At 49.5% G+C, this 140,120-nt stretch overlaps 8 protein-coding genes and 1 pseudogene across 12 annotated transcripts; 4 read left to right on the top strand and 5 right to left on the bottom strand.

The window, feature by feature from the left end:
* Positions 1 to 11,907: 11,907 nt before the first annotated feature.
* Positions 11,908 to 20,885, bottom strand: PIGT (phosphatidylinositol glycan anchor biosynthesis class T). Its single transcript, XM_081097890.1, has 12 exons — positions 20,672 to 20,885; positions 19,986 to 20,163; positions 17,937 to 18,064; positions 17,545 to 17,645; positions 17,296 to 17,382; positions 16,679 to 16,766; positions 16,472 to 16,569; positions 16,217 to 16,382; positions 15,384 to 15,584; positions 13,474 to 13,639; positions 13,295 to 13,378; positions 11,908 to 12,555 (listed from the first exon to the last, which is right to left on the bottom strand). The coding sequence occupies exons 1-12, from the start codon at positions 20,856 to 20,858 to the stop codon at positions 12,303 to 12,305; spliced, it is 1,737 nt and encodes a 578-aa protein (XP_080954016.1). The 5' UTR covers positions 20,859 to 20,885; the 3' UTR covers positions 11,908 to 12,302.
* Positions 20,886 to 28,295: 7,410 nt separating this feature from the next.
* On the bottom strand, positions 28,296 to 32,536 carry DBNDD2 (dysbindin domain containing 2). Its single transcript, XM_081097491.1, is given in 6 exon segments — positions 28,296 to 28,954; positions 29,904 to 30,041; positions 30,222 to 30,368; positions 32,050 to 32,061; positions 32,064 to 32,131; positions 32,133 to 32,536. Coding segments are annotated over 6 exon segments (762 nt in total). The 5' UTR covers positions 32,327 to 32,536; the 3' UTR covers positions 28,296 to 28,751.
* SYS1 (SYS1 golgi trafficking protein) lies at positions 30,229 to 56,631 on the bottom strand. 3 transcript variants are annotated; one of them, XM_081097494.1, is made up of 4 exons: positions 56,184 to 56,319; positions 55,733 to 55,972; positions 54,083 to 54,150; positions 30,229 to 30,368 (listed from the first exon to the last, which is right to left on the bottom strand). In XM_081097494.1, the coding sequence occupies exons 2-4, from the start codon at positions 55,892 to 55,894 to the stop codon at positions 30,362 to 30,364; spliced, it is 237 nt and encodes a 78-aa protein (XP_080953620.1). In that variant the 5' UTR covers positions 55,895 to 55,972; positions 56,184 to 56,319; the 3' UTR covers positions 30,229 to 30,361. The 3 variants fall into 3 exon arrangements, with proteins under 3 accessions (XP_080953620.1, XP_080953618.1, XP_080953619.1); XM_081097492.1 differs by lacking the exon at positions 30,229 to 30,368 and adding an exon at positions 52,272 to 52,890 and having other exon boundaries at positions 56,184 to 56,631; XM_081097493.1 differs by lacking the exons at positions 30,229 to 30,368; positions 56,184 to 56,319 and adding an exon at positions 52,272 to 52,890 and having other exon boundaries at positions 55,733 to 56,029.
* Positions 39,306 to 45,502, top strand: TP53TG5 (TP53 target 5; the record flags this gene model as incomplete). Its single annotated transcript, XM_081097653.1, has 5 exons — positions 39,306 to 42,980; positions 43,240 to 43,314; positions 43,456 to 43,586; positions 44,858 to 44,980; positions 45,037 to 45,502. The coding sequence occupies exons 1-5, from the start codon at positions 42,933 to 42,935 to the stop codon at positions 45,500 to 45,502; spliced, it is 843 nt and encodes a 280-aa protein (XP_080953779.1). The 5' UTR covers positions 39,306 to 42,932.
* Positions 56,272 to 68,754, top strand: LOC308522963 (protein FAM118B-like; annotated as a pseudogene). Its single transcript has 2 exons — positions 56,272 to 56,400; positions 67,968 to 68,754. The product of its transcript is annotated as a protein FAM118B-like (transcript).
* A 4,802-nt stretch (positions 68,755 to 73,556) lies between these two features.
* SDC4 (syndecan 4) lies at positions 73,557 to 93,989 on the top strand. Its single transcript, XM_081097937.1, has 5 exons — positions 73,557 to 73,689; positions 85,797 to 85,932; positions 87,240 to 87,286; positions 88,048 to 88,249; positions 91,905 to 93,989. The coding sequence occupies exons 1-5, from the start codon at positions 73,621 to 73,623 to the stop codon at positions 92,054 to 92,056; spliced, it is 606 nt and encodes a 201-aa protein (XP_080954063.1). The 5' UTR covers positions 73,557 to 73,620; the 3' UTR covers positions 92,057 to 93,989.
* A 3,486-nt stretch (positions 93,990 to 97,475) lies between these two features.
* On the bottom strand, positions 97,476 to 107,473 carry RBPJL (recombination signal binding protein for immunoglobulin kappa J region like; the record flags this gene model as incomplete). Its single annotated transcript, XM_081096567.1, has 13 exons — positions 97,476 to 98,677; positions 98,784 to 98,887; positions 99,019 to 99,174; positions 99,719 to 99,871; positions 100,140 to 100,249; positions 100,602 to 100,739; positions 102,565 to 102,739; positions 102,999 to 103,114; positions 103,291 to 103,361; positions 104,341 to 104,466; positions 106,149 to 106,248; positions 106,954 to 107,070; positions 107,452 to 107,473. 13 exons carry the CDS (start codon positions 107,471 to 107,473, stop codon positions 98,398 to 98,400), a joined length of 1,668 nt encoding a protein of 555 aa, XP_080952693.1. The 3' UTR covers positions 97,476 to 98,397.
* A 1,036-nt stretch (positions 107,474 to 108,509) lies between these two features.
* MATN4 (matrilin 4) lies at positions 108,510 to 118,820 on the top strand (the record flags this gene model as incomplete). 2 transcript variants are annotated; one of them, XM_081097518.1, is made up of 9 exons in its annotated part: positions 108,510 to 108,622; positions 109,370 to 109,939; positions 110,650 to 110,772; positions 113,106 to 113,228; positions 113,321 to 113,443; positions 115,255 to 115,668; positions 115,763 to 115,915; positions 118,274 to 118,381; positions 118,463 to 118,820. In XM_081097518.1, 9 exons carry the CDS (start codon positions 108,544 to 108,546, stop codon positions 118,519 to 118,521), a joined length of 1,752 nt encoding a protein of 583 aa, XP_080953644.1. In that variant the 3' UTR covers positions 118,522 to 118,820. The 2 variants fall into 2 exon arrangements, with proteins under 2 accessions (XP_080953644.1, XP_080953645.1); XM_081097519.1 differs by lacking the exons at positions 110,650 to 110,772; positions 113,106 to 113,228 and having other exon boundaries at positions 108,544 to 108,622; positions 118,274 to 118,380; positions 118,462 to 118,664.
* Positions 118,821 to 136,881: 18,061 nt separating this feature from the next.
* On the bottom strand, positions 136,882 to 138,441 carry LOC308522874 (antileukoproteinase-like; the record flags this gene model as incomplete). The annotated part of the gene is made up of 3 exons (XM_081096461.1): positions 136,882 to 137,030; positions 137,453 to 137,617; positions 138,357 to 138,441. The coding sequence occupies 3 exons, from the start codon at positions 138,439 to 138,441 to the stop codon at positions 136,882 to 136,884; spliced, it is 399 nt and encodes a 132-aa protein (XP_080952587.1).
* Positions 138,442 to 140,120: the final 1,679 nt, after the last annotated feature.

Genomic DNA, 140,120 nt, shown 5'->3' on the forward strand with positions numbered 1-140,120 from the left:
ACTTAACAGTCTTATGAATTAAGTATTGTTATTACTGTACTAGAGGCCCGATGCACGAAATTCATGCAAGGAGCTCAGCTCTTGCAGCCCTGGCTTCATCTGGAAGGTCCTCTGGTCTAATTAGCATATTACACTTTTATTATTATAGATTACAAGTGAAGAAACTGAAATTCAGTTATGAAAGTGACTTACTGGAGGAAACATAGCCAGTAAACCAGAAGGAAGACACTTGCCAAATGCTTGTAGTCATATGGTCACAGTGATTTCAATGTTATACACACACATCTGAGGTTAGCACAGATGATGCATCAAAGATTTTGGACATGAGCATAAAATAATATTTACCAGGGAAGAAAAGGAAGAAAGGAAATAAAGCAAGAAAGCTTTACAATGGGAGGTGATATTAGTCAGATATAGGCACACCCACTCTAAGATGACTATAAACAAGTTAACCTTGAAGATTTCAAAAACTCCCAGGGCCGAAACCGGTTTGGCTCAGTGGATGGAGCGTCGGCCTGCGGACTGAAGGGTCCCGGGTTTGATTCCGGTCAAGGGCATGTACCTGGGTTGCGGGCACATCCCCAGTGGGAGATGTGCAGGAGGCAGCTGATCGATGTTTCTCTCTCATTGATGTTTCTGGCTCTCTATCTCTCTCCCTTCCTCTCTGTAAAAAATCAATAAAATATATTTTAAAAAAAAACTCCCAGGACCAGAGTGTCATTAACTGTACAATGGGGCCTCATCCTCTTGGACCATTGGATTACACGAACTTCCTTCACTCCACAGAAAACTCTCTGAGTATATTGGCTATTTTGTTGTTTTGTTTCTTAGCATCCGTTTGTCCTTTTTCTGATAACAGTACTCTTCCTCTACCCAGGACAGGTGAGGCTGCGGGACTTGGTGATCAAAGTGCTTGCCCTAGCACCAGACAAAGACTGGCCAAACAGATGCTCTCCCTGGATTTTTAACCTTGAGCAATGAATGACTAAAGACCTGAGAATGTACTTCCCTCATTCAGAGGTGCCCTGGGAAGGCTCCGTTTTGCCCTGTTTACCATTTTTTCCAAGTCAGGCTCGTTTAGCCTTCCCTCCAATTCTGCTAGTTGCAAGATGAAGTATCCAATAGAGGCGAACTTAAGGAAGGGAGAATAGATTCCCACACCATTCTCACAAATTCCCTTTCTGCTTATAGTAGCCATAATTAGTTTCTGTTGCCAGCAATCCATGAGATCTAACTGCCTATACCCAGGTCACCACCCAGTTTCTCATTTCCAAATCCAATGGCCTTTTCTCAGCCCTCACCCCACACCCCAACTCACAGTTAAGGCCTTCATGACACAAACCAAATTCTTTATACAAAAATTATTTTCCCACATAGTTTCAGTGCAAAACAACAACAACAAAAACAACAAACAAAAAAAACCCACAAAACATGAAAAGCAGAGCTTCCCTATTTGAAGGACCTGAGTCCCCTTTGCTATCCCTAGGGTTTTAAGAGCACAGCTTTCAAACCTCTTTCAGAGGACAGTTTTTGGCAACAAAGGGTCTTGAATTTGATTCCTAACTCCTGTCATTATTGGTTATGTGACCTCGGAGAACAGATTAAGGCTCTGAGCTTCAACTTTTTGTCTTTAAAATGGGAAAAAAACCTCCCAAGGTTGTTGTGAGGTTTCAAGATGAACATCCATGTGCACTTGTCACACAATATGTGCTAAATAAGTGGTGCTGGGTATTGTTCTGTTATATTACACCACGCTCAGAGATTACCTCTCTCAGAGTTACTCACAGACTTTGACCCCCACGTCAAGACACTTTCTACCACATTTGTCCTCTGAGGTACCCAGCAATTGGGGATCCCCATACCTTGTCTGAGCCTCAGTTTCCTGCACGTAAAATAGGATGATGATGCCATCCCAGTGGCCACCTTTGAAAGCCTATCTGCAATTATGAGTGTAAGGCACTAGCAATGTGCCTGGCACACAGTAGGTGCTCAGTACATGTCACTTTCCACTCCATAACCACTCCTCTGAGTCTACAATACTCAATCTTTTTCCATTCTTTTGTTTTTCACCCTCGGTTGTTGGTATTGCACATTGCCTGGGGTAGAGCATTTTCACCTGCGTGTCCCATCTTCTTAAACTCAACACTTTTATCGGTAAGACCAGCTAAAGCTCCTGCTTCGTTATTTAGGGCAAGAGGTTCATAACCGCAGCATCACTGTTGACACTTCCTCTTCCTCCCTGTCCAACGTCACCACATCCAATCTTCCTTCTGAACATTCTCACACCCATCTGTTGGCTTCTCTGCAGCACAGGCTTTTGTTACCTCAGGGCTGAATGATCACATGCACCTCTGATCCTTCCTAACTCCATCCTATTGTATATCCTCACTTGGCTGTCTAACCTGCATCCCACACATAACATCTCAGAATCAAATTCTTGATTCCTCCTAACCAGGCTTCTTCCATCTCATCAATGGCAACTTGATTTTCCCAGGTGCCCAGGCCAAAAGCCATATAGTCATCCACAACTCCTCCCTTTCTGTCATAACCCACAGAAATCTATCAGCTAAACCTATTGACTCTGGCTTTAAATATATAATTACTTCCAGAACCTACTTCTCACCATTTCCATCATTCTTGCCTAATCCAAGTATTATGTTGGTCCCTCTTCCATCTATTCCATCCATTTTCCACATGTAGCCACTTGTGAGTGCTCCAGTGGACAACCCAACTAAGCTCCCAGCCAACAGCCAGCACCAAATGCTAGTCTTGTGACGGAGCATGGACGTCTAGCTCTATCAAGCCTTCTGATGACTGTCGCCTCAGCTGCCATCTGACCGAACCTCATCCAGAACCCAGCTGATCCAAGTCAGCCCACAAAACCACAAAAGACAATAACAAAGTGTTCTAAGCCACCAGTTTGGGGATGGTTCATTGTGCACAATAGATCACCATAACAGTGGTAAACCAGATGAACAAGGTATCTGCCCTTGGAGTATATTCTCTAGTGAAGAAAATAAGAAAATAAATTACTAAATAGAAACTATCAATAAATGCTGTAAAAAATTATGTCATTGTAAGTTGGGGGGGGGGGGCGGAAAAGTGCTCTCTGAAGAATTGACATTTGTGCTGAGATCCAAACGATGAGTAAGACCTATCCATACAATCATCTAGGGACTGAGTGTTGAAAAAAAGGCTAAAGCTCTTGACATAGTCACTCTTGTATGGGGAACAGTCTTTTTCCACACATCTAGATCTTTTCAGAGGTGGTAGAAAGTGGCAGCTAGGATACATTCATCACATTCCAGATAAACTGAAGAATATTATGCAGTTGCATGTTATAAACCATTAAATGGAACTGTTCAAGACATTTTTATAGTTGTGATGCACAAAATAAAAAAAGTGTCCATTAAATATTGCTTCAGTAAAATGTGCATAGTTTTCTGCCCATGATGAGTAAAAAAGAGTATTTATTAAAATTTAAAATTTTTAAGTAAAAATAAATAAGTAAGTAAAATTAGTATGTATCATCCTGGTCATAAGAAAAGGGGATGTGGGCTCAGGTGGAGGTAGCATTTCTTTCTACTGCCACCAGGGGGCAGGCAGGGCTTCCATAAAGAGTGGTTCCTAGTGGCTGAAGAAGGGGTGAGTTTAATTCCAAAGAAAACCAGCAATATCTTCCACCTCCTGTGCACACTTTTGAGAGACTAGAGAGTCAAATAAAGAACACGGTGGAATGGGTACAGTAGTGGACCAGGGTGAGGCTTATCACTGATGCCAGTGGGCTTTAGGCTACCCCAGAGGAAGACTGTGACCCATTTGGAAGAGAAATTGTGGCTCTCCTTGGGCACTGGAGGGACTTCCCATAGATGACTTCCAGGAGGTGACACTACACAAGAAAATGTTATTTGTTCCTTCCTTAAAAGCAGCAGCCAGCACATTTAAAAAGCAGTCAGGAGCCGAACCGGTTTGGCTCAGTGGATAGAGCGTCAGCCTGCGGACTGAAGGGTCCCAGGTTCGATTCCAGTCAAGGGCATGTACCTTGGTTGCAGGCACATCCCCATTGGGGGGGGGGGGGGCGTGCAGGAGGCAGCTGATCGATCTCTCTCATCGATGTTTCTAACTCTCTATCCCTCTCCCTTCTTCTCTGTAAAAAATCAATAAAATATATTTTTTTAAAAAAAAAAAGCAGTCAGGAGTCAATGGAATTAAAAACCTATGTGCTTTCAATAAGTTGCTTTGTTCTATAGTGTTTAAAACACTTCAGCACCATAATGAACATAGTCCTCAAAAATACCCAAACCCGTGAATTTCTTAAGGCAGAAATCATCACCATATTTTACAAAGAAGGAAACTGGATCAGAGAGATGAAGCAACTTGCCCAAGATCACACAGCAACATCAAGAGTTACTGAAGCCAAACTTTTCTAATTCATACCATTACTATTGCAGTTATTAATGAATAATGACCAATAATAATTAAATAACTTATTATTACTTGATAATAGTATTATTATTACTGTTATCAGAGCTGCCATTCATTGAGGGGTTACTCTTTTAGGCACTTGTACAAAGCATGTTACAAATACATCATTTAAATGCTCACCATAATTTTATGAGATTGATAATTCAACAGAGCAAGGGGAGGGTGAAGGGGGAGGGCTCAAGCTCTCTGGGTATGTCATGCCATAACACCTTGGGGTGTTTCCCCAACCTGGAAGCTCTCCACACCTGTGATGTTTGGGGGAAGGGGGGGTAGTTCTTATTGATGTTTCATTGACTGAATCATTGGCTGTTGCTGATTGACCTCAATCTCAGTACCATCCCCTCTTCCCCAGAGGTGGGGGGATTGAAAGTTCTAATCTAGTCACCAGGTAGGTTTTCTCAGGCTCCATCCCCAAGCCATCTAAGGCCCCTCATTGAGTCATCTCACTACCAAACAAAAGACAGCAAATTCCAAGACTTTCGTGAGGCCTGGGCCAGGAACCTAGACAGATGAAATATTTACCTTTTTATTACACTGCAGTGAGGTTGAGGGAGGAGGCAGGGTCCAGGAACAGAGAGTCTCAGAGTTGGAGTAGGGATCTAGTCGAACTGTTCGATGCCTGTTAAGCAGGAGAATTATTTTTTCTAATTTAACTATTTAGTTTATTTTAAAGTTTATTGTTATTGTTGAAAGTCTTACAGATATCCTCCTTTCTCTCCACCCCGGCCCAGCCATTAACCTCTTCACTCCACTCCTGCCCTGTCCCCAGGCCTACATTATTGTCTGTATCCCAACCAGAAGCATTTTTTAAAGTTGTAAACACAAGTTATTTTTATTTTTTAATTAATTAATTTTTTAAAGATATTTTATTAATCTTTTTCAGAGAGGACGGGAGAGGGATAGAGAGAAACATCGATGAGAGAGAAACATTGATCAGCTGCCTCCTGTACACCTGCTACTGGGGATGTGCCCGAAGCCAAGGTAGATGCCCTTCAGTCCGCAGGCCGACGCTCTATCCACTGAGCCAAACCGGTTAGGGCCACAAGTTATTTTTAAAGTCATGAAATGTCCCTCGAGTTAAAACCTCCCAACTTACCAGGAGAAATCTGGAGAGAGAAGACTGGCTCCACCTGCCCCCCTGCCCCCCTAGCCCCTTCCACAAACTCATCTCTGCCCCAGTCCACAGAGAACAAGTCAGCTGGGCCTTAGCGTTGGAAATGAGTTCAGGGCTCACTCCCCTGTGTGCCAGCCACCAGGCTGCTCAGGAACGAGAAGGGCTGCAGAGCGGCAGTCGGCTCCTCCTCACAGCCTTGAGAGAGCTCCCAAGAAAGCCTGGGTGCTGGCTGAGCTTTAACATCCCAGCTGAGGGGTGGCAACTGGTGAGGAGGGGAGAAACGGGAGGAGCAGGGATCAGTCCATTTCCTTCTACAATCTCCTCACCTTCCCAGGCTTCCTGTTTCTCTCTGCTGGGGCCAAATGCTCAGCAGTAGCGCTTCTCACACTCTGACAGGCCTGCAACTCCCCTGGCGATTTTGTGGAAATGCAGGTTCTGATTCTGCAGGTCTGGGGTGGGGCCTGAGAAGCTGCATTTCTAATAGGTCCCCCATTACGGCGCTTCCCCACCCCCTTCCTCGCCTATAACATGGTCCACAAAACCGCTCTTGAGTAACAAGCCTGGAGGAAACTTACAGTGAGAGAAGGGATGCAGGCAAAGAGAAAGCCACCCTTCCCACGTACGTTGGGAAAGTGGCAGAGGAGCCACAGCAGGAAGAGGTGAAGCCAGACAACTCCAAAATTTGCTCCCCTAATTTGCTCCTCTGCCTGCACCTTACTTCTTTGGAATGGTCACAATATCTGCCACGTATCCAGTCATTTGGTTTCTTCTGCAAAAATGAATGAATCCCCTCCAAGCCACCTCCCTCAGAGGATTAAGGAATTGAGCCAATGTTCATAAGCGTGCACCACACCACCCAGCAGGCAGGAGCTAGTGAGACGTAGCATTACAGTGTCACCCCCCAGCTACTACAGGGAAACCCTCTGGCCTGGATGTGACTGAATTGCCAGGACCCACTAGCAAGTTGCAAGTACCCTTAGGGGAGGAAACACAAATGGAGTCACTACAGTCAAGCTGGTAAATTACAAAAATCAAGTAGGATGACACATAGGGGAAGAATTCTCTTTGGTTTTAACTAGCCTAGAAACTTTCACTTTTGAACTTTCCAGTCCTGTGTCAGCACCTGGATATACATCAAACCTCCAGACAGTCCTCCGCTTACCTCCTGAAGGACTAAGATACGAATGTTCACAGAGCCAGACCACATTGCATCCATTTTCCAGATGGCCTGTGACCCCTTATCCAGACCACCAACCATCTAGAGCAGCGATTTTCACCCGCTGTGCTGCAAGGATTTTTAAAACAGACAACATCTGACTATTTAGTCAGAGGCACTGACTTCTTCCCTTAGATTGTCAAATAAAAAATGGCAACAGCCAACACAATAGCCATCCGATGTGAATGAATCAAAACTATACCTATTTTTTTGTCAGCTCGGCAAAAACCATATTTTTTGGTGTGCCGCAGAATTTTAGTAATCGTTTGTGTGGGCCATGAGATGAAAGAGGTTGAAAATCACCGATCTAGAGGATTACCATCTCAGACTAATCCAGAGGCTAAGGATGCAGGACAGATTCTTCTTGAGAATGTACTTTGTATTGTAAGAATTCGTAGCTTTTCTTTCTTCTTCAAACCTTCTGGCCTGGCCAGTGTGGTTCAGTGGTTGAGCGTCGACCTATGAACCAGGAGGTCCCAGGTTCCATTCCTGGTCAGGGCACATGCCCGTGTTGTGGGCTCAGTCCCCAGTGTGGGGCGTGCAGGAGCCAGCTGATCAATGATTCTCTTTCATCACTGATGTTTCTATCTCTTCCTTCCTCTCTGAAATCAATAAAAATATATTAAAACAAAAACCTTCTGGGAATTCCCAAGTCATGTTTTAGGTTTTGAAACCATTAACACCCTTGAATAAATCTTTTATCATTTATTTCCAGGAAGCCTCAGACTCATTTTTAGTTCATTTGACATGCTGGAGATAAACTCAACTAGGAGTGCAGGGTCAGACTGTTTCACCATCAGGGGACAGGGATTTGGCAAATTACTTTGTTTTTCTAGGCCTCAGTGCCCTCATCTGTAAAATAGGCTAGTGTATAAAACCAACCCTATTTCTTAGGGTTCATGTTGTGAGGGTGATAAATAAATTTATCAATTTGAGATTTATAAATAAAGGAAGCTTAGTTCCCTGGGGAGTAAATGCTCGGTAATTTAGGGTTCCTATTTTGATCATCATTATCACACCTGTGGGAGAGAAATAAATTTCCTCTATATTTCTAGGGTTTGGGGGCTGGTCTAATAATTCCATTCACAGGAGACAGGTTAACAAGAGAAAATAAATAGATTTAATTACATATACCCATATGGGAACTCCACATACATGAGAGAGTCAGAGACAGGAAGGTATAATAAGGTATATATGGCATTCTGAGCCAAGGAGTGAGGTAAGATCCTTGGGACTTCTAAGGGAGGAGGGTCATTCGCAGATTGATAAAAAGATCAGATAGATGTTCAGTAATTACTAGTAGATGTTGGGCCTGCCACAGATAGGTAAGTGATAGTTATATTTGGTAATAATTCTTATTATCTTACTTGGAAAAAAACCCAAATTTAAATTTTCTAAGGGAGAGATAAAAGATTCTCTTGAGTCACAGGGTCTGGATTGCCTTCAGCACAAAATAGCTCACATGCCAAAGTAATACATCCTGGGGAGGCCTGTTCTGAACCCTCAAGCCCCACCTGTGAAACTTCCTGATTTGGGGGTGATAGACCTAATCTGTAGCTATCTGTTGACCCATCTTTGAGTCTCTGGTTGAGGAGCAGATGGCTCCCTGCTTACCAAGGCAGCAGGGTGGCAGAATCTGACACCGAAGGGTCATGTCTGCAGAAGCAGAATGGAGGTCATCCACATGGGCCACAATCTTTCTAGGTTGTGTTGAGGCTGCCTTTGCACGACAGTCAGCTAAGGCGTTTCCCCGAAACTCAGGCTCAGTCCTCTTAGTGGTTATTTTGATGACAGACAACATTTTCTGCCAAGAGATATCAGACTTCTAATAATTTTACACAGTTTCTGGAACTCTTCTACCGAATACCTATACAGATGCAGCACACAGAGGCTTAATGTTTGGATACTTGACTAGATAGGATTATGGATTATTATGAAACAATACTTATGTATTTGACCAAAGTAACAAAAAATTTCAAAGGCAACTAGAGAAGGTTAGCTCTTCCAATGGACAACATTGCATTTTCTTAAGTAATCAAAGGCCTGATTAAGATGTCAGAAGACAGGGAAAATTGTTTTGATAAAATACAGAATCTTTGCTTTCTTGGCAGATTACATTTTAAAGTCTCTTGTCAGGAGCAAACAGTCCAAAAAATGTTGTTCTTTTTGCAGATTAAAAAATTGTCTTAGTTTTACAATGTACATTATTTATATTAAATCTTAATTTTTAAATCACTCATAACAAATTTATACAATCTAAGTAACTTGGTTACACATAAAATTCCTTTCTTAGATTCCTTTTTCATACACTTTCGACAATTTTCTGTGTTCATTGTACTTTGTCTCTTGTTGTCTTACTCATTCAGAAAAAAACAACTTTGTGTCAGGACAAAATTACTTTATTTTATTGCCCCCACCCCAAAATGTATCTCCATGCCTTAGGTCATGTTCTACTAAAAACATATTCTCCTCCCATATTAATTAGAATTCTTTATTCTTAGAAACTGAGAAGCCTAACTTGTCCTGAGCTCAAGGACGGAATGAATATAGAGGAAGATGGAAAGGCGACGTTTTCCCCTTTATTTCCCTACTCCCTTTCATGTTCTTACCTGTTACTCAGAGATTTGAACTCTGAGGATAGCTTTTGACTGATATTTAAAGTAGTTTATATTTCCGGGTGCTTATATAGTTTTTAAAATATGAACATTAAAATATTTATTTTAGCCTGGATAGAGTGCCAGAGTGGTTGAGCATCGACCTATGAACCAGGAGGTCATGGTTCAATTCCTGGTCAGGACACATGCCCAGGTTGCAGGCTCGATCCCCAGTGTTGGGTGTGCAGGAGGCAGCCAATCAAATGGTTCTCTCTCATCTTTGATGCTTCTATCTCTCTCTCTCTCTCCCTCTCCCTTACTCTCTGAACTCAATAAAAAAAAAATACATTTTAAAGTATTTTAAAATAAAAACAACATATACAATAGTGTTTAGTCAGTAGGTCACATAAATTCAAGAGATGGAACTTCTAGTGTATAAATGCACCCATTGTTCTTCCTGTTTTAATTAAGACAAAATCCAGATAAAATTGATAAAATATGTAATTAACTATTAACTATTCTAAAGTAGCAATTCAGTGGGATTTCACTAATAAATAATGACATTGAGCATCAAAGGGAGAGGGAGGGAGGGGAGAGGGAGAGGGAGAGGGAGAGGGAAAGGGAGAGAGAGAGAGAGAGAGAGAGAGAGAGAGAGAGAGAGAACTGAGCACCTGCTATGTGCCAAGTCAGAACTAACCATCCTTTTCTTCTCTCCCAGAAAAGTGCATCAACCCTTCCCTGGTTCCCTGAATCACAGCACTGATTCCAATGTGTTTTTGGTTTGCGTTTGTCTCGCTCACTGATAACTTGATAGCAGAGATGTAGTAACAAGGAGTTGGATTCTGAAGGTAAAGCAGATTTGCCGATGGGGCCCACAGGGCGTGTGAGAGAGAAGAACCAAGGATGACTCCAAGGTTTTTGGCTGGGGCAAGTGAAAGAGGAGAGGTGCCATTAACAGAGATGAGGCGACTACAGGTGAGCATGAGAGGGTATAATAAGCTCAGTTTTGGAGATATTGTATCCGAGATGCCTTTAGACAGCCCCGTGCAGGTGGCAACCTGGATTCAGGGAGGAGGTCTAGGCTAGAGATATGGGGTGTTGTCACCGCACAGATTACATATGACACGGTAGTGGATGTCATTTCCAGGTACTGCCTTGGCAGGGGGTATAAAAGGCAGCCAGGCCACAACTGCATGCTCCAGGCAGACTGCCAAGACCACTTAGCTTCAGACATCCACACGCCTGGCCCTTCGCATTACACCTGCTTATTTACTGCTTTGGGAATAAACTCAAGTCAAGGCATCTTGATTAAGCTGCTCCCTTCGTACTCACACATCGATGAACACATCGCTTACGTGTCCTGAGGGCTCTTGGGAACCCTCAGAGGCAACCTAAGCAGTCCCATCTGTGTTGGCTCCACGACATCACTGCCACCATTGTGTTAAAGGCAGCTGCACTCTTCCTTGTGGGGTTCACAGGTGCCCCTCGCCCTATCCATCCCTACGCCTGGACTCCAAATCCCAAGCCAGAATAGCCTATACCCTTTCATACACTTATCATTTGCTAACTGAGCACTTAAATGTTCTGACCTATATCAGGTTCAGATTGGAAGTCAGCCCCTGAGCCTCTAGGAAGCCCGGAGTCTAATGGAAATTAAAGGAAAGTAACACCCAGGGTGATAAAGAATATGTCAAGGTACATCAGGGAGCTGTGGGAGCAGAAGGAAGGGGCACCTACAGCAGCCCAGTGTTTCAGGGAAGACTTCCCGAAGGAAGCAATAACTTATCTGGTTTTGTAAGAGTGGTTCAGGCAGTTGAATGGGGGTGTGGTTGGTGGAACAGGGCATTCGAAGCCAAGCCACATGATGGGGGGGAGGGACAGACTGCATGTCACTCATACAGTTGATGACAATTGTGCCAGAGGAAGAGACGGAAGATAGGGCAGGGATGGGCATCCACCTCAGGACCTGTTTTACAGGAATCCAGAATTATATAACCAGAAGGGGAGGCCGGCAAGCAGGCTTCAACCCAATGGGCTTGGCTTCAAAGCCCGTGGGCGCCCTAAGGACCTCCTGCAACACGAGCTCGTGAGGAGCCTGGTAAAAATTCGAAGGCCGGGCTACACCCAGCCCAACTGAATCCATACGGTCTGGACCCCAGGAAACGGCGTCATTTTCACTTACTTGTGGGAAACAAACAGTTGTTGAACAATCATTAGAAAACTGCCACACACAGCTCCCACCGCTGCAGCTCTGCCCTCGCCGATAGGGGACCGGTTCTCAGGGCCCCTAGAAAAGGCGGAGGATGATTCCTTTTCACGGTCATGGATGTACTTACATAAACGCTCCCAGCCAAACCCGGGGAGTTCCGGAACGACTGTCAGAGGAGGCCAGTAGGGGAGGAGTAAGCAGACTGGCTGCAGTGGGAGGAGATGGGGGAGTTTAGCAAACAAGCCCTAGTGCCCAGTTCTTCCCAGGCTTAAAGAGACAGGAGGCAAAGAACCAAGGAAACAGTCATTTTTTATTTCACAACCAGGACATCCCATCTACCACACCACCGTGGTAGCACAGCCGGGATCGAGGCCAGTGCTGCCCGAGAGAACTTTCTGCGCTGATGGAAATGTCTGCCCAGTACAGTAGCCACTTAACCACTCTGGTTACTGAGCACCTGAAATGTGGCTAGCACAGTGGGGGGAGTGAAATTTTAATTTAAATTAACTTAAATTCAAATGCCACATTGGCTAGTTGCTACTGTACTACACAGTGCAGCTCTAAGCTCTGGCCTAGCCCAGGGGCACTTTGGAGAGAGCAAGTACCAGAAACAGTCCTTGGGGTCACACCACCCCTCCCCAGAGAGAAAGAGCAGCCGGGCTATGAGGGTCAGGCCTCAGGGTCTCAGAGCGGGGGGACGCCGCGGGCACGCCGGATAAGGTTAGCCAGCCTCTTGGCCAGGCCGCCCGTTCTGGGCTCCTCGATGTGGAAGGTCCGGGTGAGGAGGTTGTAGAAGGAGCCGTAGCACACGGCCACCACCGTGCACGTGAGGCAGATGACGTTGTAGGGCATGCTGAAGTCCGGCGTTGGCAGGCTCACCAGCAGCGGCTCCGTGTAGAGCCGCACGAAGTAGCTAGAACTGTCGGAGACTGGGAACCTGGGGGTCAGGGAGGAGTGGTGAGGCAGGACCCCTGCTCCTCCCTATCGTACCCCATTCCCCTCGGGCTGCACTGGGCCAATGCTCGGCAGTCGGGATTTCCAAAGTTCTCTTAGCCTCCCAGCCTTTCCAACAGGAGACATCTGAGATGAAGGCCCATACCTAAAGCTGACGGAGAGCTGCCTGTGCTACGGGGAAAGGGCCCTGCCCTCACTTGGCTGCCTCTTCCACAGCCATCGTTCTCAGCTAAAGGCCGCCTCCTCGGAGAAGCCTTCCTGGACACCCACCAGGTCACTCCCAGCACCACCTGGGACCCCACTGCTCTCTAGAGCAGAGCCTCCCCTCTGGCGGTTCTCGGGGTCCCTAGAGAAGGCGGAGGATGGTTCGTTTTCACGGTCATGGATGTGCTTAGCAGTGGCCGGGCAGAGGCAAGCCTTTTGTTTACTGTTGGGCAGCAGACACTCTCTGGAGTTCCTGGCATTCCATAAGTGCTCAACCAAATCCTTGCTAAGAGCATCAGTGAGTAAATATAGGCTTTAGATACTGCTCTTCTCACCTATCTATTCTCCTGGAAACATTAGAATCATTTTATAAAGTCCGTATTAACATGGCAGACCACTGGGACTCTTATTAGGACTGAGTGAAATCCCCACGTTGCTGGGGGAGAGGCAACACTGAGCCCGGCCCACCCTGCAGGAACCGGGCCATCTGAGCCACTGCCCCCCGAAGTCACACTTACAGGCTGCTGAAGAGGGGACTCTCTTCCCAGTCCACGGGCTTGGCCGCCACCACGCTGGGCACGAGGGCACTGAGGACAGACGGGCTGCAGAGAAGCAGGCGGGTATTCCGTGAGGCAGGGTTGGTGGCAGATAAGGTGGGTCTGGAGGGCGGGGGCAGCACGTGGGGGTCGGCGCCCACCTGACGTAGAAGCCGTGGTTGGGGTCCGGGGTGTACTCCGTCCACTTGAGCAGCGCCCGCTCAAACTGGATGGAGACCTTGGTGACCGAGTTGGCCGGCAGCTGAATGAGCATCTCCAGGAGGTGGGGCTGCAGCCGGTCCTGGGCAGGCTGGTAGTGGATGTAACCTGGAGACAGGCACGGCTCAAGCATCCCCCATACCTCCTCCCTGGGGTCAGACTACCTGCACCTCCTGCCCCACCTATCGAGGCCTTGAGGCCCGGATCTGGGCACCCAGAGGTGGGCTCTGGATCAGAGAAGCCGGGCAGGCTCAGGGAAGGGAGCAGGGTCTCAAAAAAGGAAAAAGGTGCTTCCAGGGCAGCCATCCAGGCAAGCAACGGATCAATCTCCACATCACGAAAACTGGGCAGCAGACATCAAGTGCCAGAAGTGATGCAACAAGAAGTTCACAGAACCACCTGGGCGTTTTCCTGCCAAAAACAGGGGACCTGAAGCTAAGGAAGTCTCTAACACTAACCGTCAGTACCCAAGAAAGACAGGGATGGAGGAACATGTAAACACTGACACAGAACAAATCCAGAATGTAGCACATTCCGTACAACAAATGACCCAGCTTGTCCAACAAAACAAAACAAAAAAAGGAAACTGTTACAGATTAAAGAGACTTAGGCCCTGGGCGGGTAGCTCGGTTGGTCAGAGCCTTGTCCCGATCTGCCAAGGTTGCAGGTTTGATGCCCGGTCACAGCACATACAAGAATCAACCAATGAATGCATAAACAAGTGGGACAACAAACTGGTATTTCTCTCTCTCTCTCTCTCTCTCCCCCTTCCTCTCTCTTTCTCAAATCAATAAATTTTTTTAAAAAGAGAGAGATTATTTTAAAGATATTGGGGGAAACAGAATTAATGATAGGCCATATATTTTGTTAAGTCCTGTATCTGTTGAGACATATACTAAAGTACTTAAAGGCGAAGTGACATGATGTCTAGGACTTGTTTAAGATACTCCAGCAGAAAAATAGCCACACTAGAAAAAAGTGTGTGTGGGGGGGAAGGGGGGATAAAAAAATGAAAGGAAGCCAGAGACTGCTGAAGCTGCTGGTGGGTGCAGGGGAGCTGATTGCACTATTCCAGCTGTGTTTGAAGTTTTCCAGAGCAAAAGGTAAAAATCACCCTACAAAATACATAGATAGGATGTTCAAAGCAGGTATTTTGAAGGTGGTACAAGTAGTGGTGCTGACAGTGAGTAAAACTATTAACCACAGGCTTGAAAACATGGGAAACGACAGAGGGGTTTCAAGAAGACGTGAAGCCTGGCCATCAGGGGGGTGCGATGACTTTCCCTGAGAAGCCCTTTCTGAAGCATCAGTCTCTCCCCACTCCAGAGAATAAGTGCTTTATTTAGTGCCATCCTGGCACCTAACAAAAGCAATCAGGAAATACTGACTCCCCTTCAGAAAAATAATAGAAAATAAAAATAAAGTTTAAAAACGACACTTCTTCCCACCCAAGGAAGCAAAAACCGTCATCTCTAGGCCTGTAATCTTCTTTATTCCCAATACTCTGCTGTTCTTGCTAGCCCTTCCACTAGCAGAAAGAGCCTGTGAACCATCACAAAAGATTGTGCCTGGAGCCCCAGGAAGGAGAAAGTGAAAAAGACAGGAAACTACTGCCCTCCTCAGGGCTCACTAAGAATCACCAGTCTATGTGTGGATCATTTTTGCTTTATAAATTACTCCAGACCTGGCATTAGTGAGGCTACCCTTTCCATTTGTCAAACTATCCCTAACGTTTTCTGCCTGTGTAGTTTTTCTGGGGTATGGACTTCAGGAATTACCCTGAGAAATGAGGGTTTGGGAGACCTGGAGGAGAGAGAGCGGGGTGGGCAGGGGTGGGGAGACTAGCTCTCACTTGGCTTGTTCTCCTTGCCCTTGGAGGTGATGGTGAGGGTGTGCACATACAGCCGCAGGTACCAGGGCACGATGTCCAGGAGCAGCACGGGGAAGGCCCGGTACGGGTGGGTGTTGTACAGCAGCGTGCTCAGCTCCCCGCTCTGCAGCCCGTAGCCACTCACGTACCGCTGGGCGTGCAGGAAGGGCACTGGCGGGGCCTCTGCGTAGACCACAGTCAGCAGTTAATAGCTCCTCCGGGACAGGGTCACTCCCCCCTGCCACTCCCCAGGTCCCACTCAGAGTCTCAGAGCCAGAGGACATGGTGAAGAACTCTGCTATCAGAACTGGGAAACCTGCGTTCTGGAATCATCCCCATCTCCCCCAGCCCACAGCGACACAGAACTACTATTATTTCCTAAATACTCATATGTGCTGAGCTCTGTGCCCCTGCCAACCACACCAGGTGCTCTCATGGTATTCTGCACTTTTCCTGGGTAACAATGAACTCAATCACAATTAATTAATTGTTTGATGTCTGCTTCAACTAGCAGACATTGTTTCTCAAATGCAGATGCTATCTTCTGTCTTCAAAAAATGTTTGTTGATGAAATGAATGCATGGACAAACTCCCTATTTTACTAGTACATTAGGTATCTCATCCAATCTGCGAGGTGTTTCTGTCCTCTTTTTCCAGAGGAGGCAGTAAGGTTAGGAACCTGCCCACAGTCAGAGAGCTTTGAAGAAATGGATGTAGAACCAGATGCTGACTCTAGAGATCTGAGCTAAACACTAGCCTGTTATCGCATGATGATGAGCTGACACCTCAGTGTGTGGTGGCCCACCCTCACCCACCATTCTCCGGGGGTCTCTTCCACTTGAGCTGGAGGTTGAGGTTGCGGGAGCTATTGATCACGGCCGTGTCGAGCAAGTCGTAGACAGCATAGGTCTTCCGGGTGCCCAGGATGACATCCTGGTACGTGGTGAGGGGAGGTGGGTTCACCTCCAATGTCTCATTGTCCTGGGGACACAGGGCAGGGCTGAGAAGTGAGCAGAGGGGCAGATCAGCCTTGGGGATGGGGCAACGGCTATGGCTGGAGACCTTGGTACCTGGCTGTAGCTGGTGATGTCCACGTAGACTCGGCTCTCTGAAGCCAGGGGGCAGGGCTCTGTGAGGGTTCGGGAGAACATCCGGAAGAGGGACCAGTCTGGGGAGAAGAGAGCAGGGTTGAGCAGGGGCTGGGACTAGGACTGACGTGCACAGACAGGGTGGGGCTGGCAATGGGTGAGCAGAGATAGGTTGCCATGGTAGCTTACCTTTCTTCCCCTGCCCCGTGACGAAGGCATCAAATACAACGGAAAGAGTCTGCCTCAGCTCCCAGGAGATGCTGGTACACCGAGCATTCTATCCAAGGGCCAGACAGCAGCAATGAGGAGATATCACTCCAACCCCAGAGCCGCTGGGACTCTACCGGGACGTGGTCCCTTGTCTACAATGTATCCTCCCTACCCATTGATTTGCTACCACTCACTACTGAGCACTTGACCTTGTGCCATACCCTGTGCCAGCAGCTTTATGCATCAGTTGGAACCATTGCCAACAACCGTGGGAAGAACTACTACCATTACTCTCACTTGACAGATGGGGAAACCAGGCTCAGAAAAACAAAATGATTCACTCAAGGTCAGGCCAGCCGGCGAGTGGCTGAGCTAGCAGGTACACTGAGCAGCTATTCTGAACCACTAAGCTCCATGACAAAGATTTATTGAACGCTTGCCAGGCAACCACTCGGTTTCCTTGGTGCGCGGCCAATGTCCCGAGAAGTCATCACTGCATCTACCATTTACTACTGGCTCAGCCTGGCCTACGTGCTTTGCCTGCACTTTCTCTCAGAGCCTCGGGATGGCACCCACCCCCATTCCCCATGACTTACTCTGCAAATAGGGCGGATATGCACTGCCTGGGAGTGGTAGCTCGAGTGGAACAAGCGATCAGCCTTCAGCAGCATAGAGAGGCCTGCCTGGAGGAGGCGGGAAGAGATGAAAGGTCAGTGACCTGGGCACCTGGGCATGAGGCAGAGGTTATCTGTAAACACACCCGGCTGACGGGCAGTGAAAGGGCATTTGCTAACTCCAGCCACTCTCCAGTGCTCCCACCCATGTTCAGACCACTCTGGCCTCACCTTGGAACTACAGGGCAAGAGCTTCTTCCAGGGGGTGAGGTTCTCGGTGCAGACAACCTCCCGCGGCAGCACGGCATAGCGTAGGAAATAGTGATCAGTGTCTGCGAAAGACAGAGGCCCGTCTGGGGCCCCACTCCGCCAGACCCCCTCTCCTGCTCCCCATACGCCTCTGGCGCCACCACCCTAACAGTCCCCGCTGGGAGTGGGACCTCTCCTCCCCCTGGAGAAGGCAATGCCCAGACAGCACAGTCTTGGGAAGCCTTCTCTGGGGCCTGCACACCCAGGGGATTTATGATCTGGCCCCACGGAGGAAAGAGGAAGCTGAGGGAAAGGAAGCATAGGGTTTGGGCAAGAGGTAACAAGGAGAAGGAAAGGGCCACAGGGCTTCTCACCATTGGCCAGCCCCAGGGGTTTGAAGGAGGCAGTGGGGGTGACCGTGTTGGTGGAGTCGATGAAGTTGAGAGAGGCGCAGAAGATCCCTGAGAGGACGTTACTGAGCTCCTTCCAAGATGTATCTACACTGGATGGAGACACAAACCCCCCACTGTCCCAGAGCAGCCTCTGCTCCTGTCCCAAAGCCTGCGTTGGCTGCTACACCATTAGACCGGCTAGTTGATGGAGCTGGAACGGCATCACTGCCCCTGCCCAGCCCCTTCATCCTCGCTCCCTGAGCCACTCAGCTCTTTGCTCAGGTGATTCCTCTTCCTGCCTGGGAACGCCCCCCTTACTCCTCTCTGCCCACTTTTTTTTTTTTTTTTTTTTAATATATTTTATTGATTTTTTACAGAGAGGAAGGGAGAGAGATAGAGAGTCAGAAACATCGATGAGAGAGAAACACCGATCAGCTGCCTCCTGCACATCTCCCACCGGGGATGTGCCCACAACCCACGCACACGCCCTTGACCGGAATCGAACCTGGGACCCCTCAGTCCGCAGGCCGACGCTCCATCCACTGAGCCAAACCGGTCTCGGCCTCTCTGCCCACTTTTAAGGAGGCTCCCTCCTCAGCCACAGCCTCCAACTGTGCTGCTGTGGTTCTGACCATCTGAGCCTCTCCCTAGACTCTCCTGGGAAATGGCTAAGTGGTGGCAGCATCTTGTCTTAAGCATCATTTCTCCTCAACCAGGAGGCTGTAAGCAATGGGGACAGGGAGCAAGTCTGAGTCGCCTATGGGTTTCACAACACCATGGGAAGTGCCCACGTCTCACAGGCTGACAACATTCGTTGATCTATACTTCTCTGGACCCTGGGCAGGAAGGTAAGTAAGTCTGGGTTCTATCTTCAAGGTGGGAGGTCTTACATCTATAAAGACTTATGGAACAAGGGGAAACAAATATTCTGGGATTTTAAGAAATAAAACACACAAAAACACAGCATTATCAAATTAGGTATTTTCTTCGTAGAGAAATGCCAAACCAGATTTGCTCTCTATATTAATCATAGAAAGCACAAAACTAGGAATCTAAACATCAGCTCCATATTACAGGCAGTTAGGAGCTGAGGGAAGACAGTGATGGCAGAACAGGTGGGGGAAAGGTAGGGACTAGTGTTCAGGTAGAAGCCTTGGCAAGTTTGGGGGGGGGGCACTGCTTGCTCTTCATTTGATATCACCTTAGTGCTGTCCTGGGTTTTTTCCAATAATCCTCTGTTCAGGGCTTTTCAATCGCTCCAAGCTTTGAGCCTCATATAAAGATTGCACACTTGAAGCCTGAAAGCTCAACCCAAACCAGAATCGTGTTTCATTTGGTGTGCACAACACTGACCCACATAGCATGTCTTACATTTTTAATTTCTTACTGATATTTAAATTTGCCAATTTTCACAATAAAATCTAGATTTCATGTATCTCTTAAAAAAACAAACAAACATGAGAGTATCTTACAACAGTGGGCCTCTATTCCCATACCAACAATCCAGAGGGGACGAGTGTCAGCCATCCTCTCAAGCTTTGTAGGCTGCCACAGTCCCCACCACTCCCTATTATCGCCCTAAAATTTATCTTATCATACTTGTGCAATTGATTTCTCCTAGTGGAATTAAGAGGAAATTGTGGTCCAGTAGCAATGCCCAACCCCAAACCCTCCCAAACAAAAGCAATTCCTCTAATATAGAAATATGGCATCTTATTAGCCCATTCTAGCCCAACAGTGTTTTGTTTGGCCTTACATCCAAGTAAGCTTCAATTATTTGTTATCTGCCTCTGCAGAGATACTTATGTGTTGTGTTACCTCCGGTCTGGAAGTAGGTAGGGGAAAGAAGTATATTCAGCAAAGTAAAGCATGCCACTCCGTGGTAACATTATTTCTTACTTCCAAGGCAGCTTTATCCCCATGGAATTACTGCCTGCTGGAACTGCTGTCCCCAATGGCAGAGGCAAGATAACACTTTCCCCTGCCACAGCCCCGCCATGGCCTGCAACAGGCCTCAAGGTGCGCACTCACTCGGTGACGGTGTCTTGGAACCAGACCCAGAGCTCGGCACCCGATGGGGCCTGCAGGAAGGGTGGCCCCCAGTACCGAGTCCTCCAAAAGCCTTGAGTGAGCGACAGGTGCAGCTCCCGGAGAGAATACTTGGCGATCAACTGCCCCAGGGCTTTGGGGAAGAGCCTATAATGAGAAACTAGAGAAGGGGGAAGCAGGTGAGAGATGATCGTGGTGGGAGGGTTCCTGGCCACCCCAAAGAAGCAGTAGACCCCAGGCTCTGGGATCAGAGAGAGCTGAATTCCAGACCAGACTGTTACCAGCGATGCGATCTTAAGCAAGTGCCTTTACCGCTCTACACCTCTAATTTCTTCCTAGTAATCTTTCCCAGAACGTAGCACCCGGTGTAAATGGCAACCGGCAACATCATCATCAGTGTTGTGGACAGAGGGCTCAAACTGAAGTTCAGAGTGGCAGCCTGGAACCGCGGAGCGAGCACTGGGCTGGGAGTCGCTGCCCCTCTCCGGACCTTGGCTTCATCAGCGGTACAATGAGATTCTTCAATAAGTATCCCATCCTCCCCCGCACCGACCCAGCTCCTCGCCCACGGGCCAGAACCCCACCAGGACTAGGCCCCTCCCGCAAGGCTTGCCCCCACCCACTCCCAGCAGGTGTCACAGTTTCTCCGTCCAGCGTCGTCCTCTCACCTTCTTCGCGCTGCAGCTCCGAATCCCAGCGCGTGCGGAACTGGAATGTGGCGGCTACGTCTCCAGAAGGCAGCGGGGTGATGACGAGCTCCTCCCGCAGGCTGTCGCGTGGGGGCTCTGCACGGCCCCGGCCGCCTGGCCCCAGGAGCAGCAGCACGAGCACCGGGAGCCGCACTGCCGCCGCCATGCCTGCGGCTGCTTCCGCCCCCCAACAGCGCCCGCCCCCACGAAAGACCAGTCTCCAATCGGAAGAGCGTATGAGAAGTGACTTCCGGCACCATCCCGGAAACGGGAGTGCGGTTACCAGAGCAACGGGCAGGCGAGGCCCTTGGGGGCTGGCCCGTTTAAGTGGGCTGGGCGCTGGGAGGGTCGGGAGGGTTCTGGGTCTGTGGCGTGGCTGGGCGCTCGATTGAGGCTCCCCCGACTTTGACGTAGCCCCACCCACGAGAAAGTGCATAATATCACCGAATGCCTCGGTGGTAGTTGAGATGACAGACTTAAAAAGATGAATTACTTTCGCGAGGTAACAGGGCTTTGCTCCTGCTTCCCTCAGCTTCTAGTGTCTCCATTTGCTCTGTCCTAGAACTAGCTCCTCTGGTGGCAGAGCTTTCCTGCAAACCCCCAAATAACTGGCCCTTTTCTTATGAAAAATTTCAAACATATGGCAAAATTGAAAGAATGAACACCTGTTCTAGATTCCACCATTAACATTTTACTATACTTGCTTCATCACATATCCGTCTATAAATCCCTCAGCTCATCGTATGTTTTAAAGCATAAATTGCAGACATAAGTAAATATTTCAGCATGCTTATCATTAACTAGAGTTCAATATTTATTTACATTTTTCTTTTAGTGTAAAATTTACATACAATGAAATGCACAACTATGAAGGGAAAAGTCACTGAGTCCAACAAATACTTTTCACCTGTGTACCCAAACTCTTAAGATACAGAACATGCCTAAAGCCTGAGAAAGTCAGCCAACGCCCCTTGCCAATCATTCCTCCCCCTCCCCACCTCGAGACAACCTCTGTTCTGACTTTTCTTCATAGAATAAGTTAATCTGTTGCAGAGCTTCATATAAATGAAATAATTAGTATGTATACTTTTTTGTGTAAGGCTTCTTTCATGGCAAGAATATTTTTGAGGCCTAGCTGGTTTGGCTCAGTAGATAGAGCATCGGCTTACGGCTGAAGGGTCCCCAGTTTGATTCAGGTCAAGGGCACATGCTTGGGTTGTGGGCTCCATCCCCAGTGTGCAGGAGGCAGTCAATCAATGATTCTCTCTCATCATTGATGTTTCTCTCTCCTCTCCTTTCCTCTCTGAAATAAATAAATAAATAATATATATAGTGTCCTTGAAATCATGTTTTTATATCAGCAGTTTCTTTTTATTGCTGTATAGTATTGCATTATATGAATGCCCAGTGCATGAATTCGTGTACCAGTGGGGTCCCTTGGCCTGGCCTGTAGGATCGGGCTGAAACCAGTTCTCAGACATCCCCTGAGGGGTCCTAGATTGTGAGAGGGTGCAGGCCAGGCAGAGGGACCCCACCAGTGCACAATCAGGGCCCGGGAGGGACACAGGAGGTTGGCCAGCTGGGGAGGGGCCATGGGAGGGCTCCAGGGCATGTCCGGCCCATCTCACTCAGTCCTGGTCAGCTGGACCACAGCAGCAAGCTAACTTACTGGTTGGAGTGTCTGCCCCCTGGTGGTCAGTGCACATCATAGCGAGTGGTTGAGGGCCTTAGCATATCATTAGCATATTACACTTTGGTTGAACAGACGACCAGACACTTAGCATATTAGGCTTTTATTAGATAGGATACCATAGTTTATCCATTCTCCTGATGATGGACACCTGAGCTCTTTCAAGTTTTTAGTTATTATGAACTAGACCACTGTGCAATTTACTTTGTCGACACGTTTATCATTTACCTTGGGTAAATTTTTAGTAGTAAAGTGTAGGTTAGGTGTATGTTTAATTTATTTTTTCTTGCCAGTTTGTTCTTGGGCAACAGATCTATTCAAACTTTCTGCCAAATCACACGGTTATAAACACCAAGTCATATTATTTTAGAACTAGAAAAGACATTAAAGATGATGAATACTTGGATTATCCAGCTAAGGAAATTAAGTTAAGAGTGAGTAAGTGAGCCCTGGCTGAGTAGCTCAGGTGGTTAGAGTATTGACTCAATATGCCAAGTTTGGGGGTTCGATTCCCTATCAGGTCACATACAAGAAGCAACCAATGAATGCATAAATAAGTGGACCAACAAATTAATGTTTCTCTCTCCCTCCCAAACCCCCTTCTGTCTCTCTCTCCCCCATGCTTCCCTCCCTCCCTTCCCCTACTAAAATCAGTCAATCAAATAAAAATTAAAGAGAGGGCAGTGAAATGGCATGACCACAGTCAACATACAGCTGGCTGTCGGTCCTGGCAGAGTAAAGTCAGGTCTCCAACTCCTCTCTCTTGCTGTCCCTGACTCTTTACAGAGAATCTCTCCCAAGTAAAAGACTAATGTGCATTCAGCTGAAATGAATCTTGTAGCAAAAATTTCAGAATCCTTTGCAACCTTTTTATTAAAATTCAAATAAATCAGGATCCCTGGGTTTATTTTCTTCTGCTTGGGGTGTATCTCCAATAGCACACAGGAGTTAAGCCAACAGGCTCTGACTGCCGTAACCAAGGGAAATGGGAGGATCTGGGAATCATTTTGTTTTCAAGATGTTTCCAGGAGGAGCATGTTGGGCGGACATTCTCTGGCCCAGGAAGCTCGGTACCAACTTCCTTTGCTTGTCCTGAGTACCAGAAAAAGCTCGAATGCTTGTGTATCAAAAGATAAGGTTTTGAATCTGATTCTAAATCACAAATATTATACAGTGTTTATTGAAAATATGGCAATTTGTACTAGAAAATTGTAGGAAAAATACCTTTGCTCTTGTTGGAACTTCAAATATAGCAACTAGTATTTTCTTTTTTTTAAATTTCACAGTTTATTTTTTTTATTCAATTTATTAAGGTGATGCTGGTTAACAAAATTATACAGGTTTCAGGTGCACAATTCCACAAACCATCTGTACACTGTATTGTGTGTTCATCATCCCAAGTCTTTTTGTTTAATTTTATAAGGAACTGCCAGACCTTCCTCCAAAATGTATCATTTTATACTTGTACCAACAATGTATGAGTTTATGGTCAACATTTGTCCTTAATATTTTTTTCTTTCCATTTTAGCCATGTGGGAATGTATGTAGTGGTATTTCATTATGGTTTTAATTTGCATTTCCCTGGTACCTAATGATGTTGAGCATCTTCTCACGTGTTTGACCATTCATGTATTTTCTTCAGTGATAGGTCTATTAAAATGTTTTTGCACCCTCCCCTCTTGTTTACTGGCTGGTTTGCCTTTTTGTTGTTGACTTGTAGGGGTTCCAGTGTTAATTCCTGCTTTAGGTTTTCCAGTTGCCCTATGGGGAACACATTCACGAAGAATTTTGCATATGGTCTCTTAGTAAAATTCACAACTATTACTTCAGTGAAGAGCCAAATTTGGTGTCAGGCAGGTCTGCCAAGATATACCCCAACCAACCAGAGAGGACATGTCAAAAAGGTGTCATTATCTCATTATGATGTCACTTTACTTCCATCCAGTATTCCTGTCCTACTAGACATGGACTAGAAGGCCATGAGTTTAGATGTCAGACAAATATGGGTTCAAATCTCCCACCAGCCTTTAATCCATATGAGCATGAGCAACCTGAATGTCACTTTTCCTCCTCTATAAAATGGATAAACCTACTTTCAGGGTTGTTGTAAGGATTAAAAGTATGTACATGGAGGATCGGGAATGTAGTAATTGCTTAATAACGTTTAATTAAACACTCTTTGAGGTAGGTGCTATTACTAGTATATCCAGCTCAGAGATGAGAAAATTGAGAAAATGGTTTTAAGGTCACAGAGTGGGATGGAGCCAGGACTAGAGGCTACACTGTCAATCTCAAAATTAAATTTTTTAAAAAAGTGGCTGCCATCACTATGATTAGGATTTTGTTTTTCTATGTTTTCTTTCCTTTTGAAATTGCCTGTCCCCATCATTCAAGACCCAGCTATCCCCAGAGAAGACTTGCCTTCGCCCTCTCTCGTGTGCTACAGTCCTCTGGGCCCTTCTGCTATAGCCCACCTTACATTCCCATTATCCTTGGCCAGGTCTGCTCCTGGGAGAACTCTTGGTTGCCTTGGTATTTCTGTTGCCTAAGCAAGGAGGCTAATATATAGTCGGTGCTCGGTAATGGTGAACGAACACACAACATCATAGCACAGTTCCGTGTTGCCTCATGCTGCCGTGCTGTTCACAGCATCAAGTTCCGCGCCCTCCCGGGGACTGCTACAGTGAGCCTTCGAGGGAATCTTCCCTGCACTGTGGTCTCTTCTATTTGCTCCACACACAGGACTCTACAGAATGAGTTTGTCTTCTTTCCTCCTTTCCAGGCTCTGATTAGTTTATACAGAAGAAGTCACACTGTGGCTGAGAGACGAAAAGCTGGGCTGTTTGCTTCGGAATTGGCTCCAAATCCTCCTCCCATCTCCAAGGGCACTGTGTGGGCTGAAGCCAGCTGGAGATGCTGGCTCGGAAGGCCAGCCAAGCCCCTGTGGTTTGGCAGAAGAAGAGGTCATTGTCCAACCAGGAAGTGGTCCTGGGGTCTCGGCTGACCCTAGACTTTTCCAGGCAGGGCTGAGATTCATAACAGCTGAATGAAGGCTCCCCATCGGTTCACAAACAATCCTACCTCTCCAGAGAGCTGTATATAGACCCCTCTCCCCAGGCAGACTCCTGTTCAAGCCCCACAGATCCTAGCATCACATGCCTGGGGTACTAAGAGGTTTGTTAATATACAGACAGCAACAAAGCTAGTCTAGCTTCTCATCACTCGCCTTGGAGGGAAGTGGGGTGATCCCAGGAGCTGAGAACCCCTGCATAGCAAAGCTGCAGAGCTTACGGGCTGCAGCTCAGGAGAATGCACAGCCACAGTCAGACAGAGGTTGAGCTTTGCTGCTCCAAAGGAAGTGAGAAAGCACAAGAAGACGGACAGAGACCATGTGTACAGCACAGTCACAAGCAACCACAAAGAACTACGCAATTTAACATACTGGGCCCGAACCCAACTTAATGGATGATCTCAACTTGGACAGAGAGGCTTTTAGACAAAAGAAATACAAAACTCCCACAAGTTTCTCCCTAGAACTAGGAAAAGCACATAAGAACTGTCACTTACAATGGTCTCCTGCAGGGGTGAAAGCAGGATGGAACTATGGGAAGACTGCAGCCCTGTCACTCAGCCTCGGTGACACAAAGAGCTTTGGGATTTAGGCTAAAGGTCACTGATCCATGGTTAGTGTTTGATGTATGAATAAAGGGTGGAATGATTTGCTTTTTCTAATGTGAGAAAAGACTTCATGTTCCTTAAGGCTGGATCCTATAACCCCTTCTTTCATTCCCACTCTCTCTCTGGGCAAGCTCATGGGCATCCATGACTTCACTTACCACCTATGCATTGATAACTTCTGTATTTATCTTTCCAGCCCAATGCTCTCATCCAAATCCTATACTCATGGGTCCAACTCTCTACTTAACATGACCCCTTTGATGTCTCAAAAATACCTCAAACTCACCATGTCCAAAACCAAATTTATGACCTTCTTCCCACACCTGGTTCTTTCCTAAACTCGCCATCTGGGTGAAGCACCCTGTTGTACAAGACGGAAACAATGATGGCACCCTGGGCCCCTTCCTCTCTCACACCCACCCATCAAATATTTTGGAATTTGCCTCCTAAATCTCTCTTCATTCCTTCCGCTTTTCTACCTCCCACCACCCTCACCCTAGTCCATTACCTCTGATCTCATTGGTTGCAATCATCTTCTGGTTTCCAGACATCCACTTTGGTCCTCTCCCATCAGTACTCCATAAGGAGCCCTTCTAGCCATTCTTCCCCTAGTTTACTCCTACTCATCGTTCAGATCTCAGCTCAAATGCCACTTCCTCAAGGGAAACACCTAGTGGCCTCTGAATAGGCTATTAACTCCTGTCTAGCACCCGAGTTGCAGTTTTACACTTGGCCTCCTCCAAACTCTAAACTCCGTAACAGCAGGACTGTGTCTTTTTGCCACTACAGTCCTAAGGCCCACGCTCAATGTCATGCACGTGTTCCACACTGACATCTAATATTTACTGAACGAGAGTCATTTGTTTATACCCAGTTAAGCTTATCATCACCACAGTCTTCTGGGCCACAGTTATGTCATGCATGGATTATTGTGTTGTTATATGTCTCTCTTGACCCTGTTCTCCTCCAATATATTTTCTATATTGCGGCCAGAATTATCCTTTTAACAAGCAAATTTTACCACTTGCATCATTTCATTACTCCCAATAGAGTTCAAATTCATTAATGTGGCCTCTAACATGTACACTGCTAGTTACCGATCCAAAGACTGCTGTCTTCTTGTTCCTTAGTAATATAACCCTGATTTTATCAAGATACCAGTGTGCCCTACTAAAGAACTATCGCAGCCTTCCCAGTAGCCAGCGAGCTTCTGAGGTTTGAGAGGTAGAAGAGCAATCAGATGCATTGGTAATCTAGTGACTTGAAAGGGTAATTGTCCTTCCAATGGTCAGAATTTCCTTTCTTCTAGACAGGGCCATGTCCCTATGCTTATAAAATGTCCATACATGAAGCATTTCTCATGTTAGCAAGTGCTGGCCAATGAGATGAAAGTGAATAGAACTTTCAAAAATGCTTCTTGACATGGGACTCGACTGCTGGGTGTGCTTTGCCCCTCTCCAATTTCTTCTCTTGCTTTCTGCCAGTTTCAAGGATATGATGGTGGGGCTTCAACAGTCATCCTAGACATGAAGTATCAATGAGAATTTGAGCTACATGTCTGGGATGGCTGAGCAAAAGAGCCAAACCGGTCCCTGGTGCCCACTAAGGAACAGTCAGATAGCCCTGTACTTTGGACTTAAGATGAGGACATAAATCTGTATCTTAAGCTACAGATATTTTCCTAGCAGTCAAACTGAAACTGGATACAGGCTTCTGAGCATTTTATGACTTGATCATTGTCAATCTTACCTCTCCCTTCACCTCCTCCTCAAGTTCAACAGTTCAGCCAAACTGAATGTTTTTTAGTTCCTCACAGCTATTTCCCTCCATTTAAAGTCTTCCCAAGCTGCTCTTTCTGCCTGGAATACAGCCCCCAACTAGCTAACTCCTACTCACCCTTCAGATTTCGGCTTCAAAATCAGCTCTTCAACAACCATACAAGCCAGGTTAAGATGTCCTTTTTTTGATACCAGAGTACTTCCTTGTCATGCTACTTATTGCACTGTGAACTCTGGTATTTACTTTATCTCCTCCTCTAGAAACAGCAAACCCCATGGAGACAGGGATACAGCCTGTCTTATTCAAAACTGTATTCCAAATGCCCAGCACAGGTATGCAATAAATATTTCTAGAATAAAAGAAACAAATGAGTGAGGGGGATATGGTGTTGGTTACAGAGCTAAACAAATACACTGGGTTTGACACCAGTTGCAATGTGAAAAATGAAGTGGAATGGTTGGTATATTATCATTTATTTATTATTTATACCATGCCCTATTCCAAAAAAAGGACATAAGGAAGCAGGATGGCTGGAGTACCACCTCATTTGAGTGCTAAAGAGTTCATGTCCATTTAGAGACACTGGTGTAGGAGACTCTGTTAGAAGACTGCCAGGGTAGTTTGGGGGAGAAGGAATGCTAAGAAAAGCAGTGGCATCTTGTCCTACCTCATTTCCATCTCCTTGCTTGCAAGCTCTACCTCAGGAGTAAGCCAAGCACTAGTGGGAATGTTGCAGCAGGAAAAGGTTAGCAGTAAAACGAACGCCCAAGGAGAGACACCATCCCACTTTCCTTTCCTCCCTCTGGTGTCTACTACAAGTAGAGTCTGGTCTTCCCAGAAGAGCTCTGGCTGGGCCTAGGGTCTCAGGTGGAGAATAGCCAGCTCAGTCAGTCCATAGGTCGGGGCCCACTGCTAGCTGGAGGCTCCAGGCTCTGCCCCTCCCTCATCCCCATCCTCCTCATCAGACTGTGCCAAGGGTGTGTCTGCTCCGCTGACACTGGGATTTGGGCTGTGCAGGTTGGTGGAGGAATCAGAAGACGAGGAGGAAGTGCGGGATGTGGTCCTGTCTGGCGTGTGCATCGGCAGGCGCAGCTCCTCTGGATGGTCGTCCACCCCTGTCCAGAGACAAGAGCTGGTCAGGGCCACAAACACGGCTTCGAGGACTCTCAGGGATGATCTGCTCAGGAGAGACTGAAGCCGGGACAGGGACTTGTCCAAAGTCACTTAGCCAGTCCAGTGAAGAGCCAGGTCTCTGGACTCCCACCTCCTTCTACTTCTGGGATCACATCTGGGCTCTAGAGTCAAGTCAATCAATTCAAGATTTCAAGTTCTACCTATGTCATTTATTTACTTAGTGGCTTTGGGAAAGTCACTTTTCCTCTCAAGGACTCTGATCCTTCTCTGTACAAAAAGGGATTCCTCGATTCCAGAAGAGTTTTGAGGATGAAATATAATAATGCTTATAAAATGTCTGGCACATAGTAATAGGCTAGCAATTAATAGCAGCAATTAATAAGTTAAGTATATGGGCTCAGAAAGCCATTGGAGTCAGAAAGCCATGGTCTGGACCCAGCTTTTCTACTTTCTGACTATGTGACTACTTCTCTGAGTCTAATATCCTTCTTTATGAAATGGAGATAATACTATCTGCTCTAATAGGACATTTGTGAGGATTGAGATAATATATGTAGAGCATTTTAACACAGCATTAGAAACTTAATAAAGTGCTCAATAAATACTATATTATTAGGATGACCTAAAACTGCTTAAGTTCTCTAATATAAAAATTCCATTTTTACATACTTTTAATTATATTAATTTTACAAATGTAAAATCAACAAGGCTAAGTGGGGGTTGGGCATTCCTAGAATTCTGGATTGGGGATCTGTAACACAGTTGCCCTTCTGGTCAACTTCCCTAAAATCAGAGCAGACAGCTGTTTCATTGGTGGAAACGCCCCTTCCAGCCCCTACGGGTATACTTCCCCAGTCTTGTCCCTACACTTCAGAGCCCCAACATCCGGTTCTGGCTAACTGGTGCCCAAGTCTCAGCACAGGAGCATACCAGATGTCTGGGGGGTTGATGGCGGGTCTTCACAAGGCAAGAACACGTCTGCTCCGTCCTGGTCCCCCAGGTCAATAAGTTCCACTTGCTCCAGGGTGTCCACATTCACTTCCATGGATGAGATGCTACCTATGGGGGCTGCAGATCAAGAAGGGGACAAGTCAGGAGGACCCAGGCTGGAGCCAAGAGGATGGTCAGAGATATCTGTCAGGTCCAGAGACAGAGTTCAGAGGGCCACGAAAATAAGAGGGGAGGGGCCCCCAGGATTTGGGCTCTATAAGACTTGCTCCCCATTCCAGCCCTCTCCCCAGGACTTACGTCTCTGCGCCTCGAGATGGAAGTGGGACAGGGGGAAGACAAACTCTGTCTCTGGTTGTAAAATGTCCTCAAAGAATTTCTGCCGCTCCCGCAAGCGGAGCTGCTGGCGCTCCAGGGACGCCCGAGGATTTGGGTCCATGTCAGCTCCTGGAGGTAGAAGAGGAGGCTATGGAATTGAGAGACAATGCAGTGGGGTCTGGAGTTTGGGGAGTCCCACTGCAGCCAGCAGCCAGCAGAAAGGCCTCTGGTTCCAGCCCGGACACCTCTGGATGTGGCTTCCTTCTTCCCTTTCCCTAAAGCCAAGTCCATTACCACAAACTTCAAGCCTCATACAAAGGCGGGGCTGACCTAGCTCCACAAAGGGGATGCCAGTTCCAGGCACGGCCAGAGAGGCTCCTCTGTGTTCAGGAGATGGACAGGGCCAGCGGCCAAGTCTCAGAATCATGCCATCCCCAAACAGGGGAGGCATTTATCCACTCATGCCTCCACCTGCCTGTCTGCGGACGCCAGGGCAGAGGATATGACAGAGATCTCAGGACGGGAGGGCCTCTTCCCCTAGTGGTGTGGTTCCTGCCCATTCTTCAAAACCCAGACAGAAGTTAAAGTGCCCCCTCCCCTCCTCTCCCCAGCTCTACACTCACATACCCCATCACCTCCACTTCCATTCCCTCCCCACCCTGCCCTGAAGTCAAAGACCTGACTTCCAGACTTGGCTCTTTGCCTAAGGACATCATCTTTCTAGCCTCAGTCCCCCCACTGAAAATGGCATACTCATCCTACCTGCCTCAAACACAAGGCACTGCTTGCGAGGGTGCTCTGTAAAATGTAAAGCTGTCTCTGCACTCCCACAGCTCTCATTTGCACTGATGTCTCCACTGACACATCTCACTGTTATCTTCCCACTAGTCAGTGAGTAGCAATTGGAAGGGCAGGTCCTGGGTCCAATTCGGACCAAGCACCCAGTGCTAAGAGCTTTCCGGAACACCAGAGCTCTGGGCCAGCCCAGGCCCTGTGCATTCGCTCGCATTCGCTCAATCTCCTTCCAGGCATTCGGCTGAGAGCCCATCGCCAGAGGCAAGGGAGTAGTATCTATAACCTGAGGACAAGATCCTCCCCCTCCGCAGACAACCTCCCCCGCCTCGTTTGTATTCAAGCATATTCAAGACCCTGGTCAGCTCGACAAGCGCTGGAATGGCCGAGAGGGACCCAAACCCAGTGGACCCGGCAGGGCCAAGGAAGTGTGGGGAGACCTTGTGGCCGCGGGCTGGGCTGGGCTGGCCGTGGAGGAGGAAGGCGCTGACGCTGATTCCTGGGAAAGGCTTAGATCTGCGGCCCAGGTCACAACGCTAAAAATACCCGGGCCCCTGAGGCTGACTGCTTTAGCAGCGGTTGGGGGAGGGCAAGTAAGAGGGTAGGAAGTGACAGGGACCAGGGGCTCCGGGCGCCCCTTCTTTCCCCCTCCCCCAACCCCATCAATCTCACAAGACTGAAGGAGCTGCCCGCCCAGGGACCCCCCAGAGCCGAGTGCTGGAGAGAAGAAGGGAGTTGTTTACCCCACTAAAGGTGCTGGGAGAGGGGTGAAGAGATTTGGGGGCAGGAGGCTGCCAGGGGCCCGGCTGGGGACCAGGGAAAAGGAGAGTGCCCTCCTGGCCCCACCCGCACTGTAGTCAGAGAGAGCAAAAGAATTCCCTAAAAAGGGACGTGCCTGTCCGCCGGGGAAGGGAGGGGAGGTGACGGCGGCCCCCCTCCCCGGGCCGGGCCGCCCGGGCTCGCGTCCTCCCACCACACACACCGGCCCTCCCGCAGCACCTGCGCCCGCAGCCCCTACCTGCCGCGCCAGCGCCCCGGCTGACTCAGTCTGTCCGCTCCGGCGAGACGGCAGCGGGGGCGTGGGAGCGAGCCGCGCCGGCCGGGGTGGGGCTGCGCCGCCGGTCTCCCCCGGGACGCACCGGCCCTGGGAGCCGGGAACGAGGAAGAGGCGGGAGGCGGAAGTGGGGGAGGGGCGGCGGGCACACGCTCTCGCCTCTCGCCCGGCGGTCGCGGGGAGCCCCTTCGGGCGCGAGAGCTCGTACTTCCAGGTCGGGCGAAAAGTTCCCGACCCGCATCCTTCCTCCACGCGCCCAGCCCGCCTCCTCCGCGTCCGTCTGCCGCCGCCCGCGCGCTGGGCTCCGCACGCTCCGCTCCACTGGCCGCGCCCCGCTGCCAGCGCAGACCCGCCGCGGGAACACGCGCGGGAGCACGCGCGGACTCCGGGACTCCCGGCTCACGCACACTTGCTGCTTTCGGACTCCCGAAGCCCCAAGCAACCAGCACGAACCCGCACCCAGGCACCCTCGGCCAAACTCGCACGTTGATGCGCGCACATCTCAAGAGGGCGCAAGCGGGGAAAGGGAGGCTGAGGACGGGCCGGAGGGGAAGGGCATCGACCCAGTGCGGCCGTCTGGCAGGTGCATTGGGGCGGAGGACCCCTGACCCTAGGACTCACCAGGCAGCCCGGTTCCAGGGTCTGGGACTGGGCAGAACCAACGCCCAACCTTCCAGCGCACTGGGCGGGGTGGGCGCCCGGACGGGGCGGGTCAGGGCTAGAGGGGTGGGCCTCTGCGCCGCACCCCCAGACGCCGGCGGTGAGCCAACGCTTGCAGGGTGCTAAGAGGGGCGCTGCACGCCCGGGCTGCGGGGGTGGAGGGGAGAGGTGCAACTTGCGGGCCGAGAGGGGAAAAGCTTGCTCCCTCGCAGCGCCTTCTGTTCCAGACCAGTGCCAGTGTCCTTGCAGTTCCCGGACCGAGAGACTGTGCCCATTCTCTTCCTCCTCCCTTCCACCCATCCTGTGGTGCTCCTAGCTCCAGAAGCCCCGTCCTCCTGGGGGAGCGGGGCGGGCAGGTGTCTGTTGGAGAAGCTTCTGCAGCGGGGTCACTTGATCATTCAACGAACATCCTTGAGCAAGCCAAGAACTAGGACTCGCCCTTGTCGCTTCTCTGTCCTTCGCTGCCCTCCTTAAAATGCATGTGAATTTCCTGTCGATTCTCTTTCCTAAATACCTTTCCCATCCACCATTCCTCTCAGTTTCCACCACCATCTCTCCCTTGGCTCCACTCCATTCCCCACACAGCAATCATCATTCAACAGGCAAGTCTGACATGCTACCCTCTGCTTAAGTCCCTCTGTTGTCAGGATAGTATCTAGGCCTGATATCCGAGCTGAGTTTTGAATAAATTAGTTCAACAAGCTGAGATGAGGGGGAAAAGAATGGAAGTGAAAATTCATGAGACATTCAGGTTTCCATGCCAGGGGACCAGCACTCTGTACAAATACTTAAAGCACTGCTTCTTCTATTGTTATTAGAATCTCAAGACAAGTCTGTGAGATAAACACAGCAAGCAGCTTTCCCACTATTTTGCAAGCAAGGAAACTAGTTTGTGGAAAGAAACAAGTGCAGTGGTTGAGAGCACAGGCATGGTAGTCAGACCCTCTTGGGTTGTAAGCCTAGCTCTGTCAAGCCAGCTGTGTAAACAGTTAACATCCCTGATCCTGGATTTCCATGCCTGTTAGATAAGAATAATTAATCTCTACCTTATGAGATACTTCATATAAAATACTTAGTACAGGAATTGGGTACTTTGGAGGTACTCAGTAAACATTAGCTGTTTTGAATGCAATGGGTTCTAAGAGAGGGAAGAAACTGCTTTCTTCCACGAATTTCTGAAATTAGAGAAGTATGCTTTAATAGTTAATACTTCTACAGAGCTTGTTATGCACCTGTCACTATTATAAGTACTTTGTATATATTAACTCTTTTAATCCTCTTAACAACCTTGTGAGGTAAGTATTATTATTTCCAATTTACAGATACAGAAATTAGGATGCAGAGAAGTGAAGGGACTTGCCCAAGGCCATACAGCTAGTAAGTGATGGAGCTGGAATTTGAACCCAGGTAGGCTGCCTCCAGAGACTGTGATTATAAGCACTACTCCCGTCTGTTCCTCTTTAACCCTGTGGCAGCTTTCGGCTTCCAGGGAATGTTTTGGTCAGTTGATTCTTACTCCTCATTAATGGATGGAGTAGATGCTTGGTCCTATTTCCAAGCACAGAGGAATAAGGCCAAGTTAGGAGTATAGTGGATGAAAACTCAGCTCATAAAGTCATCTCCCCCCTTTTCAGGCTCATCCCTAGGAATAGGACTCCCTGGATTATTTTGAGCTGTCCCCAAGATAGTGACAGATCAGGAACTTCTGTCCCTTCTTCTGGCCAGATATTTGCCAGATGTAAGGGTTGAGGGGGAAGATAGCATCCAAGCTAGAAATAATTCAGGGGGCTATGCTGGAAAAGTGTAGCCAAGAGACAGACCCAGGCAGTGCACCTAGGAGTGGATGGCAAAGGAAGTTGAAAGGAGCAGTGAAAAAGTAGATGGCTTAGATTCCTGGCTTCCATTTAGGATGCAGAAAGCTGGGAAGAAAATCATTACCACACTAATAGTTTTTTTAAATTGTTAGGTAATCTATAAAATTATAACTTTTGTTGAATCCATCAGAGAGCTGAGGTTGCAGAGCAGCCAATTAACCTGAATTCCAAAGAAGGACAGGAGCCTCCAAGAAGAAATGGGATGCAGGCACTGGCACACTTATGAAGCAGGAGGAAGACAAGGTCTCCACACAAGCAGGTAAGGAGAGTGCAGTTATAGTTTTTATTGAATTACTAAAGGCCCAGTGTGGCTAGGCTGAGAGGGGGAGTCCGCAGATGCTAAATGTAATCATGGAAACAATAAAACCCAAACATAGTTCAACTCTTGACAAAATTGACTCAGTCCTCAACAGTAATGGCTTAAAAAGAGATGATAATTTGTAGGTATAAACAATTTGTCTTCAGTCTCTACTGTTCTATACATTATGTCCAGAAATCAATAAAAATTACAACACATATACAAAATGGAACTTTACAAAACAAATAACAAAAATCCCTATTGTCAAGAGACAAAGTAATCAACAGAACCAGACTGAAGACCCAGATAACTCTCTGGAGTTATCTGACAGAGAATTTAAAACAATTATAACAATATGTGAAAGAGTCTGTTGGAAAATGTGGACAACATGCATAAACAGAAGGGGAATTTTAGCAGAGAAATGGAGACTATAAAAAAAGTCATATGGAAATTCTAGAAAATTTAAAAACGTAACAAAGATGAAGAATGCCTTTGGCAAGGGCATCAGTAAACTTAACACACCTGATAATCAGTGAACTGGAAGATAGGTCAACAGAGACCACCCAACTGAAATAGAAAGAGAAAAAAGAGTAAAGCAAAACAAAACAGAAAACCAGAACAGAACATCCAAGAGCTAATAAATATGTAATTTCAATCCCAGAAGAAGAGATACAGATAAACACATACACACACACTATGACCTATTTACATATTCCAACTGTTGAAAACCAAAGATAAAATCATGAAGGCATCTAGAGGAAAAAGACACACTACCTACAGAGGACCAAAGGTAAGAATTAAAGCAGACTTCTCATCAGAGAAGTTATATGATTAGAAGTTACAGGACCATAAGACAATAGAATGGTGTATTTAAAATGCTGAAAGAAAAAACTGTCAACCCAGCATTCTATATCCAGCAAAAATATGTTTCAAACTTAGGTACACAAACACTTTTTTCAGATGAACAAAAATAAAATTCACTACCAGCAGGTCAGCACTATAAGAAACAGTAAAGGAAGTCCCGGAGGCAGAAAGAATATGATACCAAAGAGAAACCTGGATCTACATATTGAAATGAAGATTCCTGGAAATGGATGGAATAACAGTAAATATAAAACATTTTTCTGCCGAAACCGGTTTGGCTCAGTGGATAGAGCATTGGCCTGCGGACTGAAGGGTCCCAGGTTCGATTCCGGTCAAGGGCATGTACCTGGGTTGCGGGCATATCCCCAGTGGGAGATGTGCAGGAGGCAGCTGATCGATGTTTCTCTCTCATCGATGTTTCTAACTCTCTATCTCTCTCCCTTCCTCTCTGTAAAAAATCAATAAAATATATTTAAAAAAAAATGATGGGATGAGGAATTAGAAATATACTGTTAAAGAGTCCTTATGCTACCATATATAAGAAGTGGTATAATATTATTTGAAGATTGACTTCATTAATTAAAGATATATGGTATAAATGCAAGGGCAACCACTTAAAAAAAACCTTTAAGGGATATAATCAACAAGCCAATAGTAGAGATAAAATGGAATCGTAAAAATATTGGAATGCATCCTACCTGGGCTTCTCTGTGTTCAATATGACTGGTTGAATATGTAAAGACTTCTCTTTCACCTGGACCCTTGCTCAGGATTGTTAATACAGGTGGCAATTTTGAGAGGTGAGATTAGTCTTTCTAAAACAAAGGCAAGCTTGTTTACTGCTTGCTATAAAAGTGCTGGATCTGGGTTTCTCAGTCACACTATATGTGAACTGTGCATCTAGGACCACTGTGTCATTGTTGGACTTAGGGTTGAGGGAACCAACACAAAATGATGCTAATGTTCATGTTGTTTGATGTGCTATGCGTAATAAAGTGTCTTGCCTGCATACAGTAAGTCTCATTTTGGTACTCATGAGGTTAAGGTTTTTTCCATGACAAAGCATAAACAATCCAAAGTAAGGAAGAAAAATAGGAAAAAGCAAAAGGAAAGCACAGATGAAAAAATATAAAACAAATAGTAAGATGGAAGATTTTAATCAATTGTAGCGACAACCAATTAAAAGACTGATTACTAGATTGGGGGAAGAAAAGCAAGAGGCAATAATATACTGTTTACAAGAAACCCAATTTAACTATAAAGAAATATATGAGTTAAAAGTAAACAGATGAAATAAGATATACCATACAAACACTAATCAAAGCAAATTAGAGTGTCATAAAAAGTACTTCAAAAGAAGTACAATTACCAGGGATGAAGAGGGACATTACATAATGATAAAAGGTTCAATTCACTAAGAAGACTTTACAGTCATAAATGTGTATACATCTAAAAACAGAGCTTCAAAAACACATTAATTAAACATCTACAGATGTAAAATAAAAAAGAAAAATCTATAATACAGTTAAAAAATGAATGCTATAGAAAATCTGAACACTATCAACTAACTTGTTCTGATTGACATAACACTTTACCCAACAACAGCAAAATAAACATTTTTTTCAACTGCACACAAAACATTCAAGATACATCATATTCTGGGCCAAAACAACAACAACAAGTTTAATAAATTTAAAAGAATTTAAATCATACAAAACATGTTTTATGACTATACAAAAAAATTAAAATATAAATAATAACAAAGATATCTGGAAAACAGCACAACGCTTAGGAATGAAACATAACACTTCAAAATATTCCCTGAGTCAAAGATGAAGTTAAAAGGAAATTAGAATAATATCTTGAATAAAAGTGAAATGCAGCAGCCAGCCGCCTAAAGAGCTCCCAATGTTCCTTGCCTTCTATTCATTCAGACCTTTGTACAGTTCTCTCCTCTCTGTACCAAGGTTACTCTCTGCGACCAATAAGACACGGCAGAAATGATGGTCTATATCTCTTCCAAATTTAAGATTAAAAATTAAAAAAAAAAAGAACACTGCTTCCATCTTCGGTCTATGCTTGGATCACTCACTCTCAGGGAAGCAAGTTACTATGTTGTCAACAGTCCCACAAAGAGGCCAACCTGGCAAGGAGCTGATGATTCCAGCCAACAGCCAGAGAACAGAGGCCTGCCAGCAACCACGTGAGTGAACATGGGAACAGGTTCATCGGCCTCATAGAGCCTGAGATGGTGCAGCCCTGGCCAGCAGCTTGACTACAACCTCGTGAGAAACAGGTTGAGCATTCAGCTAGAGCAGCGGTTCTCAACCTGTGGGTCGAGACCCCTTTGGGAGTCGAACGACCCTTTCACAGGGGTCGCCTAAGACCATCGGAAAACATATATAATTACATACTTTTGTGATTAATCTGGGGGTCACCACAACATGAGGAACTGTATTAAAGGGTCACGGCAAATGCAACTGGAGAGAGAAATGAAAGCAGTTCTCAAATGAGAGCAATGTTGCCTCCTGGGGTACATTGGGCGATGTCCGAAGACATTTTTGCTTGTCAAAACTGGAGGTTGCTACTGGTTTTTATTTAGTGGAGGCCAGGGATACTTAAATATTCTACAATGCACAAGACAAACCCTCTTCCCACATCTAAGGAAAGTTGAGAACCACTGAGCTAGTGCATTCCCAGGAGTCCTGATACGCCAAACCTTAGAGGTCATAAATATTTCTTGTTCTAAACTGCTGACTTTTGGGATAATTTGCTGTGTAGCAATAGATAACAGAGATTTGAGCCCTGGGGTAGAGGGCTGCTGTCACAGCACTCGAAAGCAGCGGTAGCCAACTGGTGGTCCGCGGACCATTTGTGTGGTCAGTGAGGTCCGAAAGGTTGGCGACCGCTGCTCTAAAGTATGGGAGTGACATTAGAACTGGGCAATAGACTTTGAGAAGAGTATAATAAAGACCTAAAGTGCCTTGAAAAAGCTGTTACTAGAGGCCTCAGTCCTTTGATATGGTTGCAGTCAGGGCATTGAGGAAAGTGAAATAAATACTTTTGGAAACTGGGGAAGAATTCTTATGTTGTGACATAAAGTGTAGCAGCCCTGTTGCAGTAAAGTGGAAAGCAAAAAATGTACCTAATGAGTTGAGTGATCTAGCTAAGGATATTTCCAAGGAAGGTGCTGAAGATGCCACCTGAACTCTTCTTGCTGCTTAGAGTAAATGCAACTGGAGACAGAGAAATGAAAGCAGTTCTCAAATGAGAGCAATGTTGCCTCCTGGGGGACATTGGGTGATGTCTGAAGACATTTTTGCTTGTCAAAGCTGGAGGTTGCTACTGTCTTCTATTTAGTGGAGGCCAGGGATACTTAAATATTCTGCAATGCACAAGACAGACCCTCTTCCCACATCTAAGAATTGTCCGGCCCCAAATGTCAACAGTGCTGAGGTTGGGAAACCCTGAACTAAATAAAAGAAAGGACTGTTACGTATAAAAGAGCCAGGACATGATGGCAGAAAATTATCAAGCTCTCCAAATGGCAAAATTATGAAATGATGGTAAAATTAAGAAATGGTTTTCTTCCAAAGCTCAAATCCAGGACAATGCAAAAAACAAACAAACAAGAAAACATGGTCCAAAGTGAAACTGAGAATGTGACTATAAAACCTTCTGTTTACACTGCAGAAAGATTTAAGGCAATGCTTCAGGGTACTATTCAGTCAGGTAAAAGACCTCTAAGGAAATTATAGGTGTGCCCGGCTGTAGTGGCTCAGTTGGTTGCAGCTTCATCCTGTGCACCAAGAGGTTGCAGGTATGATTCCAGGTCCGGGCACATGCCTGGGTTCTGGGTTTGATCCCCAGTCAGGACAGGTACCGAAAGCACCAATTGATGTTTCTCTCACATCCATGTTTTGTTTCTTTTCTTTTTTATTTTCTCTTTTCTCTCTTCTCTCTTCTCTCTTCTCTCTTCTCTCTTCTCTCTTCTCTCTTCTCTCTTCTCTCTTCTCTCTTCTCTCTTCTCTCTTCTCTCTTCTCTCTTCTCTCTTCTCTCTTCTCTCTTCTCTCTTCTCTCTTCTCTCTTCTCTCTTCTCTCTTCTCTCTTCTCTCTCTCTCTCTCTCTCTCTCTCTCTCTCTCCTCCCTCCCTCCCTCCCTCCCTCCCTCCCTCCCTCTCTCCATATCTACAAAACAGAAGGCAACCGATTGATATTTCTCTCTCTCAAATCAATTTTTACAAAAGTAAGGGAATTCTAGCCTATGCTATAACATAGACAGAGGTCCTCAAACTTTTTAAACAGGGGGCCAGTTCACTGTCCCTCAGACATTCCACACATGCGCACTGCGGGCCGGGACAAGTCAGCTGCTAAGCAGGACAGGCAGCGGGCGCAAAAACACCCGGTGGGCCGGATAAATGTTTTCGGCGGGCCGCATGTGGCCCGCAGGCCGTAGTTTGAGGACCCCTGATAGATGAACCTTGAGGACATTATGCTAAGTGAAACAAGCCAGTCACAAAAGGACAAATATTGTATAATTCCACTTACATAGGTACCTAAAAGTCAAATTCATAGAGATAGAAATTAGAAGGGTGTTTGCAGTGGCTGGGGAAGGGAAAAAATGGACAGTTGTTTACTAGGTATTGTCAGTTTTGAAGATGAAGAGAGTTCAGGAGATGGATTGTGGTGATGGTTGCACAACAGTGTGAATGTACTTAACATGACTTAACCACAACTAAGGGGGGAAAAACAGTGGTGCTTTTCCACTCAAGAGCCTTGGAGTTAGTCTACAGGCTTGCCAGCTGTGTGTCACTGGATACATCTCTCTCTGCACAAATGGTTTTTCCCATGTCGATGGAAGGAACAAACCATTAAGAAATGGTTGGAATATGGAAAATGGCTTTGGGAGCCATTTCTGGGGTACAAAGTCTGGTGGTAGAGAACTCCCTGACCCCATGGAGATGAACTCCCTAAGTAGGCACAGCTGAAGAGAGAGAAGCCTGTGAGGGGTAAAAAGTCTGGACTAGAACATAATGGCAGAGGCATCTGGACCAGCTCCCAGTGCCGAATCCAACCACCTTGCCTCAGTAAGAAGCTGTCTGCAATCTAGTCTTGGTTCATTGTTACTAAAAGGTGGAGCTAAGCACTCCCTATGCATGCACACCTCTCTGCCCTAGAAGCTGTGAAGTGATTCCCATACTTGGATGGGTATCAGATTGGCCAACTCTATGGGTGGTACCTGAGAAGCTGACTATTCTGATGCAGCCAGCCAGGCAGATTATTCAAAGCAGCCAGAGTTTAAATTAAAGTCTCCTATGATCTGTCCCAACCCTTCACCACAGCTCCCCCTCTGCCCTCATCTCCTGCCAATGCCACTTTCCGCTTCCCTTACCTCCCTCAGGTCTCTTCACAAATCTCATCTTATTGGTGAATCTTTCCCATTCCACCCTTTTAATAAAGCAAACCTTCTACCTTTGCTCTCCTATCCCCTCTGCCCTGTTTAATTTTCTCCACACACTTATTTCCATCTGACAGAATAGTGGTGTGCTGGAACTGACTCATTAGGGCTCGCAAAAGCCTATTACATTTTCAGGAACTCTGCTGGCTGGTTGTTAAACATAGCCATTATTAAAAATTAAATTATATAAGCTTAATTAATTATATTAAAAGCAAAGATGAAAATGCTTAAACTCATCACTTTCTAGTTTTTTACTGCCTTTTACTATTATCTATGTTCTTGAGAGTCTTTACATCTGTAGAAATATGTAACATATAATGGTATGGTATTCTTCATTTCTGTTCAACTCTGCTTTCAGTGACATCACATTGGTAGCTTAAAATCAGCGGTGGAAGGCGTATTTACACCACAGACATCGGTAACATGATAAATCAGGTTTGATTGTTTTGTTGATGTCTAGACCAGAAGTTTGCATGGGCCAAATCCAGCTCATCAACTACTTTTGTAAGTAAAGTTTTATTGCAACACAGCTATGCCCACTCATTTACATATTATCTATGGCTGCTTTCACATTACAATAGCAGAGCTGAGCAGTTGCAACTATATGGCCTTTACAGAAGAAATTTCCCGACCCCTGGTCTAGCCTTAAGAAAGTAATGCAAATGTTGATAATGCAGATTCAATATAAACATGTCCTGTCTATAGCTGTTACATGGAAATAGACACACGCACACACCCCAAAATGAGAAAATATACCTCCAGTATATGAAAACTATAATTCAATACAGCAAATAAGTTGATCATGTCATTGATGATTGGGTAGAATTCCAACATCATTGTTCTTTCATTTTTTCACTTTTCATACTCCTAGTGTAAATGAAAATATCAACATTCGTGCTGGAACTACACTTGTTCATCCACTACAACCATAGGTTGGTTATGGGTACAAGAGTTAAGCATAAGTCAAGAAAAGTGTACTGTAAGAACCAACTGGCTATATGGAATTTACAATAAAAAGTATTGTCAAATTTCATTATTGTAGATGTCTATCAGTAAAATTTGTAACACACACCAACACACACTCACTTTGTTTTAGAGAGCCAATGATTGAACACTTACAGATACACACACTGTTTTGTTTGCCCTCTACTGAAATGTCAGTTCCTTAAGGGTAGGAATTTTCTTTTATTCCAGTACTTAGCAACACCTGACATGTAGCCAGAGTACAGTTAACACATGTGACATGAATGAATAGAGGAGCATAGTTGGGAACCCCTGATTTCATGGATAGACTGTCAGACCTTAGGTTTCCAGCTCCACCTTTATCCAACTGTATGACCTTGAGTAAATTATTTAGCCTCTTTGAACCTCGGCTTTTTTATTTAAAAAGAGGGGATAATCCTCTTACCTCACAGGAAGGTGGTAACAATATACGCTTCTGCCTGTCACCTACCAGGTTTCTCTGCAGGTGAGCGTTTCTTCCTCACCCTCACCCCTGCCACACACACTCCTTGGAGACCCAGCCCTGTTGTCACACATTTCAGTGATGTCACAGCTCCCCTCCCTGGGAGATGCAGCACGACCATCCTAATGCCCAGCCTGGGTACTGGCTGAACTGAGAGGGGCAGGGCTCAGGCAGTACCTGGTACCAGTTTTGCTCCATCTGTCGTCTTTGAGGCATCACAGCCCCAGTATGAGTCCATCAGCAAAGAAGAGGCCCCAGAATAGTGTGGTTTTCAAGGTTGGACTAGGGACTGGATCTAGAAGGGGCCTTACAAAGAGTCCAACCATACCAGGGCAGGTGGAGGGAAAGGGAGCCCTGAGGGGTGAAGGGAGGTCAGGAGTTAGAATGGTCTCCCTTGTTCTGCCCCCAAACAGAGGTGACACTTTCAGTCTGGGGTTAGTCAAATCATGCTGAGCCAAATGGAGAGGTATAATGGAGGCATTTAGGGGTGGGGGTTTTTCCGTATTAGCGTTCCCTCTCTCTCTCTCTCTCTCAGATGCAAGATGAGGAACCACAGGACAAGATACAGCAGCCTATCAGCAAATTAACTGAGCGGAACCGACTTAGAATGGTAAGAGGCCCATTTTGGTCCCAGCAGAGGAGAGCCTGGGCACCCATGCAGTACCGCTTCTCCAGGGTCTCCAGGCTGAGTTGAGCCAAAGTCTGGATGGGGAGTGAAACATCTGTTTTTCTGCTTTCTCAACTCTGGCAGGTGTTAAAAAACTTGTCACTCTTGAGGCTACTCAAGAATTCAAACCCTCGGATCCAAGAACTATATAGCCTGGCCAGAAGGTGTTGGAATTCACTGCTCAACGTTCGGAAGGCCCTCCAGATCTCCTCCAGGTGAGCTCAGTCCACCCACGGCCCCACATGGACCCAACAGCTATCTCTGCTAGGAACAGACACTGTGCTAAGGAATTTAGAAAACCCAATTTTCACAAAGGCTCTGGGAGAAAGGTATTTATGACCTCTATTTTACTAATAAAAAGCTGAGGCTCAGGAGATGAAGCGACTTGTCCCAGTTATCCGACCTAGTGGCAGAGCTAGAATTTGAAGCCATTCTTGTCTATCATCAGAGCTGTGATCATAACCATGGTCATAATCATGCAATTATGGGACTAACTACCACCTGGGGTACTGAGCATGAGGGTACCTCTCCTGCTCCCCCCTCAGGTCAACACAGCCCCGACATTCACCTGTAGACTAGACATCCTGCTGGGGCTGTTTCCTCATCAGTTGCATCAGAATATTAAGAAATCTTCCATTTTTTAGTCACCTGGTAAGTGCCAGGTACTATGCTAAGTACTTTACAAGCATTTTCCCATTTAGTTTATTATTCACAACAATTCTATGGGTAGACAGTTATCCCACTGTTACAGATGAGGAAATTAAGGTTCTGAGAGGTTACATTTCTTGCCTCATCACACAGATGGTAAGAGGCAGAAGCGAATTTGATCCCAGCTTGTGTTCCAAAAGCCTGTGCTCTCCAAGCCACTCTGCTGCTTCACTGCATCCCACTGTGCAGGCCTCACACATGGGCACTCAACCAACAATGGCCATTATCATCATCAGTATTGTCATTACCTTGAGCCCAAGGCCTCGCCCCTCTTCACATACTCAGTTAGGGTGGTGCTGCCGCTTTGCAGGGGACCCAATCTATGACAGACACATCCCTGCCAGCATTTAATACTCTGGATAACGCCACCTCTCTGGGCTCCTCTCTCTGAGTTGGCTTCCTAGATGCAGGTAATCAGGAAACACTGAGCCCGAGGGTCAGGGTCCTCTAGTCCCATTGTTTTCCCACCCTTTTAACGCAGCAGAACCTCTCTTCAAAATCTGTCCCCAAACCCCAGTTGTGTTGTTGTGAGGGAAGGTCTCCTGCCTTTACCCGGCCATTAGGGGATACAGGAGGAATTCCTCAGAACCCTCGGGTTTCTTGGAACACAATCTGAAAAACAAAACAAAACATTGGACTAGTTCACCCCATCAAGTGAAATCCAGACAGGCAGAACCCTAACCTAGTGGCCGATGCAGACCATCAATATTCCCAGGTGTCCAACTTAGTAGTCATTGCCTTTTGCCTTCCCAACCTCTCACATCCCTGCTGCTGATAGGTACCACATCCCCTGCCCCGAGGTGCAAGGCCTCCGGGTGGCAGAGGAGTTCCTTTCCAGGCCCTCCCCAGCTTTCTTCACAGGCTCCCCTGAGCTGGCTGCACAGCAGTGCCTTGGGGGCAGGCAAGAGAACCAGGCCTTAGTCCTGCTCTACTGACTGCTGTTCCTCTCCTTGCCAGGAACAACACTGTCTGCACTAAAATGGGCCAGAATAATGGACTCCAAGAAGCTAAGTGCTCCAAGAAGAAACTGGAGTCCAAGAACTTAGGGAAGCCTAAGAAGTTGAAGTCCAAGGTGAGGGTGCCAGAGAAGAAAAAGGCCCAGCAGTCACATGCCGCAGTGCCAGACGGAGAACAAGTGGAGCCCGAGGTCCCAAAGACATCGGTCGCTTGCCCTGGAGCCTGGGGGAGGCAGCTACCCACTGGAGACCCTGGAGTCATCTTCCTGAAGCCCCACCGAGGGGACGCGGAGCAGCTGCAAGTAGCTGACCAGTGGAACTGGTTTGAGGGGCTGCCCAGGCGAATCCACCTCCCAGGACCCCGGGTGATGTGCAGGCCATCCACCATGCGCTTGGTCAAGCGCTGCTGCACCCGCTTCTGCTCAGCATCACTTGGGCTGCCGAAATGCCATCCATACAGGGTGTGATGACGTCACTGCCAGGCCAGGGTGAGATGTAGGCCTCAAGCCAGGCCCAGAGCAGGGCCCCTGAATACAGTCTTGGGGGCTGTTGCTGGCAGTGCTGGGAGGCCCCACCTTTATGACTAGAAAGGGAAGCTCAGAGAGGGGCAAACCATTGATCAAGACCACACACCAGCCTAGTGGCTAGGCTGGAGCCTCTCAGGATCCAACTAGGGCCCTAGGGAAGGAGAGGCCTCAAGAGGGGCCAAACTGCTATGACTCGGAATCTCACAGAAGTCTGAGTAAGCAGTTTAGGAATTCCTAAATGTGGGGGAAGGTGATGTGGTCAAGTAGGGCTCTGCCACACTCAGACCAAATGAACTCTCCATTTGTTTTATTTATTCATGTTTCAAAAAAGATGTACTCTGAAAAAGTTCCTTAGCACGAAAAAGTATACTCCAGCCCCTCCAAGAGAGAATCAGGTCCCAAGAAAGGAAGGGGGTGAAGGGCTTGGGAGTCCAGTGGAAAGGGAAGCTTCCCCTTCACAAAACCCACATCTCCAACCTGCCAGACATTTCAGTGTCCAGTCCCTAAGTCAGCGGTTCTCAACCTGGGGGTCGAACGACCCTTTCACAGGGGTCGCCTAAGACCATCGGAAAACACATAATTACATATTGTTTGTGTGATTAATCACTATGCTTTAATTATGTTCAATTTGTAACAATGAAATTGGGGGTCACCACAACATGAGGAACTGTATTAAAGGGTCGCGGCATTAGGAAGGTTGAGAACCACTGCGCCTAAGCCCTCTCCTTGGACAGCAGCGCCTCCTAGAGGCCTTCTTCGCTCCTAACACCGACATCTCGCTCACAGGTAGCATAGACCTCGGATGGGAGCCAGATTGTGAGCAGAGGATGGAAATCGTACAATCATCTGAATGGGAGGGTTGGACGGGAAAATTTGAGAGTATACAAATAAAATTTCCCATATGGCACTGAAGAATACTTCGCCGGCTCTGCCTATTTCCCTGGGGCTGGAAAGGCTGGAGGAAAGAGGCCCTCTGCAGAGGTGGGGGAAAAGTGTGTATCACTCTCAGGCTTCTTCCAGCCCCTTCCCAGGCCCCTAAGGTCAGTCTAGACTACAGCCAGGAGCAAAGAAGCCAGAGAGCTGCACCCCTCCCCACCTCACCGAACCGTGTGACAGTACTCTATGAAGTCACAGAAAGGGAAAATTTCCTGGGTGCTTTCGGGTGTTCCCTGGGGGCCAGATGCCTCACAATGGCCCTGCAAGCCCAGGAGAGAAGGAAACCACGGTGCTGAGAAGGCAAATACTTGCCCAGGCTCACACCGCTAGGAGAGGTGGAGCAAGAATTCTGATCTCAGTCTCCTAGCTGCTCCCCATTCCCTTTTCAGAAGAAAGGAAACAGCCATCACGCACATGCTTGCGCCCTGATTATCACAGAGCTGGTGTCAATAAATGGGTGTTGCTGGGCCCCACCTGAGTCACAGATCACGGAAAGCACTGAGTCAGGCGGGAACCTGGCACTGTGTCCCTACTGCTCCCACATGACCTGGCATGTACATCATCCAACCCCGAGCCCTGGTCCATCCATCCAGTGGGAGTCACCCTCTGTCAGTAGAAGCTATAGGGCCCTAACCATGCAGTTGGGAAGAGGAAAGCCCAGGCTTTCTCTAAGACTACAATCCTCCCTATTCCTTCCCCTAGAGCAGCGGTTCTCAACCTGTGGGTCGCGACCCCTTTGGCGGTCGAATGACCCTTTCACAGGGGTCGCCTAAGACCATCCTGCATATCAGATATTTACATGACGATTCATAACAGTAGCAACATAACAGTTATGAAGTAGCAACGAAAATAATTTTATGGTTGGGTCACAACATGAGAAACTGTATTTAAAGGGCCAGAAGGTTGAGAACCACTGCCCTAGAGGCAGGATGTGCTGAACAGATGCCTCAAGGAAAGCAGCAGAGCCATCTCTGACCCCACTCCCCTCCCCACCCCACCCTCAGGAGCCAGGACAGTTATGGAGAGGGCTCCCCAGATTGGGAGAGAGGGAAAAGGATGAGGGGCTACCCTTGAACCCTCCCACTCGTAATCCTTCACCCCACTGGTGTTCAGCACAACTGAGAACCAACGGGAAATGGAACGCATTTCCCTGGGGGCAGTGGGACAGCCTGGGCACCCTGCACTGGCTGCTCTGCTCTGCAGGGCTCTGCCTGGGTAAGGCAGCAGGCTGTCTTCCTGCCACAGCGCTCCCCTATCTACCATGCATCCCCCACTCCCCAACTCCCTGCCTAGCCCCCACAACTTCCGTGCAAGCACGCCCCAGTAACCTCAATTGGAGCTGTCTTCCCACTCAGCTTGCAATCCAGCCTAATTCCTGAGTCTCCATTTTGGTTCCCTTGCTGGACATCATCAATCTTCGAAATAACTTCTACTCCATCTTTCCTCGCAAACACTTTCCATTCTTCATGCCACCTTCTGTGAACTTCTGTCTTGCGTTCTCAGCAGGCCATTGGTCAGGACAGTGTGCTCCCAACCAAAAACAGGGGGAGGGCAAGGACAGGACCTGCACTATTCTTTGTGGGAGCCTAACCAGGGAACCCCAACTGGGGGCCCTAAGATTGGCAGCTTTGGCTTTGCCCCATGGGAGCCAGAGTTGCCCACAGGGAATGCTATGAAGTAGACAGGAGCCTGTGTGCCCAGGCTGGGCTCTACTGTGCCCAGGGCACCTGGGGGAGCAAGGATGCAGGCCTCCAGTGTGACTCCTAGCAGGTGCCTCTTCCAGCATTATCCCCACCTGCACTGGCACTTGGTCCTCAGGCAACCTGCCTGCCACAATCCCACAATTGGGGTCTCCCCACTACACCATCCCTTTGTTTAACCACTTCAATCTGAGGCTTCTCTTCTGGGCTCAGATCCTGATTTGGGATCAGAAGCCACTCCAGAAATGGCTTCCTAACAGTTAATAGACAAGAAGGGGGATTAAAGTGTTTAGGTGACTTAACAAGTCACATGACCTCTCTGAGGCTATTTCATCTGTCTATTAAACGGGAATACTAATATCCATTCCAGAGGGCTTTGAGCAAATCAGGCTTGATGTAGGCAAGGCCAGCTTGTGGGGTACTGAACAAATGTTTGGCCTTTTTTCCATGCCTTCTCCCTGGCTTTGCACCATAATAAAGCCCCAAGGCCAGTACTGGCCCTGTTTCTCATTTAATGAGCAGCTGCCTCACTGCCCACTAAAGGAAACAAGTGGCTTATTAAAAAGCCAATACTACATTCACATTCACAACCTTTTGCTAAGGTGGCATCTGGATTCCCGACACTTCCCTCTCCCTAGCTGAGTCATGTACCACTCAAACATAACTGGAACATGAAAATATGAAGCTATGGAAGCAGACAGGCCTAGCTTTTACTCTCAATGTACTCCTTATCTTCAATTTGTCTGCAAAATGAGGAAAATAATGGTGCCTATCTCTTTCATTAAGTGAGAATACATGTGTCACTTTGCAGTGCATGGCATAGAGGAGCTCAATACTTGCTGGCTCAGAAGAAAGGTGTGTTCTCTGTACAACTGGGGGCAGGGAAGGGCAAAACTGTAACAGACTTGTGGACCACTTCCTGTAAGTGCCAGGCCCAGTGCTGAGTGTTTTACACATGAGACTCAGTGAATCCTCACAACCACCCAGGGAAGTACTATTATCATTCTCGGCTGACAAATGAAGAAACCAAGGTAGGGAAAGGTTAAGTAGCTTAGCCACGGTCTCACAGCTAGTAATGGGGCTCCAGGACTTAACTCTGCACTCCATTACGGCTCTCTACAGTCTTCAGTACTAGATCCCTAGAATTTTGACTAGCCCAGGTAGGGGCAGGGACTGAAACTCTCCTCTCCGTCTACCCCCTCATCTCAATGCTGTTTGCACCACCCTTCACTAATTTCTTACAGAAAACCTCAAGCACCACAGTGGCTTTTAAGACCCTCTCCACAGAGAGCCGCTCTTGTGCCTTCAATCTGCCCCTCCCCCCAGCTCCTAAGGCTCTGTGGTCCTTGGGCAGGAGCTCCTTGCCTGCACACTGACTGCCTTCGGTGACTGCCAGAAGGAAGCCGCCTGATCTGGGAGTCACTGAAGGACAGTCCAACGTCTAAGAAACTGCTTCCAGGGGCGCCTATTGGAGCTGTGCACTCCAGAGGTCTCATGGGGACCTGGAGCTTCCCACCCACCCCTGCTGCCTACTGACTGCCATCTGGCCCCATTTGGCTCTGATCTGGACAGGGCTGCCCAGAACTAGAAGTTAGAGGCACCCTCTCTCTCCTTTCCCATCCTTCTCATGGGTTATAAACTATTCTGAGCACCTGCTGTGCACTAGTCTCCACTCCTTTCCAAATGGCCCGCGATTAGGTAGTGAGTAGGATAAAAGGAGTTCCAGACTTCAGACCCTTAGAAAGTCAAGAGATACACCAACTCACTGGTGGGGTGGATACAACTTTCCTTTATCCTTGGAAAGAAAAACATTTCCTACATTCCTCTGTTTACTTGGAAATCTGTGACCGTATTTAAAGTATATAAGTTTTTCTTTCTTTTTTGTAAAAAATGTATATCCGTTTTTCTTAGAAAGCTAGTAATGTTTACAAAGCACTATACATTCTTAGTATTTAAAACAGTACAATAGGGCCTGGCTGGTGTAGCTCAGTGGTTGAGTGTCGAACTATGAACCAGGAGGTCATGGTTTGATTTGGGGTCAGGACACATGCCTGAGTTTTAGGCTCGATCCCCAGTGTGGGGCGTGCAGGAGACAGCCTATCAATTTCTCTCTCTCTCCTTCTCCATTCCTCTCTGAAATCAATAAAAATATATTTAAAAACAAAACAGAAAACAGGAGAGTAGGGTGTGGAGGTATGATTATAAGGTGATAGATTATTTAACCAATAAGAATTTATACAACCTTTAATTATTAGTCTTCAGAATGAGTTTATTAATGTCACTACTGGAGCCCAAATCCTGGCTCTGCCAGCTCCTAACCTGTAACCTTTGGCAAATTCCTTATAGTTTCCTTATCTGTAAAATACAGAAGATATTTTCTATTCCAGGAAGTTGTTGTGAAGACTAAATGAGCAAGAAGATGTAAACACTTAGCCCACTGTTGTACATCTATTAAGCACTCAATAGACGCTTTTTATTACTAAAATGACATCACTGCCATTGCCCAATTCTCTCTGGAACTTCTAGATACTGCTTTTCTTGTTACTTTACAAATAAAAAATAAATCTCATTGAGGTCACATATCTTATCCAAAAATCAAATTAACACTCGAGGGGCAGAGATTTCTCATCACAGGAAATATGCAGAACGGCACAAGCTCTCAAAGGAAACCCCCCAGAAATGTGCCATCACAGATGAAGCGACCACCACAGGTGACCAAAGGAGATGACAGCCACATGAATGTGCTGATGCCTTCCTTAAAATAAAGTTAGTCACTTGCCTTTAGAGTTTGTGGTGTCTGGAAGGAAACCCACCAACCTAGGGAAGTCATCTCAGCTGGCCTTGCCTCCTGGACCTTGTAGCCAGGATTAGAATACTCTTAACAGGTTGCTTCCTTCCAGCTTAACTAGAGCGCCCTGAGTTAGGGAGGTGCTCACCCTTGCACTTTCCCAGCCTCTGCCCAGGCACATTTACTCATAAACCTTCATCTTGTCTGCCTCAATGCCCTCTTCTGGAGGGCTGGGGCCAGGAAGCTAGAAAGGCTTCCCGGGGGATGCAAAACGCACCTGTGTAGCCCTAACACTAAAATCTGAAGACTGACAGCTCTCTTGGGCAGACTTCAGAGGATCCAAAGAGGAACACCAATGGTCTCAATGCAGAAGTGGGTCTAGAAGAGTGTGTTCCCCTGGACATGTTCAGAAATCACCAGCAAACGAGAAAGGAGTCCTGAGAGTCATGGCAGTTCCCCCAAGGTGTAGCAGAGGAGCCTGCAGGTGGAGGGGGTGGGACATAGGAATTCCCTGCACTTAGTATTTTAACCAAATGGAGGAACAATCTGGGTCCAGCAAAGGCGGAGGTTACCTAATAATTCTTTCCATACAGCTCCCTTGCCTGGCTATGCTGATCTCTCACAGTCCCAACCATGGCATTACCAAGTAAATACAGGCAGAACCGTGGAAAAAACTGTATTATGTACATAGGAAGGACAGCTGCAGCCCCTCACAGAGGACACTCCACTCCCAAGAAAAATCTTAACAGCAAATTCCTATCTCCCTCAGCCCTGTAAGTACCGGTTGAGCTGGAAGGTTGGGCTTCCTATCTCTGGGCACCCATCATACCCCTGTCACTGAAGAGTTCCAAATAAGTCAGGAAGAAGGACCTATTGCCAGAACTGACATTCAGTGGGAGCTGTCGTGCCTGATCATTCCCAGAGAGTCTATTACGAGGGTTAGGTTGAGAGCGATGCTGGGACTCTTCTTTGGGTCCTAAGGCCTGCTATGTTGAAAGCTGGGAGCAGGGGGAGAGGGGGAGGGGCTACCCAGTAGAGAAAACTGCAAGTTAGTCATGGGTTCATGGGTGCACACACACATGCACAGCACAACAGAGGTTGTGCATTTTCCTTGTGCTTGATTGCCTCCATCTGCTGTCCTCTCCCTGACAGCAGCCTAATACTTTGAACCTACATCGTTTTCTGGGGTTATGAATCCAGACATCAAGCGTTTCTCCAAACAGAATAGCTACAACATGACAAAGATAACACTGTCCCAAGGAGACAAGACAGATGACTAGAAGAGTGGTATGCTCCAATCAGATATCCTTGATTTTTTTTTTTTAAATAACAGGCTGGTGACAGGTATGATGGCTCAAGAGTGACATGGTTCCAATTCTGTTACCCTGAAAGAGGTCCCCTTGCTGACCTCCCAGATACCAAGTTCAGATCCCTTTGCTGACCTCCCAGATACCAAGGCTTCAGCAGATGGGAGGCCAATCTTGCAGCTGTGATCCTGGCTGCAACCTGCCTTCTTGACAGGGCCTCACTATCTCTCCCACACCAACAGACTTCACATTTCCAGGGTTCCTCTCAGATTTGGGCTGGACCTCATCTGGAGGGTCTGAGCAGCCCAATGTGTTGGGGGGCCAACTGCCCAGCAGGGTGTCCAAAGGACCCATTTCTAGACATTGGATTTAGGGGCTGAGTTGAGGGGGATCTCCTTGAGCTCCGTCCGCATGCACAGGTACTCCCCGATGACAGCCATGAGCGCAATGCACACGGCTTGGACCAGCCACCAGGTCAGCGCCGAGGGGAAACGGGAGCTGTAGAACCAGCAGCCCAGGAGGTGAAAGAAATGGACAGTGACAGTGAAATCCAGACACTGCTTCCCTCGCCGGATGAAGTACAGCAAGCCCAGGGCACTGTGGGGAGAGGACAGCAGTGAGTTGTCACTGGGTTGTCCTGGCCTTAGTTAGGTTATTTGGGGAGTGGGGACAATTAGGATGACAGCACAGAGATCAGAAGCAAGCGAGCTAAGTGTGAAGCAAGGGTTACATTATTAATGCCTAGAGGAACCTGGCAGGTAATGCTGAGAGTGAGTCAGGCTGGGTAGAAGAAAAGCAAAAGACCAGGTTGATGACAAATGGCAACTGTCACTCAGGGGAATCCCAGGAATTGGTGAGGACTGTGGTACCCTGAAGCATAAACGTTCCATCTAAAGTGGGAACAAGCGCTACTTACAGCTGGGTAAATCATCATGCTAGAAGTGTGGCTTAGAATCAATCCTCTCATTTTTCAAGAGAAGCCAGAAATCTGGATTTTTTAGTATACCCTTTTAACTAAGTGGGAAAATGTTTTAAATACCATGCATGTACTGACAACTGTGAAAGCCAAACAACATATCTGGAAGCCAAATTGGAGTCAACCCACCAGTTTTCAACCTCCAATGTAAGATCAAGAGTAGTAATGTGCAAGGTACTGTTCTAAGTACTTCCATGAATTAGCTCATTTAATCCTTATAACTATAAAATGGGTAATATTATAAGCTTAATTTTACTAATGACAAAACTGAGGCTTAGACAGATTAACTTGTCTATAGTCACTAGACTAATGGGAAAGCTGAGGTTCAATGCCAAGTGAGATTGCCTCCAGAGCCTGAGATCTTAATCACTATGCTAACCTGCCTCTCAAGAGAAAGGCAGTGGTCATGAGTGACATTAGACCTTACCCAGTGAAACCCCTGTGTACAGATGAGGAGCCCAAGGCCCAGAGAGGAGGGAAGTAACGTGGCCAGTGTCACAGGGACCAAGAATAGAACCCAGTTCTCCTGACTCCCAATCTACTCCTTTCCTCACGTCATTCCACATCAAGGAAGTGATCTGAGACAGAAGGTGTCCCACAGGCAGCATGCACAGAGTAACACAGAACTTTCAAGCTAAGTCCAAACAGCAATGAAAGGAGCCCTGTGATGGAGCCAGTCCCGAAATTGGCCTCTGCCACCCATGTTAGTCCACTCCCCAGGAACGAATGCCAACCTGTCTCATGTCCAAATGTAGGAAGTTAGGTCCAGTGCTAAGACCCCAAAAGCAGGACAGCAAAACTGGTGATACTCACCAGGTGAGGGCGTTGAGGATGAAGGACATCATGGAGAGCCGGCCTGAAGGGGTGGAAAAGCCCAGGATCTGAGGGGGAATCACAAATGGAAACATGCTAGAGAAGTGACTTGGTAGAGCTCCAGGCTCCAGTACCTCACCCTAAAGAACTCTTCCCAGAGCACAGAAGACAATATGCCCCTTCGTCTGTATGGCAGCCTATTCCACAAGGTGCTTTCACAAACATCCATCATGGCCTCTCATCTGAACCCTCACAGCAGCCAGGAAGGTGTTATTAACTCTCATCTTACAAAGGGGGAATAAAAGCTCAGAGAAATTAAGTGACTTGCCTAAAGTGCTGTAGTCAGTAAACAGCAAGAGCGAGGTCTGGAACAGGGTTCCGCAAACCATGGCCCCAGGGCCAGGCACCTCTTTTGGTAAACAGTTTTACTGAAACACAGCCACACTCATTAACTTAGTATTGTCTAAGGCTGCTTGTGAGCTACAATGGCAGGGTTGGGTAGTTATGACTTAAAATCTTTACTAGCTCATCCTTTAAAAAAAGGTTTGCCCACCTCTGGTCTAGAATTCAGGTTGTGTGTGCATGAGATGGCTCAACAAAGCCCCGGATGGATTCCCACATGCCCTTCCCAGGGGGACAGAGGCTCCTCCGAGGGGGCTGCCAGGGACCTGTGGGGTGTAACCTCCACCCCTCTTGATGAAATACTGACGACCAAACACCTGCACAACCCTTTCGGCCCACAAAGGCCTTTGAAATCCGTAATCTCATATGATCCACGCAACCACCTCACAAAGCTATTGTTTTTGCTGCTATTCTTACCTCCCTTTGAATAAAACTGACTCAAGGGCTACACAGAGAATAAGCGACAGGAGTAGGGAATCCGTCCCAGATCTCCGGCTCCAAGGACAGGGCTCATTACGATACACCACGGCTGCCTCTCAGATGCAAGCACCTTTCAGGCCCCCACTACACTTTATAAAGTACTTCCATACCCCTAAGCCCCTTTGGGCCTCGTAATGTTCTGCTGAGGGTTATTCTGTCTGGTTTCCAGAAGAGGAAACAGGCTCAGAAAGGTGGAACAACTGGCCCAAAGTCCCGGAGCTACTATGTTTGGGCCGAGATTGAAGACCTAGCTTTTTTGAATAAAAAAAAATACAGGCTCTTTGCACTGCAGTCCACGGCCTCTCTGCTACTGGTCTCATCACGTTGTGAACAGAAAAACTGAGGTTCAGAAATATGAGGCTACTTGCCCCAGGTCACCCAGTTCGTAAGTGGACCTTAAACGGAGGCCCGACTTCCAAGTCCGGGCAGTTTCCATGACATCTCCTTGAATGCTTTCACCCGACCCCCCTCCCCAATTTGGCATCTGAGAATGTTGGGGCTCAGAGAAGTGAAGTCCAGAGTGTCAGCAAGGAGGTGTGTCAGGCTGCCCAGGACCCGGCCCCTTCCTTTGTACTGAATCGGCCTCTCTGTTATCAGCCACTCGCCATTCCATTTTACAGGCGGGGCAGCAAAGGCTCAGTACGGGAGGCCTTGCCCAGGGCCTCAAAGCGGGAAGGTGGCCCAGCCAGGTCGACAGCCCGGTGGTGTCGGACGCAAAGCTCACTGCGTGAAGCCGAGGCACCCGCCGCGCTCGCCCGAGGACCCTACCTCGGCGTTGAACATCTGGTCCAGCGAGGGGCTGCCGCGCAACAGCCAGTCCACCAGCGCCAGCCACAGGCCCAGGGAGCCGTAGTAGACGTTCTGCATGAGGACGATCTGCGACACGATCAGCACCGGGTCCCACACGTAGCTGCGGAACTGGCCCGCCATGCCTGCCCGCAGGGGTCGGCCTCCGCCGGGGGCCTGAGTCAAAGCGGCCCCGCCATGGGCTCCAGGGCGCCCCGGCACCTGCCAGGACACATGCCGAGCCTCAGCCAGCCGGCCGTCACCATGGCAACACCACCCAGCCCGGGAGGAGGGGCCGGGACGGAGGAGGCGAGCCCATTTCGGGAGTGGAGGGGGGAGGGACGGACAGACCCATTCCCAGAGTGAGGGAAAACCCTGCCCGTCCGGCTGCCCGGGCCCCGCCCGTACTCCGGCTCCCCCGGGGTTCACTCACCGGTGACCGACTCGAGGATCCAAAGGTCCGAGCGCGGCCCAGCCTGCCTCACCGGCCGACCCCCGGAACAGTCTTGACAGACCGAACCATGGAGGAGAGGCCCTACCAGCCTAGAGAGGCAAAGCTCCTGCGACCCGAGCGGCTGCGGCGGCTGCGTAGGAAGGAAGCGTTTCCGGGGACAGCGGCGGAGGGGCGGGACCGCGGCTGCGCAGGCGCGGTGGGTGCCGGCCCCGGCGGCGCGGCGCGGCGAGGGTGTGCGCGTGCGTCAAGTGAGGCGCGACGGCGGTCGGAAGTGAGGCTGGAGGATCGTAGAGTTCGCGTGCCCTCTAGAGGGGAATTTTGAAGAAAAAGAGAGCAACTAGGGGAGAAGGAAGCGGGGTAGTCCAGGGCGAGGAAATGTTGACTCTCTTTAGAAAAGATTTCCAGGATTTTCTTTCCCTTAAAGTCTGGGATGTTTGTAATGAATCTATGCTTCCACCGACGATTTTGCCATGGTTCGCGTTCCGCAGGTGATTGACCTGAGGGTCAGTGAAGGAAAGCAACAAGCTGTCTGCGTCCAAGACATGAGTTGGTGGCACCCGGGATTCGAATCCAGGTGTTGGCAACACCACAGCATGGATTTTATACCTATTTGGTGCCGGTAAGGTTGGGACTCATACTACAGAGAGTCCCTGCCCTCAGACAAGAGTAGTGGGTGTTTTATCCATATATATAATTTATATATATATATATATATATATATATATATATATATATAACTTATATTTATAAATACATATAATTTATATTTATATTATTTATATTTATATTTTGAAAATTACAAAACCAACAGGTTCAGAAGCCCTGAAGGTCCTGGGAGCAGATCCTGACTGCTTGCCGCCATGACTGTTTCCTCTCAGGCTTCTCTTCTGAGCCCAAATAGTGTGGACAGTCAGTAAATATTTGCTGAATGAGTCAAGAACAGAGAAAGGGCAACAGCAAACCGATGAGTCACTTTATTTCTTCACCGGCAGGACAACCCCCCCCCCCTTCATTGATAATAGTCCACCCCCCCACCCCCACCCCCCACCCCTGAAATGAAGGGAAGTAGCTGGTTCCAGGAAGGCACCGTGAGTTTCCCAACCAGCCGTAGGAGCTGCATGACTAGCAGGCCACTTCCTTCTCTAACCTGCGCTTCCCTGTTTATGGAATGGGGGGTTAGACATTCATGTTTTCCAGCATTGCATCTACCCTCTGCTAACTATTTTCCCATTTAAGCAAAGTACCAAAGACCCATGTAACTACCAACCAGAACTTCTGAACAGCATGCGATAACCATATTATCACCTTGGGTGATACAATTCCAGACAAAAGTAAAGAAACTTGAGACTTTATCAAGAGAAAGTATGTGATTTCCCTTATCATTTGGAAATACTGTAAACAGTTCACTTAGCCTCCGGTTTGGAAGTTATGAAGGCCCGAAGATTTCTGAGGGACTTTCCAGCTCAACCAGCCTCTTAGGTGCCTCAATGCGGCTCAATGAAAATACAGGGGTGGGCCCTCGCTATCGCCACCTGCTGCTCACCCCGTGGGCTGGCACAGCACACAGGCTTAGTGCTGAGGAGAGGGACAGGCTGCTGCCAAACCTGAGGGCGGAAAGCCGAGATGTTGTCTTCAAGCAGTTCCATTTCAGAACCTTCAACGGGGCTTTGGCTTCATAACAAGAGTGGCCCTGCAGGCTGAGAAACGGGACCACCATCCTGAGTGGTTTAATGTGTACAACAAGGTCCACAGCACCTGAGCACCCATGGGTGTGCAAGCTTGTCAGAACGGGACATAAACCTGGCCAGCTTCATTAAACAAATGACCTAGACCCTGCCTTTCCTCTTCAGGGAGAGGGGTGACTGAACTGGAAATCCAGAGAGAGAACAGAGGAGCCCCAATATTTGCTACAGTCAAAATTGCCAAGTCCGTCCGGCTGCCTCCATTTAGGGGTGAGTCTTCGCTGTGGAAAGAGATGCCAGCATCACTGCCTACACCATGCTCTTCATCCTTGGGCTCTATTAAATGTACACTAATTTGAATAAGATGTTCCCATCCTTTATGGCTTCCTAGCAACAGTAATGGTCTGCTTTCCAGGCTATGTCTTGCTCCTTTTCTAATTCATTTCCCAAGAAGCTGTGATAAAAGCTGTGTCTAAGATAGACAGAATCTTATCTTAGAAACCAGGATCCTAATGCCACCCCCTCCTATGTGATAGAAACACATGTGCTTTTATGCCTCAAAACTGTTTCGCTGGTGGGAGGGGGGAGATTCAGGGGTGTGGCAAAAGTAGGTTAATAAGTAGTAAATAAAACAATAAAGAATAATAAAGAATAAACTATATTTAGTGTAAACCCACAACTGTAAACCCACTTTTGCACACCCTGCATATATTCAAATCCTCGGGTCCCTAATTACAGGATCTAGTGTTTCTGAGAAAACATATTTTTAAATACCTACATGATCTTGTTTCAGCCTCACAATCCAAAAAGATAGATATTATCCTTTTTTATAAAAGTAAAAACTGCCGTAACCGGTTTGGCTCAGTGGATAGAGCGTCGGCCTGCGGACTGAAGGGTCCCGGGTTCGATTCCGGCCAAGGGCATGTACCTGGGTTGCAGGCACATCCCCAGTAGGAGATGTGCAGGAGGCAGCTGATCAATGTTTCTTTCTCATCGATGTTTCTAACTCACTATCTCTCTGTAAAAAAAAAAAAAAATCAATAAAATATATTTATAAAAATAAATGTAAAAACTGAGGCTCAGAGAAGGGGGTGACTCTACCTAGGTCAGAAGCACATAGGAAGCCAAGTTAGGATTCAAACCCATGACATCTGACTCCAAACACCAAGGTACGTTTCCAGAAGAAAGAGAGAGAGAGAGAGAAGAAAGGAAGGAAAGGAAAGAAGGAAAGGGAAGGGAAGGAGGAAAGGGGAAAGGAAAGGAGAAAGGAAAAGAGAAAGAAAGCTAACTGACATGCTGACACGAGTGGTGGAGTAATGGGAAGTGGAAAAGGAACAGTGAAGCCCTCAGCTCAGGTAGCTCTGGGTAAGGGAGGAAGGGTGGTGGGAGGAGAGGCGCAGGAGAAGTGCTTGAGAGGTTTAACTTAGTTCCTGAAAGCAGCTTCGTCTTCCTGCCAGGTGCTGGAACGTGTGGCTCTTCCTGAGGTGTGTCGCCTGACGTCACAGCTGGACCCTGTCCACCGCCTCTCCTCCCACAGAGGGAAGGCTCTCCCTGCCCATTCTCCGAAATGGAAAATGCCCGAAGTTGAGGCAGGCTGGATAGCTGGTGCTGGTGTCCTTAGAGCCTGGAATTTTGTTTCTGGGAAACCCCCAAGGGCCAGCAGGACAGCCCACTGCAGTTTCCTTTTCCGTGAAGGATGCCAGCTCTTGAATTCTCACCATTCCTAGCCCTAGAAGTGGGCACCCTCCTGTGTTTTTATTAAGGTGCAACAAGGAAACCAAGCGCTGGGGAAACCGCAGTCACTCCCTTGGCCAGCCTCCTTGGTCCATTTTAAGGATTTGACCACAGGCAGCTGGAGAAGAAGAATGAGCTTTGGGTTCAGACCACAAAGCCTGAGCTAGGACTACACTGACTTGTCATGTGACCTTAGGCAAGTCCTGTGCTGGTTCTTAGAACACCAAACTGTAAAACGAAAGAGAGGATTGGACTCAACTTGCAAAGGCAGTCCATGGCCCTGTTCCATCTGAATCACCTCAGGAACATATCATATAGCAGATTCCCAGGCCCTGTTGCAAGCCAAAGTCTGAATCTTCAGAAGCAGAGTGCAGAAATCTGTAAATCTAAAGAGCTCCCCAGTGATTCAGAGGTACAGCTATATTTGGTAATTACACAACAAGATTATCTGTAATTGACTTCAAACCAACTCCTCCTCTTAGCAGAAAATTGCTCTGTGACCTTGCTATGTGTGTGCCTCTCTTTGGACCTCAGGGTTTTTTTCCATCTGTAATATGAGGGGGTTGGACTAGAATAGCTGATCTCTAAGGGCCCTTCTCTTGCAGCCAATTTTGCGATTCCAAACTTATGAATGAAATTTTAAACTTGAGGTCAGAGGCAGAATGACAAACAGCCACAAGCTGGGACAAACTGTCCCGGGGGAGAGCTTCTGATCACTTGGTGACGCCACTTATGTCACTCCCACACTGGGCCCCGCTATGGGCAAGTGAGGACAACTGCTGCTGGGGTCACATTCCAGATCCACCCCCACAAACCCCCTGGGAAGTGTCCTCATACAGGTCTAAGGACTTTGGAACCCTGCTTGTATTTGAATCCTGGCTCTACTACTGTCTTGCTGGGTGACCTTGGGGGAGTTACTTCATCTCTCTGAATCTCAGCTTCCTCCTCTATAAAATGAGAATCAGAATAGTACCCATGTCACGGGCTGCCTAGAGGGTCAAATGTGTGCTTATCTCACTACCTGATGCACAGTCAACATTATGTAAGTGTTAGTGATATTAATTATTGTTATTTTTCTTCTCTTGGAATGTGGGAGTGGCAATACCCGATCTCTTCTCTCAGATTTATGGCAAGGATCTAGGTAGCTATCAGAATGAGCCCAGTGCCTGGCATGTAGCAGAAGCTCAGTAAATGTGGTACCCTCGTTAATCCCACCCCACGCCCAAGGGTCTCCAGCTCCCTACCTTTCTTCCTTTTCCCTTCCCTAGGCTACCTTACAGCCCAGCTCACATGATCCCTTTCAAAGAATGTTTGGTGAAAACACGTCAGTGGAGATGGGTGCCTCAGGGACAGGTTATATAACCCCACGCTCACACTTTTTGGAACCTATGTGGGAGGCCAGCGTTTGGCTCCTTGTCCTCTGCATCAGTGACCATCCTGGGCTCTGGGCAGCGAGTTCCTCTCTTAGAAGTGAAGTTGGAGAGAGAGAGACTTCATCAGCTGCCTATTTTCTCCCCCAGATTGAGAATCCTTTGTTACCTAGGCTTTTTTTAAGGGCTGTGTGTGGCTCCATGTTTGAGAAGGAGTATTTGCTGAGCACCTACTGTGTGCCAGACATTTATATTTGCTCATTTGATCTTTATATAATTTCTAAAACAAGCCTGTGAGTTGTGGATACAATATTCCCACTTTTTGATGAGGAAACTGAGGCTCAGTTAGTTGACAGCTGGGTGTAGTTGGTCTTGACCCTAACTAGAAATTATTCCTTCCTCTGACCTTGAAGGATTCAGGGCATTTTAAGAAGAAAAGCTGTGTTCTTCACCTTCTTTTCATTATCATTCGTTCATTTAATCATTCACTTGATATTCATTGGCATTTACCAGGAACTGGTCTGGGTGATACAGATATACACAAATAAAGTGAAGAAAGATAAAAACTCTGACTTCATGAAAACTTTATGTTATCATGGAGGAGACGGACAATAAACAAGTCAACCAAATGATAATATTCAACATCAAGTAGTGCTATGACAGAAAATGGGGAAGGAATAGAGAACAAAAATGATAAGGAATTAGTTCAGAAATGGCAATCAGGAAAGACTTCCCATTTTAAGTAGAGATCTGATTGGAGTGAAGGATGGAGCCAACTGATTATCTGGGAAGAGCATTCCAGATAGAGGGAACGAAGTTCCTCCGAGGCAGGAGTGAGATTGGCATATTGGAGAGATAGCAAGGAGGCCAGTGTCACCTGAATTTAGTGAACAAAGGAAGGAGTGGAGGTTCCAGCCACCAACCCTCGCCCAAGAATTTCCAGCTGGCAGTTCATTATCACCTTACCACACCCCCTGGGAGCTGAGAAAGGGGAGTAAGGGTGGGAGTAGGTGGGAGGGGTAGAAAGAGGGGGACAGCTTCATTCACTCATCCAACAAATATTTTTTAAAATATGTTTTAAGAGAGAGGAAGGGAGAGAGAGAGAAACATTGATGGGTTGCCTCCAGCATGCACGCCTACTGGGCATTGGACCCGAAACCTGGGCATGTGCCCTGACCTGTAATGGAACCAGTGACCTCTCAGTGCACAGGAAGATGCTCAACCAACTGAACCACACCTGCCAGGGCACAACAAGTATTTGTTGAGTGCTTCCTAGGTAGTGGGCACTAGGCTAGTCTCAATATAGAAAACAGACACAGCCCCTCCCCTCAGGCAGCTTCTGATCTAGCAGAGGAGACACACAGTAAAGCAAGAAAACAAATAATTGTATAAATATAAATGGCAGTGAGTGTTATGCAGGAAGTAATATAAAAGAATGTGGGCCTAGCTGGTCAGGCTCAGTGGATAGAACACCAGCCTGCGGACTGAAGGGTCCTGCGTTTGATTCCAATCAAGGGCATGTACCTTGGTTGCAGGCTTGATCCCTGGTTATGGTGGAGGCAACCAATCAATGTGTCTCTTTCTCCTCCTCCTCCTCCTCCTCCTCCTCCTCCTCCTCCTCCTCCTCCTCCTCTTCCCTTCCATTCTCTCTAAAAATCAATGGGAAAAATATCCTCAAGTGAGGATTTTTTTAAAAAAGGAACTTGGGCAGGAACACAGTTTGACCTCAGGGAAAGGTCTCTGTGAGGAGGTAAACTTGAAAGATGATGGAGTTAGCCCGGGAAGGAATGTGGCAGGCAAAGGGGACAGCGTTTGTCACAGCCCTGTGCCATCACATGCTCATCCTCATTTATGGGAGGAGAAAATAGAAAGCCGAGATGTGTCATAAATCAAATGGCTAGCCAGGCTTCAACCGAGGTCCTTTACCTTCCTGCCCTGTTACCTTTCTGTTGCACCAACAGTACTTGCTGTCTTCAAAGAGCACATTCTGAGTTCTGTGGCATCTGGAAAATACACTCTCTCCACCTTAACCAGACGTTGGATGGAGGCTGGGGAAAAGGACCTCAAAAGAACAAAGAAATGCCCAGGCTCGTGTGGCTCAGTGGTTTAGCGTCAACCTATGAACCAGGAGGTCATGGTTCAATTCCCGGTCAGGGCACATTCCTGAGTTTCTGGCTTGTCCCCTAGTGTGGGGCATGCAGAAGGCAGTGGATCAATGATTCTCTCTCATCATTGATGTTTCTATCTCTCTTCCTCTCCCTTCCTCTCTGAAATCAATAAAAATATATATATTTTTTAAAAAGAGCAAAGAAAGTTGGGAGGAAAGGGAAAATGAGTGATTATTACAGTGTGATGCTGAGCTGAGGTTCAAAGTGTCTTGCTCTTCACTCTAGCTGCACTCGCTGTGGCACCTGAATCACGTGGCCCTGTGCTACCACATAAAAGTCCTCAGATGAATGATGGTCTCTAGCAAGACTCAGAGGCAATAGGGAGTTTGTGAAAAGTGCCTCAGGCTGGAAACCAAGGGGTCTGAGTTTAGATGAAGCGCTGTAACCCAGACAACTCATTTCACCCCTCTGAGCTTTAGTTTCCTCAACTATACTATACACTGGTTGTAATAAAACCCTCCCTGGCTACCCTCTGGAACTGTCTGGGTGTGCAAATGCAATAATAGCTAGATGAAACCTCTTTGAAGAACTCTGTAGAACTCTGCCAATGGTTAGAATTGTTATTATCTATGCCTTTATCTAGCTGTCAGAGTGGGATGCAGGGAAAGCAAGAGCTTAGTATGCGGGTGGTTCTCAGGGACAAATCTTTCAACCTCTTTTCCAGTACCTTCCTCTCTTCTCCTTTGAGGATAGGACACTTCAAAAATGTTTCTGTGGGGAGAACAGGAATCAGACCCATAAGCTCAGTGGGACATGGGGAGAACAAAGAAACTGGATTTGAATCTTATCTTAGTCAGCTGTTGCTGCATAACAAATACCCCCCCCCCCAAAATCTCAGTGGCAAACAGCAAAAGCATGTATTTCTCAATCATGGGTTTGCAGGTCAGCTTTGTTACAAGGTTTGCTGTCATTTTTCCTCTCTGAGCCTGTTAGAAATACTACCCACTTTACAGGCTCAGAGGAAAGATGAGTTCAACACTCCCACTTAACTAAACGTACCTTCTGCTCAGGGAATGTTAGAAGCTAGACCAGCCGTGGGCAAACTATGGCCAGCGGGCTGGATCCGGCCCGTTTGAAATGAATAAAACTAAAAAAAAAAAGACCGTATCCTTTTATGTAATGATGTTTACTTTGAATTTATATTAGTTCACACAAACACTCCATCCATGCTTTTGTTCCGGCCCTCCGGTCCAGTTTAAGAACCCATTGTGGCCCTCGAGTCAAAAAGTTTGCCCACCCCTGAGCTAGACGATGTTCACCTTCCAGGCCAGCGGTTCTCAACCTGTGGGTCGCGACCCCTCTGGCGGTCGAACGACCCTTTCACAGGGGTTGCCTAAGACCATCCTGCATATCAGATATTTACATTACGATTCATAACAGTAGCAACATTACAGTTATGAAATAGCAACGAAAATAATTTTATGGTTGGGTCACAGCATGAGGAACTGTATTTAAAGGGCCAGAAGGTTGAGAACCACTGCTCTAGGCCAACTAGTAATCCAAGAACTGGTCTGACCTGAAAGCTCTCGCTCTAGGAGACAATGAAGGACCATCAGACTGGCTGTCCCCCAAATTTAGATGAGAAGAGAGAGCCAGTCAAAGAATCAGAGGCACACATCCAGGAAAAAAGGGACACCACGCAGGCTTCAAAAGATGGAGAGAAGTCAGCCAGCCCCTGGAGTCATCTTAGCTCTTGATGTCTTTTCTATTTTAGTCTTTAGCCCTCCTATATCCTTCAAAAAAAAACCCACACACTTTTTTCTTAAAGAGTTCTGAGACACGGTTCCTTTCAATTGCAAGAGCTGCTTTCACACAGAGGAGTTAGGCATAAAGTTGCCAGCCCTCTGGGGGCTATTTTCACGCATAAGGAAACTGCTTAAGAGCAAGGAAGATGTCTCATTCACCGGGATTTTTCAAAAGGTCTCTTACACAGATGTTCATCAAAAGTTTATTGGGCCATAACCGGTTTGGCTCAGTGGATAGAGCGTCGGCCTGCAGACTGAAGGGTCCCAGGTTCGATTCCGGTCAAGGGCATGTACCTTGGTTGCAGGCACATCCCCAGTAGGAGGTGTGCAGGAGGCAGCTGATCGATGTATCTCTCTCATCGATGTTTCTAACTCTATCTCTCTCCCTTCCTCTCTGTAAAAAATCAATAAAATATATTTTTTAAAAAGTTTATTGGATAAATGACCATAGGAATGCATTTCTATGCTTGCCTCTAAGGACAAACATCCAAATGACATTCGTCTAGTGACCTATACAGCCAACACTGACTTGAGCAAAGCACCAGGGATACATCTGTGAACAAGACGGTCGGTGTCCCTGCTTTCATGGAGCTACATCTGGGGGGGAAACAGATGATACATAAGTAAAAGAATAAATACGTGCTGTCAAGTAAGAAAGTGTTATAACAAAAAATAATGAAAAGGAAAAAAAAGCAAGGAGAATTAGTGATTGGAGGGGGTGAGAGTTATTTTTAGAATTCGTTGAAATGCCTTACACGGATGCTGACTCATTGTGTGGGCCTTGGTTTGCCTATCTTACAATCGATTTGCCTGTCTCTGAGGTTGAAAGGTCTGGGAGGGTCCTTCCCAGTGTCTGTAGTTATGCAAGACAGTGGCTGGACATTCCATGGGCTCTGGAAGCTCATTGTCTGGAACTGGAGCAGGATTTGCATGTTGAGGAAGGCTGTGGAGGGTTGCTGCCATTCTGGGAGAGAGCCCCACACCCACTCTCTCAGCTGTTCTGAAAATAGTGACATGATTACTGCTATTTGCTTTGTGTGAGGAGTTGTTGGGGAGGGGGATAACTCCAGACACAGAGGAGACCTCTGTGATCATAAAAACAAACGGCATTTACATGCTAGGTACTGTGCTAAGCACCGTACTCTCCATAATCATGATAGAACAACCATAATGACTCAAGTTACAAATGAGGAAACAGAGGCACAGAAAGGTCAGGTGTTCGGCCCCAGGTTACTCAGCCAGGATTATAGCCCAGGTCTCTCTGACCCTGAAGCCTATGCCCTTAAATTCTGTGACTTAGAGAGAAAGGAATGTCTGCTCAAGGACAGGGACAGATAGAGTACCAGAGGCCTCAGGGGAAAGAGAGATGAGAGCTAGACAGAGTGAGGGATTTAAGAAGGCTTCCAAGAGGAGGAGGCATTTGAGCTGTAGCCGCTTGGCTCTGGTGTCTCCGGATGCTCCAGTTGCGCACCCAGCTTCAGTTGGCTCTGCCTGAGAGGCCTGGGGAAGGGGGAGGGGACCTTCACCCTTGTTGGCTGAATTCCAGCTCCTTTTTTGAGCTGTGTGAGGTGGATGCCTGCTGACTCCTTAAATTACTTCTTTGCTTGAAAGGAAGCTGGGTGAAGAACATCCCCCAGACTCACTCCATCTCAAGGGTAGAAAATAAGAAAGGGGTGGAGGCCGAAACCAGTTTGGCTCAGTGGATAGAGCGTCGGCCTGCGGACTGAGGGGTCCCAGGTTCGATTCCGGTCAAGGGCATGTACCTGGGTTGCGGGCACATCCCCAGTGGGAGATGTGCAGGAGGCAGCTGATCGATGTTTCTCTCTCATCGATGTTTCTGACTCTCTATCTCTCTCCCTTCCTCTCTGTAAAAAATCAATAAAATATATTAAAAAAAAAAAAAGAAAGGGGTGGGGGAACCAATATGGGGCATGTACTATGGACCTGGCCATCACTTTATTCCATCCTCCTAATTACCCCCAAGAACTAGCCTTTTAACCCCATTTTGCTGAGGAGCAAAGTAACTCTCAAACTTTCCTCCAAATGTCAAGGATTTATTTACTTATTATTTATTTATTCATTCATTCATTCATTCTTCTTCTTCGTCTTCGTCTTTGTCTTCATCTTCATCTCTGTCTTCTTCTTTAAGTAGGTGATGGAACAAGGATTTTAATCAAGAACTTCTTATCCTAAAACCTGTGTGGGTTTTGTTTGTTTTGCTGGATGGCTTTTTGTTTTTCTTGTGTTTTTTGTTTGTTTGTTTGTTACTTCAGTCTCAGACAGAGACTTGGGGACTTCAATTCAGTTCTACAAAACCTTGACTACTGCATTTTGTTTTCTGGGAGACAAAGAAGAATGCATTAGAACTTTTTAAAGGGCCTCAGGGTTTGGTCAAATTGTTTTTAACACTTTGGAGATCATGACTTTGTTGTGGATATAAAGAGCGAATCTGAAGTTTCTTGCCCCAGAAACATTTACATAGAGATATACCTTCCAAAAAGTAGTGACCATCCATGTTCCCTTTGCCCCCAACCCAAGGAGCACAGGTTAAAACCCCACAAGGCCGCAATTAGCTGTATTCAAACATACTGCACACCTTCAGAGAGATTCTCAGAACTTGGAGAAGGGGAGTTTAATTCTTTTAATTTCAGGGGTTTTATAGAAGCGTTATAGAAGAGCTTCCAGTAACTAGGAGTCTTCGATCTTTTTTGCTAGTGTACTCTCTAAATGATTATTGAAAACGGATGTACTTCCTGGTACACTTTTTAGTTAACAGGTAACCTTTTTCATCAAAAGTTGACATAGTTATAAAGGTTGTAATTTCTGACACATTGTAAAGTCATACATTTAAAAATAAATGGTTACAAAACTCTTTAAAATCTATCCAGTTAATTAATACCCTAGCAATTTGATACTTACAACCATCCATTTAAAAAATACATGAACAGAGTTAGAGCGGTGGCAGCTTTTGGAGCGGATACAAAACTCCATGGCATCTATAGGGAGCCAAGCCTCTGACAACATTTGTGAGTCTTCAGTGATGCCCCCCCACCCCTGCCCCCAGAGGGACGGGGGGCGCGGGAAGCCCACAACGCTGTCTCCAAGCTTAAAGAGTCAGAAGCCTCGGGAACTTATGCTGGTGATTGGAACAGGCATGAGTGCTGTGGATGCACCATAGTTTCCAGCCCTGAAATCCTGGAAGGGGTTAATTCAGGCCTAACTGGATGCTGCCACTGATTGTGATCCTCTAGAGGATGAGGAGAGCAAAAATTTCAGAAACGTCTCTGTGAGGACAAGGATCCTACTCATGTTGCCCGTGATCTTACTCAGGAACTCTCCTCAGGCTAGTAATGACTGATCCACATGCTTCAAGGACTGTTTATATGCAATGACTTGGACTCAAAGATGGGAGACTCGAAAACAGCTACTTCACCCAATGGAAAGTGGAGCCCTGGTATTGACCTCACATTTCAACAATCTCCTGGAACTGTACGCAGCAGATCAGGGAAAACAACGTGAATCACTTGACCTCACTGATGAACAGAAGGTGCTAGAGTGGGCTCCTGAGAAGCGGAAGCTGAGCCGTGTTACAGGTCCATGGGGCCGACACCAACCCTGGTGGCCCTGTCTTTCATCCAGCCGGGCATCAGAATGTGCTCAGGAACACTGAAGTTATGAGAGAGATTCCGAAACTCCATGTAAACAAGTCACTTCTTTCCCTGGGGTGTGGCCAGATTGTGAATGACACCACTTTCCAAGCCCTTTTCCAGCAGGCTGTCAAGCATAAATCTGACATAATGCATTTCATGCTGGTTTGGATAGGAGATAGAAATGAGTTCAAAAAGCTTTGAGAAGGCATGGGAAACAGGGATTTACGCTGTCCCTTATGGAAATGAATATACTAATTTTCCAGAATATTTCAAGCCACTGGCCTGTGAGATGTCCAGGAGGCATAGATCAGCAGGGATGGTGAGAGGTCGTCAGCTAAATGGTTCTTTTGCAGCACACAGTGAAATAGACCACAGGACACGAGGGGGCTACAGATGTCACCACCATTAGACCAAGCTATAAGGCCCTACCGGGGACAGTGTTTAACAGTACACTTACAAGAACCCAACACAGCTCCTACGAAGAACCAAGACCCAGAAGCTGAAGGCTGTGGCTCCATCGAATGGGGGGGAACGTTCCAACTTAATCCTTCTTGCCAGTGGACTCTTGGTCTGTTTTTGGTTTTGTATTGTTTTTGTTTGTTTATTTGTTTTCTCCAGTTTGAGAATGTGTCCTGTTCCAGTTTGAGAATACCCAAGGGACAACACAGATGTAGCTCACCCGCCCACCCCTAGGCTGGACACACTGCTTGTGTCCATGCAGCAGGTCAGTGTGGTATCCGCCGAGCAGGCTGCTGCTCTGCATGAAGGGCTGGGATGTAGATGCCAAGGCCTCACCTTGGCCCTCAGTGTAGTCTGTACTCTAGACTTTGTGGTTCAATGAAACATAATGACTTTAAAAAAAAAAAAAAAAAGGACTTGAAGCTTTAGTTTTCTAGATCTCTTCCAGTGTACAGTATTTTACTTACTCACTGTATTAAAAGCTTGTTTATTAAAAAAAATACATGAACAGGCTTTTCTCTACATCATTCCTTTTTCTACTCGAACTCAAATGTCCACTCCATGTTCCACCACAAAATTTTACCATATGTATTTTTATGCTTGAATAGCTTATTGATAACTCTGCCATATTCCTCTGTCTAAAAATATATGTGAATATTGGATCATTATTTTACTTTCTATGACCATAAGACTAGGTATTAAATTTTTCTATCATTATAATTATCACTAGGGGCGGGGGGGGGGGGGAGTGTCCCTCAGCCCAGCCTGCCCCCTCTCACATACTGGGAGCCCTCAGGCGTTGACCCCCATCACCCTCCGATCGCCTGATCGGCCCCTTGCCCAGGCCTGACGCCTCCGCCAGAAGTGTCAGGCTTGGACAGGGGACCCCCACCTCCCCCCGATCACTGGCTCTGGCCCCCGCCCAGGCCTGAGGCCTCTGGCCCAGGAATCATGCCTGGGCAGGGGACCCCCATCTCCCTCTGATCGCTTGCTCCACCCCCCGCCCAAGCCTGACGCCTCTGACCCAGGCTTCAGGCCTGGGCAAGGGGACCATCATATCCCCCCAATCCCCGGCTCCGCCCCCCACCCAGGCCTGATGCCTCAGCCAGAGGAGTTGACCCTCATCACCCTCTGATCACCAATCACCGGATCGGCCCCTTGCCCAGGCCTGAGGCCTCCGGCAGAGGTGTCAGTCCTGGGCAGGGGACCCCCAGCTCCCTGCAGTTGCAGGCTCCGCCCCTGCCCAGGCCTAAAGCCTCTGGCCTAGGCGTCCAGCCCAGGCAGCGGGGACCTGCAGTGGCAGCGGGGGGCGCCGTGATCGTGGGCTTCGCTTTAGGCCCAGGCAAGGGACCCCTAGCTCCCGGGACTGCCAGCTTCGACCGTGCCCAGCTCCCATCGCTGGCTCCACCCCTACTTCCTGCTATCACTGGCCAGGGCGGCAAAGGCACCTGATTCTTTGATCATGGCCAGGGGGCAGGGCAAAGGCGGCCCCAGGGCCGCCTTTGCCCTGCCCCCCAGCTCTTAGCTCCCCCCTGGGTTTCTGATCACTGTCAGTGGCAGGGGGCTTCTTCCTGCTTTCCCTTTCGCCTCCCTCCATTGTGCCTACATATGCAAATTAGCCGCCATCTTGTTGGCAGTTAACTGCCAATCTTAGTTGACAGTTAATTTGCATATAGCTCTGATTAGCCAATGAAAAAGGTATCGCCGTACGCCAATTACCATTTTTCTCTTTTATTAGTGTAGATAAGTATGCAATTGATCAGAATAATGGAAATGCATTATTTCCAGTTTTTTAATGTCCCACCAAAACGTTTAACACCTAGACAAAAAAAAAGAAAAAAAAACTTTTAACACCTTTGTTGAGATACAACTGACATAAAATAAACTACACATATTTAAAGTGTACAGTTTGACATATGTATATACTCATGAAACCAATCCCCAAAGTTTGCTAAGTAATTATTAAACCGAAAGGTAAAATTGGGTGATTTTCCTCCCCAATTAGTTCACATATCTCTGGGTGAATACTGTTTGTGCTACAATGAGATCGTTTTAGCAATACTTTTCATTCCTAATTTTTACAGCTGTTGAGCAGTGGTCTGCTGAAACCAGCTTGTACTGGTTCAAGTTTTGGGAATTTTGTGGGTGGTAGTTAAACATAATCATTACTAAAATTTAAATTATATAAACTTACAATTAAACGAACTATATAAGAAACAAAGAAAATAAGTACCCAAAACTCATCACTGCCTAATTATTTGTCTACATTTTACTGTTATCTATGCTCTTGATATTATTTGCACCTATTGTATTTGTGTGGTAGAAATACCGCTCATCCTTAACCAACTCCAAATTCAGTGACATCACAAGTTGGTAACTTGAAATCAGCCATGGTGGGAGTATTACACCCAGAAATTAGCAAATGGTACACATTAGTACTTCCTGACTATCCCCTCTCTCCCCCATACACCACTTTTTGTTAAATATTTACCAGTGTACCACTGGCTGTAAGTACTGAGAAACCCTCTTCACTTAGAGAAGCTGTTGGGAACGAAAGGGGTTTTGTTATAGCAATGTGATGATAGATAACGAAAATCACATAGTGATCCATCATCAAAAATTATTTTGAATGATTTATCTACTGACAACTAGATTAAAACCACCTTCAATTCTGTGGACAGCAAAGATTGCAAAACCCATCTGACTTGCAAAAGGAATTCTTTTTTTTATATATATATATATATATATATATTTCATTGATTTTTTACAGAGAGGAAGGGAGAGAGATAGAGAGTTAGAAACATCGATGAGGGAGAAATATCGATCAGCTGCCTCCTGCACATCTCCCACCGGGGATGTGCCCGCAACCCAGGCACATGCCCTTGACCGGAATCGAACCTGGGACCTTTCAGTCCGCAGGCCAACGCTCTATCCACTGAGCCAAACCGGTTTCGGCAGGAATTCTTATTCTGATAGAAAATTCATTCATTTTCTCAGTTTATTTCCAAATCCAAGCTGAAAAAAATTGCTTACCTTTATATCCGTGGGGAAAAACCTGAGCAGCATTTGAAGCTTGCTTTATTGTCAAGGCTGTCTGCCTCAAAAGATTTTAATCCTTTGATCATTAAGGGATGGAACGGAAGAGGGGAAGTCACTCCCAACTCTTCACAAAGTGTGTGAATTCATAATATGCCAACAGAGGCCAAAATAGTCTGGCTCTGAAGCCAAGCTTTAGCCTTAGAAAGATAGATATACATATTCTCATAAAGACACATTATATATGCGGCTATATATCTTTTTTTTCTTTTATTGGTGCCGTGACTCGGATTCGATGCGGGTATATATATATCTTTATATCATACTAGAGGCCCGATGCACGAAATTCGTGCAAGAGTAGGCCATCCTTCACCCTTGCTGCTGGCACCCAGGACTGGGCTTTGACTGGAAGGACAGAAGGACAGAAGGACAGAAGGACGTCTGGTCTAATTAGCATATTACACTTTTATTATTCTAGATAGCATATCTTCATATCTGTACACCATATAAAATACAGAAGAGCTAAGGAGGCTAGGCACCGTTGGTACTTTGACTATTATAGGATGCTTCCCCCTAATAATCCCAACAGTACCTGTACTTGGGGCCCGGGAGGATTTACCCCTGCCACCCCCACCCCCACTGTTGGGAGGATGCACAGAATTTATTTATTTTTTTACAAAGGTGAACACAGATCTGAGAATGGAGATAAACTTGCAGACCAGTTCTCTGAGAGATCAAACTTTTTAGGAAGTTCAAAATCTGGGAAAACAAATCCCTTAAAACAGAGCTCAGCCACCCTAAGACCAAGAAGTCTGCCGGTGGCTTATTTTCATTCAGCTCACTGCTAAGAATGGTTTTTACATTTTCAAATGATTTTCCGGGGAGCGGGGTGGGGGCGGGCAGAGCGCGGGGGCGGGGTGGGGGGGAGGAATCAAAAGAAGAATGCTATTTAGCGACACGTAAAACTTTTATAAAATTCAAATTTCAGTGTCCATAACTACTGTTTCATTAGAACACAGCCACACTCATTCTTTGAAGTATTTATTGGCTCTTTGAGCTACAACTCTAGAGTTTAACTAACTGTGACAAGAGGCCCTATGGCCGGCAAAGACTAAAATAATTGGTTCGCGCCCCGTTTGGGATGTCTTCCGTCCCCTCCGAGGGGAGCGTACCTGGTTTGAAGGGTGCTGGTCTACATTGCCGCCCCTGGGCAAGTCCCTCCTGTCCTTGGGCCTCAGTTTCCCCCGCTGTAAAATGAGAAGCTTAGACGCAATGATCTTTGGGGGCCTGTCTAGCAGGGGATCAAGTCAATAAGGGGATGGGGGCTCCTGGAGGACCGTGACTTGGTCGGTGGGGACCGGCTGACGCGCACAGGGCGGGTCCCTTGGGGTTTCCATCCCCGCGGGCGAGCGCTGCGCCCCGGAGGCCCAGCTTTCCCGGGGAATTCCTGGGGGAGGAGGGCAGGGGTGCGGGCCCGGGGGCGGGGCGGGGCGGGGCCGGCCACCGCCTATAAGGAGGGCCGGCTGCGGACGGCGGCCACTCGCCTGCGCGCCCTTCCCAGACCGCGACGCCATGGCCCCCGCCCGCCTGCTCGCGCTCCTGCTGCTCCTCGTGGGCGCCCCCGCCGCCGCCGCGGAGTCGGTAGGTGCCTGGAGATCCCCGAGGGGGCGGACCAGCACCTCCTTTGTTCCTGGGAGCCCGGGATCGGGGGGCTGCGTCACCCCTAAGGAGATGCCGAGTCCGGGGAAACTTTGTTGGAAACTTGGCTCCGACCGAGGTCCCAGGGAGGCCCCGGTGGGAATGGGGGGCTCCTCCTCTTGCCGTGCGCCCCCACCCTGTTGCTCTTCCCGCCTCCCCTAGGCCTCGCCCCGCCGCGGGCTCCAGGCTCGGACGTGACTAAGCCGGTGTCACCTTCCTCCCCCCGCCCCCCCGCACCCCTTCCCGCACCCCGCACCTTCCCTGGTGATCCAGGGACAGGCCCGGAGGCCCAGCCCTCCTCCTCGCCCCCTCGGCGCGGGGAGCGGGCAGCTCCAGAACCCGAGATGCCTGGGGATGAGGGGCTGCGAGTCCTCGGGAGGGGGAGGAGTTAGGGTTCCGCGGCGCCCGGTACACACGCCGGTTTCACACGCCGGAGAGTGGAGGACTGAGCCCTGACCTCACTCTGGCCGCAGCGTTGCCACTGGCTTGTGACTTGGGGCAAGGCCCTGCCCCTGCTGAGTCTCAATTTCCCCGTCTGCACCGAGGGCTTGGGGGAGTGGGGCAGGAGGTGACAGTGCATCTTTAGGTTCCGTCTTTACAAAGTTGAGACTCTTGTTCTTTCAAGGGTGAACGGCAGGGATGGTTGGGGCTCGGCACTTCGCGGTGCACCCCCCCCCTCCGCCCCCTCCCCCCGGCCTCCCCTGGGCTTTATGTAAGAAGAGTGTTTTATTTTTGCTCAATGCAGACGGGAAATGGAAGCACCCACATTGAGTGAGAGTGAGGTGAAGGGGGCTGGGGAGAGGGGGCCTCCGTGGGCACGGAGAAGCCGCCTTCTCGCTGCCCACTGGTCCCCGTCCTAGTTTACAAAGCCCTGGGCCACCTGAAGCTCCATCCCAGCAGCCAGCTGGGGACAAGGGGGGCAACCTCTGGGAAGTTGAGGGCAAACGAATCTGCCTTCCACTGCCTTCCAAGGGCCTGGGCTCTGTGCCCCCTTCCTGTCCTTAGAGTCCCTGTTGTCAGTTCCTGCGTGGGGCTGCCATTTCTCTGGGCTTCCTTAGGGGAGAGTCAAACGCTCCGGGTGAGGAATGAATGCGACCCTGAGCAATAACCCTCCAGCACAGTTTCTGCTGCTGGAGTGCCTGGCAGTGTTCTAATCGCTGTCTAATGGCTGTTCTAATGGCTCTTCAACGACCTTAATTCTTGACAACCCTGTTTACTGCTCTTAAACTGGTCCCGAGGCTAGAAAGGTGAACTAACTTGTCCAGGGTCACACAGCTAATTAGGGGCTGAGCAGATTCTCCCAGCTCTCATCTTAACTTGTAGTCTGATGCTACTCTGAGTGGCTGCTGCTGTGTCCCGTCCTAGGATAACTCAAGACTAATTTAGTGTCTAAAGATCTGGGGTTGTTCCAGCCTCAAGGAATTCTGCGGTGGAAGGTGATAACTCCCCCAAACTAGGGGCAACCTTGCCAGAAAGTTAGTGGCTGAGCCGGGACTCCATCCCAAGCCTGCTGCTCCCTGGTGCAGAGGTCCTTACTAGGCCCTGAAGGGTGTGTTGGAGTCCAGCAGTTGGGGAAGCAGCCAAAGCAATGCCATGCTGGGTCCCATGGGCCTGGGCAATAGGAGAGGAAAGACCCTGGAGATTGTGAGGCCAGTGCATGGGCAATCACCTGCCAGTCTCAGCTCAGGGACTGCTGAGCCTGCAAGTCCTTGAGTGAGGAGCAGACAGCTGTGTCTCCGAAGGATGTGGTCTGGGGAGGGCTGTCAGCCCTGCGTGTGGTGACCCATCAGCTTGGGGAGAAGTCAGTCCTGAGCAGCTGCTTCCTGAGAGGTGTTCTTCTGTTTCACCCTCACTGGAGTGGTCCGCTTCCTGGCTAATGTCACCGACCTTCCGCCTCTAACTGGGTCAGAGGGCTTCCCCATTTGGCCCCACCACCCCCTTTCCTCCCAAGGTTGTGGCCAGAAAAATCAGACCTCGTCACAGTGGGTTAGACTAGTGGTCGGCAAACTGCGGCTCGCGAGCCACATGCGGCTCTTTGGCCCCTTGAGCGTGGCTCTTCCACAAAATACCCCGTGCGGGCGCCTACGTACAGTGCGATTGAAACTTCGTGGCCCATGCGCAGAAGTCGGTTTGCGGCCTGGGCGAGTCTGTTTTGAAGAAGCACTGTTGGTATTTGGCTCTGTTGACTAATGAGTTTGCCGACCACTGGGTCAGACCATAGCGATGACGCAGCCAGCCCTCCTTTGTAAGGTGGAGAAAACGGGGCGCAGGGAGAGGGTTTGCTGATAGCAGTTAGGATTTGCTCGGTGCTTTTCCTCCGCCAGGTTGGGTATGTGGGAAGCACTCCTCAGAAAGGAAGCCGGTGGGGGTTGCACGGTGCCCACTCCACAGGCGAGGGAACTGAAAGCGGTAAAATGGGTACCACTTCAAGGTAGCAGAGAGCATCTACCATCAGAATCTGTCCAGTAGCCCCTCCAATAGTGCTCTTGGGACCGCTCCCCAAATTTTAGGTGTAAGCCAAAGGCCTGCCCTCCCCTTGGGTGGTTCCCCCCACCCCCAGGTGCCACAAGCTTTGGGAAGTGAACCCAGGCCGAGCACCCTGCCTCTTCTCCATTTGGATGGGGCTTGCCATCCTAAACCAGTTCTTCCTGTCCAGCTGGGAGCATTCCCCTGAACTGCCTTCCTGCCACTCCCTCCCTGGCCAATTAAAGGCAGCCTTGTTTAGGGAGTCTCACCCCCACCTCCCAGGTGGGACTGTCCAGGCCCAATCGGTTCTGGGGAATTGTCCCCCACCTACCAGTGTACTTTAGCTTAGAGATATTTCTGGTTTCCTTGAGAATTCTCTCCTTGATTGCATAGAAGTGGGGTTGGGGAGGAAGCCCAGGGTTCTAAGACCCTTGAGTGACCAGTGAGAGCTACCAAGCACCCAGGAGACTATGTGGGTCACAGTGTGGGGGGCTGGGGAGTTCCATGAGGTTGAGTCCCTTTCCCTCTCTGGGTAGACATCCCCCATCTGTCAAATGGGATTTGAACCAAATGGCCTCCAGAGCCCTTTCCAGCTCGGGTATTTTATTCATGTCTAAGTACCTTCATTCGGAAAGGGCTTTGGAAACTATAAAGACATCTAAGATGTCTCAAAGAAAGTTATGTTTGGTGAGGGAATGATCTACTCCACCAAATTCTGAGTTGTACCCCCCCAACCCCCTGCCCACACACACCGAGGCAGGAACTCTGCTGTTTCTTCTTAGTGAAACACCTGTGTGTAGTTAGTACTCAGGCAATGTTTGTATGAATGAATAAGTAATATTCAGGCATGTAACTTCATTCTAAAAGGCGCACTGAGATTATTTAATACTGATGTGAATGCCTCCTGGTGTACTGTGAGGTAGGCATGATTATCTCCATTTTTACAAGAAACTGATGCTCAAAGGAATGTAGTGGTTTGCCAAGGTCAGAACAAGGTCTGTGTGACAACGCTAGATGTTTGCCTTGATCGACCTCAGACAACATTCCAGATCAGGAAACTGGCGGGGTTGAAGGTAGATACCTTAGGTTCTACTTCTGAATTGCTGGGTGACCTTGAGCAATATGCCCTATCTCTGGATCTCAGGGTCCCCAACTCTAAAACGAAGAGGTTGGACCAGTGCCCTTCAGGGTCCTTCCTGTCCTGAGAGCCGACTGCTAGGGGGAGGAGCGCTCTCTTGGCCTTCCTGGTAAAGAGCTGAACAAGAGAAGTTGGGGGTGGGGAGGGACATTCATCTCCTGCCATCCCCAGCTCCTGGAAACAGAGGGCTTTTCCAAGGACTTGGAGTGCTGAGCGGCCTGAATGAGGGACTGGGAGAGCCAGGCTGGGCTACCCGCCCCAGCTCCCTCCTGGGAGGAATTGACTCCTAGCTGTCCTCGGCCTCCTGGACTGCTGGGTGTGATTTCCAAATGACGTTTAAAATTGGGGAAAGGGGCTGGACGGGGCTGTGAGTCACTGGAGAAAAGCGGTAGCTGGCCTGGCTTGCCTGAGTCACCCATTCCTCTCCCCCTCTTGGCTATGGGATGGCGCTGTGGTGGGGCTATTGCCATGGGCTCCAGAGGTTTACCTTGTCCTGTGAGAGCCTGTTAAAGAGTCAGCATCTCAGTGCCCAGGGCCTTGAGGGGACACACAAGTCCTTCACAGTGCCTGGCCCTGTGTGTGGACTTTGAAAGGAGAGAATTCAGCCAGTCCTCAGAACTGGTTATTTGACCTCTGCTGAGCAGGTCTTTCTTTTTCTTTTCTTTTCTTTTCTTTTCTTTTCTTTTCTTTTCTTTTCTTTTCTTTTCTCTTCTCTTCTCTTCTCTTCTCTTCTCTTCTCTTCTCTTCTCTTCTCTTTTTTCTTCTTTCTTTTCTTCCTGCAAAACTAAGGCTGCAACTGCTCTGAGTTTATAGAGCAAAGCTGGTCCAGTCCAGATTGGATTTGGCCCCGGGAATCTTGGTGTGTTGGACGCCCCCCTCCTTGCTTCCCGACACTGGCTAGAGGGCATTGGAACACCGGTTTGGAGTTAGGCAGACCGGACTCCAGAGGTGTGAAGTCCTACCTGACAGCGTGGGCCCCTCACCCACTCAGTTTCTTGGTCTGTAGGATCTGGATTGAGGTGAGGCTTGTAGATGACAAGACCGCAAATAAAGGCCCCAGTACCGTGCCGGTAGGAGGAGGTGTGCTAAGTGGCAGTGCCCTCTTTGCCCAGGCCGCTTGGATGCTACCTGGTACCTTTGAGGAACCCACCCCCTTGGTCTCTGGGAAGCTTTTTCCCTTCCTCCCTTTCTAACCCAGAGCCACAAAGTGGTGAGGGAGGAGTCCAGGGTGGGGCTGATGGAGCCCAAATCTGATTTGTTTATCTTAGAAGTGGCTGTTTGCTAATTATCTGATGGGTTTATATTTAATCAAGAACCAGTTCCCGGCAGCACCACCCTCCTGGCCCACCCTCCTGGGCCAATCTGTAGGAACCCGTTGTTGAGCAGTTTGCAGCCTGGGAGGAGAGGGGGAGGGGGGTTGTAGGGGCTAGACCGCTGGGACACGCCCCGGACTCAGGGTGCCCCTCCCCAGTTGGAGGACCATGTTCGAGGCTGACTGAAGATCGGGCTCTGGGCTTTGGTGTGTGTGCCTGCGGTGCGGGGGACGGTGGACAGAAAGAGTCGTGTTCTGAAAACCCAGTTTTCCTGTGTTTCCATTGCCTGGTGCCTAGAGAGGATGGAAGAGGAGGCATTTGTCCGCAGTTGGAGCCTGATTTAACCCTAGAAAGGCGTACGACAAACCCGACCTCTCGGGCAGGTTTGTTATTAACTCGCTGCTGACCTTTGGGTGCCGCCCCACATCTCCTGTCTGCTGGAGGCCGGGTGCCAGAACAGCCCGAGTCCCATCCCAGCTCTGCCGCTCACCCTTCAGCGACACACAGTTAGTTAATAAGTCACTTTGCCGATGGGAGCCCGTGTCCTCTATAAAACACCTGTGTCACTCGAGGGTCATAATCGCAGTTTGGCAAACTTGTAAAGTGCTGGCTTACGTTTAGTTTAGTATTACCAGCTAGACAAGGGTTCTTAACCTGGCCCAGGCTGGCTTTGGAAAGGTGGCCTGGACCCATGTTGAAAATGTAAACCGATGGCTACAGTTCTTGGGGTTCAAAACTTTCTTTTTTCCAGAGGGCTCTAGGAGTCCCCCAAAGCTCACTCTGATCTGAACAGTTCTTTCTGGCTTTGGCCTTCTGCAGTCCCCCTACCTACGCCTCCAAGTTCCCACCCACCGCTGTGTCCCTGTGACTCCCCACTCCCACCCTCCCTCCAGGCCCTCCACCTCAGCCCCACCCCCTCACTCCGCACGGCCCCTTCCCAGTCCGTCAGGGCCGCCCCAGATTTCTCTGGCACAGCAGAAGCGGCTGCTAGTCAGGTGACACCTGGGGTAATGGAAAGGGGAGGCAGGGAGAGGCTGGTATGTGTGGAAACAGTGACTTGATGGAGCCTGCTGGACATGGCCAGGCCTGCAGGGACTGGCTGCACCACTCCAGCCTGGGGGTATGGGGGCAGGGGTGACCGGTGGCTGGGCGAGTCACCAGGAGTAGGGGACGCTGGGCTGAGATGTCTTTGGGACAGACTGACTTGGTCTGCAGCGGTGGCTTCCCCAAGTGGTAGGGGAGGCTTCGAAGGGGCAGGAAGCCAGTACCCAGAGCTGATCCAATCAGCTCAGACAAGGCTATCGACTCTGCTCTTGAGAACAGGGAGGCTTGCTCATGTCTTCCCCGCCATCCAGCAGGGACCTCGGATCCAGGATCCGCCGCCTAGATTACAAACCCCAGCTTCAATGCACCTCTGTCTCCACAGCCCGGCGGGAGCCAGCCCCTCCCGCTATCTCCACCGGTAATCGGAGCAGTGCCCAGCTTGGTTACCAGGCCTCAAGACAGAGGGAGGCTTGTCTCTTTGAGAACTGTCTTTGGTGGGGAAACCAAGACCCGGAGAAGCAATCTTCCAAGATCGCCCAGGGAGTTAGTGACGGGGTGTGACGTCAGCTCCTGACAGGGGGACATCCAGAGGCTCTAGAAGCTCCCTCCCCTGCCCCCATTCCTAGCTGGCACCCCAGGATCCTGGAGCCCTTGCTGTGGGAATGGGCTGCCCTGGGGTGGAGGAGGGGGAGGGCGGGCAGGGGTTTGGTGGAAAGCTGGCTGCTGGCAGTGCCAGGCCTGGCTACTCTCCTGAGTGATTGTGTTCCAGTAACCCGACCTCAGAGTGGGCAGAGCTGACATTCGAACCCCCACCCCACCCCCAGACCTGGCTTAACCCTTCAGGTACCACAGGCCAGGTTGTGTATTGGTGTGTGGCTGTTTTTGCCTTCTGTATATATATATATATATATATTTTAAATATATTTTATTGATTTTTTACAGAGAGGAAGGGAGAGGGATAGAGAGTTAGAAACATCGATGAGAGACATCGACCAGCTGCCTCCTGCACACTCCCCACTGAGGATGTGCCCGCAACCAAGGTACATGCCCTTGACCGGAATCGAACCTGGGACCCTTGAGTCCTCCGGCCGATGCTCTATCCACTGAGCCAAACCGGTTAGGGCTGTATATTTTTTTCATCCCCAAGTCTGGTCAGGATATACTCTGGCATCGAATTTTCAGTCATCTGCTTAGGACAGGTGCTCCGAGTTGTATGACCTTGGGCTGGTCTCTGCCCATCTTAGGGTCCTTCTCCCTGCACAGTCTGAAGGGGACGTGATTGGTTGTGGAAAAGTCTCTGACCCAGTATAGTGTATGTCCCTTCTCACTTTGCAAAGTATCTCCAACCACCTTCTTTCTAGCAATGGAATTGCTTCAACAACTTTTCCCAGGACCCTCTGACCCTTTGACCATTAACCCCCTTATTCAGAAGGAAGACAGGTGGGGATTAATAACAGCCGCTATTCATTGAGCACCTGCTGTGTGCCAGGCCACATGCTGGGCCCCTCGCACACACTAATGCATTTCACTTAATCCTCCTCATTCTGCCAGGCGCTCCGAGCCCTAGTTAGCAAAAGAGCGAACTGAGGAATCGAGATGTGCAGTCAGCCCCAGACTCCTGTAGTTTTGCTTGTGAATCGGCTTTTTCAGGCAACTACTCTAGTGGAGCCTTCCTTTCTGCCGGGGCGTAGAGAGGCCTGATTGTGGCCCTCAGGTTTTGCTCATTCTGGGGGGGATGCCTGACCTTCAAAGGGAGGTGGGGAAAGAGTGACTGTGTCAGTGGTCCCTTCTGGAGATCTCCTGCCAGGATCACTCTGTTGGGTGTAGTCACGGAGCCCAGCTGCTCACTAACCTGCCCCCACCGCCCCCACACACACACCCATTGCCCTTCTGGTCTCACCTCCTGAAAGAAGGGTCAAATGTGTCCCGGACCCTGACCTTACCTCCCGTAGGGAAGAGCCAGGTGGGGGAAGGCTCTCCTCCCTCCTCGAACCAGTTCATAGTTAACCAAGCCCTGACCCTGAACTTCTCCCTGGTGCCCTAGCCAACTTTCTGTTCTTTTGTTTAAGCAATATCACTTTCAACTCTGTTTACTTGCTGGCCAGGGGAAAGGGTGCCCTGGAGGCCTGGCCTGGCAGTGTGGGCTGTGGGATTGGGGTGGAAAGGTGAAGCGTGGGTGGCAGCGAGAAGTTTGGCTGTGGCTAAGACGTAGTCTCGAGAAAGATCTAGGATGGAATCCCAGCCCTGTCACACTCTAGCTCTGTGACTTCAGATGAATAACTCAACCGAACCTGCAAAATGGGTAGAACACCCTACCAGTTTGTGCCAACAAAACGAACTCGTATAGAGAAGAACCCGGCTTGGTGCCCGGCATGCAGAGGGCACGTGTGCTAGCCGCCCCAGCCCCCAGGCTTGTCCTGGGTGACAAACGCTGTAGCATTTGGGATAGGGTTGGGGTCCTTTTCCTAGCTTCATGCCTCTAGCCTAGGCACTGGAAAGGGGTATATCTGGAGTGACAGCAACTGCCTGTGGACCTGTTGAGACCCTTCGGGGCAGCCAAAACCCTGGAAGAGGGAGGGAGGACAACTGCAGCCCGAGCGCCAGGAGACCTCCGTTCCAAGTCCAGCCCTGCCGCCAGCTGCTTGGGTGACCTTGGCCAAGCTCCTGGACCTTTAATCTGTCTGCTGGCTTATAACACAAGACGCGTGGGCTCAGTGGCCTCAGATACCTTCCGTTGGCAGGTGCTAGTCCCTTTAGAACAAAGCAGCACCTACCTCTCAGCATCTCTAAGCCTCCAGGCACCAGCCCAGTGCGCACCAGCCCCAGGGACGGCAGGTCCATGAGACCCAGGCCCCTGCCTTGTTCCCCTGGTGATATCTCTTGTGTGTCTGTGAGAGGGACAAAGACGGGGCGACCAAAGGTTCCCAGAGAGGATGCCTGTGCGTGAACACACGTGTGACTACATGTTCCCTGGGCAGGTATGGGGTGAGCTGAGGTGAACAGATCACATCCTTAGCCAGGAGCAGGGTGGGGTCCTTCTCTGATCAGGGCTGGGCCTGGCTGCTGGGTGGCCTGGTTCTCCAAAGATACTCCAGGCTGAATGAGCCTTGCTGATAAGAGGGTGGGGAGAGGGTGGGCTATTGGCACCCCACCTCTACACTCAGAGGGATGATTACCCACAAGCCCCTGCAACTCAGTCCTGTCTTGCTGACCTAGCCTTAAAGGGTCCTGCTGGAGTTGAAGAAGAACTTAATTTCCTGTTTCCTCTGATCAGCACACCTCACAATTCTGCCAAGCCCCCTGACTGGCTGTAGGAGTGCACGCAGGCTCACCAAATGCAGCTTTTTGGGACCCCGTCCTTTTACAGCCAGAACAGGTACCTAGTGGGGTCGAGTCCTGACCATGCACTTGCCTCCTGGTGTGACCTTAGACAAGTCCTTTTTCCTCCCCAGGAACCTCGTATGAAGATGAAGGGCTCTGGATGCCCAGGTGATCACACAGAGGGCTGAACTGGGAATAAAGCTGGTTCAGCCTCATTTTTGCAGATTTGGCTGCAGGAATGCCATGCCCACCCCTCAGTCCACGTTCCCAGCGTAAGACGGGGGTGGTTCCTATCAACCAATCAGTGTGCTGACCCTGGCTGTTTCGAAACACTCACATACTGGAAGGCAGGCTCAGAAGCAACATTATATGGCTCCTGGGGACAAGCAGGGGGAGGGAGGATCTCAGCCTGAAACAGTCCCCGTTGGGACCCCAGCCGCTGTCTTGAGGACTGGAGCTCTGGCTCCCACAGGCCAGGCCAACAAGGGGCCATAGCACCATCTTTCCCTCCTCAGCTGCTTTGACCTGCACGGAACAGGGCTCCCTGGGTAGACGGGCACTCTGTGTGTGTCGTGTGTGTATGTGGGTAAAGGCACAGGGGACCCATGCTTGGGTTCTGGTCCAGTGTGGCCATTTTTGGCCTGTGTGAACTTGGGCAAGTGAGTTTACCTTTCTAAGCCCCCCCCCCCTCACCCCCTCTCCACTTCTGTGAAAAACACATCTATTTGCAGAACCACTTCATGCAAAGTGCTTAGCTAGGCAAGCCACGGAGGTCCTGCTCTCAGGTCCTGGGCCCCAGAGGACAGGGACCCCTCCCCAGGGACCGGCACCTTGTGCAATCTCGGAGAAGCCTTTTGAGCTGCCAAACCAAAGCCGCAGGCACAGGGCTGTGCGCGGGGGCTGGAATTCCAATGCCAGCGGCTCACAGCTCCTGATTCCCCAGTCATGAAGTCATCCCTAACCCCTTCTGGCTCCCCACCCCCATGTGTGCCAAGCGGTCAGCAGATTCTCCCCTCCTGTGGGAGGTGCAGTGCCTCCCCACTGCCTTCCTCCCAGCCTGGCCCGCTCCCTTTCCAGAATCCAGCTTATGCCCGCGTGGGAGTGGAAGAGGGCCTGACAGGTTCTGCCCGCCTCTCCCCGGAAACCAGCGGAGGGAGTGCAGGAGGCTCCTGGGCCCTTCCTGCAATGGTAGCCTTGTCTTAGGAACCAGCATTCCTTCCTGGGCTCCCCCGGCATCAGAAACTGAGGCTGGCCTCTTTGGTCTGTGAGCTATGTAGCTAACTCACTGTGTGAACTTGGGCCAGTCAGTGACTGTCCGGGGCTAGTATTCTCTCAAATTCTGTGAAATGAGAGGACAGGACGTCCCTGGCCTCTCTCCAGCTGGTATTCTGTGGTTCTGAGCAGCACCCTGACCTCCTGCAGTTAGGGGTTCTGGGAAAGAAGATGAGACACTGTTTGGGGGGGGGGGGGCGTGTATTGAACTTAATCAAAACCCTAACCCTAGCCCTAACCGGTTTGGCTCAGTGGATAGAGCATCGGCCTGTGGACTGAAGGGTCCCAGGTTCGATTCCGGTCAAGGGCATGTACCTTGGTTGCGGGCACATCCCCAGTAGGGAGTGTGCAGGAGGCAGCTGATTGATGTTTCTCTCTCATTGATGTTTCTAACTCTCTATTCCTCTCCCTTCCTCTCTGTAAAAAATCAATAAAATATATTTAAAAAAAAACCCAAAAAACCCTAACCCTTCTGGCAAATAGCAGACACTTTAATATTTGAATTAATTAGTGCAATCGTGAACTTGGCCCAGGACTGCTGTTCTGTGGGCAGACAGAACCTTAGCCCAGGAGCTGAGAGGAAGGTCGGGAGCCCAGGAGCTGATGTCCTTAGGACCTTGAGGAGGTTCTTTACTCCCCTGGCTAGGCCTTTGTTACTTTCCTTTTAAAAGCTTCTCGGTCGGGGTGGATCTAAGATTCTGCTGTGATCAGTGGGTCCCCATGGGTAGGGGCTGAGCGACACTGATGGGCGCTGGAGCAGGGGGTCCCTGAGGCAGGAACTGTGCCTCCCCCTGTCCCGCACAGTGTTGGTGGCAGAGTAGATGTGTGGGAGCTCTTGGGAAGGCTGAACACTAGCGTGTGTTTATGCACTCCTGAGTCACTAGGTCTGGGCAACGCCCTGACCTGAGGCTGTCCCAGGGTGTGGGTGAGCCAGCCCTGCCCGTCCCAGCCAAGTCTGACTCAGCTGGGAAAGGGGTCCCAGAGCCAGCAGCCCTCTCCACCGGGGGTGAATCAGCTCAGCGGCATCACAGAACTCCGGCTTAGGGTATCCTCCGCCGGCCTGGGTGGGTGGGAACACTGGCTCTGAAGTCAGGCGGCCCGACATGGAATCCTCACTCCTCCATCGGCCACTTCTGTCACCAAAAGAAAATGATTTGATGTCTTTAATGCCCACTTTCCTTGCTTGTAAAATAGGGTTAAAGTTAAAGAACAGGCCCTGACACATAGCAAGTGCTTAGTAAATGGTACCTGGTACTGTATTTACATTCTGATTATTACCACCTTTATTATTTATGGGAAGGAGACTTGCCTAAGGCCCCACGCAAGTTGGAGGCCAGGAGGAGGCCAGGACCCAGGACTCTAGGCTCTGGCCTGGTCCCCTTCCAGCGCCTCAGTTTACTTTCTCGAATGCCCTTTTCACTGCCTTTTGGGGCTCAGGGGGCTGTTATAGACCACTGTGGGGCTGTTGGCTGATCTGTCTCCTTTTTTTACCCTAGATCCGAGAGACCGAGGTCATCGACCCCCAAGACCTACAAGGCCGATACTTTTCCGGACCCCTACCAGATGACGAGGACGTCGGGGAGCCCGGGCAGGAACTGGATGACTTTGAGCTGTCTGGCTCTGGAGATCTGGGTATGGAGGGTGCAGTGGGCAGGCCGGGGGCACGGGGCTGGAGGGAATGTTTACTCTCCTCATGGGAGGGTGACTTTTGTGGGGATTTTCCTAGAGTGCTCCTCCCTGCTCAAATAAGAGGAAGCGAAGTAACTGGATCAGCCATTTCCACCCCTGAGACCCTCCCTGGTTGTTTGTAGCTCTAGGTTTTCTGAGCAGCAGCCTGGGTTGTCCACCTAGGCCAGCGGCTCTCAACCTGTGGGTCGCGACCCCTTTGGCGGTCGAACGACCCTTTCACAGGGGTCGCCTAAGACCATCCTGCATGTCAGATATTTACATGACGATTCATCACAGTAGCAACATGACAGTTATGAAGCAGCAACGAAAATAATTTTATGGTTGGGTCACAGCATGAGGAACTGTATTTAAAGGGCCAGCAGGTTGAGAACCATTGACCTCGGACGTCGTGAGAGTGGGGTGGTGTGGGAAGAACTGGTGTTTTCCTTCCTTTGAAAAGGAAAAAGACCTGGGCGTGCATCAGGGCAGAGGTGTGGGTGGGAAATCAAGAATAAGCCCTTGCTTCGGAGGGAGTGGGAGTGGGTGAAGGCACCCTGGCTTCTTGGGGCTGGACCTGGAGCTAAGGTCTTGTGTGGTCCTTGGTGACCTCCTGGCCCTGAATGCTGGACTAGACAGCTACTAGGAACATCCCTACTGTGTGCAGGGTGGCAGAATGATTCAAAGCTTGAGCTTTGGATTCACATAGTCCTGAGTTCAAACTGTCAGCCTGCGGCCTCTGAACCTTGGTTTCTAAGTCTGTAAAATGGGAAGAGACATGACCTTACATCTGTGTTTTGGGCACTGTACTCACTTGAAGCTCTGCACATACCGAGTGCTAAGTAAATGTTTTAATATTGCAATTCTACTGTTTAATATTGCCATCTGGAGTCTTGCCTTTTCAAATGATGCCCCTGGAGATCTTATTAAAATGTAGAGTCTGGTTCAGTGGGCCCTGAAATTCTGTATTTCTCACTGGTCCCTCAGGTGTGCTGTTGGTCCCTGGACCCACCCTTTACTGAGCAAGGGGTTGGAGTTGACAAAGCATCTGTCCAGCTACCAGCTCACCATTCCGGGAACGAGCCGGGGAGGCAGGTGTCAGGACCCCCATTTTACAGATGAGATGACTGAGGCTAGAGTGGAAACGGGTCACTTGCTGGACATTGAGCATTTGGGAGCTGCTAAGTGTGGTCTCCCAGCAGCCGTGGCTGAAAGAGGGTCATTCATTTCGGGGTAACTGACTTCACACTCATGCAGTCTTTCTGAACTTACAGATGACTCAGAGGACCCCAAGGTCTTCCCCGAAGTGATCCAGCCCTTGGTAAGTAACCGCATGCCTTGCTTCTCCCCCTGCTCTTCTGTAACACCTGTTGAGAGGGGCAGACTCAGTGAGGAGGTGACCTCACTCTGCAAGAAGACTTTTATTTGTGACCCTGGGATCCTTGGGGGCAGGCACAACTGGGGTCATGGGTAGGCCATCTTTCCTGCAAGGATAATCACTCAACATTTAGATGTGTTTCCAGCCCCTTTGCTGTGCTTTTATGGGTATTCTTTGCATACATTTTTTACTTAAAGTGGTCATGAGTATTTCCCCCACATAATTAAATATTCTTCCTGTTTTTAGAGGCTGCATGATTATAGTTCACCCAGCTCCCCTGATTGATGAAAAAGTTGTGTATAACTTTTTGATATTCTGAAATTATAACACCACAGCAAACATCTGATACAACTATCTGATTAGCATCTTAAGGCAGAGTCCCAGAGGCAAAATTGCTGCCTCAATGGGCAAGCAATTTCTGCAGTTTGGCTGAACCTTCCCTCCAGAGTGGTTACTCTTAAAATACCCCCTGAGCAGCAATGAGTGGGGACACCTGCTTCCTTGTGCCCTTGGTCACTTTCATTCCCATTTTGAGAGACTAACTAGAAAAGTTGTTGGGGTTGTGGCTGACTCCTGCTCCAGGGCCACGTGGCTCAGTCAGCAAGAAGGCAGAACCAGATTCCCCGCCTGGCTGCACGTCCCTGTCTCCTGCCCTGGGTCTCTCCCCAAACTGTACTGAGCCTTTCTCTTCTGTCCCCATCCAGGTGCCCTTAGATAACCACATTCCTGAGAGGGCAGGGCCTGGGAGCCGGGTCCCCACCCAACCCAAGGAGCTGGAGGAGAATGAGGTCATCCCGAAGCGGCTCTCACCGCTGCTTGAAGGGGACGAGGATGTGTCCAACAAGGTGTCCATGTCCAGCACTGCCCAGAGCAGCAACATCTTTGAGAGAAAAGAGGTCCTGGCAGGTAAGGCTCCTGCTCCTCACAGGACGGGGAGGGTTCAATGGGAGGCAGTGCCCCAGGCAGGGGCCCCTTACAGCCACACTCAGGGTGTCCCACCTTAAAGGTGGGGCTCAAGGGGGCTGTGACTGTGCAGTCTGGTGGAGGGGAGAATAATTGCACATCAAAGTCTTCTAAAGAATAGACAAGCTGAGTCATTCACTCGCCTTAAATCCCTCTCTTATTTTCAAAGCATTTTCACCTCCTGGGTTTGGTACTTAGGGATTTAATGATTAAATGTCAACATTCTTTGAAAACCTCCCTTGAAAGCCCAGACACTCCTTGGGATTAGGCTAGCTCCCCCCACCCCCTACCTCCCCCTACCCCCGACTTTATCACCTGACAGGCTTCTGACCTTGGCTGAGAAGCTTTTGAACCTCAGTGGAGATGAGCCTCAGTTGCCTCCTCTCTAAGTGGGGACAATGACACCTCCTTAGGTTGGTACAACGACTCCATGGAAAATAGAATCTGAAATAACTAGGCAAACTCTAAAGGGCTATTCTGATTTGTTAGTATGGTATGGTAACTTAAAATATGAGGTCAAGGTGAGAGGCAACAAGGGTTTTATTTGAGATCCAAAAGCTGGTCGGGAAGCACCGATTCAGGCTCAAATAGTGTTCTGAGTAGGAGGTGAAGGCAAGGGGTATTTATGAAATAGGGAAAGGGAATAATTACATGAATAGAAGGAAGGAGTGCCTATGGGTGTTATATAGCTAAGAAAACAGATAAACTAGCATAGTGATGTAATTCTAAAGAATGCCTTTCATTTTCACTCATGATATCTGCTTTCCCATTATCTTTGCGAACAGTTGCTTGGAATACAATGCTGCTTTAGGCCCAGTCCTTCCAAAGGTTATTTTGTCCATTTTTAACATTCCAAAGGTTTGAAGAGTAACACCTGCAAGGCAGTTTCTCCAGTGTGGCAGCTCCGGCTCTATTTTTTTTTTTTTTAATAAGAGTAGTACAAACTACTCTTTTTTTTTTTTTTAAATATATTTTGTTGATTTTTTACAGAGAGGAAGGGAGAGGGATAGAAAGTTAGAAACATCGATCAGTTGCCTCCTGCACATCCTCTACTTGGATTGTGCCTGCAACCAAGGTACATGCCCTTGACTAGAATCGAACCTGGGACCCTTCAGTCCATAGGCCCATGCTCTATCCACTGAGCCAAACCAGTTAGGGCCGGCTCCATTTTTCAAAAATATGTATATTTTTATTGATTTCAGAGAGAGAAAAAGAGAGGGAGAGAGAGATAGAAACATCAATGATGGAGAGAATCATCCATCGGCTGCCTCCTGCACACCTCTTACTGGGGACCCAGCCTGAAACCCGGGCATGTTCCCTGACCCAGAATCAAATTGTGACCTCCTGGTTCATAGGTTGACTCTCAACCACTGAGCCACACCGGCTGGGCAAAAGAAAGGACCTTGCCTACACCTGGCAGATGAGGCTCCTGGAAGTCTAACCCCGGGTGACTTTGGGTCCTCCTCAGCCCTGCCCCTGGGCCCCTGGCACCTGAGCCAGTGCTCTTTTTATTTTCCCTTCACTACTTTGTGTGATGCACAGGGGGGGGGGGGGGGGGGGGTTGCTGTCAGAACTAGAGGAGCCCTTAGAGACCATTTAATCTTTTAAGTTTCTTCTCAGGCTCTTTGGTTGAACTGTTTTAAAGCCTCCCCCACCTTTCTTCAACCACAGTTTCATTTTCGGCTGCATGTGTGGGATTCACAGGAGGTTTTGCTTTTACCAACTAAGGTTTCTATGACTTTTTTTCTTAATGGCTTAAAAAAAACAACCCATAAAAGTGGCTTTAAAAACCACTGATCTATTCTAAGCAACTGTTTCTTATACAGGGGAAGCTGAAGCCCGGAGAAGGCAGCCCACTGGCCTTGGGTCACATAGCAAGAGGCAGGATGAAGTTAGGTCCTCTCTTACATCTTGCGGCAGAGAAAGCTACCAGTACGCGCTCTTCATGGGAAGTTATGCTGTTGAGCTCGCTGAGGCAGGGCCCTCCCATCCCACCTTTTTGTTTTACTTTATTTTAAAATATATTTTTATTGATTTCAGAGAGGAAGGGAGAGGGAGAGAGAGATAGAAACATCAATGAGAGAGAATCGTTGATTAGCTGCCTCTGGCATGCCCCCTACTGAGGATCCAGCCCACAACCGGGGCATGTGCCTTTGACTGGAATCGAACCCGGGACCCTTCAATCTGTAGGCCAACGCTCTATTCTCTGAGCCAAACCAGCCAGGACCCATCCCACCTTTTTAAACAGCACCTGGGAGTTTATCGAGTGCTTGCTATGTGCATGTGATTCATGTTCTCCTCTCATTAGAGTCCCCACAACAACCCTATCAGATGGGTATGGTTATCGATTCTGTTACAGAGAAGGAAACGATGTCTCTGAGAAACAAAATCACTTGCCCAAAGTCATAAAACCAGAAAGTGGTAGACCTGGCCTTTGAATCTAGGACCACAGTCACTTCTAAGACTGTAATTGAACTTTGACCTTGAGGGGAGTCCCAGCACAGAGCTACTAGAAGAGCTGGGGTCCTCGGAGGGAAAGGTGCGGATGACAAGAATGGGGTTGGCACTTGAAATCCTTTTCCTGGCATCTCCTGGGGGCACTTTGTTGCTGCTTTTCATAGAGTTTTAGCCAAGAAAGACCCTTCCTTGGCTCCCGTGGCCCCATTCTCTGCATAGCTTTGGAGTGTGTGCAGGGACGGAAAATTAATCTCCTTAGCCTGAGTAAGTCCGAATTAGGGGACTCAATCTGCCACAGAAAGGATTCCATGAGACATCCCTGCCCCCTCCACAAACGAAAGGAGCCATTCTGGCCTCTTGGCCAAGTGCAGAGGACATCCTGGCGTTAGGAGCCCACATCTGCCTGACCCTGGCCAGCTGCCCCGGGGCTGTGCTCTTCTCTGAGCCCAGCTGTGAGAGTCATTTTACTGTTGCATCAGGCGCGACTCAGGGTGCTAGGGATGCAGATAGAAACCACAAACATTTACAGTTTATGATTTTGATTTTGCAATGGGTGAGATGAAGGAACTTAAAGTCACACAACCTGTAAGTGGGGGGGGGGGGGGGGGAGAGATGGGAGGAGACGCTAGGCCTTAACCACTGATCATAGACCACTATCTGTAATTATCTAGGACGCAGGATGGACATGATAGTGTGTTACGCCTGTGCATGGTAGCATATACACTGTCTATAGAAGTGTAGGCCGGCATGCGCACAGGGGCACACAGGCACAGCTAGAGGACTGCGCAGTAAGTGTATGTCTGTGACCATTTCCACAGCCGCAGTTTTTCTTGCTTCTGGCTCAGTTACGGCTAAGCTGCTCCTGGGGAGCCGACCTGGTGTTTGGAAAGAGTCAGCTTTGGACTCAGACAGATGGGGGTTGGAATGGTGGCTTTGCCACTCTGGCCCTATGGTCTTCAGTGACTCCCCATGACCCCCTTCTCATAAGTGAGGCCGTGAGGATCAAATAAGACCTCAGCATGCAGGGCTCAGGCGGTGTGGTGGTGAGGATGTCTCGTCGTAAGAGAACCAACTGTAGCTGTGGGAGGGTACCCGAAGGCCTGAGGAGCCGCTCTCACCTTGCTGTCCCTTTCCCCTCCAGCTCTGATTGTGGGCGGCACTGTGGGCATCCTCTTTGCCGTTTTCCTGGTCCTGCTGCTGATGTACCGCATGAAGAAAAAGGACGAAGGCAGCTACGACCTGGGCAAGAAGCCCATCTACAAAAAAGCCCCCACCAACGAGTTCTACGCCTGAAGCTTCCTCATGGACACGGCTTGGACTCGAGGGGGGCAAGAAGCCGGAGGATTTTGGAGGGTGGACTTTAGAGTAGGGGGAGGACAACCTAATACTGACCTGTCAGCATCTTCAGCTCTGATTCCATTGTAAGGGACGGGAAACACATCATCTTCTGTTCCTGCCTGCCTCTGGATTTGCTGGGTCTCCATGGTCCCAGCAGAAAAAAATGAGGCTCAACTTGGCCTTTCCAAAGGCAAGTCTAGGATTGCATTATTTCTGCATCTTCCAGTTTAGAATCTAGGCCCTGCTTAGAGCCCGTACTGACCACGCCTCATCCAGCGCCCCTCTGAGGCTGTCGAATGAGTCCTGCTGGAGGTCTGTCTCCAGCGCCTTCCTCCCTGCCCTGCCCTTTCATAGCCGGCCCCTCTGCCAGGAACTGGGAGAAGGAACTAGAACCATCCGCACCTTGAGATGTGCCCATCGAAGGGCACTGTGTCCACACTGCAGGAGTCTCTGTGGTATACCTTGGGCCATTGGGCTCTTTAATGACTTTTGGACATCAACCTTTTTTATTTGGGGAGGGGCGGGGGGAGCTGAAAGTTCATATTGAAATGGGTTTGTAGAATTTTTGTAAATCTATTTTTAGTAGGGTTTCTTTGTTTTTGTTTTTGTTTCAACAGTTCATTCCTTTGTGTAGGGTCTCTGCCTGGGCCGGAGTGCACAGGTGCCGAGGCCGTCTCTGCTCTCTTGCACATTTCCACCGTACCTGCTAAGTTTGTATTTAATGGTTGTTTGGTTTTGTTTTTTGGTTTCTGTTTCTCGAAAATGAGAGGAGAGCCGGAGATATGATTTTTATTTTTTATTTTTTTTTTTACTATTTATAGCTTCCGACAGGGCCTCGCTTTTCTGTTTTCCTTCAAGTCCCCTCCCCATTTCATCAAACAGACTTTACAGTCCTCTGCTCATGACTCTGACCCTTTCTGAAGCTGCTTCCTCTAAGAAGTGGATTTTGCTGAGACATAGTTTTCTAGCAGATCCCAAATATATAATGTAAGGGATGGTGGGATATTTGTGTCTCTTTTCTAGTAATATATTATTATTCTTTCTTGGTTCTAGAAAAATAGATAAATATATTTTTTCAGGAGATAGTGTGATATTCCCATTTGAAGTTGGCTGGGCGGTTGAGTGAGTGAATTTTTATATGGTTGAGGGAGGTTTTTGCCTGTTTCTCTTGCCCCGTTCCTGGTGCCTTTTCACGGGGCTAGAATAGTTGAGGGTAGATAGTTCTGCCTTCCTTTTAGCTTCTGCTTTGAACTCAGCTGGTGTTCCTCATTTCTCCAAATGTAAGAGAAAATTGGAGAGCTGTGCTAGCCGATACAGTAACCACCAGCCACGGGTGGCTAAGTCAGTTAGAATTACATCAAGTTAAAAACCCATTCCTCAGTTACACTAACCGCATTTCAAGTGCTCAGTTGCCACATGTGGCTAGTGGCTACTGCAGTGAGCAGGCAGGCCGAGGCCGTTTCTGTCTGTTGGGCAGCACTGCTGGAGAGCCACGCTGGCTGAGCAGTCACAGCCCCAGCTTTGCTGGCGCGACCTTTGTCTTCCTGGGCAAAGGACGGGGTTGGGGAGGGCTGATTACGCCCTAGCTCGGAGCCTGTTACCCATGGCCTTCCCTTCCAGAGAGGGGGGCTTGGTGGCCTCGCCTGAGTAGGCTGCATCTTCTGACCCCACTGGCTGGGGTGGGGGGGAATCAGCCTCACTTCCTGAACCCTTCACCCCCACAACCCAGGGTTCCCAGCTGGCTGGGTCCTCATCTCCATCCCCCACCCACCCATCCCCAGGTCCTTTCCTCTGGCTTGTTGGACGTGAGCACCTCTTGTAGCCCTTCACACTGTTGTCTGTTACTGACTTTTTGATAAAGAGATAATAAAACCTGATACTTTCTACATCGCCTGTCTCTGTGGTTTTAAAGTTCCTAAGAAGTTCTCTCCGGGCTGTTTCCCTTGGCTTCAGTGGAGCTTGAGAGGACTGCCCTGCCCAAATGCCCTTTGGGGAGGCAGACAGTGGAGGCAGAGATGTGGGAAGCCAGGAAAGGCCTGGAGAAGATGGAAGAAGTGGGAGTGTGCGCCCGGTGGCCTGCAGGGCACCCACGCCTACCTCTGTGTTGCATAGATGGTACCGTGTTTAACAAAACACACAGAAGTCCTTGATGAGTTGCCAACTAGAAATGAGGCCATTTCCCATAAAAATCCAGGTTCCTCACTTCTCTTGGGGAAAAAGATTTGACAACTCTCAGGCAGCATGGCAACAATTAGCTGCTGCAGGCAGGAGCCCACCTACACGTGGCTTCTCAGCCTCGACACAGACTGTCCACCAGCTTCACTCACGTCGTCAGCTTGGCCTCAGCGGGCATTGTAACTGGCGGACTCTAGACAATTCTTTTGATCCGTGATCCTCACAGCAACGCTGGGAGGTGGGTAAGATCCTTTTTACCTAGCAGACCACCGGCAAGTCCATTCTGTGCTTAATACCTGAACTCACTTAATTCTGCGCAGTAAGGTCCTGTTAGCACCCCCATTTTACAGATGAGGAAACTAGCTAAGAGGTTAAATAACTCGCCCAAATTGACACACCTACCAATGGATCAGACCCTGGCTGGTGGGCTCCAGAGTGCTCACAATCACACTATCCAAGGGTTTGGGTCAGGGTTCCTTCACTGGGGCTGCTCAGGCCCCACAAACCCGCTCTGAAGCAAGGAGTCTGGTCTCAAAGCTCTTCTGAGACCCCTGCCACACTTGGTTTTCCTGAGCCCCAGGAGGCTTGAGGGGTCTCTGCTCCTTGTAACTGGAGTCTTGGAAAAGCCCTCACATCTGTTCCATTGGTGTTGTCCAAAATGCCTGCTCGTTTTGAGTCACTAGGGGTTTGGGGATGAGCTTGGTAGAGTGGTCCCCACTTCAACACTTTATAACCAAAGTGAGTCCATCAGGAGCTTGGTCCCAAGGTCGTGCCTTTCTCCAGGACTTTGCCTGCTCCTCCCATCCCCCACCCCCGCCCCAGGTGGCGAGCAGCCAGTTACGGCAGGTGTTTACCACTTCGCCACTGAAAGCGTTATTGTGCCACCGCTGCCCTGCCCGCCTTTGTCAACTGGGGCCTGGAACAGAGCCAAGCCTTACAGTGGGGCCCCTTTTGGTGAGTATGGTCAATGTTGACCCTTGCAAAACTTATTATTGTGTTATTGGTTTCATTCCCCTTAAAGCCACTTCCTTTCTCTCTCACCATCTTCATGGTCTATTGCCTGAGCAGTCCACATCCTCCCCAGGGAGGAAGGTCCCTGAGAATTTCACCCACACCGTGGTTATGACTTCTCTTTGAGGAAACCCAATTTAAACAAGAGAGAAAGCAAGAGACCCAAAGGTCCATGCTTAAGCCAGAAAGTTAGTTTGTTCATGGTGGAACCTCAGGCAGCATGAAAGCTGGTCAATTGGGAGATTTTGGAACAAATTTTTAACCTTATTCTCACTATGTGCCCTGCCGCCTGCTTTCTGCCCCTTGTAACCCGCCCACCCCCCCGCCCCCGCTACAGCTAGAAGCAAACTAAAAGTATTAAATACTCTTAGGTAGAGAATTCAAAGAACCTCAGAGCACCAGACTTAGCATCAGTAGTATAGGATTCAAATCAGGCTCTGTCCTCAAACCTGCTCTGAGAACGTCATGGGCCTTCTCTCTCAGAGCCTCAGTTTCCCCATCTGTAAAAATGAGGAGGAAATGTGAATGGGAGCAATGTTTCTCAACCCTGGAAGGTTCGGGTCCTGAGAGCTTGAAAAAGTGAAGATTAACTTGAGGAACCCTGACAGTAGGCAAACTCAATTCTCAGGAAGGGAACAGTGCCACCTGCCGATTTCACTTTGCACTTGCAACCTCCAGATAACTGCCAATGCAGTGGAATGCAATTTGGTATTTATTGAGCCCAACTCAATAATCAAGCATTGTACTGCGCCCTCCAGGATATGCAGCGATGAGCTTTCCACTTGAAGCTCATAGTCTATAGGAGACACTTGAAATGTACATAAAGCCCTTTATTCCAAGGGGGACATGGTCCCAAGTGAGGTGTTCCACAAGGTGGAAAGCCTGAAACCAGGGCCTGCTTTATGGTCATGTGACGTGTCCAGTAAACGATAGGCCTTGTGCTTAGCAGGGCCCTGCCTTGATTTCAGGCTCTGCTGTCGCTGTCTTGAAATCCTGAATAATTTTGGCACAAGGGGCATACATTTTTTTGCACGGGGCCCTACACATTGTGTAGCCGATCCTGCCTTGGGGAAATCTTGGAGGTGGTGCCATCTGAGCTGGGTTTGGAGAACGGGGTGGTAGTGGCAGGAGAGGAAAGGAGGAAGCCTATTTTAGTGTGGAAGGAGGGGTGGAGTCAGTCCTTAGACCTTGGAAACTGGGTGATGAGGGGGAGGAGATAAAAGATGAAGGGCTATGCGAGGGGTGGGCAGGGAGGGGAGTTTGATGTTCCATGGATTCAGGCTCAGGCTAGGAGGACCTCCAAGGACAGTCCAGCAGCTGGAACTCAGGCTAGGGCTGGAGCTTTGCGGTCATCGACTTCCAGGGGGGTGTGCGGGTGAGACCAAGCGTTCTAGGGTGCCCTGGGGCAAGCTGCATGGCTGGGCCAGGGCTCTCAGGCCAACCTAGGTTCTTGGCTTCCACCATGCCTGCCTGTGGAGTGGCAGAGGAAGTCCTTGAGGGCAGGGCTGGATGGGCCCTTGAGCCCCAACTTCCTGTGTGGTGGGCTGCGAAACTCCTCTTAGCCTCCTTCGAGTGGCTTCCTGCTTCAATACCATCGCAGGCACGGAGCCCAAGCTCTCCTGAGGTGTGCACTCAAGTCGGGGACATTTCCCATTCAACTCGTGCCCTGCATTCCTTGGCCAGGATTCGCTCTCGGCGGCCACGAGGGGCCTTGAACAAGCTGCTCCTTCCCTGTGACAGGGGGTTCACCCTGCTGATCGAGGCTCTGGGGAGTCTAAAGAGCAAACCTCTTGGGAAGGGTCAGCATCTTCTTTCTCATGGGGCTTTCCATGTTCTAGGGGAGAAGTTCTGCAGGAAATGAGCCCCTCCTCAGAGTTCAAGGAAAGTTCAGGCGGGGGTGGGGGGGGAGGGAGGTGAGAACCCTGAACCAACATTTCAGACTGGTTCTCTCCGTTTGGCACCATGAGGAGCTAGTGCAGGTCGCTGGCACCTGTGATATGTGTGCCTGGTTCCAGCAGCCCGAGTCAGGACCCTGCCTGGTTCTTCTGCTTTCCTGGAGAGCACAGAACAGGCAGAGGGTGGGCAGGCTGCGCCGGGACGGCCTGTGACTTGGTCTCCGGGCCTCATGCAGAGAAGCTTCTCTGGCAGCTGGGTTACTGCCCAGTTGATCTCAGATGTGTCTGGAGTTGTCCTGGGAAAGTTTTATTGTGTCCTGTGTTCCCCTCTGTGTCTGGGGCGCATCTTTGCTTGGGGTGGGGGAGGGGTAATTCATTGCCAGAGTGGACAGGTGGCCCCCATGGCAGGCACAGGGTCAGGGCTGCTGGCTTCTTCTCTAGAAAGGGCCCACGGGACAGGCTGTCTGCTCACGGCACCGTGTTTCCTCCTGTGTCGGGGGGGGGGGGGGGGGAGTACACTGGGCACCCCTCTCCTTGTGCAGGTGGGTCATACAGATTAGAGTCTCACTTGGATTGGGGCGGGGGGTGGGGGCTGCTAGCACAGCAGAGTAACCCCTGACCCTCAGGACCGCATCTTATTGGGCCTACAAGAGAAGTGCCTGGGTGGATAGTTAAGATGGCAAGACCGTCCCAATGCCCCGGCACCTGCCCAACCACTAAAGACGTGAGCCAAAGAGGAAACACAGGCAAGGGCACTGCGCCTGCCTCCAGCCATAGGGAGTACAAGGAAGGGCAGGTCTTTGTGTTCCAGGGTAGAACCGGGGGCTCCAGGTGGCACTTGACACTCCCGACAGATCTCATACTCTGATCAGGACCCGTGCTCCCGGGTCTGTAGGCCAGGCCTGGGCGTGAGAAACGATGTGAGACACAGACAGAGAAAGACAAAGATGGAGCGACAGGGCACACAGACAGACATCTATAAAGTTACTGAGGGAGAGACAGATTGATTTAGAGAGTGAAACGGAGACGAAGGCGGGAGAGCCACACTCTGAGTGCAGGCAAAGAGCATCTTCCTAGATGTCGAAGGAGGAGCCGGCTACTCGGGGAGACCCGCAGGGCCGGTGTCAATGGCGAGAGCCGCTGCGGCTGCTGGGACTGGGCCTTCCCTCGCACCCGGCAAATTGGGCCGCGGGCCGGGCGGGGCCGCCTGGGCGCCTAGGTCTGGATGAAGAGGTGGAAGTTGGTGCGCGTGAACTCGCGGTGAATGCTCTCCAGCAGCGCGTCGGCGTCGGCGTCGGTGGCGGGCGGGGGCGCGCCCGGCGGGACGGGCCGCGCGCTGTATTCGGGGGTGTAGGTGAAGGAGAAGGCGCTGGGGTAGAAGAGGCCGTCGGCGCGCACCAGGCTCACCGCCACCGTGATGGGTGTGCGCAGCCAGCGCCAGTCGCTGCCGAAGGCGGCCACCACCGGCACCACGCACACCAGGGACCGCGGGCTCCTGGGGCGGGGCGCGGGGGGTAGGGCTGCGGTGACATCCGGGAGGGCTGATGACGAGCACCCTCCTCACCCCTTCCCGGGGCCCCAGGAGGCTCCCCCGCTCATACCTGTACATGGTCTCGGCCTCCACGTCCCCGAACCACACCTTGAGCCCCGCGTGGAAGTTCTCACCGTGGAGCTCCAGCGTGGCCACGTCACCCCCGCCACTCAGCTGGGAGAGGGGGGACCGGGAGGTGTGGGGGAAGGGGTGGCCACAGGCCTGCTGCCCTCCCTCCCAGCGCCTCATCCGCCAGCGCAGGCAGCCCGCCAGAGTCCCCTTACGCCCCCCCCCCCCCCATTCACCTCGAGGGTGCTGATGAGGGGCACCGGGGTGACCGGCTCCCGGGTGCACGCCAGGCTGGTGCTGAAGGAGAATTCCACCGACTCGGTGCCTATGATGGTCCAGCAAGAGCTGTCGTTGAGCAACGCCCTATTCGCCTCCTTGGGGCAGGGGGAGGCCTGGGCGAGGGGAGGGGCGGGAGCTCTGGTTGGCGGGGCCTGGGCTTCCGCGTTCTGGGTTCCAGCCCCAGGCGCTGCGGTTTACCTGCCCTTGGAGCTTGGACAAGGCCCCTCAGTTCTGCCAGAGTTAAATAAGTTCGCTGGGTGAACTGCCTTCTGAAGGCCTATTTTGTTAGGATTCTAGAATTCTATGTTTAACGCTGCCATGCTGTGCCCTAACATTCTACAGTTCTATGACTTACAATCTTATGATTCGAATGGACTTTGCTCAATAATACTCAATATTCTTATTTGTTGTTTTTACTTACAGTCTACAATTTTATATTCCAACCATCTATGCCTCTAATAGTCTTTGGGAAGGAGTACTGCTCAGTAATGTTATTTTTTTTACACATTCTCTGATTCTGTCTCCATAGTCTCTGGCTCTGGCATTCCCTGGGAGGAAGTAGAGCTCATTATGACGATGATGGTCTTACATGCTGTGTGTGGTTCTCTGCATTCTGACTTTCTAAGATGCTTGGTGCTGAAAATCTCTACTCCTCACCTGGAACTGCACCACCTTCTCTGTGGCAAGACACAGGTAGGTGCCGCCGCCTCCAGGAGGGCCCCCAGGAAACTGGAGTGCACACTTGTGCAGCTGGGAGATGGGCTCGTCCACGTCGAGGAGTGCACACTGTTTGGCTACTTTGCGGATGATCTACAACAAAAAGGTGGCAGGAAGTGTGACAGCCAGGTGCTTGGGTGCCGGATGCCACCCTCCCAGCCAGCTTTCTGCTACTCCAATAGCCAAGTGGGCACTGGCGGACCCCCCCCCCCCGCCCCCATGCCAGCCCTTTGCCTCTATCCAGCCCCACAAAGCCCTGAGTATCCTGGGTGAGAACTGAATAGGTGTCTTTCTGCCTCAGGCCCTCACCCTCCAGCCCTGCCCACGTGGGTCACCCTCTGGAGACTCTCCCTTCCCTTACCATTGGAGGTAGGGTGATGCCGGTGACAGTGCAGACCAGCTGCACCAGGGAGCCATAGCGGACATAGCCCTCTCGAGGTGGGAAGTCCCCCTGGGAGGACTGGTCATCAGCTGGGGGGTGAGGGGGGAAAGGGAGGAAGAGGAGGATCTCAGAGTGCCCCAAGCTTCTGCTCCAAGCCCTGCCCTTCTCACCTCTGGCTCCACCCCATTCGCAGGCGGGTCTTGTGGGTATGGTTGGAGATTCTCCTCCTGGGGGGGTCATTGGTGGCCATCCTCGCCAGTGTCTGACCCCTGGGGCGGGCTGAGTGAGGGGCTTGGGTCCTCACTGGGACCCCTGGCAAGTCTTTTTGTGTTTCAAAGCCTCAGTTCCAAGGGCGGAGCTTACCTTCCTTGAAGGGTTGTGGTGAAGATCAAAGAAGCGAATGAATGCAAGTGCCCAGCCCCTGCCCGCTGGTGTAATTACCCAGGTGGAGGGTGAAGGCAGCCCACTGGCGCGCACTGGCCACGAAGGCCCCGTCCTCCACGGAGAGGTAGCGCGTGGAGACCGTCTGGGAGCGCAGGCGGTTGAAGAGGGAGACCTTGGAGCCCGAGGATATGCACACTGAGAGGGGAGGTGGAATCAGTGCCCTGGCCTGGCTGGGTCCCTTGGACATGCCAGACACATCTGGTCTGTCCCCTGTGCCCATTTGACTCATATGCCCACCAGCCTAGACACAGTGGACATTCATATTTCACAGCTGCTTATCCAGTACCTGCCTTAGTCCTGCTTCTGCACTTGCGCCTGCTCCCTTTTGCTGCCTGGGCATCCTTCAGCTCAGTACACGGTTACCAAGTACTCACTAGGTGTGGTGGGCACTGAGCTGGGTGCTGGGCCTCAAAGGGAGAACTAGATCTAGTCTTGCTCTGGAGGAGCTCACGGTCTCAGAGGGAAAACAGGGACATAAATGTAAAATTTCAGTCTGGTGTGTAAGGATGGGGTTAAGGAGGGCTTCCTGGAGGAGGGTATACTCTCAGCTGGGGAGCATGAAGTAGGTAGAAGTGCTTGGGCGGCTGCATAAGCAGAGGCCATGTGGTGTGAAACAGCAGTCCAGTGTTTCCAGGGCTTGACATTGACCTCTTCCAGTCTCTCACATAGGAAGAGTCACAGTTTGTTTTCTGATTAGATTTTGACCACCTGGGGAGAAAGCCTTGGGTCGTCTCCCTCTCTCCCCTCACAGCGCGAGGCATACTATAGGTGCCCAGTTTACACTTAGCCCAAGTTCCCATCCACGGAATAATAGCTAAAGTTTGCTGTGGGTCAGGTACTGTTTTCAATGCTTTATAGGTATTAGTTCATTTGAACCTCTCAACAGCCCTCGGAGGTAGATGATATTATCTCTCCTGAAGAGAGCAACTTGCTGAAGGTCACTGGGCTAGCAAAGCGTAGAGCCAGGATGCAAAGCCAGGCCACCTGGCTCCAGAATCTGCCCTGCACCCATCACACTATAACACCTACTCCTCCCTGGCCCTTTCCTGATACCAAGGGTCAGCCAGAGCACTGCCTGGATCTGAGACCTCCTTCAGGGGTCTTAACAGACAGGAAGTGTGGTGTAGGAGTAAGAGCTGAGCTCCGGAGTCACATTGACACAAGTCCAAATCCTGGCTGGACCACTTCCTAGCTGGCCAATCTTGGGCAAGACACCTGGAATAGGATAGGCCCAAGTTTGTCTCAGATGAATGGATGAATGTTGCAAACCTCATTTTCCTCATCTCCAGCATGGGAACAGTGACAGTACCTACCTCACAGGGACACAGTGAGCATCCAATAGGCTGGTGCGTGGAATGTGTTCCAGGAAAGCTAACCCTCCCTCCCCGCTCCCATCGAGCGTAGTGGTGTCACTGTCATCCAGGCTTTCCCCCCTGATAGTCTCCAATCCTCCCGTACTTGGCTCCCAGGACAGTACTTGTCTCACACTGCTTCTTTGATCCTCTATGCATGCCCCTCTCCCTGCGAGACGGCGTGTTCCTCCAGACAGACACTTGCCCTTGTCTGATAGGGATCCAGCACCCAGCACAGAGCCAGGCATAGAGCAAGCCCTGAGTAAATATTTTTTAACTGAATTTCCCTTGTCGTTTTATTGTCACTTTTAATCTGTCTCTAGTTCAGTATCTGCTGGCCGTTTGAGGGCCCCCCAACTGCCCCGTCCCTAACTCGCACACTCAAGACGGGTGTCTGTCGGTCCCCTCTTCTCTCTGCCCTTGCTTCTCTAACTTATTCCCAGAGCTCAGCTGCACTGGGTCAGCTAGACCGCTCGGGTCAGACCCCGCCTCTTCCCCTCTGACCCCACCCCTACAGTCCAGGTCTCCCCCCCCCCCCAACCCCTCCCACCCATAAGATTTGAGGGCACCTCCCGGCCCCGTCTACGACCCAGCCCCGCCCCGCTCACGGTCGGTGTTTTTCAGCGACTGCTTCTTCTGTGAGGGCTTCGAGATGACCTTGATGAGGCGGCTGTGGAAGGTGCCCAGCTCCCGGCCCCCTCGGAGCACCAGCCGCAGCACCAGCCGGAAGTGCTTCCTCTTGTCTGCGTCTGAGATGTACAGGGTCTTGGCGCAACCGAATTCCTAGGGGTTCAGGGGGTGGGGCCGGCTCATCCCAGCTGTCCGCCTCGGGTGAACCTTGCTCCCCCAGTTATCTGACGTCCGCCCCGTCGGCCGTGACGGAAGCGACCTAGTCCAAGCTCTCGGTGCACCCTCCTTGCAGACCCTCGGTGTCCAGGACCCTCCCTACCTGTCGCGTGGCTTCTGCAGAGGAGATGGGCTCTCCTCCCCAAGGAAGAGGCGAGGGCGGGAGCAGGACTGGGACCCCCTCCCATGCACTCACCCTGGAGTCGGGCTGCTCCTCGAAATTTAACTTCTGCGTCTCGGCGGCGCTGCCGGATGCGCCGTCCAGTCCCATGTAACCGCAGACAGTGGGCCCCGGTTCCCCTGCTGGGTGGGCTAGAAAGGGACGCCCGCGGGCTCGGGAGGACTCCGGGTGAACTCAGGTGCCGGGCAAGCCTACTTTCCGCCGCCAGAGGGCGCGGCCAGACTGGGTCTGCGAATCGCCCGGCTCCCAATCCCTACTGCGTGGTTCCCTACCGAGGAAGGCGACCAGTCCTGGGGTCTGTCCTCACCTTGGCCCGGCACTGGCTTCACCCTCCAGCCAGGACCCGCGAGGTACACACAGGGCGGGGGGCAGAAGAACCTGCGGAGACATGTAAGCGCTGAGCTCGTGTATTATCTCCCCTGCTCTGTCTCGTAGGCATCTCAAAGGGAGCAGAAACCTGAAAGAATCCCCCTCCGCCTTTCCCACCTCCCTCCCCAGGCTCCTCCAAGACTGTGAACCCCATGAACATCCGAGCCTTCTCCACTCCACCTTTAAAACATACCCAGGACCCACTGGCTTCTTGGCACCTCCACATCTTTATTTGTAAAACCATGAGCCAACCATGTCACTCATCTTCTTAAAACCCTCCAATGGTTTAGACTCAAAGTCCTCATATAACCTGGCCCCTGCTTACCTCTCCAACTTACTTCCTACATCCCCACCCGCTTCTCAAACTGCAGCCACGGAACTTCTTTTGTACTTCAAACAGGCCGTGTTGGTACTGCCTCAGGGTTTGTGCACTTTCTGTTTCTCCTCATTGGAACACGGTTCCCCAGACTCTCTCCTGTCTGGCTCCATTTTCACATTCAAGTCTCAGATCAGACGTTAGCTTGACCTTTCTAGCAAAAGTACCCTCCCTTCTGTTTCTATCACATTGCACTATCTATTCCCTTCCAGCTTTCAGTGGGATCTTGTTCATTGACTGCGGGGGCTTTATTGTCTGTCTCTTCGACACTAGAATGAAGATGTCATGAGAGCAGGGACTGTATTTGTCTTGTTCAGCTATATGCCCAGTGCCCAGCGGTGCCCAGAGAGCCGGGCACAGGGCAAGCACTCAGTTACTAGTTGTTGAATGAAAGTATGAATGAATGGGTGAATGAGTGCATGAATGGAGACTGTAGATTCCCAGGGAGGTTCTGCTAAGACCAAAGTGGGGACTATTGGTGGCTGAAGGAAAAGGCCCATGATCAGCCAATAGCTGAGCCCCAGTCCTCCTCAGGTTCCAAAAGTGCTTCACAGGAGGTGCGCACAGGGCCAAATGCCAAAGTGAGCTGGGAGGGGCGGATGAGGCACCTACCGCTTCTCATTTCCGTATGATTTCTGGGCCACCTTGGCGTGCAGGATCCGCACCGTCTGCTCGCACTGCAGCTGCAAGCACCGGCGTACGCCTTCCCTCAGGACAGTGGTGCGCTCGGGGGATGCCCTGGGAGGCCACGGCAGGGAGCAGCAAAGGGTGAGGTGGCATGGAGTTCGAAGCGCACGCACGTTGAATGAAATAAGTTCTAGTGGTGGCCACTCGTGGGCGCATGCAAGTCGTGAGCTAAATATTTGGGCTGCGCGGTTCTCAGTGAGGCTTGCAGGGAGCCCACCGGGACCACCCAGGCACCACTCTGCTGGGCTGGCTCCACGCCTGGAGCATTGCGGAGATGGCCCAGCAGCACAAAGACCCAACTTGTGTTGGCCTTGGGGTGGAGGCAGACTGTGTGAGGGCGCCTGGCTCTCCCTGCACCCTGAGGGGACCCACCCAGGGAAGTCTTGATGCCAGGGGACAGTAGCCTTTGCTGGACCCAGGGAGCAGAGCGCTCTCTTGCCTGCTGGCAGACACCTGCAAAGGCTGAAGGGCCCCAACCCGTGTTCCCAGTATCCTGGGATTGGGGGAGGAGAGCATTTCCATTTTTCCCTGGTCAGAATAACCCTCCCTCCTTCCTCCGCAGAGCAGAGGCCTGTTACTGTCTCAGTTGTACTTTTCCTTGATTGCAGGGCCTCCATTGCCATGTGGAGGGGGCCAGGCTGAGCCTAGGGCCTGATGGCTTCTCAGCCTGCAAGTTCTAATGGGTGAGGGTGGGTGAGGGTGGGTGGAGGTGGATGAGGGTAGGTGAGGGTGGGTGAAGGTGGGTGAAGGTGTGTGAGGGTAGGTGAGGGTGGATGAGGGTGGGTGAGGGTGGGTGAGGGTGGGTGGGTGAGGGTGGGTGAGGGTGGGTGAGAGTGGATGAGGGTGGGTGAGGGTGGATGAGGGTGGGTGAGGGGGGGGTGTGGGTGGGTGAGGGTGGGTGGAGGTGGATGAGGGTAGGTGAGGGTGGGTGAAGGTGGGTGAAGGTGTGTGAGGGTAGGTGAGGGTGGATGAGGGTGGGTGAGGGTGGGTGAGGGTGGGTGGGTGAGGGTAGGTGAGGGTGGGTGAGAGTGGATGAGGGTGGGTGAGGGTGGGTGAGGGTGGGGGGGTGTGGGTGGGTGTGGGTGGGTGAGGGTGGGTGGGTGTGGGTGGGTGAGGGTGGGTGAGGGTGGGTGGGCCCAAGACTTAAGAAATTGCAGAGAACGTGTGACGGAGTCCGTGGTGGCAGAGATTTGAGGGACGACCAGTGAGGCCGGGCAGAGCCATGAACCAAGGCTGTTCGGAACCCTTTGCCCTCTTCGCAGGACCCGCGTCCAGGGCCTCTCCTCACCCCTGGAGGGGGCAGCGGAGGGCAAGAGCCGGCCGCGCCCTCGGAAGCGGGGCCAGGCAAATGGCGGCCCGGCCAAGCCCCGCTCCACCCTTGGGGCTCCCCCGGGGAAGTGGCCCGAGGCCTCCAACGCATTCCGGCTGCGGAGGGGCGGCCGCCCAGCCTCCCGCGGCACCGAATTCCGGGCCTGCGGGCCGCGTCGGCGGCTCCCTCGGGGGCTGGAGCCGGGGGCGCCGCTCAGGCCCCGCCCCGCCCTCGGAGCGAGGGGATCGCCCTGCCAGTGGGAGGGTCGCAGCCCGCGCTCCCCTCCCCACCCGCCGCCCGGGTTAAATGCGCCGCCGCCGGCGCCCGCGGCAGCTGCCTGGCTGTCCCCGCCTCGGGCACGCCGCCCGCGCCCTACCTGCTCCAGCCGCCCGCGCCCTACCTGCTCCAGCCGCCCGCGCCCTACCTGCTCCAGCCGCCCGCGAGGCCCCGCCCGTCGGCTCCGCTCTGCGGCCGCGCCTCCGAGTCGTCTCGCAGGTTCAGGTGAGTCAGAGGGCCTGGGGGTTCTGCGGGGAGCAGGCCACCAGCCCGACCAGGCGACCGCTCTCAGCCGCGGCTGCACCCCTATTGTGTCCGCCCTTGACCCGCAGTGCCCTTCCCACCTCCGTGGGGCCCTTTCCAAGTTGAGTCCACACCAGCAAGTCCACCAAAAAGGGAGGGGACGTTTCCCCTACTCTCCTCCCCTCGGGAACCTCCTGGAACCTCCTCAAGGTGCTCGCCCTTCAGCCAGCTCTTGAGGAATTATTCACAGCACTCCTCCCCCTGGAGCCCGCTCTCCCCACCCGAAAGGCATCTCCAAATCGTTCATTTTAACGCAGGACTCAGTCACCCCTCCAAGGAGCTCTGGGTTCTAGCTCAGCCTTGTCCCCACGTTGCTGTGTGGCTTTGGGAGAGACACCAGTGTCTCTGGACCTAGTTCCTTCCTTTGTGGAAGGAGGGGGTTGGAAAGGTGATGAACTTGGAGGCAGCGCTGTTTTGATTTTCTAGGGCTCCTGGGTCACAGTAGGATGCCAGGTGAGGTGTTTGCTCACGCCAAGAGCAGGATAAGGGCGGCCTGAATCGAGACTGGGGGGCCTGGAGGCTTCTGAAAGTAGGAAAGGATGGGAGGTGGCTCTTGTGCCTTTAAAACGCCCCTGCTCTGGGGGGTGGGGAGGCGGGATGCTGGCCTCAGCTGTGGCCCAAGCTAGAGGAAGCATTCCACGCTTTCCCACCTCCAGCAGCTGGCACATCTGGCTTAGTCACCCTCCGTGACGGTCTCTGCCAGACGGATTTTTGTTCCTCCACCGGCCTGAAGGCGGAGGCGGAGAGGATCCGGGACGGGAAGCCGCCTGGAGTGAGCGGCGGCACCGACCTTGCTCAGAATAGGCCCATTCACGGACTGGGGGAAGGGGCGGGGCTGCGGTTGGGTTAGGGGCGGCTGGCCCCCCTACCAAGAGACAGCAATAGAAAAATGGCCAACGCAGCCTCAGCGGGGGCGCGGGAGAGGGTACAGAGCAGAGGGAGTGAATGCAAAGAAAAGAGGTCCGGTGGCTCCTAGACACCAGGTTGCCAGGCAACTCAAAAGGAAGAAGGGGAACAAGGAGTCCCAGGTTCCTTTGCAGCTCCGCGGGCAGCCTTCTTGGGCCTCATTTTCCCCATCTGTACAATGGGAGTCTTTCTCGTGATGCTCGAGGGGCCTCGTGAAGGGCCTCGGGAGGGTAAACGCTCACCTGCTGCCCCCACAGGGTCCATGGCCGCGTTCTGCTCCCTCACAGCCCTCTGGGTGCGCCCCGTGCCGCCGCCCTCAGAACCCTGCGCGCTCCTGCTCCCCGGCACTCATGCCGGATATAGCCTACCCCCGCCTTATCTCAAGGCCCCGGGCTCCCGGCCCGCTGTTTGCTCTGGGCAGGGGCACCTGCGGGGCAGATGTGGGCTTCCCACGGCCACCGAGCCAACGAAGCCAGGCCCGGGAGGCGCCCCCTGGCGGCTTCTCCTGAGAGCTGGAGGGGAGTCAGGCACTAAGCCTGGAGTTCAAGTGCGCGGTGGGTTCTGGCCACGCAGTGCCCGCCCCTTACTCTCAACCCGAGCGCTCAGCGCTCCCGGAGGCCTGCGGTGGCGCGGTGTGTGGCTGAGTGTGTGAGCGTGTGTGTGTGTGTGTGTGTGTGTGTGTGTGCGTGATTGTGCGTGTGAGCGTGTGTGTGTGTGAGCGAGATTGTGTGTGCGCGCGCGCGCGCGTGTGATTGTGTGTATGAGTATGTGTGTGAGCGTGTGTGTGTGTGAGAGTGTGTGTGTGGTGTGTGTGTGTGTGAAGGACAGCCACACAGAGGCGCCTTGTACAGGGATGGGAAGGGGACCCGCGGGGGGAATGGCTTCCTTCTGCAGAGGTTTTCCTCCCCGGGAAGCGAGGGCGTGCGTGGAACAGTCGCTACCAGTCCCCTGGGTGTAGGATTGTCTCCCGGCGCAGCCACTTTCTTGTGAGACTTTGGGTTCCGGCGCTCAAATTCTTTGAGCCTGTTTCCTAATCTGTACAATGGAACAGAAACAGCGTGTCTCATAGAATTGTTGAGAGGGCTACATGCCACAATGCGTGAGAAGCGGTTAACATTGTGCCTGGCACAAGGAATTCAGCAATCTCACTGTAACGAAAATTAATTATTGTGAAAAGATACACGAAAGTAGAGAGATTAGTAAAATAAACCCAGGACCCTCCTACGCCTCCAAGTGCCCCTCACCCAGAATGAGGGTTCTGCAGATACTATTGTTTTGCCATTTCCTTTCCCCCCTCCAGGCTCTGACACCCCGTTTCCTGTCCCCCAAGTGCCATGAGGGGCCTCCCATGCTCACCACTGCCCATATTGCTGCTCCTTCTCCAGCCCTGGGAAACCCAGCTCCAGTTCCAAGGTGAGCAGGGGCCCAGTCCTGACAGCGAGGGGAGAGGGACAGAAGCAGGTTTTCTGTCTGCAGCCAGCTAGGCCTGCTGGGAGAGAAAAGCCAGACTTTGGAGCGCCCCCACCCGCACCCCCACCCCTCCCACACACAGCAGGCTGGGTTTGAATTCACCCTTTCACCTCTCTGGGCCTCAGTCTCCTCATCTGTAGGATGCGGCTTAGAGATAACAAGATGGGGCTCATGCAGAATGCCCATTTGGTGTTAAATTTTTCAGAGCTAATTGAAAAAAATCAAGAGATTTCACATAAAAATCCGTATTTGGGACTTCCCTTTAAAAATCCGAAGATCTGCTAACACGGATCTGCATGGCTGCATGCAATTTTGGCTGCAGCTGCCCACTCTAGGAGGGATACGGGCTCTCTGGGTGCCCGCCATCCTACCCCACCGGCTCACTCATTTATGTTGCCCGCCTGGCTCCTACAGGCATTTGAGTTGCGACGTTCCCTCTCCCTCTCCCAAAGCGGTAATGCCTCCTCGAAATGGCCCTCAGAGCTGTGGGATAGAGGACTGGTGAAATCTCCCAGCCCAGGCCCTCACACATGCTGGGCGAGTGAAGGCATCTACCGTGCAGTTGCCAGGGTAGTTAAGTGTGGGCGCTGTTATGCAGGGAGGGTGCCATTCCGCCCTGGTTTTCCCTGGGGATCTCCTCGGAAAGGAGGCTTCGCTGACCTAGGAAAGTCCTTCCTGGTCTCCTCGCAGGTCCCAGGTGCCGCACTGGACCCCTGGACTTGGTGTTTGTGATTGACAGCTCGCGCAGCGTGCGTCCCTTCGAGTTCGAGACCATGCGGCAGTTCCTGGTGGGCCTCCTCCGCCGCTTGGACGTGGGGCCCAACGCCACGCGCGTCGGCGTGATCCAGTATTCGAGTCAAGTGCAGAGCGTCTTCCGGCTCGGAGCCTTCTCGCGCCTCGAGGACATGGAGCGCGCCATCCGCGCTTTGGTGCCCCTGGCGCAGGGCACCATGACGGGGCTGGCCATCCAATACGCCATGAATGTGGCCTTCAGCGTGGCCGAAGGCGCGCGCCCGCTGGAGGCGCGCGTGCCGCGAGTCGCTGTGATCGTGACCGACGGGCGGCCCCAGGATCGGGTGGCGGAGGTGGCGGCGCAGGCGCGCGCCCGCGGCATCGAGATCTATGCGGTGGGGGTGCAGCGCGCCGACGTGGGCTCCCTGCGCGCCATGGCCTCGCCCCCTCTGGACGAGCACGTCTTCCTGGTCGAGTCCTTCGACCTGATCCAGGAGTTTGGCCTGCAGTTCCAGGGCCGGCTGTGTGGTGAGTTGCGGAGCGCTGGAGCGAGGCTCAATGTGCCTCCATTCCCATTCCTGCCCCAGTGCACCCCCCCCCCCCCCACCAGGCGGGGCCCCGCCCACCAGAGAGCGGAGGCGCCCGAGGCCTCACGCAGCCGCGCAGCCACGCTGTGTCACAGGCCAGCTCTGGCCACTCTTGCTTCGGCTTCACCCACCAGGAGCCACGTTTGGCGCTCTCTCCAAGTAGGATGAGCTGTGGTTTACCACAGGCTTCGTGTCCAACTCCAACACCGCCCCTCAACACTGGAAGCGCCGCCCCTCAAAGATGAGGGCCCAGGACCCACTCCAAAGAGTCATGTCTCGCCCACACAGGCATGGCCCCGCCTTCTCGCACCTTAGCTCCTCCCCCAAGCTGATAGAGCTGTTTGCGTCACACCTGGGTGACTCCGCCCACCTGGATTCAGCGCCTCTCCGCCTCTACCAGCATAGTCCTGCCCCAGCCCGTTACACAGATAGCCCAGCCTCCCTCTTCTGAGCCTATTCACAGGGGCTGTGAACAGGCCCTGTTCTTTCCCGAAGCCTTCCTTCCCACTCAGATCGGCCCTTCTCGAGTGAATCATATCCCACCTAAGTCCAAACCTGATCATGGTTCCTGCCTTTGACCCCGCCCAGCGGTCTCCTGTTGGAGGGTTCTGCCCATCTGTCCCCTGCTGTTCTACTCTTGTGTGTCCTCAGGAAAGAACCTGTGTGCTGAGGGGGGACACGGCTGCCAGCACCAATGTGTCAGTTCCCCTGGCACCTTCCACTGCACCTGCAACCCCGGCTACCAGCTAGCTGCAGATCACAAGGGCTGTTTGGGTGAGAACTATTCCGGCCCTGCCATCCTGAGCCTTCCGAGCGCCCCCTGCCCTCACTCCCCAATTGCCCCAGCATCAGCGCAATGCGTTTGGAAAGGTCTTTGAGTCTGTAGGCTGACGCTCTATCCACTGAGCCAAACCGGTCAGGGCTTGGAAAGGTCTTTGGAAGTAAAGTCCGGCTCCCTCGCTTTATAGGTCTGAGAAAGGGAAGGCATGCCTGGAGCCACACAAGTCCTTGATGTGACCACAGCTAGGAACCGTGACCCCGCAATTAAGCGTGCTTTCTGCATCCTCCCGTCTCCTGCCTGGCTCCAATACACCCCCCAAGTGTGTTTGTGTCTTCTCACAGGCACGTCTTTACAGTTTCTGTAACTTAGACACTGTTGGAGTCTTCCCTTATGGTCGCCATACACCACCTCCCCTGCCACGTACATGCTGTCATTTCCTGCTTCTGCATGTCCCCTGGGCTGCTCACCTGGGCTCTCCTCCTGCTCCTCCCTGCACCTGCAAATCTTTCAAGGCCGGGTTCTTTACTTTTGCCTCCGGAAAAGCCACGACACACAATGCCTTTGCTTGTACAATTGGGACTTTCCTTTTCATGTGTATCTGTGTCCACTCCTTTCATCTTAATGACAGATACCATGTGCTGAGTGCCAAGTTAATATCAGACATTGTGCTTGGAGCACTGCATACATTATCTCCCACCCTCACCACAACCTGGAAAATGAGGTCATGTGATCCCCATAATGTCCGCTGGGGGTTTCTTGTTTCTAGAACTTTGACAAAACTGGTTTGAAACCCCATGTGATGACCCATGAACATCCCAACCCCTCCCCACCCCAGATCTCCGGGAATTCCCCAAGTGCTTACATTCTGTGGCCCCCTCTCACTCTGAGCTTCTGCAGAATTCAATCAGTTTTTGGATCCTCTCTCAATTTCTCAACCCCACACATGCTGTCCTTGTTCCATGCGCATAAATCAGCCTCTTCCTTGGTTCACACACTTGTGCACACAACAACATGTGTGTGTACTTGTAAGTGTGTGTGCATATGCCCATTTCACTAAAGATGGGGTGGACACAGGTGTGAATTACATCTCAGTAAAGCCAAACATACCAGTACACACACCAAAGGAAACATCCTTTTTCAAAAATCTTTATTGCTGAAAGTATTACAGATGTCCCCTGAAACATCCATTTTATAAATAATTGAATACTAAGCACCCTTGACCCTGAAAGCCCTCGGTCACCCACTGCAAGGGATTTTTTTACTGGCATTCTCAACCCACACAGCCACCCATCTTCACACGATTTATCTTGTTCTTCTTCCTCTCTCCACTTCCCCCTCTTTTCTAGAAACCCCAAACTCGCACTTTTTTTTTTATGCAGGATAACTCACCTCTCTCCAGCCCTTATTCCTCAGTGCAGCGCCAGGCCATCTTTGCACATCTAAGCCATCAAGATACGCAGCAGGGCAATAGCTCACCTTCCCCAGAAGGAAGTTGGAAAAAGCAATGGCTCTCTTCCATTGTTTCCTCATTTTGCAGGTGGGGAAATGGAGGCTCAGATGGGTGAAGTGGCAGGATCTAGTCCTCCCGCATTAGTCAGTGAGCATCTTCAGGGAAGGGGCCCTGTCTTCCACAGCTGTGGATTCTCGGTCTTAATCCTGGCTTAGTAAGGCACACTCCGGGATGCATCTGGGTCTTGAGCTGGTAGGGCCACCTGGCCCAGAGCAAGGAGGCCTGTGCATATAGGAATCACAGATGCCTGGTTACCACCCCAGGTTAATTAAATCAGGATAGTTGGGAATTGCAGTACAGGCATCAGAGAAGTAGGGAAAAGGATAGAGAGATAGAAACATCAATGATGAGAGAGAATCATTGATCAGCTGCCTCCTGCACATCCCACACTGGAAATCAAGCCTGCAACCTGGGCATGTGCCCTGACCATGAATCGACCTCCTGGTTCATAGGGGGACACTCAGCCACTGAGCCGTGCCAGCTGGTTGGGGCGTGGGTATTTTTTAAAAGCTGTGCTGTCAGGGCTGAGAAGTGCAGCCCCCAAAATATATGCCAGCCTCCCCTCTTCCTCAGCCATTGACCTGTGCACTGAAGAAACGCATGGCTGTGAGCACCACTGTGTCAGTTCCCCAGGTTCCTATTTCTGTTGACTCAGAGCTGGCTTTGTACTCCAGCAGGACCAGAGGAGCTGCAGGGTTGAGCAACACCCCCCCCCCCCCCCCCGCCTGCCCCCCTCACACACATTAGTACCCTGGATTGAGGTCTCTAATGGCTCCAATCAGAAGCGATATCTTACTGCCTTTCCCTTCCCACCAGTCATTGATCACTGCAGCTTTGGGAACCACAGCTGCCAGCATGAGTGTGTTAGCACCCTTGGTGGGCCAAGGTGCCGCTGCAGAGAAGGCCACGAGTTGCTACCTGATGGGAGGAGCTGTCATGGTGAGGAGGGGTCTCCTGGCTTGTGCAGAGGGGCAAAAGGTCTTAGCTAGTGGAGTCCACCCTGACTTATCCCGACCTTTCTCTCCTTCCAGCTCGGGACCTTTGCAATGGCATAGACCATGGGTGTGAGTTCCAGTGTGTGAGTGACGGCCTCACCTACCGCTGCCTGTGCCCTGATGGACGGCAACTCCAGGCAGATGGCAAGAGCTGCAACCGTGAGTTATGGGTGGGAGGGGACACTGTCTGTCCCTGCCCCACTGCTCACGTTCTGAGCACCCTTGACTTTGGTGTGGGTGTGGTGTGAATGTGTGAGTGTAGGTGGTGGTGATGGCATTGGAGGGTGTGCCATGCTCTGCCTCTATCTCTTTCTCTTCAATTCTTTACCCTGTTGCCAATATATTCTTATTGATTTTAGAAAGAGTGATAGAAACATCAATGATGAGAGAGAATTATTGATTGGCTGCCTCCTGCACGCCCTGTACTAGGGATCGAGCCCACAATCCAGGCATGTGCCCTGACTAGGAATGGAATGGTGACCTCCTGGTTCATCGATCGACCCTCAACCACTGAGCAACACTGGCCGGCCAAGGTTAATTTTTAAAAAATACATACATGGGTGGGCAAAAGTAAGATTACAGTTGTGAGTACGTGAAACACAAAGTTTATTCTTGTATTATTATTTGTTGATTATTGTATTATTTTCCATACAAACAACTATAACCTACTTTTGCCCACTCCTGTATTTGATCACATTCTTCCCTCGCTCAAAAGCCATCTGTGGCTCACCAGTGCCTACAGAATAAAGATCAAATGCCTTACCCCTGAGTTTTTCAAATGGGAGGTACAACCACATTTGTGGATAATGAAATCAAATTAGGGAGTTACAACCAGTATTAACATGAAAGAAAGAAAAAATAGAATTTACAGCATGTAGAAAGAATAAATATTTCATGAAACGTAATTTTAATTGAGCATATGTAGTACATCATGATTTATTATTATGGTTGTTGTTGTTTTTACTGTGGGTTGTGGTCACATTTTTGAAACGATTTCCTTAGCTCATCACAGTCTAGCTTCAGCCAACCCCATAAACCTGTCTCCTGCCACATTTGAACACTTTAGCCAGACTGGCCTGTCTATCCCCAAATATGTCAAGAACTTCCATGCCTGGGCATATTCTGCCCCCGCCATCTAGAATGTCCCTCCATGCCTTGGAGAAGTCCCACTCTTCTTTGAAGACCAAGTCAACTGTCACCACCTCCATGCAGCCTTCCTCACCAAGTCCAGGAAGAATGAATTATTCTTACCTCAGGCTCTCTGCTGTTACATAGGGCACGTCTGACTGCTCTGCTCTGTCCTAATTTCCTTATGGACCAGGATTATGTTACATTTATTATTGAAATACCTTCAAGACTAGCAAAGTCCCTGGCTCAGAACAGGGGAGTCAACATTGCAGAGTGCTTAGGAGCATGGGTTTGGGGCCAGACAGATCTAGTTTCAAACTCTGGCTATGGAATCCAGAGCAAAACACTTTATACTTCAGAACCTCGAGTTACAGAAAATGGGGATAATCCCCAAGGTTATTGGGAAGATTGAGAAACAACATATAAAGCTCCTAGCCCAGTGCCTGACACACAGTAAGCATCGTCATGTACGATGTCAAATAATAATGTTTTTGTTTTTATTTTGTATTGTTAATACTGGTAAAGTGTTTAGGATTCTGTCTGGTACATAGCAGATGATCAATAAAGACTAACGATTGTAGTTGTGGGTATTATTATTATTATTGTTATTGTTAAGATGCTTTTAGCATATTGCCTGGTTTGTTGTGCTCAGCGCTCAGTAAATGGCAAAGGTTGTAACGATGCTGATAATTATAATAACCATACATCATGCCAGTGCCTGGCCCCGGAAGGCCCTCACACATGGTGTCTGTTATAGAATGAATGAGTGACGAGCTGGGTAGATGGCTGCTGCCAGCCAAGATTCTGGTCTCTCCATCCAAGACCTTCTCCTCACTGCCTAGGGTGCCGGGAGGGCCACGTGGATCTGGTTCTGCTGGTCGATGGCTCCAAGAGCGTGCGTCCTCAGAACTTCGAGCTGGTGAAGCGTTTTGTGAACCAGATCGTGGACTTCCTGGACGTGTCCCCCGAGGGCACGCGTGTGGGGATGGTGCAGTTCTCCAGCCGAGTGCGCACAGAGTTCCCTCTGGGCCGCTATGGCACCGCGGCTGAGGTGAAGCAGGCGGTCCTGGCTGTGGAGTACATGGAGCGCGGTACCATGACTGGGCTGGCGCTGCGCCACATGGTGGAACACAGCTTCTCCGAGGCGCAGGGCGCGCGGCCCCGCGTCCTCAATGTACCTCGCGTGGGCCTGGTCTTCACCGATGGCCGCTCCCAGGATGACATCTCAGTGTGGGCTGCGCGCGCCAAGGAGGAAGGTGGGCTTGGCGCGAGGCGCGCTGGCGTGTGGTTGGGTTGGACGCGGGGAGGTGACTTTCCTGAGGTCTAGGGCGCCCCCTGTACCCTCCGTAGGCATCGTCATGTACGCCGTGGGCGTGGGCAAGGCGGTGGAGGAGGAGCTGCGCGAGATCGCCTCCGAGCCCGCAGAGCTGCACGTGTCCTACTCCCCTGACTTCAGCACCATGACGCACCTGCTGGAGAACCTCAAAGGCAGCATCTGCCCGGGTGAGCACGTCTGGCTCGGCCCCTCCCCTTCTCTCTTTGCCTAACCTCTGATATCTCCCCTTACTGTTCACCCCCATCTCCTCCTAGAGTTACAGCCAGGGCGTGGGCCTCACTAGACAGAGCCTCTTTACTCGAAGTGTGGCCCGGGACCAGCAGCAGGGCCCTCGCTGGGGAGCTTGTTAGAACAGCATTTCCAACTCTCTCCAGGCCAAATGAATTAGATTTTGCACTTGAACCAAATGCGTTTGTAGGTATGTTAAAGTTTAAGAAGCACTAGACTAGGCTAGACCTGTCCCCCAAACTAGTGGGTGTTCAGAATGATTGGGGCAAATTTCTCAGAGGAATGCCAACCGGCGTTTCTATAGTTCATTAACTTGGAATTCAATTCTACAGACTTGGCAAAGTGGCAGGACGGAGTGTTTCAAGTACACAAAGCTATGTATTTTCGTTTGAACAATGTAGCCCATAAATGCAATCTGTACTTCATGGTGTTCAGCTGAAAAAATGCTGTGAAGGAGGAGAAGAGAGCTGTTGAACCTTGTGAACTGTACTTTAGAGGCTATACAGGAGATTTTGGGGGTAGCTTTTACCATAGAGTCTTTAGACTCTAACCCAGGCCTAAGATGTGACTCTTCTTTCAGATTTCCAGGCCCTACCTCCAGAGCGAGGTTCAGGAGAGCTAGGCTGGGCCTAGGGAATCTCTCTCTCTCTCTCTCTCTCTCTCTCTCTCTCTCTCTCACACACACACACACAGAACTGCATGGGTCCACTTATATGTGGATAAAATGTATGCCTGTAAGTAGACTCGCTCAGTTCAAATCCATGTTGTTCATAGGTCAACGAATCCGCATATGCAGAGGGCTGACTTAAGTGATCTGCAGATTTTCAACTATGCAGTGGGTCAGAGTTTCTAATCCTTGCTTTGTTCAAGGGTCAGCTGTATAGACATACATATAGGTGGATACATACGTATATGTGTGTATGTGTATGTATATGCATATACACATGCATACATACACCCCCAGGCTAATTCTAATAATTAGCCAGCACATTGGGGAGGCACCGGATAGCTGCTCCTTCAGGGCCCTTCCTGTCCTGGCTCTCATGTCCCACACAGTGTGACATTGGAGAAGACACTTAATCCCCACCCATACCTCAACTTCCCTTATGTAACAGGGGAGGGTGCTGGCTACCCAAGGTTGCCTCCAGCTCTAGAATCCTAAGAGAAATCTGGGATCTGGAGTTGAGGCCCTTCACCAATTGGCTGTATGACTCTGGGCAGATCCTTCCCACCCCACCTGGATTTCCTCATCTGCAAAGTTAGGAGTCTTTGTGGGACAGTCACCAAGGCCATTAATGGATGACATACAGCAGTTTGCTAAGGATGCATACAAGACTAAGAAGTAACCTTTAAAATCATAACAGCAATTCTTTATTGGAGGCCCAGGCATTGTGCTGTCATTAAAAATGCCACATGTTTACAGAACGTCAATGAATCCAAGGTACCATCCGTTGTCAAATTCACCATTATTTTCTATGTAGCTAAGAAAAATGGGGGCCAAATTTAATTATAAGGCACTTATTGCGTCAGACTCACCTAGAGGTTCAGTTAAAACACAGATTGCTGGGCTCCCACTGCAGTGTTTCTGAGCCAGGTAGAGCCTGATAATTTGCATTTCTAATAAATTCCCAGATGACGCTGATGCTTCCTCTCCCCAGACACTTGGAGAACCGCTGGTCTAGTTGAAATACTCTGTCAGGTATTTACTGTGTCAGGCAGTGCTCTGGATCTGCGCTCCCAATAAGGTAGCCACCAGGGACATGTGCCCACTTAATTTAAATTAATTACAATTAAAGTAAAAAATTAGTTCTGTAGTCACACAAAGCCATATTTCAGGTGTTAAATAGCCACACGTGGCTTGTGGCCACCACACAGGACAGGGCAGATATGGAACATGTCATCGCTGCATAAAGTTTCACTTGGAGAGTGCGGCTGTGAACTCTTGCCGCTATTTTATTTTAACAAGATCTCCGGGTGATTCTGAGCATCGAGTTTTGAGAAACACTCTTCTAAGGTGTGTATACACACACACAAATGATAGAATCCTCAGTACCAGCGAATGAATAGATTTTCTCGTATCCCTTTTTACAGATGGGGAAACGAGGCTTAGAAAGGTTGAGTGAGGTTTCCAATATCTCACAGCTACTAGTATGTAGCTGGACTCATCCCAGGTCTGTTTGAACCCAAGGCCCATACACTCAGCCACAGGCTGGGTGGAGGCAGAGCACAGGGCCTTGGCCAGGGACCCCTGGTCCTGCAGATTCTCATTCCCCTGACTCTCTGTCCCTGGCTGGCAGAGGAGGGCATCAGCGCCGGGACAGAGCTTCGGAGTCCCTGTGAGTGCGAAAGCCTCGTGGAGTTCCAGGGCCGCACGCTGGGGGCGCTCGAGAGTCTTACTCAGAACCATATCCTTTGAGTTGGGGGCGCCGGCTGGAGTGAAGGGGACGGGACCCCCTCGATCCCCGCGGGTTTCCTTAACCGTTCACTCGCCCAGCTGACGGCGCGCCTGGAGGATCTGGAGAACCAGCTGGCCACCCATATGTGAGGCCCGCGGTGGCCCGGACCGGGCAGGGGTGAGGCCCCAAGGACAATGCCCCCTCTTGAGCCATCGGGGCGCCAGGGCGGGACTGAGCCTGAGCCCCTTGGGCTCGGACTGTCGGGGACCAGGGGCTGGCGGGTTCCCAGCGCTGAGCTGGCCTCGCCGGGATCACAAGCCTGACTGCGGAGGCCGGGGACGCGTGCTGGGTCCGCACGCTCTGCCGCTTGCTTCTCTGCTCTCAGTTCTTTGTTGGATTTCTTTTTTTGTTTGCTTGTTTTCTTTTTCTTAAAAAAAAAAAAAATCTGGTTTCCTCGGGGTCGGTTTGTGGGTCTTGCTACGCCGCCAGGGGGAGGGGAGGCCAGACGGAGCGCGCTCCTGCGGCGCCCGAGTGGCGTCTCCTCCGAGAAAGGCGCATTGTGCGGGGGTCGGGCTGGGGGGCAGGGGCCTGGGCACCGCTTCCCCCTCCTTGTTTATTCAGCCAGAACAGACGGCTCCTTCTGCCGGCTGCGGGAAGGGAGGGGGCTCCAGGGGAACCCCTGGGGTCTGCGCAAGTCTGCGCCCCCTCCATTCCGCTGCGGGTCAAACGCTTCGCTCTCTGGCCATACCTATCTCGTGGTGCCCCCAAACCTGACGGAAAAGCTGTTGGAACTGGGCGGGGAGTTGGCGAGGAAGCAGGAGGCAGTAACTGAGCCCCTAAATGGACGGGGTGGGGGCGGAGAGGTGAGTTTCGCCTGGATTTCATCTCCCTCCTGCATTAGGTAGGAAGAAGAGAGGGTATCAGCCAGGACCTCGGCGCAGAGCAGGCCTCTGCCTGCCCAGCCTGTGCCCCCACACTCTCTGCCTCTGCTCCTTAAACAAACAAACAAACAAACAAACCACAAAAACAACAACCCTAAAACCAGCCCTCTGTGGTACAGAGCACAGACCAGTACCATTTTCCAAGTGCATGTAAGAAAACGCAAAGATTAAAATGCTTCCAGTCCTAGAGTGATTGTGCGCAAATTACTCCTTGTTCCCATGTCTGTCAATGGGATTGAAATTGTTACCCCCAAGAGTGATGGTGAGAACTGAGGAAATATTCTAAGGCGCCTGGCACAATGAATGCCTCTCAATCAATGGTAGCTATTAATTATTCTTATAATGTCAGCTAACGCGTTTAGTCCTGAGCACTATTCTAAGTGATTTGCAGGTACTGGCATTTTATCCTCACAAAAACCTTGTGAGGTAGGAATTATTGCCTTTATCACCCCCATTTTGCAGACCTTCCAGCCAAGCCTTACCCTGTGGCTGGAATTTCGGTAGGATTTCCAGCCAAGGAGGATTTCACAGGTGAATGAAGCATGAACGTGTGTGGTTAGGAGTGACTGGAGTATGTGGGGACGGAATAATTGATGACTGAGATCTTACATGGACTTGAGGGGCTAAAGTGCTAAACCACAGCGCCTGACTTAGGACTTTATCTGCCCCAAACCTTTATTTTACAGTTGGGGGACCAGGCCTAGAGGGCAGAGTTGCCTGCTCAAGATCACGCAGTGAGAGAAACCCACCTGGGTCAGGCAGCAGCCTAGGGGGTCTGATTGGATTGAGGATGCCAACTGATGGGGTGGCCAGGAGCGCAAAGCTCCCTCCTTTGGCGATGGCTAGGACCGCCTTCTCTGGGGTTTCTTTTCTCATCTGCTCTTTTGTCCTGCAATTTCTTCAATAGCCATTGGATGGCGCCTGAAGCTCTGATTTAGAGTTGAGTCCCAAATCAGACACTTGGCATCTGGCACTTGGACTAAGCTTAGAGCCAGGCCAGCCCTTCTTCTTCTTCTTCTTTTTTATTTTTTTAAATATATTTTATTGATTTTTTACAGCGAGGAAGGGAGAGGGATAGATAGAAACATTGATGAGAGAGAAACATCAATCAGCTGCCTCCTGGACACCCCCTACTGGGGATGTGCCCGCAACCAGGGTTCATGCCTTTGACCAGAATCGAACCTGGGACCCTTCAGTCTGCAGACCAACGCTCTATCCACTGAGCCAAACAGGTCAGGGCCAGGCCAGCCCTTCTCCATAAAGCCTTCTTCCCGGTTCAGACCCCTCCCCGACTCTGGCCCACCCACCACCCCAGGCTGGAGGCTGCTTCTGTTCCGTAGGTATTGAGCACACACTCCTGGATTTGCAGACCAACCCCACTGCTTACCAGCTGTGTATCCTGTTGACAGGCGCTGGCTTCCTTCCCCATCTCCCAACCCCCTCCCCCCCGCCCCCTCATTTCTCATTTCCCTTTCCTCTTATCCCCTTTGCCTTTTGGTTAGGAAAGCATGTCCCACACGTGGGCAGCTAGCCCTTACTTCTTTGTTTACACCCCTTCTACGTCAAAGGATAGCAGCCTTACAAAGGACTCATCAGTTCATTAACCCAAAAACAGAAAGAACCCAAGTAACAGAAGGGGGAAGGGAGGCGGGGAGGAGAGTGGCAGTGCCAAGAAAGCTTAGGTCAAGAGAAGGCACAGAGCCACTGGGCCTCCTGGGGGCCAAAGGCTGATAACACTGGGCACAGAGCACTTACATTTTGGGGGACTCTTTTTTTAAATTGATTTCAGAAAGGAAGGGAGATAGATAGAGCGAGATAGAAACATCAATGACGAGAGAGAATCATTGATTGGCTGCCTCCTGCATGCCCCCCACTGGGGATCGAGCCCACAACCTGGGCATGTGCCCTTGACCAGAATCGATCCCTGGACTCTTTAGTCCTCAGGCCCATGCTCTATCCACTGAGCCGAACTGGCTGGGGCTTGGGGGACTCTTGAGCCCAGATCTCCTAGAAGGAAGATCAGCGCTCAGCCCTCTTGGTTCCCTGGAGATGTGGATATTGAAAAGGCCATTATCCTCCATAGGTTGGAGCTAGTTTCTTCTACTTGGTAACCTGTGTTAGGCATGGTCCCAGATGGGAAAACCAAGGGCAGGAAGGGCCTGCAACCTCAGCCAGTCCCCGACTCCCTTTCTGAATGACAGCTTTCTCTATGTTCTCTGGCTTCCCGTTTCTCCCTGATATTTGGCCTTTTATCTTTCTATTCTAGCTCACAGCCCTTCTCAGTTTCTCCAAGAGTTATAGACTGTTCTGGTTCTTTGGACTCAAGATAATGAGAAAGGGAGAGAAGCAAACCATCAGTTAGGAAACACCTACGGCGTGCCAGGGCTTATGCTGTCCCTCGCACCTGCGCTGTCTTGTTTAAACCCCTCAGCCTATGGAAGGAAAAAGTGAATCTCAAAGAGGCCAGTTGCCCATGGCCACAGAGCTTCCAAGCTAGGATTTGAACCCGTGTCCCTGATCCTAGGCATGCCCCTTTCATACTTATCCTTCAGTTCAACAGGGACAAGTTTGGACTTTTTCAAAGAAACTTTTATTAGGAAGCTTAGGGGCAGACAAAAGCAAAGCACAAAGTATGGAAGAGATGAGGGGCAGAGTGATGGTTCTTACGAGAAGTGCCCATGAATCTTGGTATAATAGCTAAATTGTTATAATCTATTAATTTACTTTTAAATCAATACAGAGAAAATAGTATTATTGTGAGTGGAAGGGAGTTCCAGGCATATGAGAACATTTTGATTAAGGATCTCTTGAAAGAACAGCTGAAAAGCTCAAAGACTAAGTACAAATAGCCTAATCCCCCAAATAACTTTGAAATAAGGATTTTAAGCCCCTGGAGAGAATAAAAATAATGATATTCATTAAAAGAGAAGAGGAGGATATAAAATAAAAATTGGTAGATATGAAACAAGAAGAGACGGATGTGGAAAAAGATGAGGGTGTGACATACATATAGCTCAAGTTCTGGATAGAGGAAAAGAAAGTCAGAAGAGATATTCAAAGACGTAATGGAGAGGATTTTCCAGAATTGAAGAGCGATGTGAGTGTTCAGGTCAAAAGCATACATCCCATGTGGAGCAAAATGAGTAAATTAACATCTATGCAACAAGATGCTTAGCTTTGGTTGTAAGTTCATGGCACTGACTGGAAGCAAATAGACCAGAGGCCGACTAACGTTACGGGTTGTACTGGCAGGGAAAGTCCAACATTGGCCAACTAGGGGTTGCTTATTCCCAAGGCAATCCTCAGGTTGTTGCACCAACAGTGATGGGAGCGAAGCATAATGATGGGGTTGGTCCATGGCCTTGTTCTTTCCTAATGTGATTAAGGCCTGGAAGTATGCAGACGTTCCAAGCCCCAAACTACTGTGAGAAGAGGCCAGCGCTAATGACGTTTGGTGCTGCCGGGGTGTGTATGGATGGGAAGACACGCATTCCCACTGTGAGGAGGCTGACCTCATGCAACCCACTTAGGACCACAGCCTTTGTGCCCTGGGCCCTGGGTAAGAGATCACCTGCCTTTTCACCCTGAACGGGGAGGCTCTGCCTGGCATTTCTATCTCTACTTTTGCGCAAGGAGCTGTGATGCAAGACTTCAAATTAAGACTCCTTATCCTGTGTTGCCTTGATATCTGGTAAGATCCAGGGAAACCTGGATTGTCCTGACCTAAGTTCCTCTCCTCACTCTGCCCCCACTGATAAAGTCTGTAATGATGTAATGAAGTTGCCAAGAGCTTGTATTACATGTAAGGGTGATAAATGCAAATGCAGATTATGAAAAATGTTGCTATTATAAATATCATGTTGTAAAATAGTCAACAGCTCTTGATAAAATTTTGAACAAAAAATTAACTTCCCTGCATTGACCTATGGACCGAAAGGTCAAGGGTTCAATTCCCTGGCAAGGGGCACGTTGCTTCGGTTGCAGGCTCAATTCTTAGCCCGTAGGGTCCTGTGTGGGAGGCAACCAATGGATGTGTCTCTCAAGTCAATGTTTCTCTCTCTCTCTCTCTCTCTCTCTCTCTCTCTTTCTCTCTCTCTGCTCTCTCCCTTCCATTCTCTCTAGAAATCAATGACAAAAACAAACAACGTTAATCTTGAGGATTAAAAAAAAGCCCTTGAATTTATGTCATAGTTGCATTCCTGAAAAAACAAAACAAAACAACCACACACCTAGTGGTTATAACTGGGAAAAGAATATTTTCTGTATATACATAAGATGAGCTCAGTGCGAGGCTCAGATAAACAGGTTTCATCTTCAAAATGTCCAACAAGACATTTAAAAACATTTAAAAATTAAAGTGAGAGTCATATAACAAATTTAACTTTTAACTACTTTGAAGTGTACAATTCAGAGGCATTTACTACATTCACAGTGCTGTGTAACCGTCATTTCTATCTAGTTTCGAGACATTTTCATCCCCACAAACAGAAACCTTGACCTTTTAAGAGTCACCCTCACTCCCCTTTCCCTGAAGCCTTGGGAGCGACTAGTCTGCCTCTTGTCTCCATATTCTGACCCATTCTGGATGTTTGGTATAAGTGGATTCATACCGTAGAGGACCTTCCACGCCTGGATTCTTTCACTTAGCGTGATGTTTTCAAGGTTCATCCACTTTTTAGCATGCATCAGTACTTCATTCCTTCTTATGGCTGAATAATGTTTCATTGTGTGGAGAGATCACCACTGTGGAAACAGTCCAGTGCTTCCTCGAAAAGTTAAACATAGAATTACCATGTGACTCAGCAATTCTGCTCCTAGGTATCTGCCCCAAAGACCTGAAAACAGGCATTCAAGCAAATCCTTGTGCAGATGTTCATAGCAGCACGATTCACATTGTTGGTGTATTCTGCATCATGCAAGGCGTTGACACTTGTTAGGTGTGAAGGATTGTGGGTGCAATGCTCTTTCTCTGCTGAGTTTCCACCCATCCAACAGAACCATGAGGGAGGGAAGAAAACAGAGCAGGTCCCCAGTGCGGAAGCATGGGTCTCATTCCCTCCCCATGACTTGATTCCCAAGGCCACTGGAGAGGATGGAAACTCCCTCACTGGAATGTAGGCCGCTCTTAGGAGAACATAATGCCCTGATTTTACGTATGGCTCATGAGGACAGGGATTTCAAGTCTTGATTACTTCTGAATTCTCCATGCCTAGAAAGTGCCTGGCACATGGTAGGCTTTACATATATTCATATATTTGTTGAATGAATGGATGAATAGTGTGTGGTCCTGTGATCCAAAGATTCTCTTTCTTCTCCCTTGAATGGAAAAGTAGATGAGTTGTCCCTCATATGAGCACATTTTTTAAAGGTAACTTTGGTTTGATTCATCTGTGTCCCTCAAGCACTCAACTCCAGGCCTTGTAAAATTCAAACTTTGTTGGGTCCCTGGAGAAACGCTAGGAAGGAAGTCGTTAGGCCATCTGTTTCTCTCTAAGGTGTGGGGAGATCTGGCTGCCACATCTGTCACCCATGCATCTCCAGAGATGATTGAAATGGCCTGACTCCTCTTATTTATGTCTCTCTCAGTCTGTTCTTTCTGTCCCCGCTCAGCAGTATTCTTCCCGGATACTCTTACCGCCCCTCCCGCTACTTCTCCAGGCCTCCTGGTTTCTGAATCTCCATTCCCGTTAGGTCGCTGTTGACTATTTCATATGTTTTGTTCAAGGAAATGTTTCAAGTTAAGTTATAAAGGCAACTGCAAACGTCAGAACATGGGCTGAGTCTCCTGGGGTGACATTGTTTCTTACAGTTATCGTCTTGGGACAGAAGGAGAAACTGAGGCATAGAGAAAGGCAGTGGCTGCATCATGCATACAGGACTGAGCCATGAGAAACTAGTCTCCTGAAGTTTGGATTCTGAAGGGATTTTTTGTTTGTTCGTTTGTTTTTTGAGACTGAGAAACGTCGTGTATTTTAGCTAAGGGCAAAGGTGCCATCTATCAGCACAGGGAAATCGGAACCATATCTCCCTTAGATCTGCCAACCGGGGCTCCTGCCCTGGGCCCTGTGCCTTGAGCCCCTCCAGAGCTGGCTACATAATTTGTGGACCCAGAGCAAAATGACACTGTGAGGTCCTTTGCTCAAAAGCAGAAAACAAACGTTGTTAAACCCAACCAAACAAAAAACCCCACCACTTCTTCCTTTCTTCTGCAATCTGACATGGTGTTTTTTATTTGTCATTTAACATTGCTTCCCCTCAGGCCTGGCGATGCTCACAGGGACAGTGCAGACCCTCCGAGGTGCCCTGGGCCCTGTCCCACTACTCAGCATGTCCATGGTCAGGGCCCTCCTGTTGCCAGGCCCTGCTTGCTTCCCATCAGCTGCATTGCTGGTCACTGACAAGGAACAACGTTGAAACAGTCATTGGAAGCCAGTATTGAGGGGTGACATGGTGAATAATATAGCCTCAGGAGTATTGATGAAACTGGCATTAAGTAAGTGGTATTAGGGACCACCAAGGAAAGGTTGTATTGGTCAGGGTTCTCCAGGGAAACAGAATCAATATGCAATATAGCTAGATAATAGATAGATAGATAGATAGATAGATAGATAGATAGATAGTTAGATAGGCATTTATTTTAAGGAATTGGCTAATTGGCTCATGCAATCTTGGGGCCTGGCAGGTACAAAATCCACTGTGCAGGCTGGAAATTCAGGTAAGAGCTAAAGTTGCAGTGTTGCAGGCTGCGAATTCAGGCAGGGTTTCTAGTTTCTGTCTGAAGGAAGATTTTGTCTTCTCCAGGAAACCTCTGATTTTAGCTCTTCAGGCTTCAACCGATTAGATGAGGCCCACTCACAGTATGAAAGGTAATCTGCTTGACTCAAAGTCTACTGATTTAAGAATTTAATCACATTGAAAGAATACCTTCACAGCAACATCTAGACAGGTGTTTGGCCAAACAACAGGGCCCTAGAGCCTAGCCAGGTTGACACGAAAAATTAATGCAAAAAATATGGAGCCATGGCACTCTGAGGAAGAACAGGAATGCCGTCTTTCTTTTGTGCTGGGGGGTTTGAAACCAGTCACATCTGACACTAACGAACGTGAAGATCTGGTTTCTGGACTCATCAAGGGAGAAATGCTGCCCAGAGTCTTCTCATGCTCTCTGGTTGGACAATATGTAAATATGTTGGCGCCTCTTCTCTACCATTATTTCAGATCTTCATGGACAAATCACTATACCTCACATGGGCCCATGAACTTTTGTAACATATTTTGAAATCAAATTGTTTCTATAGACAGAGGCCCGCACATACCCTAGGAGCAGTTCTAGGCATTTAAAGGGGCAGAGCAAGAGGGGCCCAGACCCAAGGACTGGGGTGCAGGGAGAGCCTGTGCTCCCTGGGCGCCTAAGGTACAGTGTGCCCGAATGGGATAAGAACAATGTCTACCGTACTGAGTGGACCAGACTCCGTGCCAGTGATGTTCTCCCAACCTAAGTCACTCTGACTTTGAGTTTAGGTTCTTTTCTTTTTTAAAGTAAGTTTATTGGGGTGATATTGGTTCATAACATTATATACGTTTCAAGTGCACAATTCTGCAATACATTGTAGATTGCATTGTGTGCTCCCCACCCAAAGTCTAGTCCCCTTCAGCCTCCATATATTTGACCCCCTTGACCCTCTTCGAGTTTAGGTGCTTAGCAACCACGTGGTACTGACTCATTTGTCTTCTTCATCGTAGCCTCGGGGCCCAGCACAATACGTGGCATGTGGTAAGACCTCATTAAATAATTTGTGTGTGAATGAACGGAATGCATAAATGAATCTATAGTTTTTAGTAGATGGCAACAGAAGGTGTGTGAAGTAGGCTTTATCTTGGGTTAAGATCAGGTTAGGAAGGTGGAGTGTCCTTCTGCAAACAGGTTCTGGGAATGAGCATGGGAGCAGCCAGTTTTAGTAAAGTTGAATCTGGTGCTGTCACAACTCATTAAGCAACGTTGGGCTTGCACCTTCTCCTGAGGGCTGCCGTCTCTTGCTGCACATGGGAGTTTTGGTCTAGATCAGGAGTCAGCCACCATTGCTCAACTCTGCCTGGGAAAGTAGCCACAGACAACATGTACATGAATAATATGTGGTTTGTTCCAATAAAACTTCACTTAGTAAAACAGGCAGCAGGATTTGGCACAGGGGTGGTAGTTTGCTGTCCCTTGGTTTAGATGGCATCTGACATCCTTTATATCCTCTCAGCCTATGACTTAAAGATTTCAAACCCATGGTGTGCCGGACAGAAGTGATCCTATAATATCATTATACTCCTGTGGTGCCTGGGCCGACACTGCTCTTTGATCACAGGCTTCATTTCTGATGAGGAAGCGGTTGGCTTTTATCAGTTGATCACAGTTAGGGAACTCTATTCTCCCCTTTACTCTTTAAGAAGCAAATACTTGGCCGAAACCGGTTTGGCTTGGTGGATAGAGCGTTGGCCTGCGGACTGCAGGGTCCCGGGTTCGATTCCGGTCAAGGGCATGTACCTGGGTTGCGGGCACATCCCCAGTAGGAGATGTGCAGGAGGCAGCTGATGGATGTTTCTCTCTCATCGATGTTTCGACTCTCTATCTCTCTCCCTTCCTCTCTGTAAAAAATCAATAAAATATATTTAAAAAAAAGAAAAGAAAAGAAATAAAAGGAAGAAGCAAATACTTGGGAAACTCCAGAGTCTCTTGCGTGTGGCATTGAGGAAGATAGAGAGTGGTAGTTACATGGGATTTGCTTTATAAGAATTTATTAAATTGCATATTTATGTTTTAGGCACTTTTCTCACTGTGTTATGTTTGTTAACAGATTAATTAATTAAAATATACCCTCAATGTCTGCACATTGGAAACAAAAATACTCATATTAGAAATATGAAGTTACATCCGACAATGAAAAACTGACCAAAGAAAATCTTGAAAAATCTCAAAAGCAGGCACACATGCACACCAAAGGAAATGCAAATATTGAAATAGTCCAAGGGTCTCGAATAACAGGTGTAGCTGGTTTCTTTGCTGGAAGAACTCACGTGAGAGGGATTCACCAGCTGGTGGGGGTAGGGGGGCTGCGAGGTCTACTGGCAGGAGCGTCACAGGCTCCAAAACATGTGGACCAGTGCTTCCTCCTTTAAGGGGCTCAGTTTCCCTATTGTATTGGCTGGACCTCGTGACCCCTGGATTATAAAACGAACAACATGCAGAAGTGCAGGACGTCTTACTGCAGGCGGCAGAGAGAAGGGTAAGAAAAATCACAGACGCTGATACATCCCAGCCCTCGTGCAAAGACGGAGAGCCTGGGGCTCAGAAAGGGGAAGGGTGTTGCCCACATCTTCCCAGGACATCAGCGAGGGAGCAGAACCAGAGCCGCACTCCAAAGCGCTCTTCTCCCTGATGCTCCCTGCTTTTCTGACCCTGGGGCAGCTGAGAAGCTGGGGCCGGTGAGGGAGGTCACTGCCATTTCCGGCGTGATACTGGGTAAGTGAAGGCTGCCGGGTTCCCATGGGGTCTGGGTCCGAGAGTTTAGGAGGAATCCAAGCTCCATTTCACAGGAGAAGCACTTATTTCAGGGAGAATATCCAGATTGGCCTGCCCTGTCCTTCTCTGTTCTACCCCACCCTCGCACTGCCTGCACACTGGCCACTGTTTTATCTTCACATCCTCTCCCGGAAAGGAACAGCGGGTGTTTCAATAAAACTCACAGAGCATAGCCTTTCTTAGCTTCTGGGCAGGTACTAACATTTCCCATAGAGCATGGACCCAGGCCCCTGGAGGACTGACTTATTTCCTGATAAATTTCTGATAAACTGTAAATTCATGTGCATGTGTGGGTTTTTACTTATGCCTGCGTTTGGGTTTTCTTGTGCCTGTTGTGTCTTTGTGGCGTACCTGCTCGCTCCTCAAGGTGTGGACCGCAGACCAGCCGGATCGGCAGACCTGAGAGCTGGAGAAATGCAGTATCTCTGGCTCCATCCAAGATCTACTGAATCAGAATCTGCATTTCATGGTTCTTGTGTACATTGAAGTTTGACAAGCCTGGCATATCAGCCTTCTAGATCTGGGTAACAAAAGGCACACGTGTCTCCGTACCTGAGTACAATGTGTCCCTTGGTCAAAGAGGAAGCATTTCCTGGGGCTGACACCCTGCAAGTTCTTAACACAATCATGTGTACCCTCTGCCTCATTTGATTTTCCTAAAGGCCTTGGGAGAAGCAGAGAATGGGGTTGATTTGTGTTGAAAGCCTTCAAAATATCCGAAACCTTTGACTCAATACGTTTCATTCTAGGCATCGGTCCTAGGAGAAGAATCTGCAATAAAGAAAAAGTGATTCACACACAGGGTTTACATATACACAGAATTTACAATAGAAACCAAGAACTGGTCAGAACTGGTTTGTCCAGTGGAGGCACAGCTTTGATGGCATAGCTTTGAAGTGAGCAACAGTATGGCCATTTGCTGAGTTCAGCTAAACAGTGTTTCCTGGGTGGTCTCTCCATGCCAAGCTCATGCTGTGCAGAAGATTGATGAGCCCACTGAAGTCATGAACACGGCCCCTGCTCTCATGAACAAGATGCTTAGGAAGTTTGTGTAACATCAGGAGATTGTGCTATAGTGTAAACCAGAACAGAGGATATGGAATCTATCTATATAAAACCCTAATATGCAAATAAACCGAATGGCAGAACGACCGGTGGAACAACTGGTCGCTATGATACGCACTGACCACCAGGGAGCAGACGCTCAACGTAGGGGCTGGCCCCAGCCTGCAGGCCCTGACCAGTGGTGGTGGGGAGCGGGGGGCGAGGGGGCTGGCAAGTGTGTGGCACCAGGCCAAGGTGGGTGTGAGCGGGGGCCCTGATCACCCCTGATGGTCACCCCACATATCGGCCCTGATCACCAGCCAGGCCTAGGGACCCTACCTGTGCATGAATTTCGTGAACTGGGCCTCTAGTTACATATGATGATACATCTCAACCTTAGTTCTTATTACAGCATAATGACAGTCAAGGGAAAAACAATGCACTTGAATCAGAAAGAACCCACACCTTCCCACCAGATAAGGAGGGGGAGGAGGCCAGTGGCCTGCCTGTATTCTAGTCCTAATAAAGCCTTGCCTTGTTTTCTCTATAAACTGTTTCTTATTCTCTATAGATTGCAAGTCACAATTAGAAAGAACAAAAGGGATGCTTTGTGAGATAATATCATTCTAGCTCTTTTGTGGGGAGGACGGCTTTGCAAATTATGGGCAGTTTAAGAAAATGTTTCTCTTTCTCTGTGTAGTCCAACGGTCGCCAACCAGTGGTTTGCGGACCACTGGTGGTCAGTGAGGTCCAAAAGGTTGGCGACCACTGGACTGTACACTTTCTCAGAATGGTTTATCCTTCAGGGGTTGTGTGTTACAAATCTGCCTCGTGTAATCTGATCCAACCACTACTCACTGGACACTCAGAAAAATAGACAGTTATTTGCAGCTCACAGGCCTGACCATGTTGTCAATGCCCAATCTGGATTATCTCAGGAAACTTGGAATGCCAAAGACCTCACTAGACCTTCCCGCTCCACATTTCCTCCCTCCAGCAAGGGTTATTCTAGAACGAGGACCCCAGGCTCAGGGAAATAACTCTACCAGGGGTGTGCCCATGTGTCACCTTGCAGGGGAAGGTAGCAAGCCTGTTTTCCTGAAAGGAGATACACTTCTTAATTACACACAGAACACATGCTGAAAATGTGGTGGCAAGTTTTTTTTTCTTTCTACTTTTCTTCTCTAATTTTTTGACAATGATCACTTTTCAAAAATGAATCATTTACTAATGAATTAAAAATATTTAGAATCCAGAAATTACATTTGGTTATTTTTTAGACTATATTTAGAGCAGTTTTATGTTCATAGCAAAAAGAGGAAAGTATAGAGATTTCCCACATACTACCCACTCCCACACAGGCATAGCCCCTTCCATTACCAACATTCCCCACAATTCACCAATTATAAGAATCTACATGGACATATCATTATCAACCAAAGTCCATAGCTGACATTAGGGTTCACTCTAGTGTTGTATGTTCTATGGGTTTGGACAAATGTATGACATGTATCCTTCCTTATAGTATCATACAGAGTAGTTTCATGGCCCTGAAGGTCCTCTGGGCTCCACCTATTCATCCCTCCCTCCCCAATCCTTGGAAACCACTGAACTTTTTACTGTCTGCATAGTTTTGCCTTTTCCAGAATGTTGTGTAGTTGGAATAATACAATATGTATGTATGTAGTCTTTTCAGGCTGTCTACTTTCACTTAGTAATATGCACTGAAGATGCCTCCATGTCTTTTCATGGCTTGATAGGTCGTTCGTTTTTAGTGCTGAATATTCCACTATCTGGATTACCATTTATTATTCATTCACCTACTGAAGAACATCTTGGTTGCCTCCAAGATGAATAAAGCTGCTGTAAACATCTGTGAGCAGTTTTTTGTGTGGACATAAGTTTTCAACTCCTTTGCGTTAATACCAAGGAATGTGATAGCTGAACTGAATAGTAAGAGTATGGTTAGCTTTGTAAGGAACTGCCATATTGTCTTCAAAAGTGGCCGGACCATTTTGCATTCCCGGAAGCAATGTTGCTCCACATCCCTGTCAGCATTTGCCATCGGCAGTGTTCTGGATTTGGCCATTCCAGCAGGTGTGCAGTGTATCTCAGTGGCGTTTATATTTGCATTTCCCCGATGACAGATGACGTGGAGCATCTTTTCACATTGTTATTTACTGTCTGTACCTCTTCTTTGCTGAGGTGTCTGTTAAAGGTTTTGGCCAATTTTTTAATCTGGTTGTTTGTTCTCTTATCGTTGAGTTGTAAGAGTTTTTGGTAAATTTTGGATAACAGTCCATTATCAGATGTGATTTTTGCAAATATTTCCTCCCAGTCTGTGGCTTGTCTTCTTATTCTCTTGACATTGCCTTTCACAGAGCAGTTTCTCATTTTAATATACTTTTGGGTAATGATCACTTTTTATTTTAATCCTCACCTGAGGATATTTTTTCCATTGTTTTTTTAAGAAAAAGTGGTATTGGGGGGGGGGGGAGGGAGAGAGAGAGAGAGAGAGAGAGAGAGAGAGAGAGAGAGAGAGAGAGAGAAACATCAATGTTGCTTCCCCCCAGGCACCCCTACTGGTGCCAGGGATCGAACCTGGAACCCAGGTAGATGCTCTTGACCAGGAATAGAACTTGAGACTCTTAGGTGCACAGGCCAACACTCTAACTATTGGGAAACACAGACCAGGCATGATCACTTTTTATCATTGTCCTTAGGTCAGGTTTCCTGGGAAACAGTCTCAGAGGCAGATATTTGTGTGCAGGAGGTTTCCTGAGGAGCAACACCTGGGAGAGGTAAAAGACGCAGGCCTGGAGAGAAGGAGAAGTGGAATTGTGATGCAGGTGCAACAAAGTCTCAGCCATTTTCATGGCAGCCTGGAGCTCGGGGCCCTTCAGAGGTGTCCCTAATCAAACAAGGGAGCTAGGCCTTTGCACCTTAACATCAAGCAGCCCATGGACACAGGTTGCCCTGGGAATGGGTGTGAAGCAGCTCACGTTGGCCCAGGGAAAGTCCCAGGGAGGGACTAAGCTGTGAGTGTCAGCAGCTAACGCTCCCAGCAACTGGGCATGGGTGCCCAGCACTAAATGGGAATCTGGACAACACACCACACCATCCACTCTATAACCCCAAACACAAATAAACTTGAAAATAAAGAAAAGAAATGTGGGGTTTGGAGATAAAGAATATTCAGCTCCACCACTGACTGACTGTATGATGTTGGGCACTTCTCTTTGGGCCTCAGTTTCCCCATCTTCACAGAAGGTGTTACTAGACAGGCTATCTTTGACTTCCTAGTTGTAGCTAATTGCGACACCCATAAGTCACAATCACCAGGTAAGCAGGTGCCCTGGAAGCTGACCACACAACTAGAGAAGATGGGGCTGAGGTGGGGCTGAAGGATTGAGGGGAAGCTAAGTCACAGGGAATTCACAGAACTAGATGGGGTGGCCCATCCTACTGGGACTGTCCCTCAAGGTGTTTCTATGAATCATTACAGTAATTTGTGAAATAGCAGAACAAAATGGGACCTGAGTCATCCTTTTATTACACAAATGAGGAGTCAAGGAACATGTCCAATGTCACAGACTGAGTCAGTAGCAGACTTAGAAACAAACCTCTCAGTTCTTGAAACCTAACCAAGTGATTTCTCAATACCCCAATGTCTATACCTTGAGAGACTGACTCAAGGTTTATTTTGGTTGGAAGAAAGAGATATTCCCTCAAGCTAACTTCCATGATAGGAGACCTGTTTGAAAAGAGTCAGGATGAAAGAGCGTTTCCCTCACCCTCCTCTTTAAAAAGGAGAGACCAAAGCCCTGGCTGGTTTTTCTCAGTAGTTAGAGCATCGGCCAGAAGACTGAAGAATTTCAGGTTCAATTCCCAGTCAAGGGCAGGTACCTGGGTTGCAGGTTCATCCCTGGTCCTGGTTGGGGCTCCAGTGGGAGGCAACCAATCAATGTATCACTCTCAGATTGATGTTGTTCTCTCTCTTTTTTAAAAAAATATATTTTATTGATTTTTTACAGAGAGGAAGGGAGAGGGATAGAGAGTTAGAAACATCGATAAGCTGCTTCCTGCACACCTCCTACTGGGGATGTGCCTGCAATCAAGGTACATGCCCTTGACCGGAATTGAACCTGGGACCTTTCAGTCCGTAGGCCAACCCTCTATGCACTGAATCAAACTGGTTAGGGCGATGTTGTTCTCTTTCTCTCCCTTCCATTCTCTCTCTCTCTCTCTCTCTCTCTCTCTCTCTCTCTCAAAAAAAAAACAACAAACAAAAAACAAAAAAAAACAAAAAAAAAAAAAAAAAGGAGAGACCAAGGGACCAGAAACAAGCACTATGAGCACAGAACTCTGCAGTCAGCCTAGGACAGATTTCAAATGTAGCCAGAGTATTGAGAGGGCCGATGCTCCCTTAGCATCGTAAGGTTAGAATTAGATAAGATCAGATTGCTTCATATAGACTTTGGGAGGCTCTCAGGGAAAAATAATATTACAGGTTCCAATGTTTGGTTTTCAATAAGCTAGTTGTAAGCTCGAGCCAGAGTGGGTGACGGCAGTCCTTACCCTCCTTCTCCCACCAAAAAAGATGAATTTCCCTCTCCTCTCTTCTGGACCCCGACCACTCCACCACACAGAGTCAACAGACACTGAAAATTGAGTTCTCACCCTTCCCCACCCAACACCAGAAGCATATGTAAGAGAAAATTGCCGCTATTCAGTGGACCTGGAGAGCAACGATAATTTATTTCTACATGGTATTCCTGGAGTGAGGTTTCTGAGCTTCTGCTCTCATTTCCCACCCCCAGCCCCACCCAAAGATGGACTAGAGACAAACAGATCCATGTGGGATCCATGATGAAATGAGGCATCACATAGAACTCAACGGCAGGAAATAAAGCAAAGCTAGCCCATGGATTCCAAACAATAATACAGCCCGTGGGACTGTATTATTCATGTAATAAACAAATTCCAAATCTCAGTGGATTAACACAATAAGAATTTATTTCTTGCTCATGTCATAGTCCCAGGCAAGTGGGGAGGAGAGGCTGTGATCCACAGGATCCACAGGATCCCAGGCTCCTTCCATCTACACCTTCCTCTAGGTCCTCGAAGTCCTCTCCACGCACAGGCAGCTAGTGACAGAGAAGTTTTACCGGCCAGGGCCAGATGGTTGTGTCACTCCCACTCACATGTCATTGACCAGAACCCAGTCATATAGCTACAATCAACCGAAAAGGAACCTATTATGCAACAATCACTGGACTATTATGGAACCGGCATTGCTATTACCATCCCTCTATTAGAGATAACCAAACTGAGGCTCAGGGGGACAAAATCATTTGCCCAAAATCACAGAGCCGGTAATCTACAGATTCAAGATGTAAACCATATCTGCTCGACTCCAATCGCTTGCTTCTTTCTACTTCATAGGTTGTGAGAGAAACCCTCCACGTGCAGACATTTCATTCTTCATCTCACCCATCATATTCTAGGTCAGACTCAATGAGTCAAAGAAGATGGAAACACAGAGAAAACTTTGTATATTTATTTATTCATTAATCAACAGACATTTCGTATTTGTGCCAAGCCTCATGTTGGATGCTGAGGATTTATAGATAAAACAGGTCAAAACTTAGCCCCCAAGGAGATATTGGTCGCAAAGCCACATATTCATCAAGGTCCTCTCATTTTTTCCAGGCTTGAGGAAAAAGGAATCCCAGGAAGTAATTCCATACACACCAGGAAGTCCTAAGCTAGATTTATTCTGTGGAAAGAAAATAAAACAGAGTTTCAGCACAGGAACAATCCAAGTGATGCTTAAGTCCTTCCCACCAAGAGGAGACACCTGCCACCCAGCCCTTAAGTCCCTTGGGATAAGCAGAGAGAGACCGTGATACTGGGATAGGTGAAAAGGTGCTGGTCTTTGGCCTAGGAATCAAGAACAAATCCAGGCTTTTCCCTGACTCTGGCTTCGGTCTTCCCTCTGGTAAATTAGGACACTAGGCCAGAGGACCCCGCAAAGGCCTCTACATCTATGCATCATCCTAGGGTTTCCTGTGGTTTCAGATGACCCAGCCAACTGAGGCCATGGCCATAGCAATACTATGTCAATGCACATAGCAACTCTAGTCTTTTTTTTTTTTTAGCAATAAAACATAGTTATTATTATTTAAAATGTATGTGCCATATCGTATGCTCAGAATTGTATTTCTATTGACAAACATTACTATCTCAGTTAATCTTTGCAAAGCTTTATAAATTAGATATCACCATCATCATCATTTTATCGATGAGAGTCAGGGAGGTTAAGTCACTTGCCTCCCTATTACAGCTGGTAAGCGGTAGAGTCAGGTTTGTCTGACCACCAAGCACTTGCTGTATGCCACAGAATGGACAACCTACCATTAAGATTGTTTTTTTTTTTTAAACTATGGTAAAATACACATAACAAAATTTACCATCTTAATCATTTTTTAACTTTTCAATTGCAGTTTACTTTCAATATTATTTTGTATTGGTTTCAGAGCACCTCCAGTCTTAAAAAGCACTTTTACATTTAGTATTTCAGTGGGCATAATTGCATCTATTTACAGATGGGGAAACTGAGGCTATGAAAGATGCAATCACTTGTTCATAGTCACCCAGTCAGTCAGAGGCAGAGATGATATTGAAAGAGAGAACTCTTGCCCCTTTTCATGGCTCCTTCCTCCTGCCTTACTCCAACAATCCTGCCCTTCCAGGACCCAGCACTGCCAGTCACAGGTGACCGTGGCGGCTTCCTGATTACAACAGGGGGTAAATGGTGCTGAGGCAGAAGATCTGCTTGTGGGAGGAGGTACAGGGAGATGCCAAGCATCCTCCTTTGCAGGGAAGGGCACCGGGTGGTTGAGGCTGTATGAGGATGCGGGGAGGTGTGGAACTCTCCAGTTCCCCTCCTTACCTCACACTGGCTTGACACATGAATTTCCACACATCCCCTTGCAGCACTTGAGACTCTTCTCGCAGTGGCTGTCATTCCGGCATTCGTCTTGGGGGTTGAGCATCATACACCGGCCAGTGACCACTGGACACTTCCCAGGATTGACTTGAACTGGCGAGAAGAATGTTACAACTCAGAGGCTTGATCCCCCTAGGCACCATGCAAGCTCCCATCCCCATCTCTATCTCATGCATGGAAATCAGGTCCTCACCCACCTCAGCACCCAAGCAGAGGCCAGTGCATGACTTGAAGGAGACTCCTTCCCACTGAGGGAGCCCCAACTAGCATTGTAAGTGTCGGACAGACACACAGACTCATTGACTGACTCACTAGCAATCAATGAGTTGACTGATTGACTGGTTGACTGGCCAGCTGGCTACTCACCACCCAAGAGCACAGAGATGGGGGTGAATTAGCCCTGACTCTGCCGCACCCTCCAACCCACTTCAGGGGAGCCCCCTCCACTTCTCCAAGATGCATGTCCTCAAACTCAAACCTCACTGGTCCCCTTTCCCAGGACCCTACTTTCTCACCTGGCTTTGATGGGTCTTGAGGATCCAAGCATTTGATGCCACAAAGGCCAGGACAGCATTTCTGCTTCTTTGGACACTGCCAGTCACTGTGGCATTGAGGAGGTTCGTACACAAGACAGTTTGCTGGGTGTATGAAGGGGCAGGCTCCATTTTTGCTTGCTTTTTCTGAAGGGTAAGAGCAAAAGAGGGAGAAGGAGCTGATTCTGAGTCATGACCACAATCCTGAACAAGGAATCAACTTCCCAGGAGGGGAGAGAAAACCTCACCCAGGTGGCTGGCCCCAGATGAGTGCAGGGAGCAGTTAGGATTCCAGTTTTAAGGCAGCTGTGGGGCAGCATCCAGCTCAGCCAAGCACTCACCCAAGAGGGAGTCAATAACCCAGGAAAGAAGAAACAGATGCAGGTGTGCTGGTAAATGTTGTAAGAGGCAGCCTTTGTAGCATTTGCCAATTTCCATGGTGTAAATACTCCCATCATGATTGATTTCAAACTAATAGTATGATGTCCACTAGCTCATAAAAGTCCTGAAAACTTACCAATTGGCCATTGCAAGCCAGTATAAGCCAGCTCCAGGGCTCGGCTGCATAGAGCTCATTAGGAGTTCCCAGGGAGAGGGAGAGATACACCCTGGCTGGGAGGGAGGAAGCCAGGGGCAGTGAAAGCAGGAGGGACAACTCCTCAGAGACTGGAAGAAAGAGAGCAGATCAACTGATAAAGAGAGAAAGAGAAAGTGACCGTCAAAAAAGTGATGAGGAAAATCTGGAAAATTAAGCAGGAGATCAAAATGCTGTGACCGTGAAAAAGAGCAAACAGTAGAGAAGGAAGCTTGAAATTCGGGGCCGTGGACCAGACCGTGGGAAAGATGACTTCCAGGTACCGGGGTGGCCTGAGAGACCCGGACTCACCTTTGCCAGCATCTACGACAGCCCAGGACGACAGGATTCTGAGGGCCAGGAGCACCGTGAAGACCAGGAGGTTGTTAAGCTTCATAGTGAGGGCAGGAGGCTGTGGAGGCTGCTGCCAGCCGCATCCCTTATACCTCTCGCTGTGGGTGTGGCTCCACCAGAATTGGCCCGGCCATCCCAGCTGCTATTTCATAAGCAGGGAATTCAGGCCAAGACAGTGACCTCACCAGCCAGAGTGTCAGTGGTTCCTTCTACCCCAGGCAAGAGGGAAATGTAGAACTTGGAGGGGGGCTGCCACAGGCTGGTCAGGAGGCCCTTCTGGAACAGTTTAGGGGGCCCTTAGGGATGAGTGGAGGAGGGGGAAGAGGGGAGAGCTTCTTAGAAACCTGGGACAATCATCAAGGTGTGGAAAGGCCAGCAGCCGCATTATCAGAGAAAGTGCAGCAAAAAGCGTCGCTCCTCCATCTCAGACGGACATATACACCTTTCATGGGACCCAAACTCAGAAACTATGACTCAAAATGCCCCACGGCCCGAGGTCAGGTTTTGGAAACTGACCAACAGGGAATCTGAGTGTCAGAAGACCCTGAGAGAGAAGGACATGACAGAAATGCAGGAATCGATCAAAACTATATGGGAAAGAGCAGCCCCATCCTTTTTTACAAACCCTCAAGGTTCTTCCCGGAAGACGGAGCACAGAGCGATCCGGCAGTCATAGATTTTCATGGACAATTGTTTCAGGTAGATAACACTTTATTTCTTTGTGTTGCTTTCATAGTAATAAGCATTGAACTCTGATAAAGGAAGTCTGGGGGGTGAGGAGCACATGGAAGAATTGGAGACCAGTTATCCGAGTCGGAGCCTGTTCTACCAGTGTCTTCTCAGGCCCCGGGAAGAAGGGATTGCTACCTGGGAAGAGAAGGCAGGATCAGAGACATGGGGCCGTGCAACTGTGCAGGGGGCGTTGGCTGGGTCTGAACCCTGCCAAGTACCTTCCTCCCAGGAGCGCTAAGAGTCAGGGCCTGGGGATTAGGAAGGCCAGGCAAGCCCTCCTCGGGAATGATATCATCTTGTCCTTTACTTCACAATTTCAATGTGAAGAGGAACGTGAGTCATTATAACAAACTAATAGAACAAAACAAGAGCAATGGAAACTAGCCATCATCAACATTCAGCAACGGTTGAGGAGTTAGAGGTCAATGTCCCCGTCACTCACTGAAAAGTGACGCCCACTACACGGAGGTGACCTGTGCGTTTGGTGAGGAGCGAGGGCTCTCGATTGTCCTCAAGGCAAATTGTCCCGGGCAGATCCCGGTTTCAAAGCTCTGATCTGTGACTTGCAAGGGCGCTGGCGGTTCTCAGCTCCCTCTGGGACACCTGGTTCTCTGGGAACGTTTCTGGGGCAAAGGCAAGAAAGGCAGCCGGGAGACTTCTTACCTCAATCCAGACTCTGCCACGGCACCAAACACTGATATCTACAGTTGTAGAAACAGCACTTATTGCCCTTCTTGCAGTTTCTATCGCGCCGGCACAGCGGCATCATTGTGGAAGGGCAGCGGAGTGGGAACTCTGGACAGTATCCAGGTCTGACCACATCTGAGGAACGAAGCCACAGGGTGAGTTGGGGGCACCTGTGAGTCCTTGCTGGGCATCAGTCCCAGCTTGTCCCATAGTCTCGTCCTCCGAGGACGTTCCCCACCCCGAGCACACACAGGACCGCCTCACCCTACACCCACCCAATGCCGCCTCACCCTACACCCACCC

This window comes from Myotis nattereri, assembly GCF_964212035.1.
Source record: "Myotis nattereri genome assembly, chromosome: 8".
Lineage (NCBI taxonomy): Eukaryota > Metazoa > Chordata > Mammalia > Chiroptera > Vespertilionidae > Myotis > Myotis nattereri.

Bases quoted from the DNA above. Each gene is read 5' to 3' on its own strand.
- PIGT (XM_081097890.1), bottom strand. From the start codon at position 20,858: ATGGCGGCGGCAGTGCGGCTCCCGGTGCTCGTGCTGCTGCTCCTGGGG. The intron at 18,065-19,985 runs GTGAGTGCGCAC...GTCTCCATCCAG, and splicing joins TTCCAAGACACCGTCACCGA to TGTAGATACATCTTGGAAGG. The intron at 16,383-16,471 runs GTACCAAGGTCT...CTGTGTCCCCAG, and splicing joins ACATCACCAGCTACAGCCAG to GACAATGAGACATTGGAGGT.
- SDC4 (XM_081097937.1), top strand. From the start codon at position 73,621: ATGGCCCCCGCCCGCCTGCTCGCGCTCCTGCTGCTCCTCGTGGGCGCC. The intron at 85,933-87,239 runs GTATGGAGGGTG...CTGAACTTACAG, and splicing joins GTCTGGCTCTGGAGATCTGG to ATGACTCAGAGGACCCCAAG. The intron at 88,250-91,904 runs GTAAGGCTCCTG...TTTCCCCTCCAG, and splicing joins GAGAAAAGAGGTCCTGGCAG to CTCTGATTGTGGGCGGCACT.
- SYS1 (XM_081097492.1), bottom strand. From the start codon at position 55,894: ATGGCGGGCCAGTTCCGCAGCTACGTGTGGGACCCGGTGCTGATCGTG. The intron at 54,151-55,732 runs GTAGGGTCCTCG...ATTCCCCCTCAG, and splicing joins ACCAGATGTTCAACGCCGAG to ATCCTGGGCTTTTCCACCCC. The intron at 52,891-54,082 runs GTGAGTATCACC...CTCTCCCCACAG, and splicing joins ATCCTCAACGCCCTCACCTG to TGCCCTGGGCTTGCTGTACT.